Source organism: Camelus bactrianus, chromosome 23 (assembly GCF_048773025.1).
Source record: "Camelus bactrianus isolate YW-2024 breed Bactrian camel chromosome 23, ASM4877302v1, whole genome shotgun sequence".
NCBI lineage: Eukaryota > Metazoa > Chordata > Mammalia > Artiodactyla > Camelidae > Camelus > Camelus bactrianus.
Genome location: NC_133561.1, coordinates 402,343 through 537,571, shown reverse-complemented (window position 1 = coordinate 537,571; position 135,229 = coordinate 402,343). Strand labels below are relative to the sequence as shown.

Sequence of the window (135,229 nt, the reverse complement as noted above, 5' to 3'; positions counted from 1 at the left end):
CTCGAACCTCTCTGGGCCTCAGGGATTCCCTGTGTGAAATGGGGGAGGGCAGTTTTGGCTTCCTAGAAGCAGGCGAGCAGGGCCTACAAGGTGCTTGGAAATGGTTTCGATTCAGCAAGAGGCACCTGTAGGATCCACAGGCTCCCATGTAAGTGAACAGCCTAGCCTGGCAGAACGAGGCCTGGGCAAAGGGGGTGCCAGGAGGGCCTTCGGGGAGCCAGGCTCCAGTGTTGCCCGCTCAGCTTCGAATCAGAGCTCAGCTGGACCGGTCATGGCTTCGTTTCCTGGGAATGCCGCCTGATCCCACAGGCTCCTGGTTTAAAGTCAAAAGTAACCTCGAAGTCATGTATCCACCTCTGGTCTCAGACTCGAATCTCCTCCGCCTCCTTCCTCCTGGGTCAGTTCAACCCTCCAGAGTGCTCTACTGTGAGTCAAAAACCCATCTTCCTTTAACTTCCACTGCTCCTCCCCAAGTCTACCCAGCGGGCACCCCAAGACTAGTTCTTCCATGAGCTGCTCTCCCACACTTTTAAACATATGAAGATGGTCCTCTTGTTTCCCTCGGGCAAAACATCGACTCTTTCTAGCAGGAAAACTTTCAGAACTCAGAGGTGAGTTTCGGGTTCTCAGGAGTGCTGTGAAGTCTCTGTGTGCAGCTTCCCAGCTCACATCAGCCTCAATTTCTGTTTACAGTCAGGCCTCAACTAGTGAGTAGTAAAAACCAAATGGGGAAAAAGCTGAGACCAACAGAGGCCACGTGAAGAGGCAGAGGTGACTGAGGAAGTCAGTGGTGGGCATGGGGACAGAGCCCAGGGTCCTGACTCTTGGCTCCCTTCTGAAAGGCCCGACTGCTATTATCCATGGGGTGGGCGGGAGGCCATGGCCCAGAGAGGCTGAGAACACTGGCCTCACCCTGACGCTGGAACACCCACTGCAGCCCACAAGGGAAGGTGGTTCTTGGGAACCTCTTTCTAGGGAAATTTAGCTTGCACTTTAAGGATGTGTGATACAAGGTGGCAAATTTAATGTCCAAGAGGGGCACCCGTGGCCAGGCATGGGGACCTCTCCCTGGAGACCTCAGACACCCCGGACCCTGGCAGTGGACTTGTGACTCTTGGATTCTCCTGACCTCCCAGAGCATCTCACTCTCCGGATAGAATGCTAATCCAGAGGGACCTCCTGACCAGGGCACCAAGCCACCTGTCCAGGAGCGTGGCTTTGGTAAACCCTGGGCGAGGAGAACTTTGCTGGGGACCAGGGTGACTCCCAGGGTGAGACACTGGAGCAGCGGGTGCTCCTCCTGGCCTCTCCCCAGAGACATCACCCAGGTCTGGATGCCTTGAAGCTGAGCCAGCCGGGCCTGCAGGATCAGCCAGGTCTAACCAGGGGTCTCTGACTGGAGGGCCAGAGCCTGGGCAGCCGGGAGCCAGGGGGCGCATGCTGGCTCAGAAACCATCATGTCAACAAGCCCCAGCCAGGGCCTGAAGCACCTGCCCTGCAGGAGAGAGGTCAGGACCCCTGGGCAGGGAAGACGCAGAGGTCACTGGCAGATACGTTTGGGAAACGGAGCCAGTGCTCAAACATGCGATCACTGGGTCCCTGCCCCTCCAGCGTCTGCCACCCTTCTCTTCGAGGTGGGCAAAACACGGACAGGGGAGGCACCAGGCTGGCCAGTCACACTGCTCTGCTGACCCATCTCGTATCTGGCCAATCCGCAGTTCGCAGAACCCCAGTCTGGGAGCCAGGCCGGGTCCCTGGACAACCCCAGCCCCTGCCCAAGCCTTCCTCAGCCCACAGGCCCAGCTCAGCCCAGCTCAGCCCCGCTCTGAAACGCAGGCCTCAGCCATTACTCAGCTCAGCTCACACACCCAGAGAGCCCATCTTCCCCTTTATCTGAGGCAGATTTTAACCCCTTCCCCACCACTCCCTGGCACTGAAAGGCTTACATTGCCCGCCTTGGTCCTGACCACCCAAAACCCTCAGAGCCACTCCCGTGTTCCCAGAGCGGGCAGCGCCCCTCCAGCTCCTCCTCGGGTCCAGGGCACCTCACTCTGCAACTTCCGAGCCAGGCGGACTCGGAACTCCCCTTAGGGTGCCATCCTCCGGGACCCCCCGCTAGTGTGGTCGGGGAGAGGTTCCCGCGGAGGAGGAGCCTGGGCTGGAGCCAAGGGCCTCGGCTGACTCCACTCCCCCCAAGGGGCCACCTCCCCTCCCCCTCAACGGCGCCGGGGCTTCCTCTTCCGGCACGGAGGGGTTAAACCCCCGGGGTGGGGCTGGGCTGGCCCAGGACCCTCTGCAGGCCGCGCCGGCGCCCCGTCCCGCGACCCTCCGCACGCGGAGCCGGCAGGCCCGGCACTTTCGCCCCGTCATGCGCCAGGGCGCGGGGGCCGGGGGCGCCTGTCTCCGCGGGCGGCGGTCCCTCCGGCCGCATGACACCCTCTGTGCCGCCGGTCCCGGGGCACCAGCCACGTCCCCTCGTCCCCCGCCCCCGCGCCCGGCGGTGCCATCTCGGCCCGGGCGGGAGAGCGGGGCGCGCGCCGCGGGTCCTCACGGGCCAGGCTAGGCCCCGCGCGCCCGGGCCCGCGCCTCCCCGCCGGCCACGCCAGGCGGCGACCGGCCCGCGGGGCAAGGCGGGGACGGAAGGCAGACCGGCCCGCGCCCCGCGCCCCGCGCCCCGCCCGTACCGCGATCACGTTGACGAAGGTGGTCTTGCCCGAGTACTGCAGCCCCACCAGCGTGAGCTCCATCTCCTCCTTCCAGAACAGGGCCTTGAACCAGTCCAGCAGCTTGTTGAACAAAGCGATCATGGTCGCTGCGCCGGCCGTGCCCGGTGCCGGCTCCCCGCCGCCCCTCGTGCCCTCGCGCTGCGGCCGGAACGGCCCCTCCCCGGTGCGGCCCGTCCCCGGGCTCGGTGCGGGCGGAGGCTCGGCTGGAGCGCGCGCGGCGGCCGACGACTCGCAGCCCGGATCGGCGCGCCAATGGGTGTGGCCTCGGCGCGCCCTCCTCCTCTTGGTCGTCGTCGTCGTCCTCCTCCTCCTCCTCCTCGGTCTCCTCCTCCTCCTCCGCCCGCGCCGCCCGCCCGGCCCTGCTCGCCCCCAAGCGCGCTCCTCCTCGCCCCGGGGCCGGGCGGCGGGCCGCTGGGCGGGGCCCCCGCAGGCAACGGGGCTGGCCGGGCGGGCGGCGCGGCGAGGGCCACTTGGGGGATGAGCTCCAATTTTATTTTTCCCCTTCGCGGGCTGCCGCGCCCTGATTGGCGGCCCCTTCCTTTATCCGGGGCGGGGGTGGGGGTGGGGGAGCGCGGGGAGTGAGGGCCCATTGAGCAGGAACACTTCCAGGGTGGAGGAGGCTGGAGGAGGGTAGTTCCTGGGCTTCCAGGACCCGCGGAGAAGTTCTATGAGGAGCCTGAGAAGGGGCGAACAGGGCTTTTGTTCCCTGAGTTCTTGCCTCCGAGCATCTCCAGGTACTGAGCCCGCCCTCTCACACGGTACCCAGCGGGGAAGAGCAGCCCAGGTGAGGGTTTGTTGACCACAAGGTACTCAAGCCACTTGTTTAGGAAGCCTCTGGCCCACAGGGAGCTTCACGGGGGTCACCATGATACTTAAACAAATAAAATCTCGCTGGACGTCTCCTGTGAGGAGGTTTTGCCACAAACGAAAAAAAAAAAACCTTTGGTAAAAGCCGGTTTTCTTTGGGAGAGCTGATGGTGCGAGGTGAGGAGCCTGCCAAGATGCCCGTCCCTGGAGGATGTAACCTGGGGACCTGCTGACCCCCGAAGTCCCCAGCCCACTCTGGGTGCCCCTCAGCATTTGGCATTCATCTGCACCCACATGTCTATTGTTTTAGTCAAAGGTGCAGAAACCTTCAATGTCAACCTACAAAACCCACCCGAGATGACCTCGAATTGCCACGGTGGAGGAATCCCAGAGTCCTGGCCCAGCATAATATTCTGGGGTGTTACATTGTTAAGTTCCGTGGTCCTTCTCATCCCTGCCGTTTGTTAAGTCCCTCTGGAGCGCCCAAGGAATGCTTTGCCCTGTTTCCCAAAGCGACCCCAGTCTCATCTGTTTCATGTGTCCCTGGAAGCGCTGTAGAGGCACGAGCCGGGATGAAGACCCGCAGCCTGCTCCTGCTCTGTGGATTCCTACGCTCTCTATTGCTGCAAAGAGGCTCCGGAGGCCCGAGAAGACGATGGAAAGAAGGACTGACTCAGCCGTCTGACAAGCCTTTATTTTCCCACCTGGGGTCTTTCCGGGTCTGCTCCCTGAGCTCTGGAGTGGAACGGGGCAGCAGGACCCAGGGTGGGGGTGCTGTGGGCCCGTGTGGTGCTTTTCGTCCCGCAGGGTCTGAGCTCAGGACAGGCTTGGGCACCTGAGGGCTCTGCGCCCAGCTCCACAGGCCCCAGGGTGCCTCTCACAGGGCTGGGGAGGTTCCTGTGTGGGTTAGCCCACTCCCTGGTGGGGGGTGAGGAGGCCAAGCAGAAGCGCCAAGAACGTCAGCCTCAGCTCCAACGCTGCACGGTCTTCGGGAGAGACATCCGCGCGAGAGGCCCAGCTGCTGTCCGGGATCCAGCTCCCGGGGGTTCCATGGAGGACCGGCATCGCGAAGGCAGTGCCAGGGCCCAGCGCCTGGAGAGCCGGAGGCTGCTTTCCTCCCCCCGTAGCAGCCTGTTTTGGGTTCGAGGACCAAGGATTTGGAGGCCTCCCTGGGGAGCAGAGTTCAGCCCTGAGATGGGTCTAACCCTGGACGTTGTGTTGATGTGAGACTCGGAAGAGAGTTTGCCCGGTTGGGTAGACGTGAGGGGTCCTGGTTCAGCCCAAGCCCCTGGGTCTGCATAGGGTGCTTTAAGCCAGGTTGCTCCTGAAATAGCCACGCTGTCCCTTGCGTGCTCTGCAGGGCGGAGGGTGTGGCAGGCTGGTTGTCTGTAATCAGGCCGAGCTCCCAGCTCCCTCATCCCGTTTCCTGTGTGCTTCCTGGGTACTTGCAGCCCCCACTGAGGTCAGAAGGCAGGCAGAGGGTCTCCCTAGGGAGGAGCTGGCGGCTGGTGGCTGGCAGTTACGGAGGTGCAGGCCGCCATCTAGGCCTCCAAGGGGTCCCCACACTTTCCATCTTCCAGAGATTTCAACTGTCTGGCTGGTTCACCTCTGTAGCCTGCTCCCTGGACACATGTGTGGACCTGGGGGAGTCTGGGTCCTTGTTCTCTTTGTGGGGTGTTCAGCCTCACAGATGTGGGCTGAGGAAGCAGAGAGTCACTGAGAGGAGGCTGAGGACTTGACCAAGGAGGACCAGACTTTCCCCAGCTTGGGCGCTTGGCCTGTTGCTGGGCAGGGCATGGGTGGAGGATGATCTTGGGGTCCCTTTCTTGCTGGCCCTGGGGAGGGAGTGGAGCTGGAACGGCTTCTGGGGGCCCCTCGGACTGCTTTCTCCTGATGGCAGCAAAGCATTTAACATCCATTTCGGAGGGAGAGGCTGGCGCTTATGTGGCATTTCAGAGACCAGGGCACCTGGGCCTCTTTCCAGCTCTGGTGTAAGTGTCAGCCCCTGGCTTTAGGCTCAGAGAGACATGGGGGTCCCCCGAGGGTCCACTTGGGGCCCTTGGAGGAAGCGGCACCCATCTAAGGAGCACCCATTCCCATGCCCACCCCAGGGGTCCCCCAGGTCACGAGGCCTGCTTTCCTCAGACCCATCTTTCCAGGCCTGGCGGGAGGGGGCAGCCCCCTGGGCCGGGGAGGGCACCAGGGGTCAGGGGCTGGGCTCCTCCGGCAGCTGGGCAGCGTACAAGGCCAAGGTGTGGTGCAGGAACTGGTACTGCTCCGCCGTCTGGATCATGCCCCCCCTGTGGGGAGAGGCACCCAGACTGTGAGCAAGGGGTCCGTTCAGGCGGCAGCATCCTATGGGGAGGGGCCTAACTCTAGGCACCCCCGAGAGCTAAAGTTCTAGGTAGAGACGCCTTTCTGGGCGTGAGCTGCAGAAGAAGCATCTCTTTAAGCAAAAGGGCCCTTCCTGTCTCACGGGAGGTGCCGCCGCACCTGTGGGTACTCGGCCCCCGAGAGGCATCGGTGACCCTGTTCGTGTCTCAGTCCCGGTGACGTGCACGGACCCACCTGTCCAGCCGCAGTTGGCACACGATGCCCAGAATGTCCACCTCCCCTCGGGCCTTCAGCTGCTGGCAGCCAATTCGGGTGGCGATGAAGCAGCCGGTGCGGCCGATCCCTGCACTGGGTGTAGCCAGGGGAGGGTGGGGAGGTCACAGGGGGCCGGGTGGGCCGGGAGCAGGCCCCACACTATAGAGAAGGTGGTGGGGACCAAGGGCACTCTATCCGGGCGTGGCGTTGGGGGAAGTAGTGCTACCTGCACAGGCTGAGCCTGGCGTTGGAGGAGGTCACGCTCCTCACAGCCCCACTCTAGACCTACCCCAGGTCACCCTCCGGTCCCTGGGGACATTTTGACGGGTGGTAGACAGCGGCTTCCAGCCGGCAGCGCCCACATGGGGCCCCTTCCCTAATGGTCACTCGTCTTCACAGCTGCTCTTGCTCCCGTGGCCCCCTCAGTCCTGCCCAGTCTCTCTCCTCCAGTCTGTCTTGCCCTTGATTCCAAAGTCTTCTCAGGCCCCCCTCCCGTGGGAAGTCTTCCCACGTGGACGGCTGATGGGAGCCACTCCTGACCCCCTCACTGTGTCCAGGTGTCCCCTGTGGGGCGGAGGTTCCAGATGCTCTGTCTGTGCCCTGGGCTCTGCCTTCTGTTTAGGGTATGCACTCCCAAATGTTTTCCTTATTTTAAATCTGCCCCCTGCATCTCCCCCTACTCCACCCCAATCCACTTTTTTTGCTTGTGGCCTAAGTATTCTTTTAAATGGCAAATTCAGGCTTCTTGGCCAGTCCTGCAAGCCCCCTCATCAGTGGGCCTGCACTTGCCTTCCAGCCTCGTCTCTCATCCCTGTCCCCCCATGGCCCCCAGGCCTGCACTCTCTAACTCCACTCTCAGCAACCCATCAGTTTCTGAATTGCACCTCTGGACCTTTGCACGTGCTGCTTTGCCTGCCTGGGAGGCTCCCCTCCACTACCCTTGGCTAATTCACCTTCCAGGTCTTAGCTTGGCTTGGAGGTCCCTTTTCCTGGAAGACCTTCTCTCGTCAAAGTCTGAGTTAGGTGACTTTGTCCTGTGCCCCTCACCCACATCATTCTCTCATCACCTGTTTGTTTATCTGCCATCTTCCCCACCAGACTGCCTTGTTTACAGCTGTCTCCTTAGCACCTAACACTACACCTGACAATGAGGTTTTCAGTAGACGTGTGGGAGATGAATAGATGAGGTCCCGACACCATGTCCCTCTCCTCCCCCAGCTTAATGGGAGCTGCCTCTCTGGACTGTGCCCGGGTTCTGCAGCAGGAAGGAAGAGAGAAGTGCCTGCTTAATGACCTAGAGGTTCCTGTCCAGGTGAGAACTAGGCCTGCCCAGCCCCGCTCTGCCTAGACCCTTCCTAGGAGAGGCCCAGTGGGAGGGAAGGGCTGCTGCAGAGGGGAGACGTACCTGCAGTGGACCACGATGGGCCCAGTGCTGGCCGCTGTCTCTGGGCTGTCCTCCACCTCAGCCACCAGTCGCAGCAGGGGCCCAGCTGATTCTGGGGTCTGGTGGTCAGGCCAGGCCGAGAAGAGGATGTGTTTCACAGACCGGCACTCCTCCTGGTACTGGGAGGGGACAAGGCATGAGAACTGGGAACAGGACGAAGGCACTGTCCACCTTCTCTGGTGCCAGGGCTGAGTGACCCGGCGCAGCCATGGACCCCGAGCAGAGAACCAGCCTTGTCCTGCCCAAGGTGCTCGACCACTCCCTCCTCTGAAATGTGGGGAGAGAACAGTATGAGGGGAGGGTGAGACCCAAGTTCGAGTTCTTAACCTTGAAAATGGGGACAGTGATGCTCCGAGGACAGTGAATCCATGCAGAAGTGCTTTGAGGAGTAGGAGACACTCCACAGTAATAGGCGAGCTTCTAGGCACTTCTGCACGTTGTTGTGCAAACCACTGACCCCTGGAGCACCCCCGCCCTCCTCCTGGCTCTTTGGCACAGGCGCCCATGTGGCTTGTTGGCACTGTCCTGCGGGACCGGAGGCTCCCTGAGGACAGCATCCCTGTCCCTCTTTCTCTGGGCCTCAGGGGCATCTTTCAGGTGTGAATTCCGGCAGGTTTGGGTGAGCAAACCCCTGACTCTCAGTGGAGGTCGGCCCCAGTCCCCAGAGGCTAAGGGGTGTCCCGACGTCCCCGCGAACCAGAGAGGTACCTGGACAGTGAGCTGCCGCACCGTGTATTCTGAGCACTCTCTCATGTCTTGGGTGCAAATGTGGAAGGGCCCGTAGGTTTCCTCTTCTGTGGGCCAGTAGTGGACACATTTCTGGGAGGGAGGGAGCTGGGAGTCAGAAGGGGAGGGTCTGTGGGCTGGAGTGGGGACCAGGGCAGCAGAGAGGGGAATGGGGTCCCCCACCATGTCCACCCCAGCTAGAGGGCTGGGCTGTCTTGAGCTTGACGCCTGCAGATAAAGTGTCCCCGCCTCTGCAGCTGTGGCTGGCCTCCAGGTGGTGTATTTTGGGGTGTACAGGTGTCCTGAGCTGCCCCGAGCAAGGCTGGCTGCGTTGGGGCGGGGTGCAGCCATTTCTGGGCTCACTGGGGGCAGCGTCCTGGCTGCCTACCTCCTTGCCCTCTCGGAGCCGAGTGAGCATGATGACGAGCTCCACCTCCTCCTGCCACACCATCTCCCAGAAGTCCGACACGGTGTTGGGCATGGGGCCCTGGGTCGCAATGTAGGCCCTGTCCTTCCCACCGTAGCCCTGCGGCAGAGGCACGGAGAAGGGTGGGCGGTGAGGCCAGAGCCCAGGGGCTGCAGGTTGGGGTCAGGCTGAGGGCGGGGAGCATGCGCCCCTGGACACACAGGAGCACAGACACGCACACCGGCAGCCGTGTGTCTGAATGAGGGGCACCTGACTTCCAAGCCTGGTTCTGCTGCCGACAGCCCCCTGTGTCTTGCCTGCAAATCAGGGGTAGTTTCTAGCAGGTGTGAGGTGCGGGCGACACTCAGCAGAGTGTGTTGAGGGCCAGGGCCTCTGTGACGTTCGTCCCCTCCCCCACTTGCTGCCATCTACAAAGTGCGGAGAAGGCAGGGCAACGCTTGTTGAGTGGATGTTTCACACTTACGTGTTACTTTGTGTGTTTAGTAGCAAGATGTAGCCTTTTCTTCTCCCCTTCAGAATCCTCAGCTCCCCACCCTCCAGAGCCAGTGAAATCCAGACCCCCTGTTCACCTGGTTTCCACGGGCAGATGGGCGACCATGTGTCCCCAGGCACGAGGGCTGGTCACGTCCCTGCACCCGGCCGTTGTGCTATCCACTCTGAGCCGCCAGAGGGCACTGCCCTCACACCCACTGCCTCCCACCTCTGCTGGCCACCGGCTCCCTGTGACTGAGTAAGTCGACCTTGGTGGCCCTCTGCCTCCACAAATGAGGGGACGCGTGAGGAGCAGCGAGGGAGAGAGAGAGGGAGAAGGGGCCGGCCCGCACGCTCCCGCGCAGACCTGGCAGTCAAGGGGGCTGGACCGTGCTGCCCTCCATGCTGAGAGGCTGGCAGGGCCAGGCTGACAGGGGGGACATAGGGCACCAGAGGTCTTATTCCAGCATCATTTGATGTCTGCTCTGTGCTCCCAGGGGGCATCCTGGAGGCCTGGAGGCTTGGCCCCGGGCCACGGCAGCGGGGGTGTTGAAGCCCAGACACGGGGAGCCCAAACCTCCAGCTACGCTGGGAAGCGTCCTGGGGGGGTCTCGGGACACGCCCCCCCATCCCATCCCTGCCGGCGACTCACCCGGATGTAGTTGGCGTTGATGTAGTCCCCGTCCTCCTGGCTCTGTGCCCGGCCCAGACAGACGCGGCTCTGGGGGTCTAGGAAATGAAAAGCAGCAGGGCCACAGGTCAAAGGTGGGAAGAGGAGCGTGCTGGGCTTGCGTGGTCCCTGTGTACAGCAGCTGGCCCGATGCCTGTGGGATTATTTCATGTGCAGACAGTAGGGAGCCACAGAATGATCCTGAGCAGTGGAATGCCGTGACCCAAGCAGTAGCTGGGAAGGTTAACGAGGTGGTGCTGGGCGGAGCGGCCTAGAGAGGAGAGGGCAGCCCTGAATGCTAGTCTGGAGATAGCGAGGTGCAGAAGAGGGCTGGACCACGAGGAACGGGGAGAGAGGTGCTGTGCAGGGAGAATTTGTCCTGATGGTGACCACGGGATTCAGATGAGCGACTTGACCGAAGTCACGCCTGGGCCCAGACTCAGGCTTCATTCCGCCACAGGGCATGTTAGCCTCTCCTTCCAAGGGGAGGCCTTTCTCCAAGTCTAAGTCGGATGAAGCTGGTTTGTGGGGGAAAGGAGAGGGGACCGGCTCCCCAGGGCCAGCTGGTCTGGACAGAGTGTACCTGGGGTCCAGCCCCTTGATCAGCCCAGGCAGCAGAGGGCGAGGACACTGGGAAGATCAGAACAGGCAAGTCAGGGGGCTGCAGCCTCCAGACGAGGTTGCTGGAGGCGGGTTAGCCAGATAAGGCTGCTTGGATGGGAGAGAGTCTCCCTGGGTCTCATGGCCAGAGGATCCCACACCTGCCTCTGAAATAAAAGAGGGTCTGACCCTGGGTGTGTCAAGCCTGCAGGGTCGACCCCTCACAGCTCCAGTCTTGCCACTGTCCTCTCGCCAGCGCTGCCCTGCCTCCGCCCGGGATTCTCAGAGCCCTCTCCTGTGGGCCCATCCTGATGGGGCCTCTTCCCCTGCAAACCTGAGCTGGGAAGAAGGTTTGGTTCAACTGGCTGTGTGACCTTGGGCAAGTTACTCAACTTCTCTGTGACTCAGTTTCCTCATGTGTAAAATGTGGATCATAGCACCATAGATCAACTTCCTGGGGTCCTCCTGGGCAGTGCTGGCCACAGTGCTGCCCTGTTCTTATCCTGGTGTGGTGGCTGCTCCTTTGTCCCCGGCCAGGTCCAGCTGTGTGTATTTCTCGGCCGAAAGAGGAGGCCCCACGAAGGCAGCTCTCCCTGGCTGAGGCTTTGTGTCTTGCCTTTGGAACTTCTCTGGCCCCAGGGACTGCGCCCTGCCCCCAGGCCCTACCGGAGTTCTTACTTGGCAAGATGGTCTTGTATCGGTCCTTGGAGGCGTGGCCAGGAACATTCAGCTCTTCAGGGCTGACGAAGTTTGAGGGGATCTTCTGGCAGGGGAGGGAGGAGTGAACAGCCAGCCCCTTCCAAGCCTCCTCTCCCTCCACCTGGCCTAGCAGAGCTGGGCCCTGGCCACTCCCTCCTGGCCTCAAGACATGGGTCTGGATGGGGTGGAGGGCAGAAGAGGGAGCCTGGGCGAGCTCCTTCCTGGAGCCCCAGAGCTCTCTTCCCTAAGGGCTCCCAGATGGCATAGGCCCGCAGGCCATAATGGGGCGAGGCCAGGGGCTGCAGTGGCTTCCAGGGGACCCCACGTTCTTACCAGGAACTCCTCTTCCAGCTGCTTGGGGCTGGGCGGCTGGTGCTGCAGGGTCCAGCGGGTGAGGGGGTGCCCGGCTGTGCGCAGGAAGTGCAGGGTGACCTCGCGGGGCGTGCTCACGCAGCAGACTGGCTCCACGGCCCCCAGGGACCGCACGTCCAGTGTCAGAGAGACGTTGGAGCCCCGCCTGCAGCACGGATGGCGGTGAGCCCCTCACGCCCGCCTTCTGGCTGTTCTGGGCCTGGGAGGCCACTCCTCGTCCTCCCCTTGGCCCAGGGCCCCGCCAGGCCCCATCCCATGTGCGCCAGAGCAGGCAGCCCTGAGCCCGGCTGCCCCCACCTCCCGTTCCTGGCCCTCCTTCCAGGCCCCCACGCCAGGGCTGCTCAAGCCGACCTGGGGTTTGGGGCCCAGGCACACGCTTGGTGCCCCAGACGTGTAAAGGGCATGCAAATGAGCACATCTGGCTTCCTTTCCAGGCTGGAGAGGCAGTGGGGGGGGGGAGCAGGCAGGGCGGGGGGCTGGGAAGGCCCCCCACAGAAGGTCTCACCTCTCCTGCAGCCGCACGTGCTTCTTGGGTGGTGCCTGGTCGGGCGGAGGCTGGGTCATGGCTGCCCCCAAGGCGAAGGTGAGACTGGCAGCTGTGCTCTGGGACGTCCCCCGCGGGCCTGGACCATGCTGGGGAAGCTCACTCAGCCATGAGCTTGGACCTCCGGGCTGCCTGACAGGCCAGAGGGAGGCTGCCAGGCCCAGGCCAGCCTCCTGCCCTGCGGCGCCTCTGTTTGCACTGGGGTGTCTTCTGTTCCCCAGCAAGTGGTGGCTTTCTCACTGTGGGGAGGCCAGGATCTCTGCAAGGGGACCCCGGGCCGTGGCAGTCTGGACAAGATAAAGGGTGGAGGTTGTGGGTGAGGATGGGGAAGCATCCAGAAGGAGGGGGAGGGGGAGGGGCCGCTCGGGCCCTAAGCTGGGGCGACAGTGAGGGAGGAGCAGACAAGGTCTGTATGAGGGAAGGGCCACGGCTGAGACGGCACCTCTGGGTCTACGTGGGCCTCCTCTGGACAAGAAGGTGGAGGCCTCGTGAGCCTTGGAGCCACAGGGGGCCCGGCATGCAGGCTGCTGGCCTGACTGCTGGCGATCCCACTCCCGGGGCCATGCTGGCTTTGGGGGTCTCTGTCCAGGGAGGTAGGCTGGGGGTGTTTCCTTCCTCCTCTGCCCATCCCCCCATCCCGCCTCTGTAACCGTCACAGGAAATGGCCTCACCAAGCCCTTGAGCGACAGCGCGTGGGGAGGCAACAGCTGGGGGCACAACTTGGGGCGCGGACGTGGCGGGGCCCCTCCTCTGGGGACAGTCCCCATCTTCCAGAGCCAGGGTCCCAGCTTCCGAGGTGGGGTGGGGGTGTTGGAGTTGCTGAGCCCAGGGACTGAGGTGAGGGCAGGAGCGGGTGTGCAGGTGCGGGAGGCAGAAAGACTCTCCGCGGTGGGCGGCCGGCGGGGCTCCTCTGCCCCTGGTCTCCCTGCGGAACCCTGCCCGCCCCCTCCTGCACATCGGCTGCTCAGCACCCACTCCCCATCCAGGCACCGTGACCCCAGGCGCCCTCTTGCACATCCTCCTCGGAGGGGCCCTCCTGTCTCCCCAGGTCTGCACCACCCCAGGCCCGCAGGACCCCTCCACCCCCAGTTCAGGGACTTACTGAAGCAGCTGTGTCCCCCGTGTGCCTCTTTCCAGCTGTCTGTCTGTCTGTCGGTCTGTCTTTGAGGGCTGAGAAGACTTCAGGAAGCCAGCTTCCTCCCTCCGCCCCTCCTCACTGCCACCCACGCACACCCAGCTGCGTGCTGCCACCACCAGGGGTCGGTGCCTCCTGCCTCTGCCCTGCTGGGGGCCGGCAGGCAGTGTCCCAGCATCGCTGCCGTGGCCCGAGGCCCAGCTCCCTGGGAATGGACGAGGCGCCAGGCTGTCTCTGACCACCTCGACCCGATCCCTGAGTTCCTGAGCCCCTGAGCCCTGTTCCTCCTGCAGCCCTTCTCCCTGGGGTCCTCGCCACGTCCAGCCTGCTTGCTGGGCAGAGCTCAGCCGACCCAGCTCTGGGCTGGCCCGCGTAGAGGCCCAGGTGCTCCTGCTCCCGCTGACCTTGTCCAGAAACTGATTTCTGCTTCTCTGCCCCTCAGCCCCTCACCCTGGAGGCCTGAGCTCCTCCAAGCCTTGGGAATTCCCGGCCAGGCCCAGGCAGAAGTGGGCACAGACTTGGGATGGGGTGGGGGAAAGGGGAGGCAGGCATCCTTGCTCCATGATGGGGAATGTGAGGCCAGGCCGGAAGGTGGTCCCCAGGCCCCGAGCTGCCTCTAGTCTGCACTAGGCCAGCCACCCTGGAAGCACGTAGTGGAGACAGCTGGTCAGAGGCGCTGAGGGCCTTCCCCTGGCCCCAGCCCCTTCCAGGCCTCCTCCCAGAACCCTGCCATCTGCTCAGAGACTTACAGAGAGTAGATGGTCTCTGGCTCTCACATCAGGGAACTCCCGGGTCTCCTTCGCTGCTGGGGCATCTGGAGCCTGGGGTCTGGGGGCGGCCCCCAAATCCAAGACCTCTCTGCCTGGCCTCTGCCTCGCCCGCAGGCCTCCTGGTGGCCAGGGGCCTGGCGGGTGCGTGCTCCCGGCCGGCTCATCTCTTACCTGGTGACATTCCCCACACCCCTCTCACGCCCCCGTCTCTGATTCAGCTGTCAAATGATGACAGCAGGAAAGAAATGAGGTGCAATAGGCAGGGGGTGGGCCCGCAGAGGGGGCGATGGGGAGGGGCGGCCTTCTGCTGGCCCTGGGGTGGGCTGATGTGGAGAGCAGGATGGCGCTTTCGGGGTCTGCAGGCCCCTGGCCCGGCCCTTGCTCCTGGCTCCTTCCTGAGCCGCCCCTCAACCACGGCCCTCCTTCTCTCGCCTGTGCTCCTCTGGGGGATCCCATGAGAGGAGGCCTGGCACAGCTGGGGTAGCAGTCTGCTCTGGTGCTGAGATGGGGAGGAGGGGCAGGGGTCTGGGGATGCCTACTGACCCTGTGGGCAGTGACCTCCGCCTCCACAGGCCCCCAGCCCCTCCAGTGTTTCCATCAGGGGACAGCGGGGCCCTGGGGATCACATGGGGGGCGGGAGGGGATTGGAAAGAGGGCCGCCCGCTCTGAGCCACGCTGTGTCAAGAACAGGAAGCGAGGACACCGCAGGGTGGCGAGGAGGAAGCGGGCGCGGCCCTCCCCACACTGTTCTCCCAGGGCCCCCCATTCCTTGGCCCCTGCTGGCAGTGAGCACACTCCTTCCCCCCCCCACCCCAAGGCTGGGCCGTGGCAATGTGAGGTGCTGGAGCTGAGCTCCTGGGTGGGGAGCAGGACGCGGTGGGCCAGGGGGTGGGGATGGTGGGTGGGCGAGCGGGGGTCAGGCGAGACCTTGAGGGTCCCTCATTCCCTTTGGGTGTGTGTGGAGGGGGCATAGTCACCTTGCCTGCTGCCCGCCTCTCTCCCCTGGACACCCGTGGAGGTGTGTGACCAGAGCTCGGGGGCACCACCCCCGGAGCTCAGGGAGGGCAGGACTGGCTGGGGGGCCCAGGCCACCCGCTCTGCCCTCTCTGCAGTGGATTCTGCTCCATCCAGGCTGCCGGGGCAAGGCAGGGACTGGAGGCCCGAGGGTGCGTCCCCAGCCCCATGCCATCCTGGCTCCTGAGGCGGGCCAGCCCGGATGGCTCTCAGGCCTTCGTCACTCCAGCGGCTGACTTGCCAGCCAGGGTGGGTTCAGGACACAGCAATGGCTGAAAGCCAGGAGGACTGCACTGAGCCCTCACTGGGTCACCAGCTGTGACCTGGGCGACCTTCTGCCCCTGCCCGGGGCTCTGGCTCCTCCCCAGGTTCCTCCCTCTCCGGGTCTGCAATGACAGCCTCTCGCGCAGTGGTCAGAGGGCGGTAGCCTCAGCGGAGAAGCCCGCTGTGGGGGGAGGGGAGGGCCGGGTCGCAGGAACCATGGTCTCCACGTCCCATGTCTCAGATGGCCTTCGGGAGGAGGGCTGCCTGGGGCACACTGTCCCCTCCTGTCCCTCCGCAGTTCCAGGGCTGTGAGCCTCAGCTCCTTGTCCCCAGGGCCAGAAGCCCTTCGGAGGGGCAGGTGTGCCCGAAATTCCCAAGTCTTTTTCCCGCAGGCTGCTGCCGGCCCCAGAGCCAAAGGGGCTGCCCTACCCAGTTCCTGAGGCAGGAATCTCGGGGTCTGGGCCAGCTGTGGGGGTTCTGCACCCTGTGCACGTCCTGCTCCCCCACCCCAAACCGCTGTCCAGCCCTCTTCCTCTCTGGTTCCTCTCTGGAGAAGCCCTGGGACCCTGGGTCCTCCCACACACAACCCCCAAATCCTGGATCAGTCCAGGCCAGCTTCTGCCCAGTGTTGCGGGTCCAGCTTGTCCCTGGCTGTGTGGGGGAGGCAGGGACACAGAGCTGGGGTCTGGAAGGAGGACACATGCAGGGGACGGCTGAGAAGGGCTGGGGGAGGTGTGCAGTGGGTCTGGGCCAGCAGGAAGGCTAGGGCACCCTCTGGGCACACCCAGGAGCTTCCTCTGGGAGCGCCGGCCCAGATACCCAGCCCCCACCCAACCCAGTTTCCCTGACACCATTTGGGTGCCAGCTGGTGAAGGGGACTTTCCCATACCTCTCTCTCCGCTGGCTGAAGGACCGATGAGTAAGGCCAGCCTGGTACTGGGGGATCCAGTTTGCTGGAGCTCAGGTCCCTGGAGGGAGGTTTTATGACGGAAGAGTGTCCTTCCCTCTCTCCCAGGCCCAGGGCCAGCAACGCGGACATCTGTTCCCCAGTATGGCCTTTCTCCCCAGGGGCCCTCTTGTCTGCCCCCCGACAACGTCCCCGGATCCCCACGTGTGCACATCCACCTGAGATAGCTGTGTGCACCCTCACGCTCACGCATGCTTGTACACACTGTTGGTCCACACACATGCCACAGCTGCGGGCACACCCATCACCTGGCCAGTCCACTGCCCCCAGCCCCTTGCAGCCTTCCCACAGCCTGGCCAGAGGGGCCTGGGCCGACCCCTCCCTGGTGACCTTCCCCTGTGTGGGAGGGAGAGTGGCAGGCGGGGCTGCCTGGAGCTACTGGCCCTTCTCTGCTGGGAGCTTATCTTCCCCCAGTGTTGGGGGTGCCCAAGGCCTGGCTCCAGGCAGGGGGAGTGGAGAGGAGGGGCCGGAAGAGAGAGCTGGGCAGCACCTGGTTTGCATTTGGAGCCAGGACGCCTGGACCGGTCTCCTGCCCGGCTCTGCCTCCTGCCCGGCTCTCTCCAGAAGGAATCAGCAAGGTGCCGGGACCTTGGGAGGACCCAGGGTCTCTCTAGGCAGAGGATGTGGGTTTGTCTGTGGGCGGGCTGGCTGGGGAGGAGGCGCAGCCCTTGTGGTGCACTTGTTGCTGAATGGAGAGGCTGGGGCTGGGAGGCCGCCTCTTATCTGTCAGAATCTTCTTGCCGCCTCTCCAGAGGCCCAGCGCGAGGCTGCCCCAAGCTGGCTGGGGGCGGACAGGGCTGGCCCCTGTGGCCAGGTGCCCTCTGCGGGCCCGTCTATGGGGCTGGCTGTGGAGTCTGTGTGCCCCCAGCCGGCCTTCTTCGGCGGAGACTCTTGGGGCAGGTCTGAAGCCCCACCCCCTTACCTAGAACCCTGTTTTGCTGTGTCTCTTCTACTTGGATTCTGAATTAGGGTGTTTCCACCCCAGCTCTCCAGACGCTGCCGGAAAGAGCCACGCGAGGTGCCCCAGGTGAGGTGGGAAGGAGGAGGGGCCAGGGCAGAGTGTTTCCCCCTCCTCTTGGCCAGACCAAGGCCTCCCACCTTCCACATCAGTTTCCCTGGTTGCTGCCCCCACCCCCACCTCTTTTGAAAGAGCACACGTGTGCATGAACACACACGCACACATACACGCAGCCTGGAAGACTTGATGGGGCTGCAGGGTCGAGTTTCCTGGCCCCCGTCCAGAGGCCAGTGGGCACTCTGAGGTTCGGGGCCTGATGGAGCGGGAGGACCCCGGGTGGGATTGGGGCTAAGCAGGCTCCTTGCAGGCCTGTGCTCCCAGCCCCACTGGCCCCAGGGAGACCAGCTCCCACAGAAGCCGTCTCGCTGCTCGGTTTCTGTACCTGCCTGTTTGCTGCGTGTCCCCCTCCTCACTTCCTGAGTCCCCAGGGCCCAGAGCTCTTTCCTTTCCTCTGCTGTTCCCTCCTGTGACAGCTGGGGGCTTGGGGGGGGGACATTTCCAGGAGGTAATTGGCTCCAGGCTAGAGGGACCTCTAGGCCAGGCCTCGGAAAGGCTGCTCTGGGCCTTTGAGCAGGTGGGGGCAGGAGGGCCAGGGCCTGTGGGCACCGCTAGTCTGGGTGGGGGAGGTGGGGTTGGCGAGCACGCGTCCTTGGGGGCTGGGAGCGGGATGCGGTCTCTGCTGGGAGGAGCTGGGAGTCCCAGGCTCCAGTCCAGCCCCTCCTCACACTGCGGCCAGCTGGGCTTTCCCTCCCCTGGGGTGTGAGGGTGTGGAGCCACATGCCTTTCTAGGTCTACGGTCACGGAGACTCAAGGCCTCTAGGACGTGCTCCAGTGTCCATCAGCACGTGGGGCCTCAGGAGTACCCAGAAGGGGGCTCACATGCACAGCTGGTCCATCCACACAGGCACCCAGCAGCGCGCCCCCAGGCAATGTCACCAGGATCTGATCCCAGAGGAACACAAACGCCCCATCCATCTCCATGTGTTGAGAGTCAGACGGCCCTCCTCTCCCGGGGGCAAAGAGTTGGGGGGCTAGCTGCCTCTGTGTGTGTGCCCACCGCCAGAGTTGTCTCTCCTCTGGGTCTCCCCCAGCACAGGGCATGCCCTTACCTGGGAAGCCACCTGCGGGCAGAGGGTGGAGGGGGTGCAGAGTGAGAGGTGAGCTGGTCTGCAGCCTGGGAGCTGCGATCTGCCCCCTTCACCGGGCCCTGCCAAGCTGGGCGCAGTGGGGTCAGGGTCCAGGGTGGAGAGGCTGCCTGCCCCCTGCTGAGATGCAGCCCATCCACCCTTGCCTGCCTGCCAGCCCCCAGAGCAAGGGGCAGGTTGAGGGACTGGCTCCTCCTGCGGCTCTCCCTTGCAGACGTCCGTCCATCTGTCCATCAAGATGAGGCCCCTGGTCCTGTTTGCTGCCCTCCTCTGGCTCGGAGGCTTCTTGGCGCAGGTTAGGTGGGCACTGGAGGTGGGGGAGGTGAGGGGACCCCCTGCTCCCCAGGCCTCCAGGACCCCTGCCGCTCCGTGGACCCACAGCTGGTCTGCTTCAGGCAGCGGTGCACCCTCCCACCCCAGACGAGGACAGAGTGGTCTGCCCCTAGCTGCCGGCCTCCGCATCTTGGGTATCCTGCGTGATGCCCCGTGGCCAGGTCTAGGGGTGCCAGACGAGAGGACAGCCATCTCTGATCCTGGCTGGACCCATAGCGTCTGCCCACAGCCTCCCACCACCTCCTCCCCACAGGAAGACGAGTGCCCCTCCCTGGAAGGGGGTCCAGGCGGGAAGAGCAGAGGTAGGAGCCTCGCTGGGGGTGCGGGGAGTAGGGCGGGGCCATTTCTCCACCCAGACCCTGTCTCTGCTCTGGCCCTTCCTGCCTTCCATTCTTCTTTACGGCAGAAGGGGTGTGTGGGGAGCGTCTGAACGCACCCTTCTCCCCAGGACCACCTCCAGCCGTGAACGTGAGTGGCCAGGGGACGTCCGCCAGCCTCGCTCTGAGCTGGGCAGCCCCAGGGCCTGGCAGTGCCAGTCACACCCTCCGTCTAACCCAGCTGAGCCCCCTGGGCTTCCCCGAAGGGCAGCAGCTCCAGACCCACACCAACGCGTTCAGCTTTGAGTTCCAGGACCTGGTGCCAGGAAGTCACTACCAGCTGGAAGTGATGGCCCTGCACCCTCGTGGGCAGAGCACCACCGTCGCCCTCACTGCCCACACAGGCGCCTGGCCAGCAGGCAGGGGAGGGGCTGCGGGCACTGAAGTGGACACGCTGGAGGGTCAGGGGACAGGGTGCCAAGTAAGTCGAAGTGTCTGAGGACCATGCCTGGCACAGTGGCCTGTCCAGAGCACTAGCAGCAGGGGCGATGCCCTGGCCCTGAACATGGTGCCTCTGCTTCCGGTGCAGCCCCGTCCACTGTCCAGGCCCTGCGGCTCCACAGCTCTGCGAGCCCGTCCAGCCTGGAGGCCTCATGGGGCACTGCCCCCGGTGGGCAGGATGGCTACCAGCTTCTCCCCTACCACCTGGAATCCCAGGCAGTGGCTCATAACATCTCCGTGGCCCCGGGGACCCTGTCCTACAATTTCAGCGACCTCTTACCAGGCAGCGAGTACCTTTTGGCGGTTACCACCTGGGCCGCCAACCTCCAGGCAAAGACCAGCACCCACCAGTGGACAGGTTAGGCCAGCACTCGGCGAGGCCCCAGGTGGCAGCCAGTCTGGGAGGGGGCAGTCCAGGGCTGTGTGCCAGCGCAGCCGGGCCTCTGGGCTCTGGCTGCTGGGACACTGTTCTGGCCCTTCCTCCAGCCCCGCTGCTCTCCCTCCAGCCCCCGAGGCTCCAGGTCAGCTGGCGCTGCGTGCCCTGGGCACCAGTGCCCTGCAGGCCTCCTGGAACAGCTCTTGGGGCGCCGCCTGGCTGCATCTCGCCCTCACAGACCTCCTTGGTGGCCCCAACCTGATGGCAGGGATCAGACGGGGGGTCTCCAGTCACACCTTTGCTCACCTCTCTCCGGGAACCCCTTACAAGCTGATGCTCACAGCTGTTGCCGGGCCCCTTCAGACAGTGGGACCCAACGCCACTGAGTGGACCTGTGAGTGCTTGAAGCAAAAGGGGGACAGGGCAGGATACAGCTGGGGGGTGAGGGCCCAGGACTCTGCAGGGAAGGGTGTGGCCTGGAGGGAGTGTGCTCCTGCAGGAGATGTCCGTGGTGACAGTTACTGTCACTGGAACCCTCCGTGCGCCAGCCCCGTGCATCATCTCATTTACCCTCCAAAACAGCCCCATGTGAGTCGTGTTATCCCCCTGCTACGTTGAGGGGACCAAGGTTCAGAGAGAGGGACCAGGTCCTGAGACTTGCAAGCGTCCAGGCTGGGCTGAGCACACATTTCTGTGCAGAGCAGCGCTGTCTGGCGCTGGTGAAGAGTGGAGAGCCAGGCTGCCTGGGCTCTGAGTCCACTGCTGCCACTCACTGGCTGTGGGTCTCTGGACAGATAGCTCACCCTCTCTGAGCTTCGGTCTCTGCACCTTTAAAGGGGGCAAGAATGGCGGTGTTGGGAGGAGTGTGGGATCTTGCACCAGCACACTCGGTCACTCGATGTATTATCATTTGTTACCGTGTCCACCTGGGTGCGACCTGGCCCTGAGCACAGAGGGGAGCTGCATATGGGCGGGACTGTTCTCACCAGTGCCCAGGTCACATCCTGCTCCCTTCCCCACAGATCCCTCAGCCCCCCTGGACCTGCTGCTCATGCCCCTGCCCCCAGGGCTCTGTGCCAGCTGGGAGGCGGGGCCCGGGGCCCAGGATGGCTACATGCTCAGGCTGAGCAGGCCAGTGGAGAAGACCATCACTCTGGGCCCCAGGGCCCTTAATGCCACGTTCCCAGGGCCCCTGCCAGCCGGACGCTACACTCTGGAGCTGAGGGTTCTGGCCGGGCCCCATGACGCCTGGGCCCAGGCCAGTGCCTGGCTGGAGGGTGAGTCTGGGCTAGGGCGGAGGAGGGTGGGGCCCTGCACCAAGAGGCAGGTGAATTCTCCCTCTCCAGGGACCATGTCCTCTCCCAACTCTGCAGCCCAGCCTGGACAAGGTGACGGCCCTGAGCTGCCCCGGGATGGGCAGGAGGCCAGCGGGGGGCCTGGGAGCCAGACCGTGCTCTACACCGAGGGAGCCCCAGGCCTTCTCAGAAACATCTCTGTGCCACCCGGTGCCACCCCAGGCACCCTCCATGGGCCTGGGGGCCACTACCAGGCGGACGTGGTCTCTTCTCTGGGGAACACCACCCAGAGCCTCCCAGGCCACACAGGTGGGTGCCAGCACTGTGTCGCCCACCTTGGGGCTGGGAGGCTGCGCCTTGGAGGTAGAGACCTAGGTTGGGGAGGGCTCAGGAGGAAAGGGAGGGGCTTCACAGGGCCCCAGACATCATATGCCCCCCTTACCAAACTGCTCCTCTCTCCAGGATCCCTGGCACCCCAGTCTCTGAAAGTCACCGGCAGGGGCAGCCCCTCTGAGCTGGCCATTGGCTGGGTCCCAGCGCCGGGGCAGTGGGAAGGCTACAGGGTCAGCTGGCACTTGGAAGGCAGCCAGAGGTCACCAGGTGGTCTCGTCGCTATGGGCTCAGATCACTCCAGCCCGACGCTGATGGGCCTAGTGCCCGGCTCCTGCTACACCGTGTCGGCGTGGACCTGGGCGGGGAACCTCAGCTCCAGCGTCCAGAGGGCCGGCGCCTGCACCCGTGAGTTTGCGACTGCAGCTCCAGGAGGCCCACCCTGGGCAGTGGCGGGGTCGGGGGCGGTGCCCTCCACGTGCTCCGTCTGGTTGTGCATCTGTCCACGGGGGCCCTTCCTGAGTCTGTCTGCAAGCACTCCCCCTCCCCTGCCCTCTGGGCGGCCAGCCACACGGCCATCCCTGCAGTAAGTATGTAACCAGCGCCCCGTTTCCTGGGTGTGGGTTTAGGTGCTGAAGCTAAAGATTGTGAACCAGACGGTCTCGGGGGAAGGCTGACCAGCAAACAGATGGTTTATGCGTATTGCTTTATTTTTTTTGATCTAGCAGCTTTTTGTATTTTTTGATTTTTTTGTTTGGGGGGCATGTAATCAAGTTTATTTATTTAACTTTACTTTTTGTAAATGGAGTGCTGGGGATTGAACCCAGACCCTGGCGCATGCTAAGCACATGCTCTGCGCACTGAGCTCTGCTCTCCCCTGCGCGTTGCTTTTCCTGTCATAGCGTGAACGTTTTGACGGTCTTCTTGAGCCGCATGAAACTCTCTTCTTGTGGGTTAAAATCGAGGACTACGGAGAATTTTATGTGATTCTGGCTAATCTTTTAGGGTTCAGAGAGGGGCCACCTTAGGAAGTCAGGGATGTTTTCCCAGAGGGAGAGAGAGAGCTGAGAAGCAGGTGGGTCTGAGCAGGGTGGGCAGAGGGGCCTTACTGGGCAGAGGGGGCGGGTGTGCACCCAGGCCCTCGGTGGGGGAGTGAGACAGGGAGGGAGTGAGCTTGCAGGGGCTGAATGTCGGCTGAGCTGGGGACCCTGGTCCTAAGGGGTGTGAGATGCAGGCTGGGTGTGGCTGGGTACCATGTGGATCAGACGTCACGCCTTCAAGTTGCTGATGGTTTGTGAAGGAGGCAGGGAGCAGGCGTCAGGGCGGAGCCCTGTGTGTTTTGAGAGGTTTTCCTGGGGAGGAAACGCGGGTGGGCTCCGAGCCCCATGGCTGCCGTGTTTGGAGACCGAGCGGGGTCAGACAGTGGGGGAGGAGGGGCAGGGACTGGGTTGTCCCAAATCTGTCTCCCCCTTGTCCTGCAGTCCCTGCACCTCCCGCCAACTTGAGCCTGGGTCTGGCTGCCCAGCCTCCTGTCCTGAGTGCTTCCTGGAGCCCCCCACCGGGGGGCAGGGATGGCTTCCTCCTGCAGCTTCACCGCCTGAGGCCCCCGGCTCTGGAGGGCCAGGACACTCTGGCCCCCGAGGCACACAGCTTTTCCTGGGCCCGGCTGCCCCCAGGCACCGTGTTCCTGGTGTGGCTGTCTACCCTGCGGGGGCCGGACAAGAGCAGCAGCGCCAATGCCTCCGGCTGGACGCGTGAGTGTCCCCTGCCGGGCCCTTCCTACTGGCCACACGTGGGAGTGGGTCCCCAGGGCTGCGTGGCCCCCGACCTCCCTGTGGTCCGTGAGCGGCGGTGGGGTGACTGCTCGCTCAGTCGGCACTGCTGGGGCTCGGGCCCCGCGGTCTAGGAGGAACTGGCAGGTGCCTGCTTCTCGGCAGGCAGCTCCTCTCACTCGTCACCCGAGCCGGTGCTTGGTGACTGGGTCAAGGGTGGGGGAGCAGGGGGCCCTTTGCGGGGGTGGGGCCCAGGTCTGGTCTGTGTTCTTTCCTCCTGCCTTGGTCACTGGAGCTGCCTAAACCGAGTCCACGTGGGGGGCTTAGACCACGGGAACCCTCACTGCTCTGAGCTGGGGTCTAAGACCCAGGGGTCACAGGGCTGCTTCACCTGAGGCCTCTCTGGGGCGTGTGGACGGCCGCCTGCCCCTGAGTCCCTCTGGGTATGTCTAATCTCCATGGATCAGGGCCCACCCCGACGGCCTCGTTTTACCTTAGTAGCCTCTTTAAAGGCCTTACCTCCAAATATAGTCGCATTCTGGGGGTCAGAACGTCCACATGAATTTGGGGACACAGTTCAGCCCCTGAAACCCTGCTCTCCCCACAGCCCCCCCGCCCCTCCTGTGGTAAATGTGACCAGTGAAGGCCCCACCCAGCTCTGGACATCCTGGGTCCATGCTCCCGGGGGCCGGGATGGCTACCAGGTGACCCTGTTCCAGGCAGGCGTCCGGGTGGGCTCCAGGACCGTGGGGGCGCAGGTGGACAGCGCCAGCTTCTCAGCTCTCACTCCAGGCACTGAGTATGAGGTGGCGGTCGTCGCGCAAGCTGTGCCTCTCTGCGGGGCGGCGGCCAACCCCTCGGGCTGGACGTGTGAGTGGGAGTAGGGAAGGCCGAGGTGGGGGTGGTGGGCAGGCCCTCCTCCGGGACCTCTGCTCCTTCCTTCAGCGGCACCGCAGTGCCCCCAGTCCCTCGCCCCACCTGCACCCCGAGTCCTGCGTGAGGTCAGCGGCCACCGCTCTCCTCCCCACAGCCCCACTGGTGCCCGTTGAGCTGCTGGTGTCGACGCAGGTGGGCAGTGCCGTGGTCAGCCTGGCCTGGGCCAGCGGCCCCCTGGGGTGTGGTGTGTGCTGCGCCCAGCTCTGCGAGGCCGGGCTCCTCTCCCGGGTGCAGCCCCTGGTGCTGGGCCAAGCCCATCTGGCCCTGAGGGACCTCACACCTGGACGCAACCTCTCCCTGTCGGTGCTGTGCCAGGCAGGGCCACTCCAGGCCTCCACCCACCATGTGGTGCTGCCTGTGGGTATGTTGGTGCCTTTCGGGGGGGGACAAAGTGCCCCGAGTGCCGTCCATTCTATCCCAACCCCGCTTGTCCAGGTGGGCACCGTGCCCACACCGCCCTGGGGATGCCCCCTCCCTCTCCAGATGGGCGGCATGTCCAGAGGAGATCTTGTTTCCCCACATGGCCGCTGCCCACATCCAAGGTGCAGAAATGCCCGGTCCCCCATGCCTGCTGATTTTGAGCCCCTCAGGGGCTACGCTGACTCCCACATGACACAGAACCCTCAAACCCGCAGAGCCGGACCCCGTGGAGGACGTGCAGTGCCGGCCCGAGGCCACCCGTCTGACCCTGACCTGGACAGTGCCCCCGGGGGCCGTGGACACCTGCCTGGTGGTGGCAGAGTAGCTGGTGGCCGGGGGCAATGCCCAGCCAGTCTTCCAGACCGACACCTCTGGGGACGCCCTCCTGCTATCCGGCCTGGAGCCCTCCACTCCCTACCGCCTCAGCCTCTCTGTGCGGGGCAGCAATGGCCGGGGCAGCCGGGCCGCTACCCTGGTGTGCGCCACATCTGCCCAGGGTAGGCGCCCTCCTCGGCCTCAGAGCCCCGCTCCCTTGGTCTTCCTCCATCCTCATCCGCGCCGCTGAGCTCCAGCCCCTTCCCGTGGCCTTCCGCAGATCGCCCGATGTGGGCTCACGCCCGGGAGCCTGGCCCGGGGGCCCCAGTTCTGGTTCAGAGCATCTGCCAGCCACTGTGGCACGCGCAGCCCTGCCCTTGGAGGCTACTGTCGGGCCTCACTTGTCCTGTCCTCCCTAGCCTGGCGCCCCCCAGAGCTGGCCCCAGCGCCCCAGCTGGAGCCTGGTTTGGGGATGGGCGTGATGATCACACGGGGCATGTTTGGCAAGGATGACGGGCAGATCCAGTGGTATGGCATCATCGCCACCACCAACATGTCGCGTGAGTCCTGGGCACAAGAGGGGGAGGATGACCCTGGCTGCTGCCCGGCAGGGGTGGGTGAGGGGTCCAGGCGCTGACCTTGGCAGGATGAAATGTCTGAGGCCGGTGTGAGTCGTGGTGCAGGAAGCAGCTCCAAACATTCTGGACGACGGGGCTGATGTGTTATGAATGGTGGGAGCACCGTGGAAACACAGGGAAGCCCCTCTGCTGGGGAGCGAGGCCATGGCCCCACTGCCCTCTCTGCCCTCCCTGTCCCGGTCCCTGTCCCAGTGACTCAGCCGCCCCGGGAGGCTGTCAACCACACGTGGTACGACCACTACTATGGAGGACACGACTCCTACTTGGCCATCCTGCTCGCCAACCCCTTCCACCCTGGGCCCTGGGCTGTGCCGACCTCCTGGAGGGTGCCTGTGGGGATGGAGGACTGCAGCCAGACTCAGGACATCTGTAACGGGCAGCTCAAGCCAGGTTCCCAGTATCGGTGAGGCTGGGATACTGATGGGGACCCCAAGGCTGCTGGGAGGAGAACTTGACAGTTGCATTTATGGGTTGTTTATGCCCTCTGTCAACAAACGATCTGGGCTGAGTTGCGAAGAGAGAGCATGTGCTGGTCCAGAAGCATCGGCAGAGTCATTTTGATTGGGCTTCGTGGCAGGCAAGGCAGAAAGGGGTACACCCACCTGTTTACATGGTTCTTGCCTCTGCAGAGCAAGGCGATGGATTCTGTCTTGATTTGCTAGGGTGATGCCAAGGGTACTCAGGTGTCTGTTTCTGGGGCTTCTTGCTCTCAGGACAGGGCAGGGAGAGGAGCGGGGGGCGCTTGCTGTGCAGTCTCAGGGCCCTGAACAGGTGCGGGCGTCGCACCGTCTGTGTGTCTGCTGCTCATGCCTGTCTCCTGGGAGGGCTGGGCCTGCTGCCTGCCCCTCTGCCCCAGGTTCAGTGTCGTGGCGTTCACCCAGTACAGCCCTCCCGAGACCCTCGTCTCCTTCTCTGCCTTCTCAGGTAGGTGGCACCTGGCTGGGGTCCGGCTGGGTCCTGGGGGTGGGGGTTAGTGCTGAGGGGGCTGGTTCATCCCCAGCCACCGGCGGGAGAGCAGGGCTGGGGCCTCAGAGCCAGGTGGAGGTGCTCCTGGTGGCAGCCCTGGCCGGGGTGGGCTGAGGGGGTGGGATGGGTGGAGGCACCGAGGAGACGGCTTGCTGCTGCCACGATCCGGCTCCCTCCAGCAATGCCCCCCTCTGCCTGCTGCCCCCGGCCACCGAGGTTCTGGAACAGCGCTGTCTGGTGGACGCGGGTGGCCGGCCGCAAGTGGGGACCACACATGTAAATAACATTCCTAGTAGCTACGTTAAAAAATAAGCAGTTGAAATTAATCTTAGTAACATTTCATTTGAACCAAGATATCAAAAATAACACACCAACATGTAACCCATTTTTAATGATTAACGAGGTATTTTACGCTCATTTTTTTCAGTAAGTCGTTGGCGCCCTGTGCGCATTTTACACTCACAGCAAATCTTACCTTGGAGCTGCTGTGTAGTCACAGGGGGCATGCGGCCACTGTCCTGGACAGCACAGTTCCAGAAGCCCCGCCACGAGGCAGGGGGCCAGGCCTGCCCTCTTCTTTGCCTCGAGGGAGTCCGGGAGGGGCTGGGGCAGGGGTGCTGCTGGCCACTCCCAGTTCCCATCCAGGACGGTCCCCCTGCATCCATCTCTGACCTCGGTTTGGCACCTGGGACTTGTCGCTGCGCCCTCCACCCTGAGGGTCCCAGGTCCAGGGGAGGTTGGCATGTTGCCGCAGGGCAATGGTTGAGGTCGCCCAGTTCACCCGCCCCTTGCCTCCCGCAGAGCTCCGGGCCAGTGTGTCCCAGGCGGCCATGCCCCTTCCTGCAGTGGTGGGCATCGTGGCCGGCTGCGTCCTCTCCCTCTGTGGGGTGCTGGGCCTGCTGTACTGGAGGTGGGCGAAGGCGCAGAGGTGAGTGGGTGGGGCTGGGGCAGCGGGGCTGGAGGAGGCTACCCGGGCTGTCTCCCATGGCCCCTCATCCTCTGCAGGGCAGAGAAGAAGCTGAGTTCCCAGGAGCGGACTGCTTACAACCTGCGGTGAGTGGGCTCCCGCCCTGGACCGGGAGCTGAGCAGCATGGCCCTGCCTGGCCTGGCGCTGTGTCCTGAGGGACCGCACTGCTCACCCCCGCCAGCCAAGTCCTGCGTCAGCTGCCAGCACACCCTCCTCAGCCAGCTCTTCTGGGCCCTCCAGCCTCTATAGCAGACCCCCGGCCTTCCGTCCTTACCTTGTCCCGGCTAACCACTTGGGTGGTTTCAGGTCAAATCGCTGTCTTTTCCTTCTTTCTCTCCAACATCAGATCTGTCATCTACCCTCTGGTCATCCCTGCTCCTTCTGGTGACCTCACACGGAGCTCCCGCTGTGAGTGCGTGTGCGCAGGCCCCGGGCGTAGGGGTCCTGTCTGTCCTGCCCCCTCTATTCCCTTGTCCACCTTTCTGCCGGGGTGGCTGGCGGCCCTGCTGTGTGCAGACAACCTCCTTCATGCGGCTTCACTTCAGGGCCGGGGCCCAGGTAGCCAGGCTGTGCAGCCAGGTCTGGGGTCCCTGGTACTGTGCCCACCTCCCACCAGAGCCCAGGGCAGGACTGTACCCACCAGGCCGCTACCCACTCCCTCCCTCTCCCCAGGAGGACCCACCGGCCCATCCCTGCCCACAGCTTCCGGCAGAGCTACGAGGCCAAGAGTGCCCACGCCCACCAGGCTTTCTTCCAGGAGTTCGAGGTAAGGCCTCCGTGGCCCTGGACTCCATGCTGCACTGCCCCTCACGTGCATGGGGGCCACACGGGTCTGCCTCGGCCCCACCTTTGCAGGAGCTGAAGGAGGTGGGCAAGGAGCTGCCCAGGCTGGAGGCTGAGCACCCAGCCAACGCTGCCAAGAACCGCTACCCACACGTGCTGCCCTGTGAGCACAGGTGGCATGGGTGGCGGGGCTGGAGCTTGGCCCGGGGAGGGGCTGCAGGCGCCCGGCTGAGCACACCGCTTCTCCCGTCCTCAGATGACCACTCCCGGGTCAGGCTGGCCCCTCTGGACGGAGAGCCCCACTCTGACTATGTCAACGGCAGCTTCGTCCCGGTAGGGCCGCCCTCGGGGTCCTCATGGGACACACTGTCCTGCTGTAGGGGCAGCTCCTATCCACCAGGGTCATCAGCTTGTGCTTCTTTGGGTCAACACGACGGGCACGTATTCAGGGTCTGCCTTGTGCAGGCGCCGTGCTGGGCCCACCAGAGGCAGAGCCAGGCCACTCATGTTCCCAGCTTCAGAGGACGTGTGTGTGTGCATGTGTCACATCCATCACGTGGGGTGGCAAGCGCTGTAATAAGGGACACGTGTGGTGCTCAGAGCACACTGAAGAAGAAGACGTTTAGTCGACCCAGGAATCAAGGAAGACTTCCTGGTAGAGGGGGCATTGGTTTCTTGAATCCTGGAAGTGAGGAAAAAGGGGCAGATGGTGCAGCTGGAAGGAAGCCGGAGAAGAGCCAGGGGTTGGGAGGGGTGGGGATGAGGCAGGAGAGGGGACTGGGACTGGCTGGAGGGGGAGCTGAGTACTGGATTGGGGACTCGGGTGTACCTGGAGGAGACACGTGGTTGCTGTGGGAAGGGGTGGTGTAGAGGGTGGCCTGGGGAGGCTGCTCCGGGCCCGTCGGTCCCTTGTCATTGTCCCTTCACGGTGGGGCTGTCTCTGACACCCTCCTGGCTTAAGTTGTCAGTGCACGCGTGTTCATGTGTGTGCACACATGTGCGCCTGTACACGGAGTCCTCTCTCCCGATGCTCACACGTGGGACACTTATAGCTGGGTGCTGGGGGCCCCAGTTAACATGTTCCTCTCCCCTCACAGGGCTACACCCACCGGCAGGATTTCATTGTCACCCAGGGGCCCCTCAAGAAGACCCTGGAGGACTTCTGGCGGCTGGTGTGGGAGCAGCAGGTCCACACCATCATCATGCTGACGGTGGGCATGGAGAACGGGCAGGTGAGCACACCGCAGTTCCTGGAGTGGACGCCAGGTGGCGTCCCTGGATTCTCCCTGCAGGACTGGCCCGGGGCAGGAGGGTGGGTCAGGTTGGAGATGGATGGGGGTCCCCAGGCCTTCCAGGATGGGGCAGGGAGAGGGAACAGGGACTTGGGCAGACAGCGTCCACGGCCTCTGCTGTCTCTCCTTGTGTCCACCTTGTCCCGCCCCAGCCCAGGAGGCAAAGGCGTTTGGAGGCAGATGGGGGTGAGGAGGGCCCCAGGGTGGGAGGCAGAGAGAGGGCACCCTTGCCTTAAACACGCCCAGGCCTGCTCCATGAGGGGCCCTGGGGCAGGCCCGTTGAGCCCCCGGATTGGGCAGTGAGCCAGGCCAGGCCTGCAGGAAGGCCTTTGCACAGCAGCCTGGCAGCTGCCTGGAAGCGCTAAGGGTCACATGAGGGGCCTGGGGTGAGGGTGCTGGAGCCCGTCCAGGGAGAGGCTTCTGGGACAGGTGGCACAGAGAGCAGCATCTCAGCAGGGTGACGGAGGCAGAGGGCTGCGCTGATGAAGCAGGGCTGGCAGGGAGGAAGCTGGGCCCACACTCACCCCCCGCCCCCCTGCTGGCCGTAGGTGCTGTGTGAGCACTACTGGCCAGCCAACCCCACCCCCGTCACCCATGGGCACATCACCGTCCACCTCCTGGCCGAGGAGCCGGAAGAGGAGTGGACCAAGCGGGAGTTCCAGCTGCAGCACGTGCGTGCCCCGGGGTGAGGCGGGGCATTTGAGTGGAGACCCTTGGGGGAGGTGGCCTCACCTCCTGGGTCCCCTGGCTTCCTTCCTCCCGGGGAGGTTGGTGGCTGGGAAAGGGGCCCGGAGGCACAGGGCAGGCTGAGGATTCATCTGAAGTCACAACGAGTCCAAGGTAGAGCGGGCTGAGCAGGGGTGGTTTCTGCCCTGCCCCGCGCTCAGCTCAGGGCCCCCGCCTCACCCCAGACGCCTGCACCCCATTCGCCTTCCCAGGCTGTGACCTCCAGGGGCGGTATGCCCTCTGTCTGATCATCCCAAGGGCAGCTCTGGATGTGGGGAGGCCCGGCCTGCCCTCGCTCTGATGAAGGGAGCGAGGGCTGCAGGGGTCCTGGGTTCAGAGGGGAGGAGAAACAGCGCAGCCCCCTGCTGCCCCATCCCCAGGCTGCCCAGCAACCAGCACGGAGGGTGAAGCAGCTGCAGTTTACCACCTGGCCCGACCACGGCGTTCCCGAGACCCCCAGCTCCCTGCTGGCCTTCGTGGATCTGGTCCAGGAGCAGGCCAGGGCCGCCCAGGGCACGGGGCCCCTCCTGGTGCACTGCAGGTGAGGGCGGGCAGCGGGGTGCGGGGGCCAGGGGAGGCCTCCCCTTCACCGCCCTGGGCCTCCGTCCCACAGCGCAGGCATGGGCCGCTCCGGCACCTTCGTGGCCCTGTTGAGGCTCTTGCGGCAGCTGGAGGAGGAGCAGACGGTGCACGTGTTCCACGCAGCATACACACTGCGGCCGCACCGGCCCCTCATGATCCAGACCCCGGTGAGGGCACAGCTGGCCGGGCCAGGCAGCCGGACCCTGGGAGGAGATGGGGGTAGACGGCGGGGCCACAGGCTCGGAGGGGCCGGGAAAGGGCCCTGGGGAGGGGCTCAGTCACCTGACCACCAGGGCTTCTGTCTCCCCTTCTGCCAAAGGGGAGGTGGGAAGGCTCCGCCCAGATGCCCCCTCCCCTGCCCCGCTGGGTGTGGCAGGTTAGGGCCTGGAAATCTCCCCCCAGGGCCACAGCCCCTCAGCAGACGGCCTCTCCCCACCTCCCCCAGAGCCAGTACGTCTTCCTGCACAGCTGCCTCCTGAGCAAGGTCCTGGAAGGGCCCTCCAGCTCCTCTGGGTACGAGCCGCTCCAGGGGCCCTTGTTGGGTGGGGCCAGAGGCCTGGGGCCCATCCCTCTCACCAACAGGCCGCCGACTCCTGTCCACAGCAGGGCCGCGAAGACAGGAAGCTGGGGAGCCTCAAGTGGCACCCGTGCTGCCCGCGAGGCCCCCAGGCCCCAGCCCATCCCCGTGGGGAACTTCGCGCAGGCGTGCACTCTCAGGGCGGCTGACACCAACACTGGCTTCGTTGGGGAGTACAAGGTGTGCTGCTGGCCAGTGGGGGTGACCACGGGCGTCCCCTCCCGCCAGCACCTCTGGGGCCTGCCAGCCTCACGTGCTCTGCCCTCCCAGCTCCTGCTCCAGGCCCTCAAGGACCATGTCGGCTCTGCTACGACCCCTCCTGGCTGTGAGCAGGAGCACTCAGGGGACGTGCAGGTGGGTGGGACCTGGGCCGGTGGAAACCAGTGGCAGCCTCACGCCCCACCTCATCCCTCAGATGACCATTCTGTTCCCCCGGCAGCGGAGGAGGGCCCCCCTGGCGAGATGCCCGAAGCCTGGCTCTTCCCCCTTAGGCAGTGCCCTCTGACTGTTTGTGCTCCCTGGGTGGGTCATCTGGGGGTCCTAGGGCTGAGATGGGCAGGGGACAACCTCAGTCCGGGGGGCTGACCAGCTGTGCTCTGCAGGGCGGGCCTTCTGGCTGCGACCACGTGGTGCTGACTGGCCCAACAGGGCCTGAGGAGTTGTGGGAGCTGGTGTGGGAGCACGGGGCCCGCGTGCTGGTCTCCCTGTGCCCGCCGGATGTCCAGGAGAAAGTGAGGGGGACAGGGGACAGAGGGTGGGATGTCTCAGGAGTTGAGGTGGGGTGTGACTGGGCGGGGAGGGGTTACCTGGCTGAGCAGCCGTGTCTGGTCCCGGCCACAGGAGTTCTGGCCCACAGAGAGGCACCCCATCATCACAAACGGGGTGACTGTGAACTGGGTGGCTGAGAGCAATGTGGCAGGCTGGCCCTGCACCCTCCTCAGCGTCACACACGTGAGCGTCAGGCCACGGGGCTTGGGGTGGTGGGGCCGCAGGGCAGGCCTGAGCCGGTTTCCGGCACCAGCACCAAGGTCTTTGTCCCCAGCGTGGGAGCAGGAAGGAGAGGCCGGTGCAGCGGCTGCAGCTTCCCCGCGGGGAGCCGGGGCAGGAACTCCCAGCTGCCACGCTGCTGCCCTTCCTGGCTGCCATGGGCCAGTGCTGCTCCCGGGAAGCGGGGAAGCCAGGCATGCTGCTCAGCCACTCCAGGTGCTGCTGGACGGGGACTGGGGGAGTGGGCAGAACCCCTCACTGCCTCCCCGAGGGCCTCACATCCCACTGAGCCCAGCTTAGAAGGACACAGCCCCCTCCTCACTCAGCCTGACATCTTTCAGGAATCTGCCCCCATCCTACTGGGGCCTGGGGTTGGCTGGCCGTGCCTAGCATCTCTCCCTGGTCCCCAGGCCCAGGCTGGGTTCTCCCATCTCCCTGGGTACCTGGCCCTCCTCCTTGCCCCTAAGGTCCCCCCTCCAACTCAAGACCAATTGCAGCAAGGGTGTGGCCCAGCTGGGCACCTTCCTGGCCATGGACCAGCTGCTGCAGCAGGCAGGGGCTGAGTGCACCGTGGACGTCTTCACCGTGGTCTTGCAGCAGTCAGAGGCCTGTGGCCTCATGATCCCAACTCTGGTGAGAGGCGATCAGGGGCTCAGCCTTGGGAAGGGCTGAAGGGTAGGGAAGGTCCCGCTCCAGCTGCAGGGGGCCTCTGGGCAGCGCCATAGGAGCAGCCGCCAGGTGGCACTGGCGACCACGGCTCTCAGGTGAAGGCACAGGGAGACTGTCCTTGCGGTGTCCTCGCGGTGTCCTCGCGGTGTCTGCCCCCAGGAGCAGTGCATCTATCTCTACAACTGTCTGAACAGCGCGCTCCTGGACGGGCTGCCCTGAGTCGGCACTGGTCACTGGTGTGCCCGCCGGGAGGGCAGGCTGCACGCTTGGCCCAGAGCCGGGAAGGGGCTGAGTCTGGGAATAAAGGATGTGGTCAAGCCTGAGGCCGAGTGCATTCTGTCCATCCACTCTCCAGGAGGAAAGAAACAGCCCAGTGCAAGGGCCTGGGGGAAACAGAAGCAGGGATGGGCCTGGCAGGTGGCCCTCCCCGGGGTAGCCCCCAGACCCCACCCTCTAGTTTCCTAGCTTCCTCACATTTAGTCCCTAGTGTCCTGGGAGCCTGGCTTCAGAGCCCTGGTTATCAGGGCCACCCCACCCCGTGTGCCTCAGGACGGACCTGTCCCTGCCCTCTTCCTCCTGCCCACCCACCTTCCACCTGCTGCAGCCCCGCAGGGGCAGGTGCTGGGGCTCTGCTGCTCCTTGGGTCAGAGGTGCCAGGCTCTCTCTGCCCCCCTCCTCTCCCCTCCCCCACAGGAGCTGGGGGAGTAGCAGCAAGGGAGTTTGGGGGAGGGAAAAACCAGGAGGAGAAACAGAAAGGAGGGTTAGGGTTAGGGTTAGGGTGAGCCTGTCCCAAGCTGCAGGCCTGCAGTGTGTTTGGTGGTGACGCGATCTCCGGTGGCCTCACCAGGGCCCGTCTGTCCCCTGATCGGACTGCGTGGCCCTGGACAGCTGGTGCCCAATGCTGGTCCCCAGTTGTTCCTGGTGGAGGGCCCAGGGAGGGGGACGCAGAGCCTGGACAAAGCAGAGCGGGAGGCCCTGAGAGGACAAGGGGTCAGAGGTCAGGGAGGGCCCTTCTCAGGCCTGGTGTGGAAGCGGACCGGAGGCTGGGCTTCCTGCTCAGTCAGGAGCCTCCCCAGGATGAGGGCCCCTCCTCCTCAGACCCCACGTTTGTCAGGAGCCCAGGGTTGGCCCACAGTGACCCTCCAGCAGGCAAGGCCCCCAACCCCCCCACTGCTGAGGGGACTACTGGGAGCTGCAATCTAGCAGGGGCCAGAGCGAGGCGTGGGGGGCAGGCAGCCCACCTGTGGTCTCCCTGGGCCTCCATGCTCGACCACCCAGGCCTCCCTGGAGGCTTGTCTCCATCAGAGCCACACCCATCCAAGACCCAGGGCCAGGGTCCATGGGCTTCCTGGCCCAGCTGGTCAGCCCCTGGGGCCTGGGAGGTGAGAGAAGACAATGGGAGGGGTGTATGGGGGCCCTGGGGCTTGGAAGTCCAGGGTGGAGGGAGTGTTGGCTGTCCCGAGGCCTCCAGGCTGCTGATGTCCACCTGGGATGGACCTGGGGAGGTGGCAGGAGTGGGGAACACGGTGGCTCTGGCTCTACACTGGGCTTGGCTCAGCGCTAGAGACCAGAGAAAAAAAAGGCGCCGGGAAGGAGGCACAGCCACCAAGACTAGTCTCAGGAGAGATGGGGCTGGCCCCTGCTCCAGCCACCATCCTTGCCCCTCAGGCCTCGGGGCTGGCCTGTCTGGCCAGGGGCTGGTTGAGCTGCGGCTGCAGGACTGGCCTCCAGGTGGCGCCCACCGCCGACTCTCAGCCTGACTACACCGCCAGGTGGGCGGGTTCCCCAGCTGTTGCCTGGCTCCGCGGGTTGCAGGGTCAAGTGCTCCCTGGCTCACACCTGACCGGGGCCGCATGCAAGGACGCTCTGTGGTAGACATCGCACCCTTCTGCAGTGGCGGGCGAGAAGGCCCCCCTCACCCAGCCTGCAAGAGGCCCCTCAGAGCTCACCCTCCAGGACAACCACTTGTCCCCCCACCCCTCCCCACGGGGGGCCGAGGGGGACCCCAAATTCCCACCAGCGGTGACCTTGAACAAAGCACTTCCCTCCTGGGTCCCAGTTTCCTCCCGTAGGAAAGGCGGCTGCGGGGCTGGGAGCTGTGGAAAGTCTTCAGGGCTGCCGCAGGGCTCCTGAGTCCCCTGTGACCCCGAGGCAGTCCCTGCAGGCACGGGGTCCTGACCCACAGCCCGGGCTTCGGGGGACGTTTCCAAACCGCGGCAGGTCCCTCCCCAGGTTCTTTGCTTTTTTTCTTTCCTGGATGAAGCCCCCGCCAGCTGGAAGAAAGGAGGGAAGGGAGCCGACGGGCGAGAAAGTTGCCTTGGCTCCTCCTCCGCCTTGTCTCCCTCCCTCGCCAAGCCCAACCCGTGAAACCAGGAGCGAAGATCGCTCGGCGATGCCTGCGCCAGCCTGACTGCGCCGCGCACGCCGCCGCCCAGCAGAGCCCGTGTCCCCGCCGCCAGGTGCCGCCGCCCGTCGCCCGGCCCGCCGCTCCCGGGCCGCCGCCGAGATGCCCAGCCCCGCCGGGCTCCGCGCGCTGTGGCTCTGCGCCGCGCTGTGCGCCTGCCCGTGCGCCCGCGGCGCGCCTCAGCCCGGCCCGCGGCCCGCCTGCCCGGCCCCCTGCCGCTGCCAGCGGGGCGGCATCACGCTGTCGGCCGACTGCTCGGAGCGCGGGCTCTCGGCTGTGCCGCGCGACCTGGACCCCCTGACGGCTTACCTGTGAGTACCGCGCCTTTCTCCCTCCGCCGCCCGCCGCGGGCCCTCGGGCCTGGGGCGGGGAGGAAAGCCTGAGACAGAGGATCGACCAGGAGTGCGCCTGAGCGTGCCTGGCTTGGTTTCCCAGTTGGCCCCATCTCGGGGTTCGCCCCGGGAGCCCAGGCTTGGTGAGAGGTGGCCTCTGTACCTGGGCTGGAGGGGCGCAGGCCTGCCCCCTTCTCCTCTTGCTGGTTTCTTCTCCCGCGGAGCAGTGCCCTGGACATAGCTGGCAACGCTGGATGACTTGGTGGTGGTGAAGGGAGGGGGCCCAGTGGGGTGGAAAGGTTGTTTGCCCAGAAGAGCAGAGCTGTCACACCAAGGCTGAGTGGCCTTGGTGGGAGGTCCCAGAAGCCGGGAGAGGGTCTTTCCCCACTCTGGTCTCCTCCAAGAGGGCCCCTGCCTGCAGCACCTCTCTTCACTGAGGCCTCCTGGCTCCCCAGGGTCCTCTCTGAAGTCACATCCCACGAGGCCATGTTGGAGACACTGATTTGTGGGCAGGCTGTGTTTAGAGTCTGAGCTGGGGTGAGACAGCTCAGGAAGGGGACCCTGCTGGGGAGGCTGTCCTGAGGGTGGCTCAGAGGGGCTCCGCCTCAGGGCCTGAGGCGTGGGCTCTGACCACTCACCACCTGGTCAGGAGGAGTGGGTGAGGGCAGTTCCAGACCACCTGCCCCGGCTCTAAGGAGAGGAAACCCTTCCTGGCTCAGCCCTGCCCAGGCCCCATCACCTTCACTCAGACGAGGAGACTAAGTGGGAAAGTCTGGGGCCCTCTGTCCGAGGGATGGGGTCCTGGTGCTGTATCACTTTGGGTTGCAGGACTTGGGGGCTCTGAGAAAGCAGGCGGGAGCCGGGCTAGTTTTCAGAGTCAGGCAAGTACTTGTTGAATTAAATGGGACCAGGGCATTCAGTGCTGGCAGGGAGGCTCCCCTCCCCATCTCTCTGTCCCTGTGGGATGTCCCCCTCCACTCCCAGAGACACGGGCTGGGGGCCAGGGAAGAGGAGATAGTGAAGAGATTCCAGGAGAGCAAACCGCATCCTTCCCCCTCCCAGGGTGAAGGCCCTGGGGCCGTGAGGGGCCCCGCCTCTGGCAAGGGAGGGTGGCCCTGGCCCTGCACCTGCTCCACACAGGGTGGATCCCTGAGCCGATTACCATGTGGGTGGTATAGGACATTGCTTCCTTACAGATTCTGTGGCTAAAAAGGGTTTGGAAGTGACTTCTGTGGGGCTTTTCCCTGGGGGAGCAGAAGAAAGGTTCCTTTTCCAGGCTGAGGGGCAGGGAGACAGGGCCTTCCTGAGGCTGATTGGTCCAACCTCCTCCCCGAGACACACCTTTTCTGTGGAAGGACTTGGGGAAGGAGAAGACAGTGCCGCCGTTACAATTCCAGCGTCCCACCATCCATGACAACGGGAAGTTTCCCCCACTGTCCTGTCACAGTTCCCCTGGAGCTGGCAAGTCAGCATTTGGGATTTTCTGAGCCAATCCCATGTCTCCATGGGGGCTGAGAAAGCTCCTCTCTCCCAAGACTCAGACTGTGCTTCCCAGAGTTGGGGGGTGGGGAAGGCAGGGTCCCACACAGAGTGGGACTTAGCAGCAGACTCTGGAATCGTGGAGGGAGGGCAGGAGGCAGGGGTCTTGTCTGGATGGTGACTGAAGGGTCTCTGCTGGGGGCAGGGGGCTTCTTCCTTGGCCTTTCTGGAGAGCTGCCCAGGCACCCACACTCAGGGTGGGTAGGTGTGAGGGTCTCCCCTCCCTCCTCAGCAAAGGGAGTGCAGGTCTAGCTGCAGCCCAGGCGGCCCAACACTTGCTGAGGACAGCACACACTTGCACCTGAGGCCCTGACCAGCAGGGCCTCTCTGTCTGGGCCGCCCAGACCCCAGGGCTTTCCTAGTTCTGCCCCTACTGCACCACCAAAGTCCCCTAAGCCTTCATCTGTGCGTGGGGAGAAGTGGTGGCAGGGATTCAGTGGGGCGATGTGTTGGATCAAGTACCCAGCACTATGCCTGCCATGTGACAGGTGGCCATCGCTGTCCTGCCTCCCGTGGGTGTCTGGTGGAGGCGGTTGGAAGCTGAACCTTAACACGAGGGAGTTGAGCCTGGGGTGAGTGGAGGACCCAGGGAGCCGCTGGTGGTGGGAGGAGAGGAGGGGTGTGTTGGGCTCGCCAGTGCTTGGCTGGCCTGGGGCTCTGGGGTCCAGCTGGCTGGCGGATACTGGGGGTGGGGTGAACATGCAGGTCTCCCTGACACAGGGTGGGGAAGTGAAGGTGAGACGGAAGCACTCGATGTTCAGGGAGCGGCCGGTCAGAGGGGGTACTTGGGGACCTTTGGAAGCAGCCGCAGACTGAACCATAGGAAGCACCAAGGACCTGCGGGCTCCAGGTGACTCTGCAGGTCTCCCAGCGCACTTCACATCGCTGCCCCTCCCTTCTACCCACTCCCCTTCTCTGTGCACACAGCTCTGCCTTGTCCATCTGGGCTCCAGGGAAGGCCAGAAAGCCTTCTCTGTACCACTGCCATCTCTGCTTTACCCCCAAGGGCAAGATGATGACAGCCTTGGGTGCTGCTGCCCTGCTGATAAGGTGGAAAGGCCAGGCTTCAAACGCTCAGCCCTGCAAGTTCTCTCGTTGTTACTACCTCTGACCTGTGGTCTCAGTGAGGCTCACGGGGCTCACGGGGCTCACGGGGGTTTGGACATCCTCCTGGGAACTGACCTGGGGGTGCTGCAGCCCCTGCTCTTGGGTGTTCCGGCCTGACAGCGTGAGAAGGTGGGGTTCCCCTTCTCTGTCCTGACCCACGTCCACCCAGTGAGGAGATCGGCACGTACAGATGTTGGCGACACTGAGTTGTCCTGGCTTGGAGAATCTCTGGTACCTTGAGTCCCTCCTTTTACCCCCAGAGTTGAGCTGTGCTGGGCAGTGACTGGCAGGGGAAAAGCTGCCTTGGCGGCTGCTATGAAAGACCTGGGCACATGCACTTGACCTTTCCCCTCAGCACCCATTTCCATCCCCTCTGCACTGGCACTGAGGGAGGGGCCCCACCCCAGGCAACACCCACCCGCCCGCCAGCTTCCTGCCCCCTTGGGACTTCAGTCCTCTTAAGACTGCCTGTGACAACCACTGGACTTGACGAAAGGTCACATGGGAGTGTGCGTGGATTCTGAGTGGTTCACATCCTCCTCACCCCTGCTTGAGGGGTGATGAGACGGAGGCAGGGAGCTGGGGGGAGTGGGGGGCCCAGGCACAGGCACTGGCCATAGTGGAGCAGGGCTGGCGTCATCGTGAGCCGGTGATCTGGGCCAGTTTCCTCATCTGTAAATGGGGCTCATACCTACCTCGTAGGCAGGGCTGTTGTCTGGATTCACTGAGGTAGAGTCTGTAAAGGGTTTGGAACAGTGCCTGGCCCTCGGGAAGAGCTCAGTGTTTGCCGGTGTTGTTACTGGGGTGGTCAGGCCGAGAACTGTCAGCCGTGGAAGTCTTTCGGGAGGACGGAGTGCTGGAGCCAGCGCTGGGAGGAGAGGAGCTGTTCTGTGAAAGGTGTGGAATAGGCGGGTGCATGTGCGTGCCCGCGTGTGTCGGGGGGAGGCCTGCGCGTGCCCGCGTGTGTCGGGGGGAGGCCTGTGCGTGCCTGCGTGTGTTGGGGGGCTCTCTGGGAATCTGGAGTAGCAGTTTTCTCCTGGCTGGTGCACACATAGAGGTTCATGGGGGTGGCGGGGCAACGGGTGGGAGACCCCAGCCTGCTCCCCAACACAGCAGCGGGGCCCTGCAGGGCCTGTCGTCTGAAGCAGCAGAGACACCTGCAGCTGGTGGAGAAGAGCTGAGCTGGGGGGTGGGGGCTATGTCTGGGGGTTCCACGTGCCTCTTCTAGATTTTGACCTTGGAGGCCAGGCTTCTGTTTCCTTTCCTAATAGATTCTAAGAGCCTGTGCTGTTGCCCCGCCCACTTCCCACAGACTTGGGGACTGTGAGTTCTAACCCTTCAGTTGCTGTGGATGCCAGTGTCACAGGTTTTACCGAGAAACCGTGGGAGAGGCAGGAGAAATCAACTCTGAGCCTCCTGTCCCAGTGCAGCAGGGGAGCCCCCAGGGAGAGCTGCTGAGGGTGGGACGAAGGTTGATCTCAGGTCCCAGGGCAGGGAAGCGCAGGGTGGGTGGGGCGGGGGAACCACCCCAGAAGCTGGGTGCCAGCAGAGCCTGGGGGGTCCGGGCCCATCAAAGGCAGAGGGGGGCGGGGATCACTGGAGGAGGGTGAGCCTGTGGGGAACCAACACCCCAGTTCAAAGGAAAGGCAGGAAGCAGCCGCAGGCAAAAGAAAAAGGAAACCTCTGGCCTCCAGCAGCAGCAGGCAGGGCGCGGCCGGGTGGGGCGGCTGGCAGAGAGGAAGAAAGCCTGGCCTGGAGCAGAGCTGGCCCCGCCCGCCCGGCCAGCCCCGCCTTCCCATCCTGGTCCCCCTCTATCCTGTGGGCTCTCAACCCTGATGGCCCCCGTGCCCACTGGTGGGGAGGCAGGCCCTGGGGAGCCCGGCCCAGCCCCTGGGTCCAGGTCGGCGCCTCAGTTTACAGGCTGTGCGTCTTTGTCCAGAGTTTTGGCTTCTTCCTGGTGAGAACTCCCCCATGGGGGTGTGGGGATGTGCAAGGGCACAAAGGAAGCCAAGGGGGCCTTTGTCTAGTATCTGCCTTAAAACCTCCGTGGTTGTTTTCTCAACCCTCAACTGCAAAGGATCTGCTGAGGCCTGGGGAGGGGGTAACAGAGCTGCTGTGATGGGGGACTTCAGGCGCCAGAGTCTAGACCCCATCAGGCGGCCATCCCGCCTGCCTCCCTCCTCACTGGTCAGGCCCCCTCCCTTCCCCTCAGGAAATGCCTTCCCCGGAGCCCTCCTGGTGGGGACGCCTGGCCCATGGAGGACTCTTCCCAGAGGGACAGTCTAGGTTTCCAGGTGACTGCTGTGTGGAGAGTCCAGCTTCTCCCTAGAAATGGAGTTCTGTGGAATGAGACTTCCCTGGGGCAGTGCACGGAGAGGCAGGTATGGATGCACCATTGACATACCCGCTCCCTTTCCACCCTCGGACTCGCCCTAAGGGTCTCAAGGATCAGAGGGGCTGAGTGCCCTTAGGCTAGTAACCCACCTGCTGGGCGCAGGGCCAAGGACAGGGTGTCCTGCTGGGGCTCTGGACACCTTGGGAAGGTCCAAGGGACAGGGGTCAGGGAGAAATTTCCAACCCTCCTCCCCTATGTTGGAAAAGACGTTCTTCTAGACAAACTGAAACGGACTCCCTGAGTTGGGCTGTCAGAACTGGGGGAGCCCCTCTGTGCTAAGCAGTCCTCTGGTGAAAAGGGGGGTGGTCCCCAATTTCTAACAACAAGTTAGGTCTCTTTTCTCCCTCAGACATGGGAGAACAGGTCTCAGGAGGAAAGAAACACCAGGAGGCCAAATGCACGCTGTGGACAGAGGGTTATTCTGGAAGCGGCAGCAGGCCAGGGTGGGGAGGAGGGCCCCAGGCTGGCACCATGCCCCGCGCCGTGCCAGAGCGCGCCCCAGGGGCTGGCTGTGGGCAGGTGGGGGCCGGGCCTAGCTGCCCGGTGACAGGGCACCTCCAGAGCCAGCATTTCCACTGGGTTCCCTGCCCTGCTGCTGCCTGCTGTCTCCTCCAGAGCCAGCAAGGAGGGCCTGTACCTTGAGTTCCCCCGGCCCTGGGAGGGGAGCGGGCCAAGGGTCCCCTCTGGCAAACCCTGAGACGGGGAGTCGGAGGCTGGGGCCAGGGACGTGGCTCATGCCGTTCTCTGCCTCCTCCCTCTGCTCCAGCACACGGTGGAGGCGCCTTCCTGGTTCAAATGTCCATTCTCTGGACTTCCAGGAGAACACTAGGCCTTTGGGAAGGCCAGTTCCTGGAGCCCAGCTCGCCTGGCCCCCTGGGGGCCCTGCAGACACAGCTGGGGCCCCCGCCGTACTGTCGGCATTCACTGCCCTTTCTTAAGCACCTCGATCTCTTCTCGTGTGGGGGAGGCACAGGTGAGGAGTCTGCTTCTCCACCCTAAGGACTGAGAAGCTCGCTGAGGCCGCCAGCCAGCCCGTGCAGTGCTGAGTTCAGCCTGGCCATCTTCCTTCTGACCGTGGTGCGCCTGCCTCGCAGAGGGCAGGCCTGGGGGTCTGGGTTCTGAGGGCTGGGCAGACTCTGGGCAAGTTAAACCCCCAGGCCTAGCAGCCCCGCTGAGCTGGCGGCCAGGTTCCTATCTTTCTCGGAAAGAGTCAGTGTGGTTCCCCACCCACTTCCACCTGCCAGCCATGGCCTCTGGGAGCCCCTGCGAGGTGTGGTGAGGGTGTAGGGGAGACAGGCTGGCCCTCCTCCAGGGTGGATCTGAGGCGTCTCCAGGGGACTAGCCGAGAGGTCGGAGCCTCAGAGGAGCCAGAGTACTGGGCCTGTCAGTGAAGGCCCTGGTGGACCAGGGGGGGCAGATGGGGCCGGTGGGCTAGGCCCTTGGGGAGAGGGAGGGCTGGCCCAGGAAAGATGGTTGGATGCCCTGGGTTTCTCTCCACGGCCTTCTCTGTCCCTCTCCAAGGCTGGGTGTTCCAGAGCAGAACTTTATGCCTTTTTCTCCTCAAAGCACATTTTAAAAGAAATAAAAACAAAAACAAACTCTATTCATGGTGTTGGGCAGCTGGGGTAGATCATCCAGCACCCCCAGGAAGCATTCGGCCAGGCGAGGGGACCATGCGCGCACCCGGGAGCCCCGCTGTGGCGGGAAAGCTGGTCTGCTCCTGGCCAGGAAGGGTCGAGTCTCTCCCTGCACTGCCTGCTGCTGGACCTGGCTGTTCCTCCCCTCAGCCTCCACCGTTTCTTTGGCTCCAAGTGTAAGCATGGTGCCCGGCCCCGGGCCTCTGGCTGGAGCACTCGGCCGCCCCGGGGACTGGGGCGGGCACTTGGGAGAGGGCCGGAGGCAGGCCCGCAGCAGCCCTGGCGCCCCCGCCACTCTGCTGTCTGGGCTTTGCTGGCAGCAAGACCAGGAGGGTGGGCTCTGCAGTGAGTCTTCCCCCCTCCCCTCCCCCTTGGCCTTTGGAGGTGCTGGAGGAGGCAGCGTCCCCGAGGGTGTCCAGATAGCGCAGTGGGAGGGGAGTGTCAGGAATTTGGACGTGGTGCTAGGCTCAGAGCCAGGTCAAATGGGCTCTGGAGGGGACGGGGGCCGCATTGTCCTTGTCTGCACCTTGCCCAGTACACTGCTTTCCTAGGGGCCTCTGAGGACCAAGGATGGCATGGTTTATTCCAGTGCCCGGAGTGATCTGCTAGTCAGAATTGTCCCCCGACCTGAGTTGCCCTCGGCTCCTGGAAACAGGCCAGAGGCAGCCACCACTGAGGGGCTCCGGACACCTCCTGTAGGAGGGGTCCTCCCCAATGACCCATCCTCAGGGCAGTGGGCTCAGTGGGCAGGGGCCTCCTGTGGTTAAGCCCCTGTTGCTGTGAGTGCCCTGTGGATTTTGATAACACCGTCACCCCCTCTGTGCTGCAGCCCCCGTCCCCTGTCCCTTTTGTCAAGGGTCAGTGGCAGGGCCGCTGACCCCTGGCCATTGTGGGAGCAGACCTCCCCACCTCACGGCTGCAGACTGGGCGCCCTGCCCACCAGGACTCGGAGCCAAAGGCTTCGTCTGCCACCGCCCTCCTGGGGCTGGCCGCTGCTCCCCCTTCCACATAAGGGTGAGGGAGTTTGGGGGGCTGGGGGGACATGAGGCCAGCACGCACCTCAGGTGGCACATGGTGGGGGTGAGGCTGCACCTGGCAGGCCCACAGCAGCAGCAGGAGGGCACAGAGGGGCAGAGTTCATGCCTGACCAATGCCCCCGTGCAGACCCTGGGGAGGTGGCTGTGAGCAGGGAATGCCCTGGATCAGGTCCCGGAGGCCCCAGGGGGACACTCGCCGCAAGGCAGGCGATGGTGGCCCCGGAGAAAGCTGTGCAGAAAGGCCCTGCTTGGCAGGGGGGCTGAGATGGGGGTGTGTGTGTCCCTCCCTGGGAGGTGCCAGGTAGCACTGCCGCCTGCCACTGTGCAGGGGGCACTCATCTGTTCTTCTGTCTGTCCACCTGCCTCCTCCACTCAGGCTCCTGATGGCAGGACCATGTCTCTCGTGTGGGGTGGGGGGCTCTCAGGGTTGGGCCAGGCCTCCCCTTCAGACGGAGGGGGGGTCTGTGCTGCTGGGGCCCTTCTTCTCAGGACCACATCGCCCCTCCCTTCACACAGACACACAGTCACACAGACAGACAGACAGGCAGACACAGACAGACACACAGGCACACAGATACAGACACAGACTCACACAGACACGCAGCCAGACACGCAGTCCCGGTCTCCACCTGCAGGGGCGCCCTGCGCAGGTGGCGAGCTGTACCAGCAGCACCTGCCCTCACTGCCCTCCCGCAGCTGAGATCCGGGGCACCAGGGCTGGGGGTGGGAGGTGGGGTGGACCCAGCGTTGGCCTGTGAGCGTGGAGGCAGGAAGGGCCGAAGGCAAATCCCCGCCTTTGCAGTACATGGTGACGAGGCAGCTGGAGGACCTCTGCTGGGGACAGAAGTGAGGAATGGGGCAGCCCGGCCCCCACCCTCACTCACCTTGGCGCAGACTCAGGGCTCGTCCCTCTGACACGCCTGCCGGGACCCCAGCCCTCCTGACACCTGGCGCGGTACCGGCCTCAGCGCTGGTGAGCTGGGGACCCGGGCCCGTCCTGGCCGGGGTCCGCGGTGGCTGTGCCCCACGGTGGCTGTGCCCTGTGCTCGTAGAAGGGCCCCAGCTTGGATTGCTCCTCTGCTGTTGCCGTCCCCAAATTCTTAATTTTTAACCAAGGGGCCTCATGTTTTCATTTTGCACTGGGCTTTACAAGCCACATAGCCGGCCTGCCCTCAGCCTCTGGGCCTCGTGTTTCTAGTTTGCAGAGCGTGGGTCCTTGGGCTGCCTCCCTTTCCAGGTGGCTGTGGATTCGATGGATCCCTTCTCTGTGCTTTGTGCCCTGGGTCCCTGCCTGCTAGACCCTTTTCTTCTGTTCCCACAGTCGTGATGCCTGCGGGCAAGGCAGGAACGGTGGGTGGAATGGAGCACCCCCCAGCCAGGCATGCTGCCGGGGAGAGGCAGCCTCTGTCCAGTGCACCTGAGTGCCCGGAGCCAGGAGGGGCGGCCTCACCGGGCAGGGCTCCTCGGCCTGAGCGTGGCTCATGCAGAGGCAAGGATCTAGGGCTGCGCTGGGCTGGGGGGTCCCCACACTTCTGCAAATCAGTCAGTCATCAGACTCTGGTGGGCGAGGACTCCGCATGAATGGGGGCGGGGGCCCCTCAGCGTCCTGGTTGTGGGCTCCTTCCAGGTTCGGGGCATAGCAGCAGGGTTACAGGCTGAGCTTAGGGCCACCCCGCCTGGGTTCAGAGCTTGCTCTGCCTTCTGTCAATCCCTGGGGAGGATTGCTCTTTTAGTGCCTTAATTTCCTGACCTGTGAAGTGGGGTTGTGCTGAGGGTTAAATGGTTAAAGCACGACGCGCTTGTAGGGGGCCTGAGACACAGTTCCAGCTCAGTGTGGTTTTATAGTTTATTGTGTGTACTTAGCAGCGGCCAGATGTGCCAGGCCCTCGTATTACATTAACAACTCTCTATGTAACAAATGAGCAGGACACAAAGACTGAGTAACTCACTGCGGGAGCCCCCCAGCCCCTCCCCAGGAGCCCCACCCCGCCAACGTACCCCTGCTGCCTGCCCCCCTCCCCTCCCGACTCTCCCCCGTCCCGCTGCGTTTCTCTCCGGCTGTACCGTGAGGGCTGCACGATCTGGAAGAGTGGGGGTTTCGGCAGGCCCCCTCCTCCAGTTTTGTCTGCACCTTTGAGCCCTTCTCTGTTCAGTGGACTTGGAATCAGGCCACCCTGGCTAGAATTCTGTCTTTGTCACCAACTTGCTGAGAGCCTTCTGGGCCTGCTTCCAACTGGGTTGATAGTTCTGGTCCCCAGATATTCTAGAGAAATGGTCGTATAAATGAAGGTGCAGAGGGCAGGGAGGGGAGAGGGGTGTGAGAGGCTGTGGTGAGGGTGGGGCCAGGTCCCTGAGAGTCTCAGTCTTGCCCAGTGATTCTCAAGATCCCAGGGCCAGGACGAGGCACCACTGTCCCCAGCACCTCCAGGGCTGTGTGCCCGGCCAGAACAAGGCTCTCCCTTAACCACGTGCAGCCAGCGGAAAGAGGCACGCCCACCACCCCACCAATCGGCACCAGGCCACCCCTAGCCTCATTGCAGGCGCCCCTCCTGCCTGCCCCGCCTCCCCCTGCCAGGAAGCGCTAGCCTCATGTCCAGACTGGCACGGGGTGCAAAGGCACCATCGGAGGGTGGGGCTCAGGCTCAGGAAATTCCTGGCCCCCAGGACCCTGGCGTGCCCAGTGCAGACAGGCAGCCCTAGAGCCCGTGGGGGCAGTGGGGAGAGTGTAGCAAGAGGGGAATTTCTGAGAAGCTCAGCTTGGAAGCTTGGCCTGAGGGCCTCCTGAAGTCTCCCTGCAGCCCTGCGCCTGCCTGGGCTGCCACCCCAGGGTAGCACCTGACCGTCAGGAATGTGACCCCTGGGAAGTTCTTTCTGGTGTCCCTCCACTCTCCTGCTGTAACATCCCAGTCTCCTTGCGGTTCTGGGCAGAGGAGAGGGGCAGCTACTGCCAGGTTTGTTAACCCCGTGAGCACTGGCCAGTGGGCTGAGGCCCCTTGGAGGCTGGAGATGCAGGTGCGGGGCGGTCCCCAGGGTCCTGCGGGCCACCTGCTGCCGAGGAGGCTGAGGGCCTGGGCTGGCCCCTCGCGGGACTCACACGTCGCTGCGCCTGCCCTCTGCCCACTGTCCCCTGCTGCCGGACGTCTCTGAGTTAGCCTGGTCAAAACTTAGCAAAAAGTGATGGAAAACGCACTCCTGAGGGGCTCTAAGGAGACTTAGTCTCGGGTCCCTTGGAAGTCCCGGAGCCCCTTGCTCAGCGCGCGGTCCCGGACAAGCAGTATCCGCCCTGTCTGTGACCCTGTTTGGGTGCAGAAGCTCCGACCCCACCCCAGACCTACTGGGTCCACGTCTGCATTTTAAAGTATGCCAAGCCCCTCCCTAAAGCTTATCCTTGGAATAAATCAGACCGTCAGCTGGCCAGCCACTGCCTGGCGCCCACCTCGCCCCCAGTGACGTTTACCTAATTTGTACTTAGCTGTTGGCCCGTGGACATCACCATGATTTACTGCAGGGATGTGGTTGGGAAATGGGTTCGGGCAGGAAGCCTGCAGCTCTGGGGAGCGGTCTTGGAGGATGTCGGGGAAGCATCAGCTTGACTTAGGGTACGAGGTGCTGATTGAGATGTCCGTCTCCCCGAGGAACTGCCCTCAGCCCTCAGCCCTCAGCCCTGCAAGAGGGCTCCCCTCTGCATACCGGCTCCGCCCAGGACTCCCTCCCTGGCTTCTACCTCCTGTCCACCCTTCTGTCTCCCCTCTGGGCTGGGAGCCCCAGGAAAGCAGGGCTGGCGTCTCAGTGCTGCCCAAGCCCCTTGTACATGGGTGCTCAGAACTATCGCCAGGATGAGTGAAGAAAGGAAGGAAAAGATGGCGAGGTGTCAGCAGCAGCTGTGCTCACCTGCGAGAGATCCTGGTGGGCAGTGATGGCCTGGCTCCGCTGCGGGCTGCGTTGTGGCGTCCGACCCAGATGGCTGCGGTGAGGGCGGAGCCGATGGGGGAGCCTCGTAAGCTGCCAGTCGGCCAGCCCGGGGCTGGGCTTGAGTTTCATGAGAGTGAAACATCTATAAATCTGTCCCCTTAGAAGCTTTTGCCTTTCCTATTCATTCTCTTTACTATTTTTTTTAAAGAAAACTTTCGAAAATTTCCATCCGGTTTCAAACAAGCTAAGACAAACAAAGATATGCCAGGCTTGGGAGGAGAGGGGGCTCCAGGGACCCGAGGCTGCTGGTCCTTGAGTCTGCTCTGCGTGTCCGGGTCTGAAGGTCCCAGACGAGTCAGACCCGCCATCTGTGTTGGGGGCTCACCGCCCTGTACGTGCTGGGGTGGAGACAGGCACAGCCGGGTGGGGGGCTACGGGGGAAGAGACAGCCATGGTCAGTGTCCTGCCTCGGAACCCTGGGACCCACGGCTGGGACCTCTGGGGACAAGCTGAAAACAGCAAAGCCCTTGGCCCTGCAGCTGGTCCCAGCAAGCGTTTATTGAGCGCCTACTGGGTGCCAGGGCCTGCGAGGGAGACGCGGGTGAGGTTGGTGGCATGACACATGGAAATACACGTCCAACTTCAGGCCCCCAAGGTAAAGGCTGGGACATGTCCCCAGGATGTCGTGGGACTCCAGGTGGAGACCTTAGGTGGCAACAGGTTCACGAAAGAATTTCAGAGTGAGTCCCTCTCTCTCTCATTTTTTAAACTAACTTTTTATTTAAGTGCACTGCACATCACACAGGAGACTACTACCTGTGGCAAGCGTGTGGCCAGATAAAGCTTCACAGCCTGGTGGGGGTGGGAGAGCTCAGCGGGAGAGCGCCTGCTTAGCAGGCATGAGGTCTGGGTTCAACCCCCCCGTGCCTCCCTTAAATAATTCTTAGACAAACAAACCGAATCACCTCCCCCCACAAAAAAAGGAAAAAGAAAGAAAGGAAAATGAATTTAAAAAACCCTCACAGTGGAGTACCCTTGTGTAACCAGCACCGGACACAGAACATCAGCAGCGTCCCCACCACTCCCCGCCCCCGCCTGGGCCCGGGTCCCCGCCACTCCCCGCCCCCGCCTGGTCCCGTGCTGTGCGTGGATGTGGACCGAGCACTGTTTGGCCTCTGGCTCCCTCACTCCACACTGGGTTTGTCGGTCCATGCTGCCCGGAGCACACAGGTGGACCCTCCAGTTTGGGGTCTCATGGACAGGGCCACCATGAAGGGCTTTCTGCTGGCCTGGTGTCCCGGAGTGGAAGTGCTGGGTCCCAGCCGACCCGAGAGGACTCTCTGGGGAGAACTCTCGGGTTCCCCAGTGAGGTGTGGGAGGTTGGGGTCTGCGGTGGCAGGTGGAATCCCAGCAAGAGAGGGAGGTGAGCATGGGAAGAGGGCAGGGTGCCCGCAGCCTTCTGACCCTCACTGTACACTTCCGGTGCCTCCTGTCACAGAGCTCCACAGACAGCGTTTAAAACAGCAGAGGTGGATTCTCTCCCGTCTGGAGGCCGGAAGCCCAGAGTCCGGGTGTCAGCGGGGCCCCGCTCCCTGGAGCTCTGGGAATCCATGCCGCCTCTCCTAACTCCTGCTGCTGCCAGCTCCCAGGGCTTGTGTCCGCGTCACTGCCTGTCTCCACGTCACCCCCTCCTCTGTGCATGTCTCTTCCAAGGGCGCTTGTCATCGGGTTCAGGGCTACCCACGCAGTCTGAGAGGCTCTCTCCATTTCAAGATCTTTCACTTCATTACGCCTGCAAAGACCCTTCCCAAGCAAGTTCTCACTCAGAAGCCCACCACGGAGCCCACTGCACCACCCCTCCCTGCTATCCTCAGCACCCCTGCTCAAGCCCCCCACTCCCCGCAAAGCCCTCACTCAAGTCAGGCCACTTTCTCAGGGCTGACCCTGCCTCTCTTGGCCTTCCTCCAGGAAGCCCTCCCAGACTGTGTCCTGGTCCTCGGGCACTTGGGACTCCTCCAGCACTAACATTCCAGGCCCTGTCCAGCTGTGCCTGTGGCTCTGAATGCCTCCTCAGACTGTTGCTTCCTGAGGGTGGGTGTGCTGCCTCCCCTCCCTTTTCCCGTGTGCACTCGGGCACAGGAACCTCAGCAAGGCTCTGCACACGTGGGCTCTAGGAACAGGGAACTTAGCTGAAGGCACCTGCCCAACAGTGTCTGGCCAGGGCATCTGCCCAGTGGTGGCCCAGTGGCCAGCCCTCCCTCCGTGCCCTGTCCCCCCAGACCCCACCACTCAGAGGGACCTGACCAAGTCCCTGTCCCAGGACCTCTGGGGCTTCCAGGAGGAACAGCACAGGGAGGAGGGAGGAGCCTGGGCGGGGAGGGCACCCAGCCCTTTGCCTTTCCTTGGAGGAGGCCAGGGAGACAGGAATGTCTTTGGCAGGGGGACCCTGGCCAGAGATCAGAGGATCAAAGATGAGAGACCAGGGCTTAGGCAGGTGGCAGTCCTTTGGAGGCCGCAGAGAAGCAGCAGCTGGTGCCTTCTAAGGCTGACCCAGAACACCCTCCCTCCGCTGCCCCACCCCTTTCTGTTGCAACCTTGCAGAGCTGCTTCCCCAGGCGAAAGGCTCTGGGGTGAGCCCAGGTGAGGGAGGGATGCCACACACCACTGGGCATAGCTAACCGCCCCCGCCCCCCAATTCCTCAAACAGCTGGGAGGCAGTTGGGCGAGAGACAGACCCAAGCAGACTGGCCCCAGCGCCCACAGAGAACTCCCCCAGCCAACGGGAAAGGCTCCGTCTGTCCTCAGCCCAGCCCAGCTGCAGCACGAGGGGGCCAGGCAGGCGTCAGGAAGGACGTCGCTGGGAAGGGGTGCTAGATTGAGGTCTTGGGTCTAGTCTTTTTGTACGTCCCCGAACCCAAACAGGCAGGGCCTGGGGAGGGGGGCAGGTTGTTGGATCTCCTGCCCCGGGGAGGGACGAAGGTGGTGGGACGGGTGGACAGGTGAGGGTCAACACAGAGCACGGCAGGAACCACCCCTGGGACCAGGCAGTGGGGCCTCAGGGGCCGGATGATGCTGGGAAGAAGGACAGGTGAGGCTCTGTGGGTGGGCAGGACCTCCTGGGTGGAGAGGGCAGGGCCTGGCTCACCCAGGTGAACTTGGAGGAAGGGGGCCGGGCTCTGGAAAGTTCCACTGGTCCTCGAAGCCCAGGGAGCGAGCGGGACCCTGAGGCCAAGGCTGAGGCCAGGAGGGGTGGGGACCCTCCCTCCCTCCCTCGCCCTCCCCCCACCCTTGCCCTCCCTCTCCCTCCCTCTCCCTCCCTCCCCTCTAATTCCCTCTGTTGTTCCCAGATCTGCCCACCCCCACTTCCCACCTCTCCACCTTTCATTCCTGGGTTCCGTGTGCAGCTGGGCTCAGCAGAGCCAAGCGCATGGGTTTGGCTCGGCCACTTGTTTAACTGTGTGACTAGATGCAAAGTAGCTTGATATTTCCGAGTCTCCCTTTCTTCATTTAAAAGGGAACAAAGAATGCTTCCCTCCTGGCCTGATGAAGGAGACAGAGATGCAGAAGGCCTTCACGTGGGGGAGGGGCGGGAGAGGCAGGTCTGGGACGGGACCCTCCTTCTGAGGAGTCTGCGTCTGCGACGGGTCTGTCCCAGCAAAGGCGGCTCCTCCCAGATGCTCCGAACCTCCAGCTTCTGCTCTTCCCACTAGATTCAAGTTGAGAAGCCAGAAAACCATCTGGCTAGGTGGGCACGGTCCAGCTGGATGATGAGGTGCTGGGATGGGAAGGGGACCGGGGATGAGGGGTCTGGATGTGAGAGGAAGGCTTCCAGCTGGGACATGGGGTGGGGGCCTCTGAACAGAGAGCCTCCTCCTGTTTCCCTCCAGACACACCCTGCCTCTTTATCTGGTGGGATAAAGGCCCAGGACCAGAGCTTCAGCTAAACAGACAGGGCTGGGGCTGTGTGGTCTGCTCTGCACACAAAGCGCACTCCCCTCCCACCCCAGGGCTACCCAGGTCCTCCCACCCATGACTTCTGGCCCAGCCTCACCTGGTCCATCTCCTGGGAGCCTGGGGGGACCACAGTCCCTCCCTCGGGACCTCTGATCTAATGGGACGTCACAGCCCTCCCCTCTAAGGGCTCCGGGTCCAGGCGGAGGACAGAATTCCGCCCACACACATCCACACGCATGGAGTTGAGATCAGAGCAGGGGCTGGAAGCCATGCTGGTGAGTCAAGGACACTGAGCTTGGCAGGTGGAGAGGCGAGTCCTCCAGGGGTCTGTTCTGGACCCTCCGGCTCCTGGTCAGTCCTGGCCAGGGCTACCTGTGGGACACGCCCCACCCTTCCGTGCTGCAGAGAAAAGGGCCCCCGACGCTGATGCCTGTGTGACAGGGACAGCGCCTGTCTGTGTGGGTGGGGAGACCAGCCCCAGAAGGCAAGGACAGGCTGCAGGGGTGGGCGGGGTGGGCAGCCTGGCTGGTGAGTGAGCCCACAGAAGTCAGAGATTAGCCCGAGGGCCTGTGACTTGTCACTGTCCGCTCTCGTCGCTATCTCACCTGCGGGCTCTTTGAGGGCAGGGATCCTGCATTGTTGGACTTGGCAGCGTCATCACCTTGCACAGGGCCTGGTGTACGGTAGGTGCTTAATAAATGCTGGTTGAACAACACATGGCTGGGTGGTTATGTGAGCGCTCAAGGTTGGAGGCTTCCTGCAGGAGGAGGCACTTCAGCTGGGCCGTGGTGCGCGGCAGCACTGGGGCAGTGCTGGCTGTCTACTGTGCGCCAGGCCCCAGAAAGCGCGAGGAAACCACGGCGGAGAGAGGTCAAGTCACTTGCCCAAAGTCACACAGCCAGCAATTACAGATCTGGGAGTGGGACACAGGCCGGGCTGACTGCAGGGGCTGTCCTGGGGCCACCCACAGACGCCAGGGACACACCCTCTGTCCACACTGTCCAGTTTGCGGCCACTGAGCCTGGAAGCGAGACCCGTGTAGCTGAGGAGCCCAACTTTTGATCTGACTTGACTTTGATGAGTGGAAATTAAACAGTCACACGAGGCAGTGGCCAGGTGCCAACTCGGAGAGGTGGGGTGCCGCTCCCGGCCTCTTCCACCCTTGGCCTCCTTTCTCTGCCGTCAGTTTGAGGAGCCCCACAAGCCGCGACGAAATATCGTGATCCTGTGAGCGACACTGCCTGGCTCCGGGGTGTGAACCCAGGGCTAGAAAGCCCCTCTCACCTGACTTTCAGGCTTTTAGGAGCGGCTCCTTCTCTTGCCTTCGTCCCTCCCGCCCCACCTGAACTGACTGAGTCACCCAAGGACTGCTCTCTCCCCAGTTTCGTCTGACCTGCGCGAGCCTCATCTTGGCCAAATAATCATGGAGACCCCTCAGTGACCCGGAGTGCAGGTGCCAGCCCCGCCCCCCGCATCTCTCTTACCATCCCCCATACCTCCTCCTTCACGCCCTCCTGCCACCCCTGTGGCCCCTCCCACTCCAAATCCCTCGTTTCTGCCCCAGGAAGCCATCCCTGTCGACCCCGTCTTCTGAGTCCAGACACAGAGTTTAGAACCAGACAGGAGGGTGGCTGCAGGAGCAGTCTGTAGACCGCAGAGCAGAGCACGAGTGTGGGGCATCGTGGCTACCTCCCCACAGCACCGTGGGCTCGAGGCCCAGAGCCAGCCCCAGGCTGTCCCGACCCCCACTCCCGGCACCCTGAGCCCACAGCTGTCTGGCAGGAAAGACCCTAGTGATCTGTGGGGCTCAAAGGGGCCGTGACCCCAAATTCCATGGTCTTTCTGTCCTGTCACCTGCCTCTTGTTGACAGAGGAGGTCCGTGAGCGTCTTGTGAGCGGCAGCCGGCCTGGGGCCCCCGTTGGACTCTTTCTGGGCGGGCCTGGCCTGCTCCCTGCCTACCCCCACGCTGTCCCCCAACACAGCAGGAGGCGGGCCCAGCCCGGCTTGGCCTGTGCAGGTTGTTAAACCGCAGGCCCTGACCAGAGGACAAGGCCTAGGAGAAGCCGGCTCACTGTGGAAGCTGGAGGGACCTCAGGGCAGGGCTCCGCGTCCACCCTCTCAAGGCCGTTGGGTCAAGAGAAGAGTGAGCGTTTAACAACGGCTCCCATCAGTTGTGCGCCACCTTGGAACTAAGCACCGTGGAGGAGCCCCAAAGCAGCGGGGGGAGTTCAAATCAGATTCAAACCTGGTGTCCTGGTGAGGGCTGTCCGCAGAAGCCGGGCGAGCTGTGATCATTCACCTGTGGTCAGTGCACCCCGAGGTGCCACGCGGCCCCAAGGACTGGAGGGTGCAGAGGAGACTGAGACCAAGCCCTCGCACGTGGGGGAGCCCACGTCACGAGGGTCACTCCGTGCAAGTCTCCATAGTTCGTCATGATTCACTTAGATGAGGACGGTGCTGACCAGGAGGCAAGTTGGGTGAGGGGGGCCTGTAGGTGTTTTACTAACTCGTATGATTCATTGACTCGCGCAGTCCTCGCTCCAACCCTTGTGAGGCAAGGACCATCATCCCTGTTTCACAGAGGGGAAGACAGAGGCTGGGAGATGTCACGTGGCCTGGCCAGCCTCATGCTGCTGCCCAGCACTGGGCCGGGGGCTAAGGCAGGGCGGCTCCGGGCACGTGGTGGGCGTGAGCATCGTGCTGACGCCCCTGCGGGAGCGCGAACACAGCCGTGTAAGTCCCCAGGGCGCTGCCCAGCGCTGCCAGGGTGGGAGGGCTGGGAAGGCCTCCCAGAGGAGGTGACCTGGGGGCAGAGCCACACCGGGGGACGGGGCTTCCTTCCCAGTCGCCCTGGCCACCCTTTACTTGGCTGCAGGGGTGGGGCTGCTTCCTGGCCTCTTCTCCCGCCAGTGGGAGAAGACAAACAGAACAAACCCCCAGGGCCCCTGAGTGTCAGCCAGGGGAGGGGAGGGCTCCCGCTACCCCCACCCCGGCCAGCTTCAGGTCTTGTGCGCCCTCTGCCTCCAGCTCCCCGGCGTCTTCCCTCTTCTCAAACTGTTCCTTGTCTCAATGGTGACGCCCCTCACCCTGCTTCCTTGGGGGTCTGGTTGCCCCGCCTGCAGCCCCGCTCAGTGACCCTGTCCAGTCCCCCCACAGCTGTATCCAGCCGAGCACACAGAGCCCCTGATGCCCTTCAGGATGGGCTGCAACCCACCCTTGCGGGTCAGTTGGGAGGAGCAGTTTGAGGTGCCCAGTGCAAAAGGAAACATGGTGCCTCTTGTTCAGAAAGTGTTAAGACCTAAACCAGGCCAGGCCCTTGTGTGTGGGGGGCTCTGAGTCCTGCACAGGCCTGGTGAGCGGTTGCGTGTGCACGTGTTTGTGCCTGTGCATGTGTGGTGCCCACAGGGAGACAGTGGCAGAGCAGAGCTTGAGTTCAGGTATCCATGTCCAGTTCAGCCACCAGTCAGGCCCCAAAACACCACCTCTGAGCCAACTGTGCCCTGTCCTGGGGAGATAGACCAGAGGGGAGGCCCAAGGCCCAGAGACGGAGCTGGGTCGCCCAAGGTCACAAAGGAGCCAGAGGAGGGGGTGAGATTTGGGTGAGCTTCTCCCAGAGTCTCTGTCTTTATAACACGTGGGTGCTTTGAGAACGTTGTGAGTTTTAAGAGCACAGCACTCTACACACATATGGACGAACACACACGTGTGCCCTCACATGACACGTGTGCCCAGCACCCCACGAGACAAGCGTGTCCAAGAGCTCGCGTGTCTTGTCAGTACGTACAAGCTCACACAGCTGGACGCCGGGCCCCTGACTGCCCTGGTTCAGGCGGCCAAGAGTCTGAGCCAGGCTCCCTCGTTTGCCCGGAGAACATCCTAGCTCAGAATCACCAACTTCCCAGGACCCCTGTGGTCAGCCTCCCGGGCGCTGCATCCCCCCTGAGGCTGCCCGGTGCCCCCCCACCCCAGGGTCCTCTGCTGCACCCAGGCCTGCAGCTCAGCGGGAGGACCTCAGCTCAGGGCTCTCACTGGACCTCCTCTCCTGCTCCAAGTGTTCCCCTGCCCCCCTTTCCTTGGCACCAGCCCCGCCCCTTTCCTTCTGTGGAGGCCTGGGTTTAGAGGGGGCTCCCCACCCCTCCCCTGGGCACCGCAGCTGGCCCGGTGGGTGCTGTCTTGGGCAGGATGTGGGGGCGGGCTGGGGCAGGCCCCCTCCTCCCTGGGGAGAACAATGAGGCCCCTCATCGGTGGTGGGGCTGGGGATGCTGGAGCCACATCAGAGCCTCTGCGCTGCGGCCCCTGGGGGAACGGCTGAGTGATGAGGCCTGAGTCACACGCCCTGTGTGCTCCTTGAACTCCTGCGCCCGCGCCTGTGGAGACACGTCCAGAAATGCACGGGCGATTGTTGGGAGGTAATCGCTCCTGTGGCACCTCGCGCCTTCCCGCCTGGCTGGCAATGAGCCAGGCCCGGACTCAGCAGAGGCGGCGGCCTGGGCTTCTGCGGGCCTCCCCATCCTCCCTGCCTCCATCCAGCGCCCTGTGTCCTCCATGGCCACCAGCACACCTGCCACACCTCACGCAGCCTTCCTCCTGGAAGGGCAGGCCCAGGGCCTCTGTCCTCGCCGGAAGCGGGGAGGGAGTGTGGGCAGGAACCGGCGGGCTCCCAGCTCTTCCCGCTCGCTCAGACGTCTTCCACCTTAGAGGACGTGGTGCCCCGAGGACAAGCATATGGGGGATAAAACACTGGAGACTAAGCAGGCTTTGTATAGGTTGGAGCTGGGCTCCCTACCTCCTCCAGCACACTCGCCAGCAAGTGTGTTTCTTGAGGAACGTGGAGACGTTGAGGTCTGACATCTCAAGTGCATCCCTGGCGGGAGGGGCTGCCGGAGGTCTGGGGGTGGGGCCCAGCAGTAGGTGTCTGTTCTGGGCCCACTCTGTGCCCTGGGGCAGGGCTGGCGAGGGCTTCGAAACAGGATGGATCCCAAATGTGTGGGACACACGTGCATCTGCTCGCCCTCCTGAGGACAGGGCAGGACCACAGACCAGGGCACCGCTCTTCTCCCACCCCAGCCTGCAGGCTGGTCTGCAGGCACCGGCTCACTGCCTCCTCATGAGGACTCTGGGAGTTTGGGGTGTTCATCCACTTTTAGGGATGAGGAAACTGAAGGTCACAGTGATTGAGAGCTCGAGGTCTGAAGGGTAAATGGAGGAGACAGTTGACCTCAGTGCTCAGTGCCCACTCCTCTTTGTTTTCTTGAGTGTAAATGGAGTAAATGGTGGACTCTACCTTGGGGCTGTTGTGGGAATTCAATGGGATTATTTGGATAAAGGTTAGCCAGGGCCTGGCAGAGGGGCCTCCAGGAAACGCCAGCTCTTACTCTTGGGACCCTGTGTGTGCAGGGGGTCTTCAGGGGCAGTGGCACTGAAACGCCCACAGGGTCCCTCAGAGGACGTGGGCGGGCTGGAGTGGTCTAAGGTGGGAGCCCATGGAGGGAGCATGTCTTTATCCTGCCACTCGGGAATCCGGCGTCCTCTGTGACGTGCCCAGGGGCCAGACTCTGGTTGGAGAAGGGTCCTGGGGGCAGCAGGGAGACAACGGGAGACAGACTGTGGAGGCCTCAGAGGGTGGTGACATCCACTGGCTCTGGGATGGAGTAAAAGGGTGACCCCAGGGCCTGTCCTGGATTGACCACACATGCGGGCCGGTGTCTGGTACTTTCCCCCGGGAGGAAGCACACAGACGTCTTGTGTGCTAAGTGGCCCCTCCTGCTCTAAAGGCCTGTGAATTTTTCTCTAGCCCAACCCGGGCCGGGGTAGGGGGCAGTCAGCTTCCCCATGCCCCCATCAGAATCAGTCCACTGAGGGAGGAGGGAGGGCCCTGGCCCAAGGACCCAGGAGGGTGCTGCCCGGCTCTGCGTGCGGATGGCACGGGGCCCCGCAGTGTCCGCAGGCGGGGCTGGGGCGGGTCAGGCAGCCCACAGCCCACCCGCTCTGTCTCCTCCCTGCAGAGACCTCAGCATGAACAACCTCACGGAGCTGCAGCCCGGCCTCTTCCACCACCTGCGCTTCCTGGAGGAACTGTGAGTAGAGCCTCCCCCGGGGCTGGAAGTGCTGTGACCTCTGACTCCTAGGCCCTGGCTCCCCAGGAGGGGCAGACTCAGCAGGAAGGGCCTTGGGAAGCTGTCCTGGGGAGCAGGGCCTGGTCCACCTGGCCCAGGTGTGGGACCGAGGGTGGCCGTGGGGGCTGCATGGTGCAGGAGCTCGAAAACCCAGCTTCCGCTCCTCCCCCGACCACCCCTCTGCAGCCTTCCTCCTTTCAGTCTGTTCTGCTCCTCTCCAGGGGTTGTCCCCGACCTGCTCCCCAAGCCCGGGGGTGTTTCCCTGAAGTGTCCCTCGGTCCTGTTCCCACTGCCGCCAACTGGACATCCCCTAACCTGTGTCCCTGGACGTCCCCTCACCTGTGGGGCCGCACCAGCCTCTAACAGGCAGATCGCCCACCTCCTTTCTGATGCACTCTGCCCATCTTCAGAGTGCATCTTCCCAGGCCAGGTGCCTCCTCTGGCTCCCTGTGGCCCAAAGGACCCACTTCTAAGACGCTCTGTCATGGGCCCAAGCCCACCTGGCCAGCTTTGCTCCAATGAGGCTGGTCCTGTTCACATCCCTGCTTCCCTCCTGCATTTGAGTATGTTCCCCTCCAGCCCGCAGGCCCACCAGCTTGTTCTCCACTCGATCAGGGCCAATGCGAGGCCCACTTCCTCCACAAAGTCCTCCCTGGTTAATCCTCCGCACGGCAGTCACCCTGCAGGATGGCCTCATGCCCTAGTGGTGCCCATAAGCAAGTCAGCTTCTCAGCCAGAGTGCCCGCCCGCCTGCTCTGGGCAGCCAGGCCATGTTGCTCCCAACCACTCTCATCCTTGCCAATTCCTGGCCCCCCTAGCCTGCTGGCTCTTTTGGGCACCACCCTGGATCCCTAGGGCTCTACCGGGCTTTGCTTAAACTCTCAAACCGTGGGCTTCTGGCCCCAAACACACTCCATGCTCCACCTCCACCCCAACCCCCTCCTCCCTAGCAGGTCTCCCCATCCTGGCCCAAGACAGTGCCCTCTAAGAGTGCACATAGCCTGCCCGTCACCCCATGGCCATGGCTGAGCTTTTTTCCAGACCAAGTACTCAGCCTCCACTCCCCTTCCCGTGTGAAAGGGGAGCTCAAGGTGCTTCAGGGGAAACAAAACAAAGCCCCCTGCCCCCTGCCGGCTGCAGCCAGGAGCAGGATGGGTGGGCACTTGGCACAGGCCCCGGCTCCGGCTCTCAGGTCAGGTAGGGGCAGGGTGGGTGGGCTAGGGAAGCCTTCCTGCGGAGGAAATTGAAGCCAGGACTCAAAGCAAGGGACAGAGCGAGGGGCAGCAAGGGGTTCTCAAGGTGGAGGGGCCCAGCTTGGGTGGGAGAGGAAAGCAGGAAGAGGCGGGGGAGCTGGGCGGGTGACCCACGGGCACACCTGCGACCCGGAAGCTGGTCCTCCATCCCCCACTCCCGGAGAGGGGGTGGGGCCATTTTAGAGGCAAAATGCCCACATGCAGAACCCAAGCTTGGAGACCCCACATATGATGCCTTTCCATGTGTTTTTTTAAAATAATAAATGTCAAATAAAGAGACTCTTAGTAGAGATACATTTTTAAAAAAATAGCTTCTAAGCTGCGTCAGCACAATTTCTACATCTGCAAGCGTCTTGGTAAGAATGGACGTGTGTAATAATGTGGTCTGGAGGTCTGGCAGGGCCTTCCAGCCCGTCCCGGTGCTCTGCTCAGCCAGGCTTTAGCGCACCTAGCACATTCCACGGCGCTCGCTCCTGTCACAGCTGGTGGCCACCCCACGACAAACGTGGAAATGCCTCATTGGACCAACGCCCCATATCCTGCCCTCCTGGGTTGGTGGGCCTGGCTGTGAAGTTTGGGGCGTGGGGAGACGTAGGCATGTCCGTCTGTCTGGTGAGCCGATGCAGCGCAGCTCGGGGGTGAGGGCGGCCGTGGGTGAGCAGGCCAGCACTGAAGCGGATGTGGGCCTGGAGGTTGATCACAGCTGGCGAGGACGCCACGCCCTGTGAGCCTAGTGGGGAGTGAGCTGGCCTCTCCGAGCCTCGGTTTCCTTGTCTGAAAGTTGGGCACTCTAGGAACACTCCGAGACGCTGGCCAAGGGAGGTCACCCACCTTGGCTCCCTGCCGACACACTGCCCTTTCCTCTGATTTGCAGGCGTCTCTCTGGGAACCACCTCTCACACATCCCAGGACAAGCGTTCGCCGGTCTCTACAGCCTGAAAACCCTGTAAGTCCAAGGACACCCGTTTTACCTGGAGACGGGGCCTTGAGAACTCTGGGCAAAGTGAGGTTTCGTGCCCAGTGTCTCGGTTTGCCACTGGCTTCTTGCTTCCTTGTCTTCACTTTTCGTTTTGATTGTTTCCATTTCTCTGCTCTCGCCTTGTCTGTAACAAACTTCATGGTTTGTAAACAAACATTTAATTGCACCCGATGCTCGTGCCACAGCGCAGGGACGCGAACCTGCTTCTTCCATGACGTGAAGCGGGCCCGTCAGCACAGGACTTCACGGGGCTGGGCGCAGGGACAGACCCTTGTGCTCCCCCAGACCTCCCAGGCCGGAGGGCTGAGACTGTTTCTGGAGATGAGTTGGCAGGTCCTCTCTGGGCCCTTCGCCTTGGCCCCAGGCTTGGTCTCTGGCTTCCACACTGAGTCTCATTCTCCTGTAAACTTTCTCCTCTCCATCCCAGGTCCGCTCACCTTTCCTCAAAGCAAAAGGAAAGTGAGAATTGAAGAGGCCCTCTTATCACCTCCCCTAACCTCCCTCTTCCAGTGACCAGACGGCCCACTGGGGGAAAGGGGATGGAAGGCACCCCTACCCGACCCCGGTCCATGGCTCGTTTGTCCCCGCCGGGGCTGCCCTCCCCTGGCCCCACGCCTGTTGCTGTGATGCGTGTGGGTGGAAGGAGGTGGTAGAGGAGGTGCAGAGGGTCTGCGGGCAGGGGGAGTGTTCCCTGGGAGGTCACCTCACCACGGGACTGGCTTGGGAAGACAATGAGCACCCTGGGGGCTGATTCTGGAGCCATAGAAGAGCGTTAGAAACTTCCCAAAGTGGTGAGCCACTCCCCACCTCTCCTGCCCCCTAGCCCTGACTTGACCTGCAGGTCTTCTTTATACAGTTGAGCAGGTTGTTCACTGCACAAGAGCATCCAGCTAAGGGGTAGGAAGGGGCTGCAATCCAGTCCTGTGCCTGCCTCAGGGCTACATCCGTCTAGAAAGGAGTACCTTTTTCTAATTCGCTCCAGGTTGTTCCTGGGCTAGCAGTGGCCCTGTCCCTGTGGCCTGTGAGCTTCAGGCTCTGGCCAGTCAGCAGTCCCCACCCCATCCCCTTCTTCCTCCACGTTGTCGGACTCAGCACTGCTGGCCCCCAGCCTCTCTCTCGACCTGCCTCGGAGCCCCTGACCCCAGGGCTCTCTGGTCTCTCGTCTGCCCTTCCTCTGCTCAGCCTCTGTCTCAGCCTGGTCTCCTGCCCCCAACCTCCCTCTCTGCCTCAGACCTGCCCTCCCTCTCACCAGCCCTCCTTCTTCTTCCTGCCTCTTCTCTCCGTCCGTCCTGCTCCCATCAACACCGCTGCCTGCAGGACGATGGGGGAGGCACCCTAAGCCAGACACAAGGCCCGGGCGGCCTGTGTGGAGGTGGTCCCTGCCCAGCCAGGCCCCGACCTGCAGCCAGATCAGAGAGCAGGCTCTGTCTGTCGGGAATTCAGAGGACGTGAGACCCGTCCCTCGTTCCCGAGTCTCCAGCTTAGGGGTGAGCCTTTCTTCTTCGCCTGCTTTGGGCAATAAGTCAAAGCTCCTGGAAGCTGCAGCCCTGCCCCTTCGCGGCCCAGCACGGTGGGCAGCTAGGTGGCTGGAGCCAGGGGCAGCCAGCTGTCCATCCCCTCCTGCCACTGACCCTGGGCCCCCAAAGCCTTCGTGTCCACTCTGCCTGCAGACCCCTCTGCTTCGGGGTGAGTGGGTGGTCTTGGGGAGCGTGTCCTTTTACTCAACACCTTCCAAGCAGGGGGCTCCACCTGCATCTGGGCAAGAAGTGCTTCGCAGTGTCTGGCGTCTCCTTCTCCTGCCTCGGTGCCCTTTGTCACTCCTTTTCAGACCTGCACGAGAAAGACAGCAGAGCCCCCCATCGGCACAATATCCCCTCCGGTGCAAAGGGACAGGGTCACTTTAGCAGCTCCCTGGACCCTTGTCTGAGCTGCATCTTCCTTCCCGTGGGGCTGGGCTGTCCGGGTGGGACACCCTACCTCCATCCTGCCCTCCCAGAGGCCAGGGACCAACACGAGGGTATTTCCTCCTGACCGTCCCCAAGTGGCTGTGGCAGGACCCCTGCGTCCCTCTCTCCAGCCCCACACCTGACCTGAGGGGTCACTCTTGGGCCTCGCCTTCCTCTGCTGGTTCTCCACATCTTCGGCCCACAGGCTCTGGTCAAGCCCCTGCCTCAGGCCTTTTCCTGAGACTCTAGGTGGGGTCTCTGTCCGGCAGAGCCCTGAAGGCTGCGTGCTCGGGTTCACTGCCCCTGCCCAGCTCCACCATCGGGGCTGCCCTCAGGGAGGCCACAGTTCTTTCCTCCTGGGTCTGTGAGTAGACGCAGGAGCCTCTGAGGACCGGTGCCTGTTGGGTGAGGGGGCACCTGTGGCCAGAGCGCCTCATCCCACCCCAAGCCTAGGGCCATGGAGCTGGCCAGGGAGGAGCAACACCCTGCAGGGGGTAAGAGGTGGCTGGCACACAGGGTCTCCCTGGAGGCCCCACCCCCAGCTCCAGAGCAGCCTGTCCTAGGATAGACCTGCTCCCTCGGGACAGTGCCTGGACAGGAGGGCCGGACGGTGGGCGTGCGGGCCGCCAGGTGGGGCCGCTTTCTGCCTGCCCCCAGCTGTTCCCTGACCCGTGGGTGGCCAGCCCCGCCCCATGGGCCTGCCTCCTCCTCATTTCTGGGCGGCTCTAGAGGCCGGCGGTGGGTAGGGGGATGCTGCAAAGGCCGCTACCACCCAGGCCCTCCTCAGAACCAGGCGGGCAGGACCCCCACCCAGGGCCCAAGTCTTCAGGGACTCCCTGTGCTTTGGAGTGACTTCCGCAGCCTTTTCTGAGGACAGCTCTGGTGCCTGGAGTCGGCTGGGTTCGGCAGTCCCGCCCAAGGGGGCCCAGACCCCCCTTTCTCCCCTGCTGCTCGCTCCCTGACCCACCACCCTGTGGGGCCAGGAGGGCAGCCTCCTGGGGGATCTGTCCACAGGCCGTGTGCAATGGGGCCCCCGGGCTGTCCCGACACGCCAATCCCGACATCTCCGTTGGCTCTACAGACAGACAGCCCACAGCCGCATGTCTGCCTGGGCCCCTCACCCTCCCCTTCCTCAGGAAACCCTCCGCCTCTCAGCTGCAGACGGAGAAGCGGAGGCCGGGGAGGAGCGACACCTTTCCCCGCGCCCTCCCTGGCCGAAGTGCGAGGGAATCCCGTACTCTGCTTCCTGGCCTCGCTGCTTCCCCAAGGGGCCCCTCTGCTTCTCTCCAGTCCTGCTTCCGCCCACGAGCCCTTCTGAGGCAGCCTCCCAGCCCGGGCCCAGCCCCCAACACCTCCACAGCCTCTGGACCCCTGCTGGGCCGGGGTGGGGCCAGGGCTCTCTGGGCTCCAAATAGGCCTGGCGTGGGGGCTGTTTGAGGCCCTGCGGTCCTTCACGCCGTCTCCTTTCCTTCCAGGATGCTGCAGAACAACCGGCTGGGAGGCGTCCCCGCGGAGGCATTGTGGGAGCTGCCGAGCCTGCAGTCTCTGTGAGTCCATGGTGGGTGGGCCTGGACGCCTGCTTCCTGGGCCTGAGTCGTGGCCCCGGCCCTCGGGACCCTTCACTCCATGTCCCTACGGCGCTCTCCAGGCTTTAGTTTCTCTGGGGGGCTTGTGGCAGGAAGTCGTGTGTACACTTGCGGGGGTATTTTGGGGCCGGGAGGCACCCAGCCCTGCCGGAGGAGTGTGGGAACGGGGCCTCTGGGGCCGTCATCCCGGGGTGTCTGGCCTTCTGCCAAGGAGCCTTGGTGGAGGTTGGTTGGAGGCTGCCACCCCAAAGAAGCGTCAGGAACCGTCTGTCTCCCCACCTCACCTGCTCTGACCCTCAGCTTGGTGGGGTGCCACTCAGACACTCATTTCCCCAGAGTCCTGGACTCACTGGCCACCCGTGACCCGTCCATCCCTCCAAGGAGCCCTGCAGTTCCTCTCCTGTCCATTAGGGGTGTTGTGGCCCCAGGATGGATGCAGAAACGTGCTATGGGTGATGTAAGCAGGTGCTGTGGTCCCCTGGCAGGTGCTGGGTGCACACCACGGGGCCTGGAACACAGTTGGTGCCTGACGCATGCCCTGTGAGGCAGCTGAATTTCTACGTACATCTGTGTCTGACGGGAGAGAAGTCAAAGCTGGGAACCAGGACTGGGCCTAACCTTCAGCCATGGGGGAGACGGAGGCCCACTTAGCATGCGGTGTCTCAGGACAGAGGCCTCTGGTGTCCTGGCCTGTGGTCCCTGCCCCATCCTCTCGTCCTCATGACCCACCATACACAGAGGGCTGGCGTAGGGGCCCAGCCCTGCCACCCAACCCAGGCCTGTCTCCCTCCTCCCAGCCCTGACCCTCCACCCTCCCCAGATGCCGAAGTGGCAGAGCTGCCCCTGCCTCCCCCATCCTCCTCCATTTCCACCCTCCACCCCTACAAGGGCTGGGCCTCTGGGGGTCACCTCCTCTCCCTCTGTCCAGAGTCACCAGTGAACAGGGTCAGGCTGCTGGTGTGCCCCTCGAGGCCAAGGTCAGAGGATCAGAGGCCAGGAAGGCTGGGCCTGCTCCCCTCCCAGGAAAGACTAAACCATTGCTCCGGGCACCAGCGACGCAGGGGCGGTTTGACGTTTCATCCAAAGCATCCGAGGAGTCTTCACAGGGGCAAAGACTTTGCCCAGACTTTTTCTCACTTCCTCTGAGGTGAATGTTTTATCCTGCGACTTGCATCTTTTTCGTGCTCAGGGACTCTGAGGGTCTCATCTTCTAGACACGTGGGCCGCACAGGCAGTTCCTGCGCTCCTGAGGGGTGGCGGTCCCGTGGCTGGGAGACCTAGCTGATCCAGCTGTCACTCCTGCTGCCCGGGGTGGGGTGGGGGGGGTGTGGCAGGGCAGGGGCATAACACCCCCCGGGGGTGACGCAGACCTGACCAGCAGGCTTGGCCCCCTGCTGGGCTCTGGCTCTCAGTGTGGAGTCTCTGACCCTCTCTGTGCCCCGTGGGGGTGCTGACCTCCCCTGCCGAGCTCACAGGGCTCCGTGAGGAGCAAAGCGTGGTCAGTGTGAGGACCCGGCACGCTGTGATGTGTGCTGATGCGCCTGTGATTTTGCTCCCTTGACTGGTCACCCACTCGTTCTCTTTACACATGTTTTCGAGGCTTGGAGGCTTGGCTGGAAAGGCAAAACCTGAGTTTTTGCATCTTGAAGGATCAGGTGAAGAGGCAGGGAAGGGCGTTCCAGGCAGAGGGAACAGCATATGCAAAGACTCAGAGACAAGGAGGAACTCAGTGAATTGCGGAGAGTGTGCAAGGGGGCGAGTCTGGCTGCCTGTTGTGGGGTGCTGGGGGCAGGGGCAGGAGGGAGTGAGACCTGGAATCAGGGAGAGATGAGGATTTGGACTTTGTGCTTAAGACCCTGGGGAGCTGTGGAAGGACTTTCAGCAGGAGAGTGATGCAATGGAGTTCGCATCATTGAACATCATGCTGGCAGCAGTCAAGGAGGACAGCCTGGAGGCAGGAGTCAGTGACTGACTCCTATGCCAATAGAACATGATGGAGTCGACGGAAAGGTGGGGCAGCGGCTCGAGGAGCAGTTGACCGACTCTGGGGACATCAAGGAGTCGGGCCATCAGAACCGAGCCCTGGGGGTTGCGTCTCAGCTCCTTCGCTCCCTGTAAGGCCCGGGCGGTTACTGACCTTGGTGCTTCTGCTCCTTTTCCAGTAAAATGGAGGTGGGGAGAGCGCCCACGTCTCTCGACAGGATGGAAGGAAATACGGGCCGGCACCTCTGTTGCTACTTCTGCCGCAGTTACTCTTACTGCTGGGGGGTTGACTGGAGATGGGTGTGAGGGAGAGAAGGGGCCGGACTGACCGTGGGCTCCGGGCTTGGACATCGGACTAGACGCGGAGGCCGGGGCTGGGAGCCTGGCGTGTGGCAGAGCTTAGTAAGGACGTGCCAAACAAGTAGTGAGCCGTGAACCCCAGGGGACGAGCTCGGGGGGTGCAGGGCAAGAGGGACTCTCAGGTCCCTTTGGACTTGTTGAGTTGAGGTGCCTGCAGGGAGGTGACCAGGCATCCAGGACAAGCTGGAACGCGGGTCGTTCTACCGAAGGACACCAGCGCGTGAGTGAGCGTTGTGCTCGTGTGGACGTGTGCGCGTGCGTGGGTGTGTTGGGGAGAAGGGGGTGTTGTAGAACTCACTTGAAGGTTCTGTTCGGTGGCTGTTACCTCCTGAGATTTTGGAGCTGGGGGCCTCGAAGTGAGGCCGCGTCCCCCTGACTCAGGTAGAGTCTGGAGCACCAGGCCCAGCCTGCCGGGCTGAGGGGCAAGGGTGCGGCAGTGGTTGTGTCGAGCCCCCCATGCCGGGCCAGCACCGTGTGTGGTGTTTTACACTCCTGACCTGATTTCATCCTCGCAAAGCCCCTCTCTGCTGTCAGACAAGGGAGCAGAGGCTCAGACAAGTTCTAGGGAGGGCAGGGCCACCCGGGGATGCTGGACTTCGAAGGCTGTGTCCTTCCGTCACGGCTGAAAGGAAGCCTCTTTGGTGGCCATCGTCAGGTGCCCGCCCTCCTTCCCCACAAGTGCTGGCAAAAGGAATGCCTGTTGGGAGTCAAAGGATTGGGAATGTGTCTGGGGACACATCCCTGCCTGTGGCTCTCTGCTCCTGGGAGAGGTGTGTCCACAGCAAGCCAGGCCCCAGGGACTCGGCTGTTCCAAGGTCCCGTGGACATTCCTGGAATGTTGGTGGAGGTCCCACTCTTCCCAGCCAGAATCAGATGCCCGGCCTGGGAAGCGGGCTTGGGGAGTGCAGAGTGGCCAGTAGGGCTGGGCCCAGAGACTCAGCTCCCCATGGCGCCCCTCCCTGGCCGCGTGGGAAGGAGAGGTGGCCGCACCAGATGGGTCACGCCGGGCTGGAGCCATGGCCAAGAGAAACCGCGAGCAGCCAGCCGAGCCCAGGGAAGTTAGGAACTGGGTGGGGGCGAGGAGGGTCCACGGAGAAGCAGGAGAACAGCCCAGAAAGACCCAGGGCTGGGCCGGGGGGTCCCGAGCAGAACCAGGGAAGCGCAGCGGCAGCAGCAAAGGGAGAAAACAGGAAGCAGCCCGTCCTGGACCCCCACCCCAGCCCCGGGAGAAACGCGTGACTGCTGGGGGAGCCCCGAAGCCCCGACCCCGTGCCGAGCTGGAAAGTTCACCAAGAGCCATGTCAGACTCCAGACAGACCCAGCTGGCACTGGCGCAGCCCCCAGCCCCGGCCGCCTGCCTGAGCGGGGCCACCCGGCCGCCTGCCGGGGGTCGGAGGGTGTGGGGCTGCTCCTGAGCCGCTGGCGATGCTGCGGGCCTGTTCTCTTGGGCTCTGCCAGGGCTGGTCTCCCCAAGCGCGCCCAGGCCCCTGGGAATCGGTGAGGTGGGAGGAGGACAGGCCTGAGCTTCTCCAGGAGAACATGGCCAAACCATGCCGCCCAGCGCCCAAGGCTTCTGAGGGACTGGGGGGCTTCCTGGGGAAAGCGGCCAGCACAGGGCTTCTGAGAAGGCCCCCTCATCCAATGCCTTTGGCCCTCCTCCGAGGGGCGGCTGTCCCAGAGACCGGCGATGGCCAGCGCTCCGTGGCCGTCTCCATGTGTGAGCCGCTTCTCCTCACTACCTCCCTTCACGTCCCAGCTCTGTGGGAGGGGCAACTTGGTAGCCTCATCACCCCCATTTCATAGCCTGAGGCACAAGGACACAGACAAGAGGTAGCAGGGCCGGGGCGGACACTCGGGCCGCCCAGCCTGGAGTCCACGCACGCACTCAAGGCGATTCTGAGGGCGCTGCTGGAGCAGAAGAGAAGCCCTGAGAGACAGGCCAACCGCGTTGGCAGAGCACCTGCTCTGCGGCTGGCCTTGGAGCGTGCCCCCCCACTGGGGGTTCCCAAGAGCCCTGGGACTCTGGCTGCGCTGCTGTGACAACGTGTCACAGACGGGGGCGCTGACAAACAGCAGAGATCCACCTCCAGCCGCACCTGAGCCTGGCCGTCTGGGTTCTGGCGAGGACCCTCTCCCGAGCGCAGACCGCCGGCTTCCGCGGCACCTTCACGCTGGGGACGGAAGTTCCCTCCTGACCTGTCGCTAGGGCTCCGCGCTCATGGCCCGTTTACCTCCAGGGCCTTGCTTCCTAGTTCACCGTGTTGGGGTGGGGGGTGGAAGCATGATTTTTGCGGGGACATAAACATTTATCCGTAACTAGGGGACAGGGCTGGGCTGGGGCTGCTGACACTCTGGCATCAGCGTTGAACCCTGGAGACCCCTGGTCCTGACCCGGGAGAGGGCGTGGGGCTGGCTGTAACTAATAACACCCACTAGTGAAGGGCTTTAGGACACTGTCACCAGGAAGAGCTCTTCTGTCTCACGTGCGCAAGGGGGAGTCAGCCGTTTTGCAGACGGGTCTGAGGGCGGGGCCCTGCCCCAGACAGAGCCGGGGTGGAACGCGCAGGGTCTTCTTGTGGTGAGCGCCAGCCTCCCTCCCCACTCAAGCCTCCTGGAAGCACATCTTCAGGAGGCCTCTGGCGGGGGGCCTGGCCAGTTTCAAGAGAAGGAGCCAATTGTGCACGGGGATGGGGCTCCCTGCGGGAGGCACTGTCTCCGACGCCTGAGTACTGAGGAAGGAGGAAGCTCACGGGACCAGGAAGGTGGGCTCACACGGTCTGGAGAGAACTTGCAGAGCAGTGGTTCTCCAAGCTGGGTCCCTGGGCCAGCAGCACCGGCCCCACCTGGGAATCTGCCGGAAATCCACACTTCCAGGCCCCACCAGACCTGCCGAATCAGAAACTCAGGAGGTGGGACCAGTAATTGCGTTCACAAGCCCCAGGGGGTTCTGACACCCACTGAAGAGTAAGAGCCAGTTATGGAAGAGGGGCGTGTCAGTGTCCTGGGGCTGCCGCAGCAATCCCCCGTGCATGCGCTGGCGGCTGAAGCAGCAGGTGGTTGCCTCAGTCCTGGAGGCCCGAGGTCTGAATCGCAGGTGTCAGCCGGGCCACGTTCTGCCTCGGGCCCCTTGCCTCTTCTGCTGTGCCGGCCTTCCTGGGGCTGCGTCTCTGGGCCTTCCCGTGGCCTCCCCTCTCCTCTGTGTCTCTGTGCCTCTTACAGGGAAGCTTGTCGTTGGGTTTAGGGCCACGCAGGTACCTGGGCTCCTTAACTTAGGTACACCTGCGAAGACCCTTTTCCAAAGAAAGTTCTGCCCTCAAGTTCTGGGAGTTGGGCTCACCATCTCGGACGGCACCATGCAACCCACTAAAGAGTATGGGGGTGTCAGAGAAGGGCGAGTGAGGGTCCTGCAGAGAATGGCGGGGTGAGACGCTGAGAGCGGAGTCAGAAGGGAACAGGAGGTCTGGCGAGGGCAGTGGCCCGTGGGCCGGCTGGGCTGCAGTGAGGGCCACACGTGATAAGGCCCCGCACTGGGGAGGAGGGGGCAGCGGGCCTGGAGGCTGGGTGACTCTGATCCCAGGCCTTGTCCTGGAGATGCCCGGCCTGCCGTGGACCAGCCCCCGAGCTGCCCCTGAGCTCTCAGGTGATCTGGTGAATATTGTCGGCACCTCCCAACTTACCCGCCAGCCAGAGAGGGACAGAGGCCCAGCTGCGTGGTGGGGCCCCCGCAGGTCCCCAGGGATCGCGAGGTGGCAGCTGGCCTCCCTGGCACGGCTATTTCAGGCTCCGTGATTACATGCTACTGGATTTGGACCTCCCCAAGGTTCCGGGAGTTGATTGCTACATGCGTCTGGGGCAGAGGCTGCTTCGAGGTGGGTGGGGGCGGGCACGAGGGCTCCGCATGTGCTGATGGTCTGAACACGGGCGTTTGGCCCCTGAAGCTCCTAGGGGAGTGTCTGTGTGGGCTGGGCCCTGGGTCCTGCGGAGGCGCCTTCAGCCATAAATGCTGGTCTGGGATGGAGGGAGGTGGCCCGAGCTGGCCCACCCAGGAGCAGCCTGGTACCTCGGCCCCACGGGGAGCACCCCAGCCTGGGCTCCTGGGTCTCCTCAGCCCCAGGAGCTCCCACTGGCCTAGGCCTAGGGGCCCAAGAGAGACAGGGCACCCAGGCGGGGGTGTGGGAGCTCACCACGCAGATTCAGTTTAGCTGCATATGGCCCCCAGTAGAGCCAAGATGTGCGGTGACCCCCTCCCCCACGGGGAGGTGACAGAAGCAAGGTTCCTCCCTGCTCTTCCTGAGCAGCCGATGCCAATGCAGAGCCCTGGCCTGGGTTCCATGTGTGTCCAGAGGGAGGAGGACACCTAACCCCGGGCATTCATCCATCTGACTGTCCATTTGTGCACCTGTCCGTCTGTCCTGTCACTCATCCATCCACACATCTGTCTGTCCGTCCATCCACCCACCCTTGCATTTATCTGCTTGCTCGTTCAAGCTTTGCTGAGCACCTGAAATGCCTGAGATCACTCATAAAACAAGGGCCTCACATTTCAGCACCTTGTGGTTTGATGTGGTTCCCCCCCCCTGCCCACTGTGGACTTAAGCTTTTGAGACAGAAAAGTCAGCACGGGCGAATGTGACGTGAAGCTAGTGCATGACGGCAGAGGGCGTTGATGCGCACAGTGGAAGCCGGGCGAAGCCCATGCTGCAGAGAGCCACGCTGCGGTCTGTGTTTGGTGGGCCTCCTGTGGTGCCAGGCTCTGGGCTGAGGCCCAGCAGACACCACCTCCTCTGTCCCCTGGGACGAGTCTCTGAGGGAGGTCCCATGACCCCCATGCCGCAGGTGAGGGAACCAGGGGTCAGGAGCTGACCACAGAATCGGTGAATGGTCTGTCCGCACGTGTGCTCTTAGCCAGGACCCTAGGTGATGCGGGAGACCAGCTGGGAGGAACCAGAGGTCTGGTCCCCAAGGAACCCGCGCGCAGCACGAGGGCAGAGCGGCTCCCCAGGCCCTTCTCCGTCTGGAGTTGGACTCTCTAGGGCCGGATTTGCCAGAAACTACCCCCGCCCCCTGTGGTGCCTGATGCAGAGCCGGATGGAGAACCGGGCTCTGACCCTGGTCCTCAAAGTGTGGTTCACGGAGCAGCAGCGTCTGCCTCAGGGGCGGTGAGTCAGGCAGACGCTCAAGCTCCGACCAGACAGAGGGATCAGAATCCACATTTATCAAGACCCCTGCCCCCCCCCCCCACCTTCCGGCGATTAGCATGCAACTAAAATTTTAGCCTCAGAGTTCTTTGCTCCAGGAGCCTCTGGCCCCCTACAGTCACCAGCACTCATAGGACGGAAATGTGAGGCTTGGGTTGGTTTGATTGTGGACCTGCCAAGAGGCCATGAGGTGTACCAGATGACCTTGGATGCAGGCTGCAGCTGGAGACATGAAGGCTGGACTTGGGGAAGACCACCCCAGCTGTCTACAACCACAGGGAGGGAAAGGCCGGAGGGCTTTCTGAAGGTCCTCACTCACACTCCTCTTGTCTGGCCTGCAGGACCATCTCACTCTGTTCCCCTCCTGATGTCTTCTGGGAGCTCAGACATCTTTTCAGACCTCTGAAACTTTCTCCCCCAGAACTCTGTCCGCCCAGAGTGGAGGTGAGGGGTGGCTCTGATCCCGGCCAGGAAGAGGTGGAGACAGCACCTGCGTGCTGCCGCCAGCCTTCCACTGCCGCTGTCCATCCCCCACTGCCCCCCCCCCAGCCCCGCAGCCATCGGGAGAGGAGAGTGGTCAGGGGCTGGGAGAGTGTGATCTTTTTCGAGATCTATGAGTAATTTTCCACCCGTTTATGAGCCTTTGGAGCCCAGGTGACTGCCAGCTGCTCACCGGTGTGAGGAAATCCACACAAAACCGGAAAAGGCAGCGGGCTCAGGCTGGGCCACTGGCAGAGCCCGCGTGGGTGGAGGCTGCCTGCCCCAGGCCGCAGGGCCTCAGGATACCAGTGGGAGGCGCCACAGGCCACCCGGTCCACCCTCCTCTCCTGCAGGTGGGGAAGCCAGCCACGGAGGGGAGGGGTGGCTCTGGGGAGGGGAGGCGATGCTTAGGTGTCTCCAGCGAGCTGGAACCCAGGCTGGGCCTGCAGATGCTTTTCCGCCCCTGACTGAAGGGGGGCCGTCTTTTCTGGGGCCCTGTGACCGCTCTAGCCAGACGGCTCTAAGGTCAATTGTTTCAGAATGTGGCCCCCCCACCCCAGGGACTCTCACGGAAGTGGCTCCCCATCCCTGGTCCCAACACCTGGTTTTGGACTTAGAGCCGGCTCCTTCCCTGCCACTCCAGCAAGGACCCTCAGAAGGGGTTGGGGCGGCGGGGAGGGAGGCGGGATGGCCCCTGGTGTTTGACGGGGGTGACCTCCAGGGGCCCTGGCAGCCACGGAGAGGAGACCCCCGCACAAACAATGCCCCCGAGGAAAGAGCAAGCCTGGCATCGCAGCCCGTCCTCCTCCCGCGCCCTGAGTCTCCCCGGGGAAGGGGCCCTTCCTCAGGGGGCCGCTCTCGGGGTCCTGCCTCACTGCCTGTGCGTGGGGAGCTGGGGAGCGCAGCGCCTCTCTGGGGCTGGAGGCCTCAGGGGACCTGGCAGAGGTGACCTTGGTGCCACACCTCCCCTTGGGGCCTAGCTCTGCAGTTTGGGACAAGGCAACGGAGGAGGAGGAGTGGGCAGGGGCAGAGGGCAGGAGAGGGTGGGGACTTGCTCCGGGCCTCTCCAGGGGACAGGCGTCACCCCAAGGCCCCCCGGCCGCCGCTGCCTCTCTCCTCCAGCCCCACCCACAAGCCATTTGTCACCTCCAGGCCGGCTTCTGCGGCCCTCGTCCCTCATGGAGGTCCTCCCAAGGCCAGGCCCGTCCCAGCCTCCTTGTGGTATCTCTCAGCAGCAGGGGAGGCGCTGACCCCTCTCTCCTCGGAGTCTGTCTTATGCGCGCTCCCTCTGCCCTCTCCCCCGCCACCCCACCGATGGCACGATTCTCTGAGGCCCCCCTTGTCCCCTCAAGTCCGCACCTCCAGCCTCAGCTGCTGTTGGAATCTCCACTCATGGCCCACAGGATGTCCCCTCAAGTGCTCACCACCTTCCCTCCCGTGGTGTTCCACACCCAGCATCTCTGTTGTTACTTATTTCCTGATCCACAACTTGGCCCTCACCCTTGACCCTCTCTCCTTCACGCCTGTGTCCAGTCAGTCAAGTCCCAGGGACCATGCGTCCTGCTTGCTCTGAGTGAGCCCTTCACCCTGCACTCACTGTGGCCACATCACCTGCCCAGCTCACCCCTGCCTGGGTCCCTGCCACAGCCTCCACCTGGGCCCCCTGCTTCTGTCCTGAATTTACCCCCATCTTCCCCACTCGGCAGTCCAAGGGGCCTTAGAACACAAGCCTGATCACATCACCCGACTGCTTAAAAATCTCCGTGGCCCCCGAAGCCCTGAAGACAGGGCCAAGCTCCCTGCGGGGCTGCAGGACATGCCATCTGCCCCAGCCCTCCACCCGTGCAGCAGAGGAGCCCTGCTCACCTGCTCAGGCCTGGGCTTCGCTGTCCCGACTGCCGGAAGCCTTTCCCGCCCCTACATTCATCCTGCAGGGGCCCCCGCAACACCCCCCGGGCAGCCTGCTCACCTGCTACCACCCTTTTACTTCCCTGTCTCTGTTTCCCTCCGTGCTCTGGGTTCCGTGAGGGTGGAGACTGTCCCTTTTTGACTCAGGATTCCCCGCACCTGGTACTGGGTCTGACACACACTGGGCACTGCATGGTTTTTGGTTATAAAAATGTACGAATTAGTGAGTGAGGAAATAAGGCGGAGAGGTGAAGTAGCTTGCTCAGTAATGAACTGTGTGTGAGAACAAGAATTGAGACTCAGGTGTGTCTGCTCCTGAGGCAATGGTCTTTCTGCCACCACCTGTACCTCCAGAACACCTTCCTCAGAACACCCAGGAAGTCCCAGGAAAGGGGGAGCCCTGGGGGGCCCACCCCCATCCCTGTCCTCTCTCCCCGACAGAGGGGAGAGTACACAGGGCTAGGAGGGAGACGGGCAGGGCAGCAGGGCTCAAAGGGAGGAGGACGTGTGGCCTCGGGCTGCGAGCTGGGCCCCCGGGCTGTGTCTGCGCAGCTTGGGGCTGCGGCCCAGCCCCCGTGGCTTGCTGTCAGGGTCTGCACGTCAGTACGTGTATCAGTCCAAATAGACAGAAGTGGGAGATAAACATGTTATTTTTTTAAAAAGCCATACAGTGGCTTCCAAAGCCAAGAATAACATTATTTAGGGTTACCTGCCACATAGGGATGGTCTCTGCCCCTGTGGGGAATGGGGACCTTACTCTCCGAGGAGGCGGGGCTGGGCAGGTGCCTTCCCTGGCACCCTAGTTCCCAGAGCTCTGGGCGGGGCGGGGGGTGAAGTTCTGTCTAAGCGGTGGCCGTGGGGGGATGGGCAGGAGGCTCTGTCCCCCAGACCACTGCCCTTCCCTTCCTGCTCTGTCCAGCTGGCAGGAATGAGGCTGAGGCCTCCTCAGGGAGCCCCCGACACAGCTGCGTCGGCCCCCAGCCCCTGGCCCAGCGTGCTCCCCCAGCCCATTAACCTGCCTCTCGGCTGCGTGTCTGTTGACCTGGGCCCTGGAACATCTGGGTGGGCCGAAGCCGGAAGGGAGGGCAGAGGGCAGGGGTGGGGCCTGGGGCGGGGAGGCTGGAAGCCAGCTAAGCCATGCCATTTCTTAGTCCTGCTGCTGGCTGGGGTGGACTGCATGGAGCGGCAGGTGAGGGCGGGCCCAAGGCTCCTGAATGTCATCAGACGGCACTTGGCACTTATGGCACCTCTGATCAGAGCCCACAGACCCTGAGGCCAGTGGGGCCAGTCTTCCTGTGAGTTACACCTGCTTTCTTTTTGCGGGGTAGGCAATCAGGTTTATTTGTTTATTTATTTCTTTATGGAGGTACTGGGAATTGAACCCAGGGCCTCACGCATGCCAAGCAGTCACTCTACCGCTGAGCTGTGCCCCACTCCCCGAGTTACACCTGCTTTCACATCGGTGTGCCTGGTGCCTGTTCTCCACCCACTCCAACGAGGTCACTCACCCCCAGCACCCCCGGCTCCCCAAACCTATCTTCTTTGACCTCCAAGCCTTGGCTTGAGCTGTTCCTCTTCCTCTCTGCTGCCTAAATCAATACAACACACCTCCTCCAGGAAGTCCTCTTAGACTGATTCCACTCACCTCTCAGCACACTGAGTACACTAAATGCCAGAACCAGGCATCCCTAGTTCATGACCAGGGTGACAGGTAGGGAGGCCCTAGCCAGGGCAGATCAAGAAGGATCCAGGTGGAGCTCTCTTGTCTTTGTTGCCCCTGCTGGACCCGGAGCCTGCCCATGGCTACTCAAGTCCGAGAGTCAGAAGGAGAAGGGAAAAAGGCTTCGGGAGTGTTGCTGGTGGACACTCACCTCCTCCGTGGTCCAGGCCCTCGAGTATCTGTTGACACAGGGCTGGCAGGCTGGCTCAGGCTTGGCCGCAGTGGTGGCTCCCAGAGAATCTGTCCTTTCAGGTGAAAGGGTGGTTTGGGATTTCAAGGTCTTCCTCTGAAATAGCCACTGCTTGTCGTTGAAAGCCAGCACTGCCCCTTTCTAGACGAAGGGTCACGACAATTTGTCTGCACCTACTGAACCTTGGTTTTATCATCTGTAAACTGGGGTAATGAAGACTCACGAGACACTTGGTGGTCCGACAGGTGTGGCCCAGGTCAGGTAACTGTGGCGCTGTGGTTAAGACGGATCAGACTGACCTCTGGGCCTGTCCCACAGTGTCAGCGCTCTCTGTGTGGGGCCCTGAGACTGGGTGGCCCAGAGAAGTCTGGCTGTGAGGAGCTGGGGTAAGGGGTCCTTCAGCCCTGCCAGGCTTTGCTACAAAACCAGGTCTCCCAGAGAGGGTGGGTGCTCCCCTCCTGAGGGGCCAGCCACCCCTCAGTGACTGTGGCTTTCCTTCCATGGCCCACATCTGTGGTCAGCACCCTCCCCGTGCCAGTCAGGCACACCAGCTCCAGCGGGAACCCAGGTAGAGGTTCGGGACAAGGACACAAGCAGGACGGGCCAGAATTCTTGGGGACCTGCGGGAGGGTCGGGAGGGCAGCAGGAAGGGGTGGGGCCCATGCGAGCCGGGCAGGCATGGACGGCTCTCCAGGGCACCAGGCCTCGGAGCTGGGGTTTGAATCCGTATCATCTGACGTCCGGCTCCTTCCACTATTCTGCAAAGGTGAGGAGTTTTACTGTGAGTTTCTTTCTTTTCTTTTTCATAGATTTATTTTCAAAGAGCAGAACACGTAGGCAGTTTAAATACAAGTCCAGCCTAATTGCCCTGAGCTGGTCAGCAGTGATGCTAGAATGTTTCACCTCCAGACCCTCCTGGCCGAGTGTCTGCCTGGGGAGGAGAGGTCTGACACCCCATTCACACGGCCTTCCTATCTGCAGTGTGGTCTGCGGCTTCTCGTGCACCAGCCACGTCTCCACACCCACATCGGGGTTTCAAACCCACCCCCACCCCCACCCCCACGGCCGTGATCACCCCCAGCTGGTACAACTCAGCTCAGGGCTTCATAAAGCTTCTTGAAGTTACTGAGAGCTTTTCTGCGGCAGTCTTGTCGGAGTTTCCAGACAGCTTCAAAGTGGGTGTCACTGTCCTGTTGGCCGAGCCGTGAGCCCACCTGGAGCTGAGACTTGGGGCCCAGAGGAAACTGTGTCGTCGAACATAAGATGCCTTGAAATAAATGCCCAAAGCTTTTAGGGCCTTAAAGAACCCCTGTCATCTGGTTCTAATTGTGGCCCTTTGGACACAGAGTCACAAGGCTGGTGGCCCTGGGAGCCTGGCAGCCGCTTCTGAGGTGAACGGGAAGCTCTTCATGCCAGGGTCCCTCCTGGCTGGCGGGGCGCCAAACTCCGTGAAGAGATGCCCTTGAGCTGGTGTTGAAGGTGCAGTAAAAGGTGAAGGAATGGGTGGAGATGAGAGGACGGCCTCTGTGAGGGGGAGGGCTGCCGATCAGGGCTGGAGGGCACACTGGATTTGGGGGATGGCAGCCCCAGGCGGGCCTGGCGCCCTGGCTGGCGGTGCCCTGGGGCAGACCTGCAGAGGAGGGAGGTCTGCAGCCAGGGCTGGCCCTTCAGTGACCAGCTGAGGCCACCGAGGCCAGTTAGGAGACCCTGCGGGACAGAGCCTGGACCACAGCCCGGGCCCGGGGTCCACTGCCAGGACCTGGTGACCGATTGAGGGGAGATCAGGGGAAGGGGCGGCAGAGAACGGGGCTTCTGCTGCTCAGTCGGAAACCCTCCCTCCCGGCCCCCATGCCCTGCCCCATCTCCACACTCCAGAGCCTGGGACGTAATTATACACAGACGCGCTTTGTTTTTAAAACACACGTTTGGTTATGGTCTGACTCATTGTAGAAAATTTAGAAAATACAAAAAAGAAAAAGAAAATAGAAATCGCCCACAAGTCCACCCCGGGCGCAAGGCTTGTCAGCATGTCCGCGTGCGTCTCTGAGCACACGTGCTCTCACACACGCTTCCTTGTGGTGCGTTGAATCTTTGCCTGCTCTACTCTTCCTTCAAAATTGTGCTAGTGCTGAACTGGCGTGGTTGTTTCAGCTTTACATACTTTCAAAATTTGAGATCTAATTCACATAGTATAAAACTCACCCTCTGAGTGTTTTTAAGCATGTTTACAAACTGTCCGGCCATCACCACTAATCCAGCACACGCTCCACCCCCGGAGAAAGCCTGTCCTCGCTTAGCTGTCCCTCTCAGCCCGCTTCCCGCCTCCCTGACAGCCACACACCTGCGTCCTCTCTCTCTGGGTTTGCCTGCTCTGGGCGTCTCACATAAGTGGAATCCTGCAAAACACAGCTTCCTGTGTCTGCTCCTCTCACCTCACATGACGTGTTCCAGGCTCACCCGCGTGTGTGTTCACGGATCTGTCAGTGCTTTGTCCCTTTGAGGGCTGAACAGTGCTCCGTCGTTTGGGTGGGCCACGATTTGCTTACCTTTTGCCAGTTGGTAGACATCAGGTTGTCCTCGCTTTTTGGTTACTGTGAGCAGTGCTGCTATGAACATCTGTGTTTTCGGTTCTCCTGGGCATACAGCTGGGCGTGAATTTGCTGGGTCATATGGTAACTCTGTGTACAACTCTTTGAAGAACTGCCAAAACATCTTCCACGGTGGCTGCACTGTCCCACGCCCGCACCATCGCTGCAGGAGGGTTCGCGGGGCCCTGCACCCTGCCAGCGTGCGCTTCTGCCGCTCCGAGGACAGCCGTCCTGGCGGGTGTGGTGCGGCCCCTCGCTGTGGTCTGACTCGCGCAGCCCTGGCGACCGACGGTGTCAGGCCTCTTTTCCTGTGCCTGTTGGTCGTTTGCTCACCGTGTTTGGGGAAAGCCTGTTCAGACCCTTCGCCCACTCTTAAACCGGGTTGTCTTTTTCTGCTGCTGGTGTGCCGCAGGTCTTTAAATGACCCAGACGCAGGTGGAGCTCTGCCCTTCCTGGTGTGTGACTTGCCGTTTTCTCCTGTTCTGAGGCGTGTCCTTTCATTCCCATGACGGTGCCCTTTGGTGAGCAAAGGTTTTCATCTGGATGAAGGCCAGTTTATCTGCTTTTTCTTTTGTTTCTTAGACTTTTTTGGTGTTTTATTTAAGGAACTGTTGCCTAATCCAAGGTCAGGAAGATTTATGGCTGTTTCCCCCTAAAAGTCTTATGTCTTTGATCCTTTGAGTCAGTGTTTGTAAGTGCTGTGAGTAGAGGCCCCGTTTTATTCCTTGCCGTGCAGTTAGCGAGTTCTTTCAGCCAACACTTCATCGCCCCAAAGGCTGTTCTTTGAAAAGACTGTTCTTTACCCGTTGAATTGTCTTAGATCCTTGTTGATAATCAGTTGCCCATAAACACGCAAATTTATTTCTGGAGCCTCAGTTCTGCTCAGTTGGCCTCTACATCTGTCCTCAGGCCAGTGCCATCCCGTCTTGATCACTGTCGTTTTGTAGCAGGTTTTGAAATCAGGAAGTGTCAGTCCTCCCACTTTGTTCTTCTTTTTTAAGGTTGTTTTGACTATTCCAGCTCCCTGCATTTCCATGTGGATTTTAGGTGCAATTCAGTGACAGACATGTCACATCACACTGTGTCACCATCATCACATCCATCCACAGATCACCTTCTGTCTTACAAAGCTGGAAGTCTATGTCCACCAAAGGCAGCTCCCACCCGCCTCCCCCAGCCCCTGCCAGCTCGATTCCACCTTCTGTCCCTGTGAGTGTGCTGCTCTAGGGGCCTCCTGTGAGTGGAGTCGTGCAGCATTGCCCTCTTGTGCCTGACTCACCTCCCTGAGCGTCAGTGTTGCAGCAGGTGTCAGCACTGCTTCCCTTTAGCTGAGTAACACCCCACGTTCTGTTCACCCATCGTCTGCTGACGGACACTGGGCGCTTCCCCCTCTGGGCAGCTGTGATGATGCTGTGACCATGGGTTTACAAGCATCCCTCTGAGCCCCTGCCTCCCCCTAGTCTTTACGCAGAGAGCACCTTACCTTGACGCAGTGTGCGCCCCTGGGAGGCAGCGAGCATCCCCCGCGGTGGGCACTCTGTCCCGCGGTGCTGGCGGAGTCGGCTTCTCAGCTTCATGGGTGGGAAGCAGGCTGCAGCACAAGCATCTCGGCAGGTGCCGTGGCTCTGGTGCCCTGCACGAGCCTTGCCCCTCGCCCAGTGGGTGGTTCTGATCCCCTGGACCAAGGACAGTACGAGGGTCTATGTACGCTTGTAGTCTTGCTACCCTGGCCGGGCGTTGGAATCAGCAGAGGGAATCTGGATGATGTCATGCTCAGGCCCCACCCTGAACCGGGCTCTGGAGGTCCGGGGCAGGCCCAGGCGCCAGAGTTCTAAAAGCTCCTCAGGACGGAGAGGTGGGAACTGGGGTGGAGGTGGGTGGTACACGGGCTGCCCCAGAACACATGGCCCCCTCAGGGCAGGGACACGGCGGAGCAGCTCTCTGGACTGTGGTTCTGGCCGGGCGGACGGGAGGACACTCCTCCCACCTTCTGTCTGAGAGGCTGGGGCTCCTTTGGTTCTTGGAGTGAAGCAGGCGAAAGCCACATGTTATCATCTGTCTTCCTCAGTCCCCCAGCCCTGGGGCAGGAGAGATGCCAGGTTCGGCCTAAGTGTGCTTCTGGTCCAAGGCTAAGCTGTCATCTTCGTCTGTGTCTTCTCAGGCTTTAAAGTGGCAAGGTGCTTAAATTTTCTGTCCCAGCTGGAAGCCACCTGACTGTTTGACTTGCTTCCCTGGGCTGGAGGAGAGGGGTCCCGGCCAGTCTCCCCGTGTCGAGGGCTTCAGCGGGGTGCGGGGAACTCACAGGTCGATCAGCCGGGACTGAGGAGATATGTGTATGGGGACCAGGGCCTACAGGGTGAGGTCAGGGCTCCTGAGGGCCAGGAGTTTTAAGCAGAGCTCTGAAGAGGGAGGAGCATGCCTCTATGAAGGGCACCAACCTTTGCAAAGGAACAGAAACGAATAAACCATGAACTCTGGGACAGGAGGTGGGAGGGGGCGCACTTCCCAGATGAACAGGGGACTGGGGGCCTTCTGAGAAACGAGGCTGATGAGAGAGTCATTCCAGGCACAGGCTCTTGAAGCCCAAGCTAAAGGGTGTGGAGAGACCGGAAGCCGCGAGTGACTCTGAGCAAGAGGACAAGCCCAGAATAGGGGGGTGTTCTGTAGGTTGTGTGGGTGGGCGGCTGGGCGGACAGACAGACAGACAGACGGGTGGATGGACAGGTGGGTGGACAGACAGTTGGATGGATGGATGAACAGATGGACGGATGGATGGACAGACAGATGGGTGGATAGATGAACAGATGGATGAATGGACAGACGGATAGGTGGACAGACGGATGGGTGGGTGGACAGACGGAGGGATGAGTAGATGGGTGGGAGGCAGGGGTTGGGGAGGAGAGATTGACACCCCACCACAGTGACCGCGCACTGGTTCACAGGGAGCCTGGGGCCCTTGGGAGTGAGGGGGACAAACAGACAGTGGGAGGGACTGGAGCCCTGTGTGGGGAGGCAGAGCTGACGGCCTTTTCTCTTGCCTTTTCTTCCCGTTCTCACGCGGTACCTCTGGAAGAGTTAGTACCAGGCTTGGTTGTCCCTGTTTCCTGTGCTGCAGAGTGCGCTGGGACGGCCTCTCGGACACTGTTGTGTTGCTTGGTCCCCTAAGCCTCTGCCGTCGCTGCCCCCTCTCTGGAAGGTGGGGAAACCCGCCTGTTTCTTCCTGCACCGACCACAGCGCCCTTTGCCGAGGGCAGGAGTCCGGGCCCCGAGCAGCCACAGGCCCAGCTCTCACAGGCAGTCAGACAGCCGGGAAGTTCCCCCGAAACCAGCCTGCCGTCTGGAACCCAGCGGCTGGAGGCTGGGACATGGAAGAGTGCCTTTGGGAGTCCCCACCCCAGGATTCCGGGATTGTCACCCACAAAGCTGGCCTTCTGCCCAGATCTGTGGATCCAAGTCTCCAGGGGGAGCTTGTAAAGCTGCAGCTGAGTCTCCTCCTGCCTCCCTCCTGGAGGGCGGGTAATTATTTTTATAGATTGCTGCCCATTAAAACCCATGAAATGGCTTGGGGGCGTGCTCAGGTGTCGGCCTTTGATGTACACAAAGGAAGCACTTTCTTTGCCTCCTGGGGTTCTGGCCCCTCCACCGGCTCTCCCGGCAGGCGGGGCGGGGCAGGTGTCTGCACAGCCTGGAGAACCAGTTGGAATCGCCTTCTTCCTGATACCCTCCCTCTGGTGTGCTGGCTGCGGTGTCAGAGGGAAAGGCTCTTACGAGGCGAGGCGGCATGAATGAGAGCTAATGAAGTCACTTTCCTCCGTAAACGCAGGTGCAGGCCTTCCCTGTGGGCAGAGAGGGCGGGAGGGGCTGCCCAGCTCTCAGCCAGAGCGGGCAGGGGACACACAGACTGCCCTAAGGCTCCTTCTGCCTTCACCCCCGACACTCGGCCCGGCAGGCAGCAAGGCTGGCTTCCTCTCTGCCCTCCCCACTCTCTGTCACCTTGGGACGCTCCCCTCCACCCCCAGCCACTTGGTTCCAACACCAGAGTTTTCCTTTCTGGACTTGGAAAGGTCAAGCCCTGGTGGGGGGCCTGACAATGGGCTCCAGGGGTTGGGGGCTCGGACCTGAGGGATGCGACCCCATCGGACCTTGGCCACGATGTCCTCCTTGGGGGTGTTAGGGAGGCCACCCCGGGGCACGGGCCGTGGTGGTGGGGGTGAGGAACACCAAGTGGACCGGGGCAGGAGGGCAGCGGACGGGGCTCGGCGCCAGCCGCCCTCTCTGGCTCTGCCCTCTCCTTGTTCTGTGACCTTGACCCTTTCCTCCTGGGCTGCAGGGTGCCCTTTCAGCCCCCACCCTGGAACTAGTCTCTCTCTCAGGCAGTCCTCTGAACAGCGCCAGGAACGCCCAGAACTCCAGCCAAACAAACAGAGACGCACAGGCTGAAAGCCCACTGTGGGTGAGCTTCAGGGAGCGGCGCCCCCGGTGGCCTCCGGTCTCATCGGGAGGAAAACTTGGTGATACTGTTCGGAGGTCCCATGTCGTCTTGGCCTTCCTCCCGCCAGGACTGAGTGTCCTTCCCAGCCCTCCACCATTCTGGCCCAGAGCTCCCTGTATTCCAAGTCTGTGTCCCATTGCCCGAACTTTCTCTCAAAAAGCTATTATCCATTAATTAAAAGTCTACCTAATAATATTTGCCAGGTTTCCAAACACATTACAGGCAACTTCCACACTCTAAAGAAGGAATACTGTCCAAGGGGTAGAATTTGTCATCTTGAAATGCTTGTGGGCCTCGGGGGTCGGGGGCCGGCAGCCCTAAGTCTCTGCGTGTGACATGGCTCAGCAAGCCCTTGTCTCGGGGACATAGGGACACAAGCCAGGGGAACGTGTCCCAAGAAGACATGAACTCCTAGGAGGGCAGAGCCACAAAGGGGCTGGGAGCCCCTCCCCCTTGCTGGCTGAGCCCAGAGCGGGGAAGGGGCTTTTCCGAGGTCAAGAGCTCTGTCTCTGCAGGTTCAAGGCTCTTGCCAGCCTCCTGACCCCCGGGAGCTGTCCTCCTCAAAGCCTGCGGGTTCAAGTTCAGGTCCACAGGTGATCTCCTCCCAGCCACCTCCCTCCCCCAACCCCACGTGCTGCTTTGATTGGCACCTCGTCCCCTCGTCCACTTGGTGAAAATTCAGTGATTCCTCGAGGCCCAGGGCAGGCCTGTGCTACGTCCCCGTCCCCGATGAGCCGCTCCCACCTTCTGCTCTCAGGGCCTCACATGTAGACACAGCCTTGTTCTCTCACCCACGCACACGCTGCATCCCTATCTGTTGTTGCTTTATTCATCTTCCTCGTAGAACGTGGGCCTCTCCGGGGCAGGAACCACATCTTGCTCCGTCCAGACCCCAAATACCTGCACTGAGCCTGGCTCATGCCTTAGAGCCACGCTGTCCAGTGTGGTGGCCACTAGGCGCGGGTGGCCATTCAAATGGAATCAGCGTCAAGACTCAGCTCCTCGGCCACACCAGCCACCTTTCATGTGGCCAGGAGCCACGCATGGCTGGTGGCAGCAGCTCAGGGAGCCCTACTGGACGGTGCTGCCTTGAGGAGACCAGAGACGTCCTGCCCCAAGGGGATGGGACGCAGGCTGGGGAGCCCTCAGCTGCCCAGACAGCACAGACGTCAGTGCCAGGCACAGAGGAGCTAGGCTGGGGGGACCTCCTGTAACAGAGTCTGGGTCCAGTCACTTGGACTAAGGCTGGGTGCAACTTCCAGTGCAAACGCCCTGCCACTGCCCCAAGCTGTCAGCCCCCGAGGGCCCTGGCCGACCGCACTCCACATGGACGGGAGGGCCTTCCAGGCCGAGCGTGGGGCTCAAGCCCGGTGAGGGGAAGCCTCGTGGGGTTGAGTGGTGGAGGAGCTCTGGCTCAGCGTCACCCAGCTCCCCTCCCCACCCCACCTGTCACCATCCCAGGACGGAGAAAGAGGTCAGAGCTCAGAGGGAAAGGGGGACTCCCTCCCACGCACCTCCTGGGATCTGGGGCCTGGGGCGGAGGGGCAGCGCTGGTGGGATCCCACCCCCTGGTTCTGCGCAGTGTGGGGCATAAGGTGTGTGATGGGGTCCCTGGCCGACAGCCTCGGAAAACTGCTGTTTTCCTGGGTGCCTCCCACCTCCCCTGCCTGTCTCCTCCCCGCTCTCCTGGGCCTGCCGTCCGAGAGCCTCTCATAGGAGAACCTTTGACTTCCGCCCCTGACCCAGGCCTCTTGCCCTGACCCCTCCCCACTGACCTCACAGTGACCCACCTGCGGCCCTTTTCCAATTGGGACTGTCTCCCTGCCAGGCCCGTCTCACCCACCTCCACAGTGGGCGACCCCCCAGTGCGTCTCCTGCCCCGGGGTTCTCTCTGCTGTTCCTTTTGCTTTCTGCCCCTTCCCCTAACTCTACCTTCAGAAATCCCCTCCCCGAGAACAGCTCAATGTCGCTTCCTCTGTGAGGCCTCCCTGGATTTCCCACAGAGGGCCGGTCCCAGTTCCAGAGTATCTTCCACACACTCGACTAAAGTCAGCAGCTGTGGGTTTGAAGCCACGGGCTTTGGAGTCAGACCCTGGGCTTCACCTCGGAGCCGTTTCCTGCAGGCCAGGGGGGAGTGCAGGTGTCCTAGTCCACGGCGCCGGGGTGGAGGCCAGACACGAGGTTTATGTCGAGCGCTAGCTCACCGTGAACGCCAGCTACGGTTTTGTGCTGTTTTATTAAATATAAAGAGTCTAAGAGCTCCTCCAGAGGGAACACGGGCTCTCCCCGCGAAAGAGCGGAGCTGAGCACGGCGCTGCCTGGCGGTGGGCGCTTGTGCTGAGTGCATTCCACGCGATCCAGCGACCAGATGCTTCCTTCCCTTTGGACTGAATTTAATCCAGTCCGACTGCACTGAAGACAAAAGGAATGGCACTCGGGGCAGAATTGAGACTGACGTGTCGGGAGCACGTGGGGACCTGCTGGTCAGTGGGAGGTGCGCTACAGGCTTTGTGCAAACCCTGAGCAGGGTGAGCAGCCAGACGGACCCCCGCTCCTCGGAGATGCAGGGCCCTCCGTGCAGAGGCTGGCAGTGGCGGGAGGCTGGGGCCCACTGCCTGCGGGCGGCCCGGGCGCGACCTCAGGGCTCAGCTGGTGCCAGCCTGCCCTGTGCTCCCTCAGGTGCCAGTCAGGGTAACTGTGTCCACAGTGGCCGATTGCTTTCATTTTTCTCCATCAGTCTCCTCCCCTCCCCGACACCTGCCTCCCCCCAGCCAGAGCCAAGACGCCCCCTTCCCTGCCCTCTTCCCTCTCCTTCCTCCCCTGAAGGTGTGCTGCGTGCCAGCGTGTGCTAGGGCCGGGGATCCCCAGGAAAAGAGGCCGCCAGGGTCTGGCCCAGGGCAGATGGTCCACAGCCTGGCACCAAACCCACAGGCCTTGTCCTCAGGGCCTCTCCCCGAACTCTTCCTGCCCTCGCGCCCACAGTCGGGGAGGCAGAGCAGAGACCTGGCCACCACTTGGAGGATTTCTGGCTCGAGAGAAGGGCCGGGTCTGCGAGTGCCCTGCCTCCAGCTCAGAAGGGGTAGGCTCCACTGTTGCCCTCCTGAGCGTCTTAACCATTTTGAGCAAGGGCTTCCCACCCTCATTTTGTGTTGGGTCTTGAAAATTATATGGTGGGAGCATCTGCGAGGAGGGTCTGCATGGAGGGCCACTTTAAGGATGCCAGAGGCAGCCAGGCTGAAGTGGGTGGGGGTCCGTCATAGGATGAGAGCAGCTGGCCCATCTCTGAACATTCGGCACCCTGCCCTCCTGTCCACTGCCAGGGAGGGGATGCTCACATCCTCGGACTGGCGAGAGGCCCTCTCCTAGGCTGAGGGGACCACACCATGGGAGGGGCCTGGGAGCACCTTCTCTGATTGGAGGAGGCGGGATTGCTCCCTGGACTGGCTCTGGGGGGTCTCCTTCCGGCCACCTGTCCTCATGGACTTCAGGCCCTCTCTGCTTCTAAGGACCCTGTCCCCCCACTGCCGTGTCCCCCACGTCGTGTGGCTGGGAGCTGGGGGGCACACTCGCGGAATGGATCAGGGACCCCGCCCTTTCTCCTAGCTGACCCTGAGGCCTCTGGGGGCACCGGCCTGTAGATTCAAGGTCAGCTTGTGCCACCTGCTGGGCGTGGGGCTTCACGTGTGGGATCCCTGTTGAATGGCTGCCTGCGTGGTGACATGCGTGGTGAGGTGGCCGTCCACTGGGAGCCCCGAATCTGTCCCTCTGCTGGTGCACTTGACTGAGGTCTGGTAGGATACAGGGTGGATTCGAGAAAGACACTCCAGGGAGGGTCTGTTAGGTCAGTTTCATGCTCTGCGGGCTGTCAGGGGCCCCGGGCTCCAAACGGGAATGTGCCTCCTTAGCCCAGAGACGTGCGCACCTCTGTGTCGTCACGCCCAGGTAGGGGAGCCAGGCTGGCGGGAGGGGCCTCCCACCCCTCTGGGCACTGGGCTCACCTTCTCTGGGCCTCAGGCTCCTCAGATGAGGTGATGAGGCGGGGCCCCTTCAAGCTCAGGCACAAGAGTGTTCCGAGATCACTGCTGCTCCGGGGCCACAGTCAGTGAGAAGGCCCTCCGTCCCCTAAACCTCTTCCGTGGCCACTCGTTCCCCGTTAGGGTCTCGTCCCCTTCATTCCGCCAGGGGGCCAGGTGCCGACTCCCCAGGAGTCCGGTGCTCCTTGGCCGGCCCCCCGACCCCTGGGGCTTGGAGGGAAGGGGCCTCAAGCCTCCTTCCCTGTCTCCCCCTGGGGCGGGGGGAGTGCGAGCTCCAGGGTTTGCTGCCTCCTGAGCCCGGGCAAGCCAGAACTGACCTGAGACGTCCCTGCTCATCTGCCCGAGTGCCCCGGGGAAGAACTGAAACCAGACATCACTCCAGGAGCCCAGGCCCACGTGGGAGAGAGGAAAGGGCCGCTGACTTCATTCCAAAACGTACTTGGTGTAATTGGCCTCTTCCTCCTGCCAAACCCGAGTCTGTGGTGGACTGGCTCCCCCGCCTGGGATGGCAGCTGCTCCGAGGCTCCCCCCCCATGACGGGGGACCTGGCCCACATGCCCTCGAGGACAGGGTACCCTGGGAGCCTGACCCCTGACCCAGGGGTGAGGAGCTGCTCAGGAAGCACCCTGTCCTGTGGGGGCTGGGCAGAGACAGTAGAAGGGACCCAAGGATCGGGGCTCCTGGGGGCAGGAGAGACTCACAGAGGCGAGAGGGGGAGAGGAAGTAGGAGTCAGGGTGGCTCCATCTCCCCCCCATCCTCTCTGGACCCCTTGGGGAATGTGCCTCCAAGGGGGTGTCTGTCCTCTAGGTCAAAACCACCAGGAGGACCTACAGCCGCTGGTTCCTCCCTGAGCCCCAGGCTCCTCTGGGTGGCCTCCTGGTGAGAGGGACTGGGAGGCGGGAGGGCGGGCTCTGAGCCGTGCCCTTCGCATTCAGCCTCCAGATGGTCTTGTCTCAGGGAGGAGGGGGTAGTTAAGCCACACAGCTCAGGAGACTGCCCCCCACAGCCCCACAGTTAAACGAGGGCTCTGTGCCTAGACCCGTCTCGAGGCCAAGGCCACACTCACAGGACCCCCAGGCTGAGAGCTGCCACGTGACGTGCCGAGCCAACATATCGGAACGGTTACTCCCACCCGTCTGAAATTCCAGTGTAGCTGGGCGCTGTCCCAAGTATTGCCTGGGACACACTTACACTAAAAATTGCTCATCATTTATCTGCAACTCAAATTTAAATGGGCAACATGCATTTTTATTTGCTAAATCCAACCATGCTGCCCTGGGTCCATGTCCCACCACCAGCCCACCTGCCCTTGTGGAAATTCATGCAAATTCAGGCCTGACCGACTTCTCCCACTGCCGTCCCATGTCCTTCGTTTGCCAGTTTGCCGAATTTCCCCCTTTGGCACATCCCTGTCCCAGGAGCGCTGAGGTACGGGCGAGTCTCACTGAAGCTGAGCAGCAGTGGGGGCCCAGCCTGGCAGAAGAGGCCTCTGAGGCCCTCCAGTCTCTGGGTTGCACCAAACGCAGGAGATCAGGGCCATGGTGATGTGAGGAAGTGGGCACATGCGTGTGTAAGGGCACACATGTGTGCTCACTCTACACACACACAGGCAGCTCCCAGACGCTGGTCACGGCCTCACTGGCTCCCAGGGCTCCTCAAGGAGGCACTCAGGTCCTTACCCTCCTCGGGCCCCCAGGACCAGCGTCCCAGGTGGTGAGCACGTGGTCAGACACCTGGCTGGAACCCCAGCCCAGCAGCCCTGCAGCCTTGGGCCGCTCTGTGAAATGGAGCTGCTCAGACATCACGGCCAGGACGCAGACCTCACACCTGGCGCTGACCTGACACGTGACGGGGCTCATCAGGGGATCAAGGTACCGCTGGTGTCATGGCGTCACTGGGGGCCACACCCAGCCCAGGGCTTCAGTGGGGGCACCACTGTCCTGGGTTCCCTCCAGGCCTCCAGCAGCTAAGCCGCCCCTCTCCCCATGAACTCATTCACTTGTTTACTCAAGATCACTGCCGGGCACCGTCTGTGAACCACGCGGTGTGGGCGTGCTGGAGCCTGGGGCCTGGTGATAAAACCAGGAGCAAGGCCCCCAGCACAAGCCGGGCCCCAACCACCGAGGAAACGCTGCAGCCTCCCTCTCCCATCCAGCCGCCCAGCCACTGCACCGGAGCATCAGAAGCTCTGGAAGGCCTGGCTCAATGCTTCAGGGACATTAATGTGCTTCAGACTCAGGGGACCCTCCGGAAGTCAGGTTAGAATTCAGGCTCTGACTCCCTAAGTCTGGGATGGGGCTGAGATAATGCCCTTCTAACGAGCTCCCAGGTGGTGGCGAGGCCGATGGTCCTGGACCATGTGCTCGAGGAAGCTTGATGCCTCTGGGGGTGGGGGTGGAGCCGGCGAGACAGGCTGGAGAATGTAGCTCAGGCCCCCTCGGTGGGCTGGGCACGCAGGTGTGTGAGAGCTCGGGACTGTTGCTGCGGCAGTGGTGGGGTGCTCTGGGAGCACTCCAGGTCTGCACAGAGATCAGTGAGGCACATAAACACTGGAGGTGTGTGGAGTGTGCGGGTAACACAGGTAACAGAGACGTGTTCTCTGGAGCTGGATTGCCTGGGTTGAATCCCAGTTTCACTGCTTACTACACATGGGACCTTGGGCGAGTTACTCAACCTCCTGCACCTCCCCATTCTCGTCTGCAAAACGTCAATCTCATGGGCCATGAAAATGGAAGGACTTGATGCGTGTAGCGCCCGTGGATCACAGTAGTGCACACTGAGTAATCGTGGGCTCCAGTGTATGAGGAGGGACCAAAATGAGGCTGGAAGTGGAGGATCAGGCCAGGCAGGGCCCCCCGGGGTCTGTGATGGGGCTGTTCTGGGAGCCGAGGAGCCCAGGCATGCTCCAGGGGTGGGGGAGCCCAGGTGGAGGGCACTTCATGGGCAGGAAGGAGGCCGGGCTGGTGTCCTTCAAGCACTGCTAAAAAGACTCCCAGAACTGCTGGACGCTGGAGCCTGGCAGGCCAGCCCTACAGCCACCCAGGCCAGAGCAACAGGGAACACCCCCAGCAGGGGCACTTTGGGGGACGGGATGTGGCCGTACCTTTCTGACGAGATGGTTGTGCAGGCTCCTGTCTCTTCGCTGGTCTTCGGCCTCCAGCATGGCCCCTCTCCAGCACCAGGAATCCTGCTGTGTGTCCGCGTCCTTTGCTGGAAACCCTCGTGGCTCCGCGTTTCCCTGACAGCGTTGCTCGCAGGCCCTGGCACACCGGCTGCACCTGCCCTTCTCTCCCGTGCTCCCCTCCCCTTCCCGAAGCCCCACTGGCCACTTTCATCCCCCACAATTGCCCTCTACTCCCTCTGCTGGGATCTACCCCCCACCCTGACCTGCCGCCCACCCCCCGGGGCCACCAGGCCCCCATGTGGCATCACTTTCTCCTGCAGCCTCCCCTGTGGTCACCCTGCTCCGTGACTGTCAGTCCGACCCTCCCACTGAGTTGGAGCTCCGCGGGGAAGGGCGGAGCTCCGTCTCCTGCGCACCTGATGCTTATCCGGCACTTTGCACCCTGTCTGTGCATAGAACATCAGGGCCTCGTAGAAACAGATTCCAGGCCCCGCCCGACAGCAGAAACAGACCGTCCACAGTGTTTCCACCTGTGGTCCCCAGGCGACCCCTGCCACATCAGCCATGAGGGTCTGGCGGCCATTGGAGGCTGGGGACTGGAGGCACCGGCCCTCACTGAAGGGATAGTGGCCTTTGGGTCAGGTTGATGTGGGTGGAGGCCTCTCCTCGTTGCAGCTGTCAGGCCCTGTACTGGTCGGCTGCTCTCCCGCGACGCCTGCAGGTGGGCGCCTGCCACTGGGATGGAAGGGAGTCTCCCCTCCACCCCGACCCAGGCACACAGATTCTTCTTAAGGGTCCGGATTATGGGGCCCTCGGGCCTTTGCAAAGGAGGGCTGAGGTCTCCGCGACACAGGTGCCATATGCTGGCTGTGTGGAAGAGCCAGGCCTCAGCACAAAGCCCCCTCAAGACAGCAAAGTCCAGGAGCAGACCCAGGGTCACAGGCCAGCTCGTCCCGTCCCGTGGGGCCAGCTGCAGGGGGTGGGGCTCAGCCCAGGTCCCTGACCAGGAGGTGTGGTGGGAAAGGGCATCACTGCCTGGACTTACCTGTAAGAAGCCAGGGTGGGCTGTCTCCTGTCTTGCTGGGTTGCCAAGATCCTCCAGAACTCACATCAGAAGTCCTCCTGCCACCTTGGACCCTCTGGTTGTGCCCAGACAGGGTCACCCCCCCCCCCGTCAGCCTACCTGCTCTGAGAAGCAGCCTCACCTGTGGCCATCAGCCAAGCAAGGAGCCCATCAAACAGCTGGGTCCCTGGGAAGTCGGGGAGCAGGGGCTCCGGGGTGGGTGGTGGGAGTGGCTTGCATCTTTGGGGAGGCATTTTCTTTTCCGTGCAGAGGGCAGGGTCGTCCCTCTGTCGACGGTGGGAGCATCTCTGTTGTCTGGCCCTGGAGTGGCGAGGCTCTGGAGGGATGGTATCTCCCAGGGGAGGGGAGCCACAGTTCAGAGGGGAGCATGGGGTGGGGAGACGTGTCCACACTGGGCTGCGGGTCCAAACTTGGGTCACCAATAGGAACAGATGGCTGACAGGGTCAAAGGAATCGTGGGGTGGGGTGGGGGTGCACCACAGGAGCTTGAGGAGGTGGGACACTGGGTGCAGGCTGGCCTTTGGTCCCGGGCACCTTGAAGGCCCTGTGGGGTCCTGCCGGCCAGCTGGCTCTCAGTCTGCACCTGCTGGGACTCACCTCTCCACCCTCTCTCCACCAGGCGCCTCGATGCCAACCTCATCTCCCTGGTCCCGGACGGGAGCTTCCGGGGGCTGCCCTCCCTCCGCCACCTGTGGCTGGACGACAACGCGCTCACCGAGATCCCGGTCAGGGCCCTCAGCCACCTCCCCGGCCTGCAGGCCATGACGCTGGCCCTCAACCGCATCGCCCACGTCCCCGACCGCGCCTTCCAGAACCTCAGCAGCCTGGTGGTGCTGTGAGTGCCGCCCCCACCAGTGGCTCTGCCCTCTCTGAGCTTCTCCTCATTCTCCCCAGGGCCAGGAAGGGGGGTCTCCTGTTGACCCTCCCCACCAGAGGCCGGAGAACAGGAGTTAAGCTGCCACCCTCTGGGCTGGGACGTGCAAGTGCCATCGCCACACCGTGCCAGCTGGAGGGCACGTTGGGGCCTGGGATGAAGTCCTCCGCATTTGGCGGTCGGGCGACGGGCCCTGTCTTACGCTCTGGCACAGGGACAGGATAAATTCAGCTCATTCCCAGGCCTGGAGGGGCGAGGAGAGCTACCATGTGCAGTTAGACGGCTGAGCCCCGTCAGGGTGATGACCAGGGAGACGGCATTCCTGGCAAGAGTTGGAGACTGGGGTTAACTCTGCCTTCCGAGGGGAAGTGTGGGGTGCAGACTCACTCCTGGCTAATTGCTGTGCGGGGCTGGTAAGTTCCCAGGGTAATTACTAAGGGCTTGGAGGTCACAGGGAATTGCTCTGGGTTACATGCTAATTGCCGAGGGATGCGCCTGCTCGTGACTCTGCCAAAGTTGCCTCCTCTGCACTTTGAAATCTGGTGTGATTCTCCAAACTGGGGGCAGGAGGCAGGGGTGACGCTTAGTGCACCTGAGAGACAATAAAGCAGGCCCAGGTCTGTCTAATTCTGTCCTGGGAGACCTGAGAGGCAGGATGGACGTCCCTCTGGACCATGTCCTCCTGCCAGCATGGCCGAACCAGCCCTTCTTCTGGGCGGTGGGGTCTTGACAGAGGGTAAGCAGAACAGAGTGGCTGATTCCAGCTTCAGCGACGCCCCTGCGACATCCTGCTGTTCACTGTGGGTAAACGGGGTCAGATCTCCAAGACAGGTCTCCGGGGAGAACAAGGGCCTCTCAAGGGAGCCCTGGGGGCCATGCAGAATCAAGCACCGGACAGCCAGCCCACGTTGCAGGGTGACTGTGGGCAGGATGGCGCATGACTTGTGCCAAGGGAGCCAGATGCTGAGATGCGTCACGTGAGCTCGGGCTGCTGGAGCCAAGGGGGAGGCCGCCAGGGGAGGGTCCTGGGCCGGGAAGGTGAGGACAGGTGAGGGCAGGCTTCCAAGCAGGTGTCAGTAAAGACGGGGTCGGGTAGGGGGAGTTAGGGTGTCACTGTCAGCGAGCAGTCCAGTTGGGGGAGAAAAGGCCGGGAAGGTGAGTTTGGGGCACAGGATGTCTGAGCGGGGGGTTGGCTTGTCTGCAGTGTGGGGGGAAGCCAGGGTGGAAAGAGGGCACTCAGGGACGCCAATCTGAAGACGGGTGGGGACAGGGGAGACAGGCGGGAAGGCTGGTCAGGAGGCTTCCCGAGAGGCAGCGCAGCCTGGTTCAGGGAGAGGTGGGGGCCTGACGGCTCTGAAGGAAGAATCCACTGGTTGAGAGGTTTTCAGAGGGTGGGACTCAGAGTCTGGCTGGGGTGGGGCTTGGGACACTCAGCTGCTGCAGACCCAGGAGGGTGGGGGGTGTAGAGGCCAAGGGACTAAGGGGAGAGGCCTGGCCACAGAACTGAGAGCAAGAACCGGCCCCTCCCACGGGCAGCGCCAGAGCTCCGTCCCTGCCCTTCCCGGCCTCCAGCTCCCGAGGGGAGGTGGGAGAGAGGCTGCCCGTGGCAGGTGACCTTGGAGGGGAGAGGAGGCTGGGAAAGCCTTCCAGGACCAGGGATGAGCTGCGAGAAAACCTGGGGCAGAGAAGAAGGATGGTGTGACAGGAAGCAGGAGAGAAGTTCTGGTGAACACAGGCAGTGGAGGGCGTCTGGCTGGAGCGAGGGGGCCAGCAGGGGCGCAGGGGCTTCTTTTGACCCGAACCCTGGGCCTGCGTCTTCTGCCACGGCTGTGGCCCTGGGGACCTCGAGGGGTATAATGGGGCGGCGGTGCCGTCCTGTATGTAGGCCATACCTCTGCATCTGACTCTGAGCCCCAGCCAGCCTCAGCACGCCTCGGGTAAAGGAGGGTTCGGAGGCCTGGAGCTGGACGTGCGGGAGCTGAGGCTGCGTGGACCAGAGCTGCCTGGGGCGGGGTGGAAGTGAGGCGCAGCGGGAGGCAGGGTTTGCTGCGGGTTGGGTAACAGGTGTGGAGGAAATGGGAAAAGTTAGAACCCAGCGAAGGGGGATGGTTCATTCCCAAAGGCAGAAAGGGAGTGCAGTGTTTTATCCATCAAACGGAAAGTCCCCATGGGAGGGGTCTGCCTCCCCCCAGGGATGGAGCAGGTGGGGAAGGACTCGGTTCTGTCAAGAACCCCCATGCTGGGCGGGTGTGCCTGCCGCCCCATGTGAGCGCCTCGGAGGCAGCCGATGTCTTCCTCCTGCACAATTTCCTTTTCTTGCCTGAAGATGTTTCTTAACCCTTGACCTTTCGTAGCCTGGCGAGAAAGTGGCAGAACGTGGGGCAGTCTGCACCCGGTTTTCCTGAAGCAATGCAAGCTTTGACCTGCGGATTCCGCTCTCCCTTCAGGGAATTTCTTCTGTGCCACCTTTCTGAATGCGTCTTCTGTCTCCTGTTTGGACGCCGTCCCTCGGAGACACCCATGCCCTGTGTGGAGGCACCTTTGTGTCCTCTGCTGTCTTGGCCGTTTGGTCTCGCGCAGCCTCACTCCGCGCCCATCACTCAGCCCGTCTCTGACCCCAGCCTGCCGTCAGCAGCTCCCTGTCTCACGCTCATTGGCTGGTTTTTCCAGGATGCAGTTTTGTCCTCAGTGTCATTTTCCCTTTCATTTAAACTTTCTGTCTTTGAAAGAGCGTCTGTTTGTGGCAGAAGGCAGTTGTGACAAACGTCCTCTGTCCCTCGCTCGCTCACCAGCTGCATTTCCTTCTGGGCCCGGACCTTTCCCTGCGTTTGCACCATCTCCCCTCTCCCTCCATCTCCACCCGCCACCGCGGGTCTTTGTTCTGGCTTCTGCTGTGTCATCTTTGGGCTCCTCAGTCCCCTCCAAGTGGCAGTTTGTGGGCCAGGTTGTGGGTAAATTAGGGTCTGCCCACCTGGCGGTGCGTGCGGGTAGGGGAGCGTGCTCTGAGGGTCTCTCCGCAGAGTCAGCCTGTGTTAGCTACAAGCTCACTCCCCGCGCCCAGGAGTTCCCTTGGGCTTCAAGTTGCTCCTCAATTCAGTGAGGAGCCTGGACCCTTCATGTCACTGTCCCCTTTCACCTGTCCCCTTGGAAGCCCACGCGCAGTGGGGAGAGAAAGACAGACTGGGGATTTCAGGGAGAACCTTCGGGATTTGGGGTTTTTGCCAGTTTGATTTCTGGACCGAGAGGCCGACGAGGGGCCAGCACGTTTGCTCGGCCTCCAGTTCTGGCCGTTTGTCCACGTGAGGCCGTGTGTCTGCCCTTGTCTGTTGCTACTTGCGGTAATTGCTGTGGGGCAGGAGCCTTGTTTCTGCTGTTTTCGTTCCTTCCATTGGGAGCCAGAGAACGGCAGGCCAGCACCTACTTTCAGTCACTCTTGACCTTGGGAGCCTCTCCCAGACTGACCTCCCGCCTCTCTCCCAACACGTGCTCCGGCCAAACCCTCACCATCCCGCACACCCCACCGCCTCACCTGTGTCCTCCGCCCGGCAGGCCCTTCCCTCTGCGTGTCCGCACCACGACCCTCGTGATCCTGTGCTGGACACGGCCCCCATGAAGCCCTCCCCAGCTCCTCTGGCCTCGCCAGTTGCCCATTTCCGAAATCGCCCACAGCTCCCTCCAGCTCTAACAGAAAGCGTGGCCTTCAACTGCACGGGGTCTGCAGTGGTTTGCTGTTGGCTCCCAAAATGCGTCTGAGTCAGGCAGGCTGCATCCTGGGAGCAGGACCTCAGAGGAAGCCTCAGCCTTGGGCCTTGTCACTGAGCCCCTCCCCACGGGCCTGGCAGGAGCCCGCTTTGGCCTTGGCCCCGGCACCCCTCTGGCTTTTTCCTTCCATGACATCTCAGCAGTGTAGCCCGTGGTCAGTCCTGCCTTGGAGGCTGTGACTTCAGAAGTCCATCCCGGCCCAGTCACTTTCTGGCCCCTGTGGCCGCTCAGTCCGCTCGTCTGCTGCCCCTCCCCCAGCCGGATGCTGGGGCACCTGTCCTGACACGTCTGTCCTCCCACACAGGCATCTGCACAACAACCGCATCGAGCACCTGGGGACCCACAGCTTCGAGGGGCTGCACAGCCTGGAGACTCTGTGAGTGCCGGGTTGTCGGTGGGGGGCACCCTGCTGCCTGGGGCCGGGGATCCCGCATCCAGGAGGGTGGGGGCAGCGGGCAGGCCAGCAGGACTGGGCTGCTGGGATGTGGCCCTTCTCTGGAGTGTCACTCCCAGAGGATTCCTTCCTCCTTTGGGGGTTGGAGATGCCCTCTGGGGGTTCAGGGTGGCCCTGCCCACGGAGAGACCAGAACGATGAAGCTGTTAGACAGAAGTGGGACTGCCAGGAGAAGCTGGGCGAGTCTGGGTACGAAGCCTGGGAAATGGAAGGCTTGGGTGGGCGGAGGCGGACGTGGTGGCCGTCCTGACGTCTGCTGGAGGGGGGTGCTGATGATGCCATCTGACTAGCTGAACGGCTGCTGGGCAGGGCAGCCAGTCGGCGCCCAAGCTGCTGATTCTTGAAAAGCCACATTATTCACACATCATCATCCTGGAATTCAGTTCAGGTCAGAATGCACCCAAGCCCTCCCCCATCTCCTCTGGTGTCCGCCAGTCCCTGGGGAGTGGGCTGTACTGGCCCCAAATGAGCACAGAGCGGGCCAGGATAAGCACGCCGGCCCGCCAGCTGATCCCGCAGCTCCCACGAGGGGTGCGCTGGGGTTCGCAGAGAGGAGGTCCCCCGGTCACCGAGTGTGAGCCCCGGGCTGGGGAAGGGCTCCCGGTGTCAGGGGCCTGGTTAGGTTTCTCTCGCCCCCTTGCTGTGCCCCCCAGTCACACACCAGCCCCTCACCCCACACACAGGCGTCATTCTAGAGCTGCGAGGGTTTCAGGAAACCAGAGAAAAAAACACTGGGATGAGTTGTGACCCGAGGAAGCAAGAGTTGGGGAAAACCATTTGGCAAATCCAAGCCAGAGGCCTGGGCCTGGGCCGTCTGCGTTTGCGGCGGCCGAGGGAAGGGGATGGGGAGGTGGAGACCAAGGCACGGGCTGTCCTGTGCTCCACCCGACAGGAAACACAGTCAGGACCTCTCCTGACTGCTGTGTGTGGCATGGGCCGCGTGCCTCCCCCTCCTGCTGTTGCAGGCAGCCAGACAGTGAAACTGGACAGTCAAGGCTGCTGGTTCAACGTGCCGCGAAATAGAGGTCAGGGAGCTGGCGTGGCCACCACAGTTACCCCCCGACAGGACGGAGTGGACTGAGGGCGGGCGAGCTGAGAAACATGCTTGGAGTCCCCAGCTAGTCCTCAGCCTTCTGGGCATGTGTGCTCCGTTCTGGGAGCTGGGGGACCCTGCCGTAAGGACGGCCTTCACCCCTGAAGGCCATGCCACAGCCGCCCCACCTTGGGGGATCGGGAGGTTGGGAGCACGTCTGGAGCTGCTGGGCACCGCAGAGTAGCAGGGCGTGCGTACGTCTGCCCAGAAGCCGGGCTGGGCACACACTGGGTGGGGCTGTCACCCCTAAAAACCCGACTAGCAGCTACTTCTCCACTTCTGGGGCGCGCTGCTCTTTCCCAGCGAGCCCTGGATGGCTGCTCGGGCCGTCTGGCTTCACGGGCGCTGGCTGAGCTACAGAGCAGCCCTGCCGCCGGTGCCCTGTTCCTATCCTCCGCTCGCCACGTGGCCCCGGCCTGCACCCACTTTGCAGGTGGGTGGCCCAAGGCAGAGTGAACAGCACCACGGAGGCAGAGCTGCCTGGCGGCCAAACCTGCAGCCCCCGCCTCAGACGCCCGCTCTCCGGGCTGGGCCCAGTCGTGGTCTCTGCGGGCCTGTCCACAGTCCTGGTGACGAGGCCTCACGGCGCTGGTGCGTGGGTGACAGTTGATGGGTGTGGCGCTCAGACGGAGCCCGGTGCGCTGTGCTGGGGACGTGCGCCCCCCCCTCCTCTCCACCTCCCCCCAGGGCCTCACTCTCAACACCCTCCTGCCCCTCCCTTGAGGGGCAGGTTCTTCTTCCAACTTTTGATCTGAAATTAAAACAGGGGAGAGGGCACTCTTTAACCTCCATCGCCCCAGAGCACGGCTGGGGGCCTGGGGGCAGCCAGATGTGCAGGGAGGAGTGGCTGGGAGAATAAAAGGAGGCAGGAGATGGCAAACCTTTCACTGTTGCGTAATTGGCTTCTTCAGGGAAGGGCAGGTCCCCTGGGGCCCCATCATCTGCCACTTAGACCCTCTCATCTGTGCAGCGGAGGCAAGATCAAACCCTCCTGCCTGAGCGCTGGGTTGGGTGGGTCTGCAGGCTCCTCTCAGGAGGGAGAGCGGCCCCAGCCCTTCCCCTGGCCAGGGCGTGCACGCACGGCCACCCAGCCGCCGCACCACACGCAGGAGGGTGCGCAAGCCCGTCGAGCACATGCCGGGCGGCCCTACCGTGGCACGGGGACACTCATGGCAATGTGGCTTCTGTCACGACCTCTGCACTGGAGGCCCGGCCGCCCGGGCCCCACCCCGAGTCCACCTCTGTGAGCCGGGTTGGCCGGAGCAGGAGGCCTCCCCTCAGTGCGCGGGCGCCCCCATCGGCACCTCGATGGGCCACGTCAGAAGCCGAGGAGGAAGTGAAACCAGCACACCGAAGCCCTCTCTCCAAAAGAGCCGAGCAAGGCAAGGTGGCCGCAGGGCCGGGCCAGAGCGGCCGTGTGGCTCTCCCGCGGAGCAGAACAAGCATGCAGGCCGCGGGGCGGCTCTGCAGAGGTGCGACCGCACCAGGAGAGGCTCTGGGGACAGCACTCCCGCTCCCCGAGGCATTCGCCACCAGTCCCAACCTGCCAGGCAGACAGGGTGGGCTCTGCCCTGTGACCACGCCTCCCTTCTGCGCTGCCCCCCGGAAAACACAGCACCAGAGGTGGGCCAGCCCAGCCTGTGAAGTACTCGCTCCAACACTTTCCAGAGGAGAGCAAACCCAGAGATGTGGGGTGAGGTGCCCGAGTTTCTACAGTTTGTACGTGACTGTCAACCACCAGAACACCAACCTCCGGCTCCCGGGAGCGCAGATTGACTGCAGGACTTCCCAAGTGTCTGGGCTGAGAAGTGAGAGAAGGTAGGACCCCAAGCGGCTCTGGGAAGGTTCCCCAGGGCCCTTAGGTCAGTGTTAGGAAGTCATGCCTGGAGACCAAGGGTGGTGTTCAAGCTGTTGTGAGGCCCTCTAATCCCCAGCGTGGCACCACAGCGAGAGAGAGGGGAGCGCCTCACAGCCCCCACAGTGCCTGTCCCAGCGCCCGGGGCCCCGTGGGAGCTTAGCTGGCGCTGCTCTTCTCTCCTGCCCTCCCGCTTACTGCCCGAGGGACACAGCGAGCCTTTCCTCCCCGGCCCCCCTCCCTCCTTCGCAGCACGTCTGAAGGCAGCAGGAGGGTGCTGCCCATGGCGACATTTCGTGGTGGCCCATGGCGTGACCCATCTCCTGTGTGGGGCGGGCCGGGATGCCGGGGCAGTCAAGGCGTGGACATTGTGTCAGTTTCCTGTGGCTGCCGCAACACATCGCCACGAGCTTTGTGGCTTAAAAAATATAAACCCAGAAATGTGTTTCCGCACAGTTTTGAAAGTCAGAAGTCGAAAGTCAGGGTGTCGGCAGGGCTGGTTCCTTCGGGAAGGTCTGAGGCCTCTCCCGCTGCCTGGGGCAGTTGGCCATCCCTCGTGCTCCTGGGCTTGGGGGTGCGTCCTGGTCGTCTCCACTTCTGTCTTCTCATGGCCTCTGCAAGTATCCTCTTCTTAAGAGGACCCCGGTCGTTGTGTTTGGGGCCCACCCTGGCAATCCAGGGACCTTGAGGAGATCCTTAATTATGTCTGCAAAGACCCTTTTCCTAACTAAGATCGCCCGCAAAGGTTCCCGGGGTAGGCCTGGGACATGTGTTTTGGAGACTACAGTTCAGTCCACCGCGGCTGCCCTCGGGTAGGCTCCGTGGCAGGGCCCTCAGGGGCAGTTGATGGTGGCAGGGGTCCAGACCGTCTCGGGCACGTTAGTAGATGGGGCGGGGGTCCTCGCTGACATGGGTCGGGGGTCAAGGGGAGTCTCGTTGATTTGCCTCCTAGTTTTAAGGCAGGTGCCGATCATTCCACAGATAACTCCCTGCAGTTAAGAAAACTGAAGTTTTTTTCTGAAAGACTGCTGCTTCTCCTGTCTCATTTCTCACCCCCACACCCGACCACTTGTTGAGGAAGACAGAGCAGGAGTTACACGTCCGTGGTCACAGGTGGGGAAGCTGAGGCGGACAGCGGCTGGCCTGCCCGAGGGACACAGCTAGTCAGAGCCAGGATGAGAGCGGGGCTGCCAGGCTTCGGCCCGTGCCAGCCGGTCAGAGCGCGGCCTCTGAGGCTAACCCGTAAGACGTGAGGAATTCTCTCCTCACCAGTTCTTAATCATCTTACATTTGTGGGCTTATTAGCTGCAAACTTGTGGGGGTTTGTGGCTCAGAGAAGAATTTATTTTCCATATAAAACTTTTCTTCTGGCTGTTCCCACAGAACCACTAATGACTTCTGACAGGCAGAAAACCCAGCTCCCAGTGCGTCTGCCGTGCACCGCAACCAGGGTGGGTCATCAGTCGTTCTCCCAGCAGACACCCCTCTCCCACCACCCGGCCCTGGGGTAGCCAAGCCCACCGTCTGACCCTGCTGTCACTGCTCCCTTCCTCCCCAGCCGGCGGCAGGGCCGAAGCTTCTGCTTGGAATGTCCCCTTGCCCCAGGCACCCGGCCAGCTGGTCTGGGATGGAGGGGGTGGGAAGCTGTGGGACGGGTGGGGAGCCCGCCTGGTGGGGGCCCCCCCGCAACCCCTGGGCAGCAGCTTCCCTGGCTGATACCGTGGAGAGTAAGGGAATTCAGGTCCGACCCTCAATCCCTGTGGGAAGGAGGAGCTGGCAGGAATCGGAGCTCAGCACTCCTTTCTCTTCTGTTTCTCTAGTTCATTCGTTCCATGAATATTTACTGAGTGTCCAGTGTGGGCCAGGAACCACACCACAGAGACCAAAGGGCTCTAGGCTGGGGGTCTTGAGAGCTTCTTAACTTACCACCAACACCCTGTGCCAGCATTTCTGCCCCCAGTACCCAAACTCCCAACCTTGGGACCCCCAGGCTCCACTCCTCCTTGCCTTGTCCCTCTGCGTCCCCAGCCAGCCTCACTCCTTTCCATCCTGAGTATTTGCTGATGATTCCAGCCCAGAAGTCATCTCTCTCCTGGATCCAGATCCAGATCATGGAACCCCCCGCCTCCCCACAGCCCCCACACCGGAACCCCCTCCCCCCGGAACACCCCCCACCAGAACCTCCCCTTGGTCCACCCACTGGAAGCACTGTGACCCCCTGCGGAGACCGCTCTGCTCCCGCGGCTGCTTAGGCCACGACCTTGGGTGACCCTCCCCTCTCACATCTCACATCCCATGTCCGAGCAGTCAGCAGACGTGCTCCATCTCTGAATGCTGACTTCACTCCCTGCTGTCACCAGGCTGGCCAAGTCTCCCCCGGTGATTGTGATGGGCTCTGGTCTGGTGGCCCGTTTCATTCTGTCCTCTGCAGCCTGTACCTGGCACAGCAGATCAGGTCATGCTGCCCCTCTGTTCAAACCCTCCAATATCTCCCGGCTACTCTGGAAAGAAGCCAGTGCTGCACTGGCCTTGGCCTCACCGTCCTCGGTCTGCCCCACCAGGAGGGGCTCTCACACAGCACTACGCTGGCCTCAGGACCTTGGCACTGGCTGTCTCCTTTGTCTGGAATGCTCTCTCCATAGTCAGGGCTTCATTCAGGTATCATCTTGTAGTGAGGTCCTCCCCTACCATCTTGCAGCTTCTTCCTGGCCTTCTCCACCCTTTCCTGTGTCGTTCTCTGCAGGGCACTACCACAGTCTGATAGCCTATGTTATTTGTTGACTGATCTCATCCGTCATCTGTCCCCATCCCTCCTGAGTTCTGTCCACTGTGGTCCTTGCTGCACCAACCACAGGCTGCATAGGGAGGTGCTCGATGAGTACTTGTTGGACAAATGAGTGGATGTGTGGCCCCTGATTCCTCTCTGGGCTTCAGCTTCTCCCCCTGAGCTGTGAGCATTGGACGATCTAACCTCCAGGGACCCCCCCCAGGTCTGATCACCCATACCCAGACCTCGCCCCTGAGCCCAGCTTAATCACCCACAGCCCAGGGGTAGCACAGATGCCCCGTGCTCTCTAACTTCAAGAAATGCCCTGGATGTCGGCCGAACCCACCAGGATGTCCCTCGTCCTTGTCTTCAGTGAGATCCTTTCCCAACAGTCCTGTGGTTCAGACTTTAGGGCCCTGACTTCAGACCCGCTGTGTTCTGCTCTGGGCAAGAGCACCTCAGAGCCTTCAGGCCCCCCGACTGGCGGGCCCACGGTGTCCAGGTGAGGGCAAGCTGCCCACACCTGCAGGACCCGGTCCTGCTCTGGTGTCATGTCTTAGAGTGACAGGGCTTTTCTTTCTGGGGAAGGTGCTGAGAAAGTGGACCGTCTACAAACCTCGATTCAAAGAGCGTGGGTTGAGCTGCTGTGGTCACGCGACGGCTGGGGTAAGGGCTGCTGGAAGAAGTGAAGGGGGTGTTCTGGCTCAAGATAAGGGTGGGTGCGCGGCCCCGGGCACCACAGAGCCTGCCTGTGGGGAGTCCAGGCAGAGGCCAGGCCTGACCAGCTGGGGCCCCAGGGCTGGTCCCGGGGCGGGGTGAACTATTAGCTCCCCGTTCCCTTCCAGTCTCGGCTTCTCCGGTCTGATGCCTCATTAGGGCAGCTAGTCATCTCAGTGTCAGAACCAGCCGATCTGCCGACCAACCATTCAGACCATCCTCGCTGCTGCTCCAGGTGCTTGGTGCGCTGTCTCCCCGGCGCTGCCGGGAAGAGGGCGTAGGTGGAGGGAGAGGGGAAGGAGGCCACGTCTGTCTCTCCTAGAACCTGAGGACAGTTTTACTAATTGCTGTGCTTGCTAATGGGCGGCCTGTTACGTAGGCTGTTTAGACAGTAAAACAGTGCTGTTAGTTATAACGTTGGTTCCTGGCTCCCCAGCGCATCTGCCCCAGGTGTGTGGGGTCAGACTCAAGGCCCAGGCTCAGCCATTAAGTCACGTGCTCGGCAGCTCTCCCGCCTCCACGCCCGCCTCCGGGACGTAAAAGTGGCTCGGGGTTTACAGTCTCTCGGAAACATCTGTTCTGTGTTTTGCTTGGGAGCTGGGCTCACCCACATTCCTCTGTGTGCCTTTACCTGTGATCTAGTGATGAGCAGATTCCAGCCTTGAGAGCAGACGTGTAAGCGGAAACACAGTTAATGAGATGACCCTTTGTGGCTGTGAAGAGTAGAGACCACTTGTGTGTCTGCCGTCTGTTCTGGAGCCTCGTGTCCCGGAAAGGAGGAGGAGGGGGAATCGCATTGTGTGAGCGTCTACCCGGCAGGCTCTGGACCAGGCGGCAGAGCTGCCCTGTGCCAGGGTCCTCGGCTCACAGGCGCAGAGCTGTGACTGGTCCCAGAGGACAGGACCTCTTCCACTGTAAAGCAGAAACCCATCCAAGGACCCTGGCCTCCAGGTCAGGGTCGTTGGCTTGGACCCGCTCAGAAGCAGCCAGGGAAAGCTGGCCCCTCTGTCTGTCCTCCTTCCTGGACTCCCTAAAACCTTGCTCTGGCCCCACTGCTCAGAGCCCAGCAGGAGGCACTCTGTGTGGCTTGCAGGATGTGTTAGCCAGAAGCTTGCAAGACTGGCTTCGGGTCCAGGTGCTGGGACGTGCAGGGAGAGACCGTCTCCCTCCCAGCCTGTTTCCTCAACAGCAGAAAGAAGGGGCTGGACACAGTGACCGTCACCTCCTGTGCTGTGCTCTGAACCTGCAGTGGGGGTCCCGGGGGTCCCAGGAGTGGCCGTTTCTGCACAGCCAGACAGAAAGGAGAAACACGGGGACTTGGGTCCCTGAGCGTCACAGGGCTGGGGTCTTCTCAGCTGCTTTTACTGGCTGCTCCAACCATCAGCTCTGCTTGGATGTGGGGTGAAGCCACCGAGCAGAGACGGGGGACAGCCGCGGACAGCCGCAGCTTCCAGACACGCCCTGGCTGGAGCTGGGAACACTTCTCTTCAACCTCAGCCCTTCCTGTCTGCTCCCAGCTCCCAGGAGCAGATGGAACAGTCCACTCTTCCTGGGCTTCTGGCTGATTCTGGGCTATTAAAGATAATAGACCACAATCCATGGGCGGGTTTTCCAGCCAAAGTTCAGGGCGTGGTGAACCACCTGCCATGGAAGAGTCAGACTAAAGCAGCTTGGGCCGTGGGAGGCCTTTCCTGCAGCCTCCTAGAGCCTGCAGGTGGCTGTTCTGTGAGTCCTGAGCCGACGGTGGTAGGCACCACTTCCACCCTTCTTCCCCAGAGAGGCTGGCATGTGGCCACACCAACCACAGGAGCTGGGAGACGCCAGCTGCGTCCTGCTGTTCCTCTGGTCACTGCAGGACAGCGCTGTCCGGCAGCATCTCCCATGAGAATGGAAAGGTTCTGAACATGGCAGCTGCAGTGTGGCTGGGAAAACCAAGGGCTGAACGTCCAGTTTTATTAACGTGTGATTAAATGTCTGTAGCCCCCAGGGCGGTGCAGCCATGAGGAGGAGGGTGGTTCGGATGGACAGAGCGGTTCCGGCCACGGCCATTTAACAACTGGGGATGTGGGCAGCTTGCGTTACACGTGTGCCCACGTCCCTCAGCCGAACAGCGGGTGTGGCAGAGCACCACCTCTCGGGCTGCGGTGGGAGTCGAGGTCCTTCAAGCAGGGCACGTAGCCTGGCAAGCGTCCGAGGACAAGCTGGAGCAGACGCAGCCGCCCCCCCCCCGCCCCCCAGGTCGGGCCCTTTGCCCAACCAGACCACACCGCTGTTCTCTCCAAGTCCCGAGTGCTCTTCCTCTAGACCGCGCTCTGCTCCCCCCCGCGCCTCCCTTCTCCTCCCCGAGGCCCCACCCTGCCGGCAGGACCTGGTCCCAGCGTCACATCTCCACCAAGGGCCCGGTCTTCCCAGCCTCACCACCGCCCGGTGCCTGGGTCCTGCAGGCCCGCCTACATCCACTGACTGGATGGGGGTTTCTCTGATCTTTCCCCTCCCTACTTGGCCCAGTGGGGTCCTCTGTGTTTGGGCGGGTGAGGCAGACACCCTTGGCCTGCACCGGATCCACTGGGACAGAGAGGGCTGCTGGGGTGTTTCTGGACAGTTAGAGCTGGCGGTCTGTCCAGGCGGCACCAAGTGCAGTGGGGCTTCTACCCAGGTCAACAGCTCTGCGTGGACACCCAGAGGGGCACAGGCAGGCCACCTCTCTGGCGTGTGGTTTGCAAAATTCTTTTTGACGTTTGTATAATTTTTACTCTCCCACATTTTTCTACAAAAATAGCCTTTTAGTTCATATGCCTTTCACCATGGTCCTTTTCCCACCGTCTGTTAGGCCGCTGCTGGCACCCTTCCTGACCAGAAGCTGCCGAGGAGGCCTGGGACCATGCAGTCTGGCTGCCTGGTCGTGGGTCAAGGAAGTGTAGAGGGGTCGGTGACAGCAGGGTCCCGGGGGGCCTGTCCCGTGGTCTCGGGCCCCGAGGGTCCTGCTCAGGGCGGTCTGGTGCCTTTGTGACATCGACCCCAAACCTCAAGGCTGCCCAACCTCCCCCTCACCGATCTCTAGATTCCTTTGAGAATCCGTTAGTGTTTCTCATTAATCAACTCATCTCACCCTTTCACTCACTCATTTGCTCGTGAAACAAGTGCTCTGCCAGGGCGCCTCTGGAGCTTAAACTAGCAAACAGCGAAGTTTCTGTTTTCAGGAAACGTTCATTCCAGTCGGTTGGGAGTAAAATGAACAAGTGTCTGTCAGATGTCAACGTGTTATGTGAGAAAAAGAAAGCAGGGTGTCTCACTGTGTGTCACTGCACCACACGTCACCCCAGAACCGAGAGGCTCAAAACAACAGCTTGCGACGTCTCCTGGATCTGTGGAGCGGCTGGGCACTCATCCGGGCAGACCTCCTACTGGAGGGACTGGTCACGAAGGCTCTATCTGCGGGAGGCCCCACGGGGCAGGAGGCGAGGACGCCCCCCACGTCCGGGGCCTCGGTGCCCGCCGTTGGCTGGCCCGCCTTCTCCGTGTAGTTCTGTCATCCAGGAGGGAGGCCGGCCGGGCGTCCTTACGGGTGCAGAGAGCATTCATACTCCGTGACTCAGGTCCTACAGTGTCACCTCCGCCCCGTTCTGCTGGTCAGTGCCCACGAGGTCAGGCCAGTCTCAAGGAGCCCCCTTGACAGGAGAGGCCGCAAAGGCCTTGGGGCCACCTTTCTGCCAGCTTTCTGGAGCTTTCGCCGACAGGTGACACCACAGGAGGTGACAGCGTGCAGTGTGCTGCTGTGATTCACGTCCCCGCTGCAGAACGACTAGACTCGAGGCCACCTTGCACCTGCCACACCGGGCAGGGGAACAGTGGACCGTGGGGTCTGCTGGTTCATCCCGGGGTCGGGGGAGCCCTCCTGCAGGGGTGCAGTTCGGGGGGAGACCTTCGTGAAGCGGGGGCAGCGTGCAGGTGCCGGCAGGTTTCTCATCCTGAGCAGAAGATCCGGGGCCAGACCAGGGCAGGTCTTTGCACTTAAGGTAGAACTGTGGTGTTGTGGCTTTTGCGTGAAGAGGCTTCCGTGTTACGCGTGGGAAACCTGGTCCTCCTTGGATGAAGGTGGAGAATTCCTGGGTGGGCTGAGCCAAGTCAGAGGGCCACAGGATTTCGAGCTGGTGGGACATGAGGGAGAATCATTTATGCATCTAAGGCCGAAAAGATTTCATCTCCCTCACTCCTGCTGCCAGCAGCCCCAGCGTCCACCCCTCTGACTTTCTGGGCCCCTTCAGTCGCCCACAGCAGATCTGCGGGCACTTGGAAACTCCTTGAGAACCCCCAGTTTCAGTGGAAATGCTTTGCACATGTCCGGCCCTGGGCTTCCCTCCCCTCACTGGCCAGGAGCCATTCTGAGCAAGTCCAGGGGAGGGCGTCTGATTGACTGCAGGATGGGCCAGGGCAGGGCAGGGGTTTACACCGTGATTACCCCAGGTCACCAGGGTCTGAGCATAATCGGGAATCAGTGTGTGTGTTGGGATACAGTTACCCGGCTCCCTGCCTGCCAGACACTTGTCACTGCCCTTCTGGTCCCATCGGCCGGGTTCCTGGCTCTACCTGTGGACTATTAAGCGTAATGACCTGTCATGTGGTGGAACCTAGTGTTTGCCAGACAGCCTGCTGCATCTCTGTAATTAAAGGGCCTCCCTCTGCACGGCGCCTGCCCTGGTATCGGACGGTCCTCCTGAACACTGCCAGGGCAAGGGGGGGCTCTAAAAGACTGAGGAGATGGCCTGGGTCATCCTGGGGAGCTCAAGAGGGACAAGGCAGCTGAGCCCTGCCCCACTCTGGCCAGAGCCGGAGATGCCGACTCTGGCCTCAGGTCCAGAGGCCCCGAGAAGCAGTTCATCCCCACATGGGGCTGACACACTGGGTCCTAAAGCTCCGGACGCTGACACCTGCTCTGAAGCCCCTCGTAGGAGTGGTGGGGTCCCGCCCCATGGCATCGGGGGACTTGCTCTGAAAGCCCTCTGTGGCCCGTTCCCCACCTCCCAGGCTCTGCTCCTGCCTGTCATCAGAACGCACCCCCTTGCCTAGGGGCTGGGCTCTGGACCTCTCCCGAGGACAGTCAGATTCGCTCCTGGGCCCTTGCATTTCCATCCTGCCTTTGCCCCGCCATCCACAGAGGTCACTGACACAGAAGACCCATAGGGGGACACAACTGTGTTGCACCTGCCTTCAAAAACATCTGTCACCTGTCACCTGGAGACTTTACTGTGGGACACGCTCCTGGACCTGGAATGACTAGGGTGAATCTTTTAATTTAAAAGGATTCTGTCACATTATGTCTAAAAGGTTGTGCACATTTAAATTCCACCAGCAGATCATTAGAACGCTGCCTCCCCACACCCTGGCCAGCTGGGGCTGCCGCCACTCTTGGAAATCATTTCCATTGTTTTCTGATAATACACGATATGTGTTCACTGTAAATTAAAAAAATCAGGCCACGCAGAAAAGGGTAAGAGAAAATAAAGATCAGCTGTGTCCGCTGCCCACAGGTAAGGACTGTCCGTTTTTGCAGAAGGCAACGGCAGAGGCCACGGGTAGCCAAGGTAGTCACCTGAGGAACCTTCCTGAGTCCCTAGTGCTGGCGACAAGATGTCGGTAACTGCCCCCTTCCCCCCCTGCCCCCTCCCCAGCCACTGATGTCTCCAAAGGCTTGAGACAGTTTCCTCAACCAGTGGGGACTGTTCAGAGGGAGCTGGTTCCAGGTGTCCCCTCAAAGCAGATCTGCAGGGTGGTGACGGAGGAGGAACAGTCCAGAAACGCGCTCCCCGGCACTGGCACTGGACCTGGCAGATTGGAAAGCCTGTCTTTCTCGTGGGCCCCAGACCCGAGCGTCCGTCTCTTGGGGCCCCTGCAATGACCGCACTGCCTTTCTTTCCAGAGACCTGAATTATAACGAGCTGTGGGAGTTCCCTGTGGCCATCCGGACGCTGGGCAGGCTGCAGGAACTGTAAGCTCCCTGTGCGGTTCTGGGGCGTCCTCTGTGCCCAAGGGAAGCCTGGGCCTCCCACGGCCTCACCCCGCCCTCCCCAAGGCTCACCCTGTCTCCTTCCCACGTGGCTGAGCAAATGAGGAAAGTCACAGGCAGGGTTTGAGCCTGGAGTGTCCAGGCTGGCATCCCTGTGGTCCCACGGCCCTTTGCTTGGCTGTTGGAGAGCATCCATCATCCCGCGTCTGTCCTGCCCAACCGCCCTCCACCTCCTCCTGACCCATGTGTTGCCTTCCAGGGGTTTCCATGACAACAACATCAGAGCTATCCCAGAGGAGGCCTTCCTGGGGAACCCTCTGCTGCAGACGATGTGAGTCCCTCTTCTGCCAGTGAGTGGGGGGAGGACGGCGTTGGGAGGTAGGACTCGGGGGACTCCCCCACCAGCTCTTCCCTGGTGTCCACGGTGGGGGAAGAGCAGGGACCTGCCTTGGTCCCAGCAGGGAGAGTTGCATGAAGGAATTCGGTCTCTTTCTTCCAGACATTTTTACGATAACCCAATCCAGTTCGTGGGGAGGTCGGCATTCCGGTACCTGCCCAGACTGCACACGCTGTACGTCAGCACCTCTGCCCCAGCCCTTCCCGCTGCCTCCCGCCTCCTCCCTGCAGACCCCGGACCGCACAGTCTCAGGGCCGCAAGCCTCCGCGTGGCCCAGGCCTAGTCCTGGGCCTGCCTGGGCTCACCGGCCTCCCCGACCTCAGACCCCAGAGCCTCTGAGTCACGCGGCTGAAGGTCCACAACCAGCATGGCTTCTCCGGGGACCCCGAGCCTGACCCTGAGGCCCTTGCTGCATGATGGTCCTTCCCTTCAGCCCCAAAGGATCCCTGGTCTCCTCTCTCCAATTGTTCTAATGCCCACCGCAAGTGCCACCTCTACAGAAGACCTCCCCCGGGCGACACCCCGCCCTCGGCAGCACTGGCGCAGCTGAGACGTCAGGGCACGTCCCACTCTCACGTGCTCCGCCCTGCACCGCGTGGGTGCGGCCGAGGCTCTCCTGCAGGGCAGGGACCAGGACCCTCACCCGCGGGGTGGGCTCCTGCCGTGCGCAGGCCTTGTGGTCCCTCCGAGATGGCGCGGCCGGAGGGGAGGAGCCGTCAGTCCCAGAGAACCTGCGGGGAAGCCCTGAGGAGACAGTTCAGGGGAGACCCGCTCTCTGAGGAGCAGCTGGGCAACCAAACACTTTTTCAGAAGCCCTCAAGCCAATTTAAAGGGGCAATCCCCACGGTCTTGCCCGTGTTTGGGGCCCCCGGGGCCTGCCGGGCTTGGCAGAACTGGCTTAGGGAAATGGCAGTGTGGAGCTGGGCCTGAGCAGCTGGGTCACTGGAGGGAGGTGGGGGAGGATGGCGTTCCCCAGGAGTGGAGTCCCGCAGGGAGGTCCCCAGGGCTGACCCCACCCTCTGAGCTCTGTGCCTTCGTTTCCAGGTCCCTGAATGGCGCCACGAACATCCAGGAGTTCCCGGATCTCAAAGGCACCACCAGCCTGGAGATCCTGTGAGTGGACACTCTTGCCCCCATCTCGTCTGGCCCCGTTGCCCCCGGGAGCTCTAGACTCTCTGCTCCCCACACCGGGCCTTTTGCTGTTGGCTCCAGCCTGGCCCCAGGGGCCTACAGCTACCTCCTGACCTGGCCCTGCTACAGGCCAGGCCGGAGTGGCCAGTGGTTCAGGGGTGAGGAGGCTGGTCCTCCCTGCTTTTCCATCCTTGGACTTCTCGGGCATGACCTCAGAGCTCCCCACCCCAAGCCGTGGTGCACTGAGGACCCTCGAGGGGCAGGAGGCTGTGACACCCACCTCCTTCTCTGCTCTGAAGCTGGATTCCAACAAAGACTTTCTCACAGTTTCCACTTTCTGTCTGGTAGAGCAGGGGAGGGCGTCTGAGCACAGTAGGCCCTCAGAACACTTTGAGAAGACAGGACAGCCATGCAAACGCCCAGAGTTAGTGTCAGGAGGTCGGCTGTGTCCCCGCCTCGCCGGGCCGCGGGGACTGGAGCTCCCTTTGTGCCCCTATTGTCTGCCCCAGTGGACTTGCGGGCATCTGAAAACTTTTCCGTGAGGGAAGTAACAGTTCCCCCAGGACGACCTTGGCCTTGGGGCTCTCCTGGGACACCCTGTCCCTAAGGCCGGCTGCTGTCCAACCTGCCCACAGCCCGCTCACCCCCACCCCGCCCCCAGGCACAGGGAGCAAGCTTTCCACTTGCTTCCCACAGCTCCCTTGGGGTTGGTTTTTCTGTCCACTCCCCGTCCATGGCCACCCCTCCTCTCTGTGGGGAGCAGAGAAGAATCTGGGCCCTGTGTGGCTGGAGACATTGGGAGACATGGGAGGGACCTGATGGGGTCAGGAAGGGGCTGCCTGCAGGACCGTCTGCCAGGCAGAGCCCCAGCTGTGCCCCTAGTCTGCCCGACCCGCACCTACGCTGGTCCCAGGGAGGCACCTTCTCTCCTCACCCCACCCCGCCCTGGCCCCCCACCTCTCTTTGGTCAGCTCCCAGGTCAGCGTCAGGCCCCGGCAGGGGGACAGCTGGGCCTGGGCCTGGGCCTGGCACAGCTCCGCCTCTGTTCTCCCTGCAGGACCCTGACCCGTGCGGGCATCCAGCAGCTCCCTCCAGGAGTGTGCCAGCAGCTGCCCAGGCTCCGAGTCCTGTGAGTTCCCCACGCATCCTCCAGTCTGGGCTGGGCCCCCCCCACCTCTGGCCCCTTGGTCACCCTTCCTGGAGGGTGGACAGCTTGGGCCCTCGTCTCTCGTTCAGGGAAAAGGATGGGGTCTCCTGGGTTGGGCTGGGGTTGGGGCCCAGCTCTGCTGCTCACTGGCGTGGGCACCTGGGCTCACGCTTCAGTGTCTCGCAGCTTCAGCTGTTTTGTCTGTGATACATTTATGAGGGTTGAAAAAATACACGTAAAGCACCCAGCACACAGTGGGTCCTCCAAAAGGGGCTCCGGTAAGGCACCCAAGTCTACCTGGGAGGTCTGACCCTGCTGGGACTGCGGAGGCATCTGCGTGTCCTGTGCCGTCAGGCAGCAGCCTCCCCCCAAGTCTGCCTGGACGCTGAGGCTGCTCACCACGCACCACAGCCCACGGCAAGACGGGGCGCCCGACACGGGCCAGCACCAGGTGTGTCCAGGGACGGAGCCCTGGGCTTGGCTGTGCCACTGACAGGCAGCGTGTCCCTGGGCAGGCCCTGCCCTCTCTGTGTGCCTCAGTCTGACGAGGGTCTGGGCCAGGTGACCCTAGGGGCCCGGCTCATCGTCCTGACGTGTGTGTCCCTGCCGGGGCCATTCCTCACCTGCACGCCCTTCGCTTCCTGCTCCCCGCCCCCAGGACCTCCCAGGGCCCTGCAGTGGGGAGGTGCCTGGGGTGGGCGGAGGCTGAAGGGGGTCCAGTGAGGAAACGTACCCTGGCTGAGGTGTGTCCGCAGCCGGGTCCAGGGTCCCCAGCTCACCCTGGCCTTGTCTCCCTCTCCCCAGGGAGCTGTCCCACAATCAGATACAGGAGCTGCCCAGCCTGCGCGGGTGTCGGAGGCTGGAGGAAGTGTGAGTCTGGGCACGGTCGACCTCTCTCCCTCCCTCCCCGGGTTCGCTGAGCCCCGAGATTAGGAGGGATGTCACAGATGACAGTCCAGGAGCCGGTGCCCAGAAGGTGGCTCCTTGGGGGTCAGCGCAGCACACGATGGGCAGTGGCTCAGGGCAGGTGGGCTGGGCACGGGGTGGCCTCGGGGCCAGAGGTGCAGTTTCCCATAAGCACGCACGTGCACGCATACCCAGGGCAGGTGGGGCCTGAACTGAAGCTTCAACAGGGACCTGGAGCTCTTCACAAATTCCCTAAGCTTCGCTCACCCGGGGCCTCCTGACCTCCATGTCTGTGCCCTGTCCCAGGCAGGGCAGGGGAGAGGCGAGGGCCTGTCCTGCTTGTCTAGATGCTGGAGGAAGGAGGGCCTTCACTGTTGCCGAGGCCCAGGGTCCACCTGTCACTCAGACGCCAGTCCACTGAGCTCTGCTTCCCAGCCTGGGACACCAGGGGCTGGGCCGTGTCCTGCTGCTGGGTGAGGTCAGCTGGGCTGGGAGCCAGGCCCCGTGGGAACCCTGGAAACTGACCCCCTCTGGGGCCACAGGGACAGCTTTGTGGCTTCGTGGCTTCGTCTGCAGACCCACTTCCCCAAGTCACCCGATCCCTGGGCTCTGTTTGACTCTGAAGACTTCCTCGGGCTGGGCTCTTCCCACGCCAGGAGGAGTGGGGTCCTCTCCTCTCCTCCTCCCAGTATGGAGGGGTCTGGGCCTGTGGGCTCATCCAGCCTCTCTTGCTGCCCTAGTGGCCTCCGGCACAACCGCCTCTGGGAGATTGGAGCCGACACCTTCAGCCAGCTGACCTCCCTGCGTGCCCTGTGAGTGCCGGGGGTAGGCCTCCCCTCCCTGCCTGGCCGTACCCCGTGAGGACCCCCAGCACCCAGGGGTCGGTGACCTGCATGCAGGCTCTGCACCCCTGGCCCCTGCACACGTGGGAGGAACTGCCTCCCCGCCACACGGCTTCTCGGGCCACTTCTCCTGCTGCTGGCGGAGGTGGGCCAAGCAGCTCTGAGGCCAGGCCCCCTTTTGGGGGCCACAGCCAAGTCGGGAGCTGCCAGCGGGTGCCTCCTCTTCCTTCAAGGCTGAGGGTCCTGCTCTGGGGGCGGCTCAGGTGGGGGCAGATGAGGGGGAACCTGGGACATCATTGTCCCCTCCTGTCCATCCTCTCTGCCCATAGGGACCTGAGCTGGAATGCCATCCGGTCCATTCACCCTGAGGCCTTTGCGACCCTGCGCTCCCTGGTCAAGCTGTGAGTGCCCGCTGCCCTCTCCTCCTGGGTGCTGAGGCCAGCCGGGACTGTGGGCTGGCCTGTGGGGGCAGGAGAGCCCCGCCGGGGCGGGACGTGCACACCTGTTACTGCACGTCCTGGGGCATGGGCTCTGGCCAACCAGTCATTCTCAGCCCATCTGACCGACTATGGGGCCCAATAAATGGAGAGCCTGCCTCCTGCAAGGCCCACAGCGTCCCTGCACAGCCTCAGCCCCCAGCACCGCTGGCCGGGTGGGGATGGGGTGGCTGCAGATGTGGGGGCCGGGGCTGCGGACGGCTCAGCGGGCCCCTGCGTGAGCATCACCCCAGGGGCTGCCATTTTGTAGGGCAGCATCATGGGTCCCCAGAGTCACACAGGACGTAGCAGAGAGTGTGTCAGGCCCACGGCGCGGTCACCAGGTTGGAGCTGGAAGGGCCCCTGATGGGGCAGCTTCTTCACTGCGTGAAGGGTGGCCTCCCCAAGTGTCCTAGAGGCGCGTCTAGCAGGCAGGGCCCTTTCTGATTGGCGCCAGCCCGGCCACAGGGACCAGGCGGCCCCACCCCTCACGTCGCAGGTGAGGCGGCAGACGCCCCGTGGTCTCACGCAGCTCCTACCTCCATCTTCCCACCCCTGTCTGCTCCCCACCTGTCGATAGGTCAGGTGGGCATTTCTGTCCCTTTGAAAGATGAGGACGCTGAGGCTCAGGCAGACTTGTGACTCCCTCGGTGACATGGGAGCTGGCGACGGTGCCAGGCCTCTTGCTGTCCAGCCCAGGCTCTTCTGTGATGCCCAGTCTGTGGTCCTGGTGTTTGGTCTGGAGCCCCAGCTTCCTCTGTTGCTTCTCTGGTGGGAGGCTGGGCACATCCTTACCTCTGGCCACGATGCCGGCCCTGAAATGGAACAGGTGACCAAAGTCCCGCATGTGGCCAGATGGCCGCTCTGTCCAGTCCCCAGCTGTGTCCTCTGTGTCATCAGAAGGGCAGGAGGGGGGAGCACACAGCAGGCAGAGCTCCTGGTGGGGGGACAGGGACACAGACGGGATGTGGACTGGCATGGCGGCTGTGGTCTCGGGGCTATGTTACCCATGAGCTGGGACCTGGGCTGGCTTGGCGGTACCTTGAACGGCCCCGGCGTGCAGTCAGCACCTGGTATCTGGTGGGTGAACGGAGGGGTTGGGATGGTGCCTCTGGCCACCCTGGCTGCCTCCTCCCCAGCGTCCCTGCTCCTCTCTGCTGGTCCTCTGTCCTTCCCTCCTCTCTTCAGGACAGCCCTGCCCCCAGCAACCCCACTGACCATCACTAACCCTGACCATCTGTCGTCCTAGGGACCTGACGGACAACCAGCTGACCACACTCCCCCTGGCTGGGCTCGGGGGCCTGGTGCACCTGAAGCTCAAAGGGAACCCGGCTCTGTCCCAGGCCTTCTCCAAGGACAGTTTCCCCAAACTGAGGTGAGGCTGCCCATCTCCACACCTACAGAGGCTCACCACAGGGCAGCTGGCCCAGCCAGGGAGGGACAGGAGAAATTCTGGTGGCCCAGAGTCTGGCCAAGACTGGTAGGAAGGGCTCCCCTTCCCCTCATCTCCTCAGTAGCATGTCCCTGGCACAATCCCAGCCCTGGGGGGACCCTGGACCCCTCTGAAGACAGAGGTCAGATGATGGGAAGGCCCCATGCCCACTTGGGCAGCGTCCACGGCTGAGCCCAGGCTGATGGGCAGGAAGCAACTGTGTGGCCAGTCCTGGAGCCAGTGCCCCCTCCCCGGCTTCCTGCCACCCACCCACCACCTCCTGCCCCACCCCTGCCTCCTGCCCCGCAGGCCTCCTGCCCCTGGCTTCCTGCAGCCTGTGGGTACCTACTCCACCTGCTGAGGACCCGGCCTGACCCACAGGCACCGAGCCCAGCTCCCACGTGCCCAGGGTGGGGTCGGGCACAGGGCCGTGTCTCACCAGGGACAAAGGTGAAGAGTCGCCAGCAGAAGCCCTGTCTCCTTAGACGTGAACTAGGAGCTGCTGCCCGGGGTGGGGGCAGGGGGGTCAGAGCGCTGGGTGCTGTGTGACCTTGAATGAGCTGCTCCCCACTCTGAGCCTGCTGAGGGACTCAGAGGGTCCACCCACCTGCCATCTCAGTTCTCAGATGAGGGAGGAGGCTGGAGCCAGCCTCCAGGCCCTTGGGAAGGAAGCCTGGGAGGCTGCCCACACAGTCATCAGGGCGCCTTGGGGCCGGAGGGCGGGTGCAGGGGCCGGGCCCTCAACATCCCCGAGGCAGCCGTCTCACCCCATCCCCCAGGACCCTGGAGGTGCCCTACGCCTACCAGTGCTGTACCTATGGCGTCTGCGCCAGCGTCAAGGCCTCTGAGCAGTGGGAGCCCCAGGACTTCCAGCCTGAGGACTGGGAGGCTCCGAAGAGGCCCCTGGGCCTCCTTGATGGACGACCCGAGAGCCACTGTGAGTGACCAAGGAGGGGACAGGAGGGAGAGGATAGAGGGACCCCAAGGGGGAGCCAGCAGCGGCTGCAGAGGGGAGGGAACTGCCCCTGTTTGCACCTGTCTCCCAGGCTGGGGAGGAAGCGGCAGTGCCCATCTGGAAGGTTGCCCATGCCACGTCTTGTGCACCAGCCGGACCCTCGTGGCTCACAGCCCCTGCCCCACGGGCCCCGCCACGCGGCCCCTCCTCACCATGTGGGCCCTGCCACGCGGGCCCTGCTCACCACACAGGCCCCGCTATGCGGGTGGGCGTAGAGGACACAGCCGTTTTCTACTCAGGGTTAGACTACATCAGTTACACTAACCTGCTTCCAGAAAAGCCCCCTCACGCCCTGCCCGGCGTTGGCTGAGCACCCCAGGGGTCACCGCTGCCCCTGCAGCCACCTGGTGAGTCTCCCGGAGACTCCAGAGGCCCCGGGCGTGCTGGGCCAGCACAGCACCGCCGTCTTGGGCCACGTGGGCGCCTGCTCAGGAGGAGAAGGGCAGAGGCATAAAGGCTGGAGACAGGTGGCCAGGGGGCTTCTGAGGGACCCTCTCCCTGCTGGTCTCAGACGGAGGGAGAGAGACGGGCTTCCGCGCCCTGCCTGGTGGTGCCGAGCCGGGGGGGGGGGGTGGGGGCTGACCCCGGCGTCTCTCAGTCTCTGACTCCCTCTCCAATACATCCGTGGAGAAGCTAAACAGAAAATCGAGCCCCAAATGTGTACGGGGAACACTCACAGCAGTACGGACAGACCTGGGCTCCACCTGGACTAGACCATCCACGGGTCCCTCTCCTCGTCTGAGAAGCGAGTGGGACATTCATGTCTCCCGGGCTAGGATCCGCAGAGGGGAGCGTGTGTGCCCCGTCCACGGTCACTGCTGAGGGCTGGGTGCCCTCGCTTGTCCGCACGCCAGAGGGGTAGCCGGGCGTCCAGGAGGCCGGCATCGGGCCGCGCTGAGGTGAGCCGGATCCCCTCCAGAGAGGGGTGAGGCCCTGCGGGCGCCCTGGGCTGCAGGCGCTGCGCCCGGGACACTCCCAGTCGCCTGCTCTTTCCTCTCGGAGGCTGGAAGAAGGAATGGAAACTTCCTTCCTCAAGGGGAAAGTTTCCACCAGGCTTACGTCTTAGGGAACCACAGGGCGTCGGGACTGCGGGCTGCCTGCCACCGGAAACGGGAGCTGGCAGGGCCCCCCACTTCCTGGGGCAGCTAATTGCCCGGGGACGGGGGCCAGGGCCTAGCTGGCAGCCAGATCCCACTTCCTCCTCCTTTGAAGGGTGGTTACTTAACACCGTGGCTGTGACTTTCCGGCCTCAGATGGAGCCCATGGGTTTCACCTCTTGCATTTCATTCACGCATTCTGACTTCAAAGCATTGCTGAGCCTGGTTCTGGAGAGCAGGGGTGGGCAGAGCGTGGTGCCAGAGAGGATGAAGCACGAGGCGGTGGGCACTCCCAGGCCTCCTGCCCACCCCACTGGGCAGCTCCACGGAGCCTTCCTGCCTCCCGGGAAAATTCCCAAATCAAGTGCTGACGCTTCAGGTGGGAGGAAGGCTCCACACAGGAAGTGAGTGAGCCAACGGTGGGGACGAGTGTGGCATCGCCCGCCCGGCCTGTACCGCGGGGCACAGCTCCTGAACCTGTGCCGTGTGCAGGCGCCCCTTCCAGCAGAAGCAATCCTCCCCCGCCTTTCCCAGTGCGACTTGAGAAACCAAGTTCTCATTCTTAAAAAAGTCTTCCAATGATGAATTATCACTGTGAAAGAGAGTTCTGTCTTTATAAGCTATAAAATGGTTTCAATGATCATTTTTTATTTCAAGATTCCTATAGAATTTGCTGCTTCCTGAGATGTCCACCCCCCTCCCCCCGCCCCAGGGTGGTTTAAGAAACAGCAAGAGTGAATAAGAAAAAACCCGTTTGATACAAACATGTAACAGAGATTCTTTCTAATCCTACTTCCTCAGACTAACAGAATGGCAGCGCCTAGACTTAGACTCAGCGTAGAAGTGCCCTTTCTCACAGCAGGAACTCTGCACAGCTCCGGCATCTGCAGAGCTCCCCTCACTGCCTCCCCGCGGCTCCCCGCAAATCGGCCCCTCACCTGGGAAAGCGTCACGATCGCACAGCCAGGCTCTGTGGCCAGAGGCTGGGTTTGAATTCTGCCCTGTCGCTCACTGCTGTGGGGCCCAGGGCAAGGCCTTAACTTTAAGGAGCCCCAGTTTCCTCACCTGTCAAGGGGTGCCCAAGGGGTGCCTGCCTCCCACAGAGGCCAGAGGGTTCATGAGACCATGAGGAAGAGGGCTCGCTGGGCGCGGCGCCTGGAGGATGAGTGCAGGAATCTTCACCCTGCTGCCGAGGAAACTCACTAGTAGGGACTCCTGGCCTCGTTCATCCCCACGGCTCCCTGAGAGCAGGGCCGCATCTCATGCCCCCCACCCGCCCCCCACTCCTCCGTGTGCACCCAGCCCTCAGCACGTGGCGGGCACCACACTCAGCACACATGGACCTCCAGCCACCCCCTTGATGGACGGTTCTTGTGCTGGGAACACGATCGTGACGTGAGAACCAGGACTTCCCGAGTAGGTTGTGATTAGCCTCCTCCTCCGATCCATCGGTTGACCCTGGTTCTAGCCTCCAGGACAGTCTGCACGCAGGGGTGTGGCTCTTCATGCCCGCCCCCCTGCAGCTCTTTGAGGACAGCATTTCTCCTGCTCACCCTGCCTTTCCCGAGTCCAGCACCCCCAGCTGCTCGACCACCTGCACCATCCCCAGTCCACCTCCAGCTCACTGTCTGTCTCAGGAAGTCTTCCCTCTTAGTGCCTGGTTTTCCCAGCTGGACACGGAGTCACAGCGGTGGGCGGCCAGTGTGGAGATGCATGTGACCCCTGCCCCCAAGCCTCCACCCTGACTCTAGGCCGTGCTGAGCTCGAGGGCTGCCTGGGTGGGTGGGTGGGGGGACACAGGAAGAGCAAGGCTCAGGCGTAAAGGGTCTCACCGCAGATAAGCCACGTGTGGATAATAGGGAGCTGACCACATTTACCCTGGGGCCGCCAGGATGCCGTGCCCAGCAGACTGTGTTGGGCGGGATGACGTCTTGGAGGGCAGGCATTTGGAGAAAAGTGAGGCTCGGCTCACACCAAGACCAGGGCCCGAGCCGCTTTCTGGTCCCCCTCAGATGACCTGGACCCGGACGAGCTCCAGCTTGAGATGGAGGATGCCAGGCCACACCACAATGTCCAGTGCAGTCCTCTTCCAGGTGAGGTGGGGAGGGCAGGGGCTGGGGGAGGGGGGCTCTTTGATGAGTTCAGCCCAGGGCCGGGCCTTCTGGAGGAGGACAGCCCCCTCTGGTCATTCCTGGGGAAGGGGCTGGAGTTCCGTCCCTTGGGTGGCTGCTTGGGGGAGTGGCTGTGGAGGAGGGGAGTCAAAGCAACAGTCACAAATCACCAGTGAGGGCTCATACACTGCGAGAAGCAGGGAGGATGTCTTGGCCCCACTGCTCCTTCCGTCCGAGGCTGAGTCCTGGGGCCCCGCGAGCCCTGCGGGACCCCTGGTCTGCCGTCTCTCGTGCTTACAGCCCTCTGGCTGTAAGACTGCACAGTATCCCTGGGTAGCTTGGCCCAGCACTGCCTGCCCCGTGCGGCCGACCTAAATCTGTCTTGCTGTCGGGAGAGAGAAAATTCTCCTCCTTCTGGGCGCAGCCCACCCTCTGTTTAGCGTGATGACCCCTCCCTTGGGTACAAACCGCCGAGGGCCGCCCCGGAGGGCAGGATAGGATCCGCTCAGGACAAGTGGAGGGCAGTGGCCGACGTCCCTCCCGCCCTTTCCAGTCCATCCCCTCCACCCCAGCGGGGCCCCTCGAAGGCCCCCAGCACCTGCGCTCCGCGCTCGGCGGCTGCAGCGCGCCCTCTAGTGCCAGCGGCGGCAAGCGCACCTGGAGGGCAGGTGGGGCTTCCAGGCCTGGAACCCAGGGGTTCCATCGCTGAAAACCCGTGGGGTCACGAAGCTCCGAGAGACAAACTCACTCGCAATCGCCTTCACAATAGCCAAATTAATTCCGGTGTGTGTACCCTCACTGCCCAGACGCCGAAAACAGGCGTTTGAGGAACGTGAGGACGTGGGAAACTGTGCATAATAAAACTTTAACTTAAAAAAGAGCATAGGGAGCTATACACAGTAAAGTCCCGATTTAGTTTAAAACCTGTATGTGTATGTGTGTTTTAAAAATGCTGATAGGAAACAGCAGAACGATGAGTTTTCGCTGAGGGGCAGGGTCATAAGAGGCTTAATTTTTCTGTGTTATGTTTTCCAATTTTTCTACAGTTGCCATCTATTATTTGGTAATCAGGGGGAAAATATGTTCAAGAAATAGCTTCCACAAAAGCCTCTCAAATTCCTAAGCTGCCGAGCAGCACATTGAAGAACAAGGGTCTAAGTTCAAAAGCAGGGAGGAAACGGCATGTCCAGAGCTACAGGGCTGTGTGAGGCCAGGGCCTGGGGAGCCAGAAAATCCGGAGGCCCCCTTGCTCTGACTTGCCCAGCAGGCTTTGCCTCCCAGGACGACTGGGTCGGGAGCGTTGAACGTGGCTGCAGAGGCAGGGAGGCCCCTGGGGCCGCCGCCTGGCTGGGCCCATCCTCGGAGGGACGCGGGGCCCGGCACCCCTGGCTCCCCCGTGGGTCTCCCCAGCCTGTCCCCAGGGCTGGTGCCTCTGCACTCCTCAGGCCAGCCGTCCCGTCCTTTCTTCCAGACACTGCTCCGTGGGGGGACTTCTTTCCCTACCCTCTCCTCCAGGCAGGGCTTGCGCTGCCTGTCTGTGCTGTTGCGTGTGGTCTGGACTGCGCGCGCGTTTCTCTCATGCTGTTTTCCATACGTCCTGGGTGAGCAAACCCCCCTGCAGCTCCGTGGAAGACCTCCTTGTGTCCCCAGTATTCCCCCAGCCCCGCCCCCCAGATGGCAGAGGCTGCGCTGCACCCAGGACGAGCGTGCGGTTCTCTCTCCCACAGGCCCCCTCAAGCCCTGCGAGCACCTGTTCGGGAGCTGGGGCGTCCGCCTGGCCGTGTGGGCCGTTGTGCTGCTCTCGCTGCTCTGTAACGGGCTGGTGCTGCTGAGCGTGTTCGCGGGCGGGCCTGGCCCCCTGCCCCCGGACAAGTTTGTGGTGGGGGCCATCGCGGGCGCCAACACCCTGACCGGCCTCTCCTGTGGCCTCCTCGCCTCCGTCGACGCCTTGACCTTCGGCCGGTTTGCAGAGTATGGCGCCCACTGGGAGGTGGGGCTGGGCTGCCAGGCCACGGGCTTCCTGGCCGTGCTGGGGTCAGAGGCCTCTGTGCTGCTGCTGACTCTGGCGGCCGTGCACTGCAGTGCGGCCGTGTCCTGTGTGCGGGCCCGCGGGAAGGCGCCCTCCCCTGGCAGCGTGCGGGCGGGGGCCCTGGGCTGCCTGTTGCTGGCAGGACTGGCAGCCACCCTGCCGCTAGCTTCCATCGGGGAGTACGGGACCTCCCCACTCTGCCTGCCCTACACTCCACCCAACGGCCAGCCCACAGCCCTGGGCTTCGCTGTGGCCCTGGTGATGCTCAACTCCTTCTGCTTCCTGGTGGTGGCCGCCGCCTACGTCAAGCTGTCCTGCGACCTGCCCAGGGGTGACCTGGAGGCTGTGTGGGACTGCACCACTGTGCGCCACGTGGCCTGGCTCACCTTCGCTGATGGGCTCCTCTACTGCCCCGTGGCTTTCCTCAGCTCCGCCTCCGCGCTGGGCCTCTTCCCAGTCACCCCCGAGGCCATCAAGGCCGTCCTGCTGGTGGTGCTGCCACTGCCCGCCTGCCTCAACCCCCTGCTGTACCTGCTCTTCAGTCCCCGCGTCCGGGAGGACCTGCGGTGGCTGCGGCCCTGCCTGGGGGCCCTTGGTCCCCTCCCCTACACGGCCGCGGGCAAGCTGGAGCAGAGCTCCTGCGACTCCACCCAGGCCTTGGTGGCCTTCTCCGATGTGGATCTCGTCCTGGCCGCCCCTGAGGCCAGGCAGCACCCCGGGCTGGAGACCTACGGCCTCCCCGCAGTGACCCTTGCCTCCCGCCGGCAGCCAGGGGGCCACTTTGCAGAGCCGGAGGAAACCCGCTTTGGGAACTGGCCACTCTCCATGGACGGACTGCTTCTGGGAGCTGAGGGGGCTATGCCGGTGGGCGGGGGCTGGTCAGGGGGCAGGGGCTTCTCTGGCTCGGCCTTTGCCTCACACTTATAAATGTCTCCCCCCACACCCTGTTTCCGTCCCCTCTCCCCCAACAACGAATGAACGCAGCTTGTAAAATAAATTCAACCGAAACTCATTGTAACCAGGAAGCAGGTGGCCTGTCCCTGCCCACTGGCCTCCTCTCCCCTGGGCCATTGCCTGCATGTCCTTGGCCTGGTGTCCCCGTGGCCTCGTTCTGACCTCTTCCTTGTCGCTTGTGAAACTGAGAACCCGGGTCTTGATGTTTGTCTGCTGAGGGAGGTGAGGGGAGCGAAGGACAGTGACTGGGCTGGGGGCCCAGAGGGTCCAGGGTCAGGGTGTGGTGGGCAGGAGACTGAGAAAGGCCCGGAGGGGTTGCCACAGGCACCTCCCCCCCAACTCCTCGTGGATTGGATGCAGAATGTGTTCTGAGTCAGCTAGTCTTCAATACGCCATGGAAAGGAACCCCTTGTGAAAGTGAGTTTGGGAAATGGGACCCTCTCTTCCTTAGAGGATGACGGCACAAGGCAGCAGCGGAATCTGTTCAACTTGGTCTAACCCAGTTCTGCAAACTATTTAACTGTCGGTGACCGAGAACCTGGGGCTCCCTCCTTCCTGGGGCTGATCTGAGCCTTGAATGGGAGGCGTTTGCTCTGCCTTGGGTGCCAAGAGGCGGTGACTCCTATGTGGAAAGGAGCTCTGAGTCGCCCCACGGATGGAGACAAAGGTGGGGTGACTGGTGAGCCTTGACTTGTAGGAAGTTGTCCCCTTCCTCACAGCTGCCCCCCCCCTCAGCCCGCAACCAGTGCCCCCAGAGTCAGGGCCGCAGTGCGAGTGGCACGTGGGGAGGGGCCTCGTTGGAGCCGGAGTCATGGGGGCAGGCGTCCTGGTCCATGGAAAGCCACGAGCTTGCAGGTGGCCCGCGGCCGTCCTCCACCTGCTCTGACAGACCCGGGACCTGCCGAGCCTCCAGCTGGTGGGGAGCGGGTGTAGAGGGAGGGGGCAGAGGTGGTCCCACAAACTGTTGTCATCACTCCAAAAGCCCAGTAGATGTTGTACACTTACCCGAAATGAGAGAAGTAAAGTTTCTCTGTGTTCGCCCGGACTTCCAGCAAGTCCGAGTGTTACTCAGAAGACTATGAAGCTGACTTATCTCTTTGATTAGACTCAAAATCGGAAGTCTGCCAATAACGCAGCGATGTCAGCGCACATCCGTCTGAGGGGCTGCGGTGGCCTAGGCGGTGGCTCCGTGTCCTGCCTGGGCAGCCGTGCCCTCCCATCTCCTCTCGGACCCACTGGGGAACTCCCAGCACCTCGGCCCACTCCCCGGGGAATCCTGCTCAAGCTGGGATTGGAAGACTGGGCTGCACAGGGCCCCTCTCTGCCTTCCTGTGTCCACCTCACACCCAGCTTTCCCCTCCTGGGAGAACCGCAGGTTTCAGGAGTGAGCAGGGAGGGAGGAAGGGCAGACGCAGTTCCTCGTAGGCCAAGAAGTGAGGGCGGCGGGAGGTGGCCAGAGTCCTTGGCCCTTCCAGCCTGCCTCCCGGCTACCTCTGCCCTGGAGCAGCGAGTCCTCCCACCCACAGCCTTGTCCCTTTGGGCCGCCCCATGCCCCGCAGCTGAGATGCCAATATTTGGGTCCTTCTGGTGGTAGTGCAGCAGTGGGGGTCGATGTCCCCAGTCTCCCCTCTCTCCTCTGTAGAGGGTGAGGAGCGGGAGCTGCTTGGGGAGGGGCGCACATGTCCCCTGGGCCCTGGGCCATCGGCACAGCCCGGGGGCTGGCGTCGCTGTGCACGCAGAGGGAGCAGAGGCAGTCCCACTCACTCGTGTTTAGGTGCCCTTGTGTGCGCGGGACTGGGTTAAAGAGTTTGGAGGAAGCAGCGAACAAGCTGGCCTGTCTGTTGCTCAGATTCTGGGCAGCTTTCAGACCCAGGCCTGCTTCTGGGGTTTCCTGATGCCATGGCCCTCCGGAGGCAGCTCGCTTTCCTGTCCTTGGGCGGTCGTCTCCCCCTCGGCCTTGGGGATCTTCTCCCCCAGCCTCGCGGGGAATGGTGCCCCCAAGACAACTGTGTGGGCCCTTCTCGAGGGCAGGGAGGGAGGGAGACAGTTTGAGCTCAAGGAAAACCTGCGAGCTCGGGGATGAGAGCCCAGCGCCCAGTGCCCAGCGCCCCTCTGGGAGAACACCAGTGCCTTCAGAAGGCAGGGCCCCTCTTCTTGAGGACAGGACTCCAGGCCCCTCTGTCCCTGTGGCCCTACTGCAGGCTAGGCCACAGCTGCTCTTGCCAGGCTGTCTACTTGTGCGGAGCGGCAGCAGAGGCAGTGTCTCCACACATCTAGGACCAGAAAGGGCAGGGGGGCTGTCACCCTGCTGCCAGCTGAGGGCTGCTCTGCTCTCAGAGACGGGCCGCAGGTGCCCCGTTAGCCAGCTCCCCCTCGCCACCTTTAAGTTACAGACCTTCCATGAATTTAGTTTTGAGTAAGCAGTCCGTTCACATGATTCAGAGGCCGTGTGTCTTTTCCCACGTCCCAGCCCTCACCGGTTCTGCCTCCGGGGTCTTCAGGCACAGCCAGACAGATGCACCTGTGTTCTCATCCTTCTCCCTCCAAAGAGCCTGCCTGCCACAGTTCTGCTCTGCTTGGCACACCTGCTGATTAGCTAACATCATTTGTAAAACATTTGGCTTTCCCCAGTTATGCAGACACACCATGCCTGTGATTCGTCCCCTTCTCTCGGACATTTGGGTGTCTCAATCTTTGCTCTTACAAAGAGCACTGCCACGAGCCCTCTTGGAACGAGGCCCCCCCGCACGTGTAAGCACATCTGCAGACGTCTTCCCGGAAGTGGGCCAAGGGTGGCTTCTGAGTGTCGGGATCTTTTCTTTACCTGGAGGCGTCTGTGTACCTGTAACCTCTGCCCTCAGGTGCCCTCCCAGTGCGTCCTCTGCCCCAGCTCCCAGGCTGGTGGCCCTGTTTCCTTTCAGCCTGTCCATGGGCAGTGTCCTCAGAGACTGAGTGAGAACTTATCTGACCAGCCGGGTCATAGGTCAAAGGTCAACTGATGGGCTGATCCCTTAGGCCAGGCCCATCTCCTGGCGCAGTGCAAGGATGGCCATGTGTAGGGTCCTGCTGGACAAGGCGTGGCTGCCCCCAGGGGACAGTGGACATGGCGGGGAGGGTCCAGCAGAGGGGACCTGGCTGCCCACAGGGGACAGTGGACATGGTGGGGAGGGTCCAGCAGAGGGGACCTGCTGGTTTCACGGACTGCCGTATCTTCAATCTTTTTCACAAAGAAGGTGTTCAGTTAATTCCTGTTGGGGAAAAAAAAACAGAATTAAGAAAGTAATACATCTCCGAATTGTAGAATAGATAAACAAGATTATACTGTATAGCACAGGGAAATGTACACAAGATCTTGTGGTGGCTCACAGAGAAAAAAATGCGACAAGAAATATATATATGTTCATGTATGACTGAAAAATTGTGCTCTACACTGGAATTTGACACAACATTGTAAAATGATTATAAATCAATAGAAAATGTTAAAAAAAAAAATACATCTTCGAAGACCTGAGTTTAATCCACAGCTAAACCACCTACTAGTTGAGTGAATTCTGTCGGATTAATCACCCTGAGTCTTATCTTGCCCACGTGTAAAATGGGAGTAATAATCTCAAACTCAAAAATCGTGAAGATAATTTTGAAATAACACACAGAATGTGCCCAGTCCATTATCTGGTCTCTGTGGGATAAATGAATCAGCAGAGATGGAGACACCTAAGCAGACCTCGCCCTGAAGAGGACGCCGGCCAGGAGGTGGGGTCGCAGAGCAGCAGACGCCTCTTGTCTGAAGGGGCCCATCCTGTCCCCGAGATCGGCCACTCAACTCAGCTGCCCGGCCGGTCATCACAGCCCCCTCGAAGGAAAGCAGGCTGGCAGCGGTGGCGTCCCCGACCCTCTTCTTTCTAATAGCTCCTCCCTGGGACACCGCAGCGGCCGAAGCCCCACCCCGTGGTGCCCTCTCCTTGGGCCGGGCTGCCCTGATGCTCTAGCCGCCACTGGCCTTTCTCCTTCCGGGAGCTCCAGGCCCAGAGTGGGCCGCGACCCAGGCTTCTTAGCTTGTTGTCTTTGCCACAGTAACTGGTCCCAGGATGGGCTCCCATCACCAGTGCTTCTGGAGACAGCAGTCGGGAAGCCCGACTGGACTTCCATTCATGAGCCAACAGTGGGTTTGCCCCGGGGAGTGTTAGAGCCCTGTCACTCGCCCCGAGGAGGAGCCAGAGAGACCCCTCGCTGCCTCCCCCACCCACGGCACCCAAGTAACCCCGCTGACCCGTCAGCTCCTGGTGGAGAGGGCGTGTGTGAATGGGGTTTCGGCAGACAAGGAGCGTGGTTGGGATGGGCTATCAGGTGGGGAGAGGGGTCCCTGGGCAAGAGAGTGCGTGCTGGAGGAGGGGAGAGGCTGGGCAGGGGGAGATGAGGAGGTAACTGAAGTTAAGCCGACACCTGCAGGCCCTGCCCTCAGACCTCACGGGTGGCTTTGGCATCACAGAACCGCTGGGCGTCGCACTGGGACGCACCTTAGAGCACGAAGCCTCTCCTCGTCTTGCGGAGGGGGGTGCTGATGGGGGGGTGGCCTGTCAACCCAGGGCCACTCTGGGGCCTCAGGGGACAGATGTGCACACGTCAGAAGTGTCCGCAGTCGTTACGAGTGGTTCTGGAGTCACAGGCCTGGGCTTGACTCCCAGATCTACCGGTGGCAGCCAGGGGGTCTGGGGTCCTGCTAACTTCTCTGTGTCGTCACCAGCAGAGTAGAAATAGCAACAGCACCCGCACTCTGAAGGTTACCGGGAAGAGTAGAGATTTTTCGTGTAGAGCTGAGCTTGGCGCCTGGCACACAGTACGCGCTTGAGAAGTGTTAGCTGTTATCATGACTTTATTCAAAAATGAGGACGCTCTGAGCTGTCTTCCCGCCCAGCCTTGAGAATGCTTGAGATGGAAAAGGAGGGCACCGGGGAGGTGGGCATGAAGCCCATGGGGCAGTGGGTCCCAGGGGGCCCTGGGGAGGGAGGGAGAAGCCCCGCACACACAGAGGTCAGTGGGGAGCCATCAGGAAAGGGAGAGCCGGGTGTCCCCCAAAGGGACCACCTCACCACCTGACCCTATCTAGGGAAAACCCAGACACTGACTCCCCCCAGAAGCTGCCTCTGATGGGAAGTCTGGGGGAAGATAGCCCTGCAGACATCTTGTGAAGTACAGAGTTGCAGGTCCTGGTTAAAGGACACAGGCAGTGGGAGGAAGGGGTCTAGTCTGGTGGGAGGGGGTCGAGGGTGAGGCAAGCACCAGAGGGCAGAAACCCTGCCCAGGAGTGGGAGGGGGCAGGGAGGAAGACTCACTGGACAGCCCGTTACCAATGGAGGCTGAGGGCTGGAGGGGAGGGTGCTCTCTGGGGGCCACTTGCTGAAAAGCAAGGAGGAAGTGGACTGTGTTCCCCAGCAGAGCACACCTGCGCCCGTCCCTGGCCTCTTCTGGTCCCTCCAGGCTTCCCTGTGTGGGATCTCAGCTGCCCGGCAGCTGGCCAGGCGGGGGCCGCACACACTTGGCTGGAGAAGCAGCTCTATTTGCAGGTGCTGAATTCCCGCAGCAGCCAAGGGGCAGACGGCTGAGACACCACAAGGTGGGTAGTACAATCTGTCCTCACCTGGGGGCCTTTGGGGAGGAGTAGGGGCAGCAGGGCGGGGGGACTTGGAATCTGCGGTTGACCACTCACGGGGTCACCTCTGCTCTTAACTCAGGGAACCTTGCTCTCCTGGCACCTCTGGGGCTGCCCGTGTTTGGACCGCCCCCACGCCCGGCCCTGCCAGCACTCTTCCCGCAGTACCTGGTCAGTCCCACAGCCGCTCGGGAGTCAGGTGCCCCTGTGACCCCCCCGTTCCGTGGGAGGGAGCTGACCAGTGACGTAAATCACAGGCAGGGAAAGCTCCAAGAAAAATTAACAAAAGGGCACATACCTTAACCCACTGTGTCAAGCCTTCTGAAAACCTAGAGTCCTGGAAATGAGGTGGTCACTGAACTGTCTCTCCAGCTGTCTGCACCATGCCTGTCACTCACTGTCTGAGCGATGCCGGTGAGCTGGCAAAGTAAGCAGACAGCTGCAAGCACTTCAGCACTCTTACTGCACAGCTCTCTGGCCAGTTTGCTCCCAGACACACATTCAATATAAACACACACTCAAAATTAAATAATTATTTATTTTTCAGGTTTAAAAGTTGAAATACATATATACAAGCTAAATAAAACAAACTAAGCTCAGAGAACCAATGCATGGCAGAACATACAAATATACAAGGTCTGTTTTTTAGGATACAAAAATGGTAATGTCATCAAATACAGAGAAACGTTCCAGAAATGTAGGCACATTGGACCATCTTGGCAAAGACTATATTGACTAAGATGGCCCAGGACAAACCCTCTGAACATCGGGGCAGAATTTCTTTCCTGTGCCTCCCAGCTGCCTGGCTCTCCTCTTCTGCACTGCGCCGCGCCCCTCCGCATGTCCTGCCTCGCGCAGATCTTCAGGCATTCCTTCCTCATCAGCCTAAAAAGGAGCGGACAGGAAATACTAAGAGTTCACACCAGCACCAGGTGGACAGCAGCGTGCTGTACACGACCTCCAGGACGTGTGTCCTCTGGGGTGTGACGTTCTCTCCAAGAACATCCTCCTCAGTCTCCTACGTGGTTTAATTGTCCGCTCTTTCACACGCAGCATGAGCCGCTACTGCATTGAGTCAGGAGCACGGCGCAGCTCAGGGAGAGCCAGAGCGCGCCCACCTGCTCCTGGACTCCAGATGTTGTTATAGGAGGAAACTCCGTAAGCATAAACCGGGGAAGTTTTTCCTTCTCCCTTCTTCCATGACGGTCCCTTCCCTCCCGCCCCTCCACACTTCTGCAAATGGTCCCTTCTCAGTTAAAACAGGCCAGCGCGCCACCCTGGGGCGCAGCACAGACCATGCAGCAGCACTGGGGCTGTGCGGACGCTGTACCTCCTGCCTCTGTCTCGCGTGCTTCTCCGTCCACTGCCTGGCATTCTGGAGGAAGACCGGCTTATTATACTTGAATTCTGAGGACTGAGATGAAACCAGGGTCAGTGGAGAGAAAAGTGACCGGTCACTGTGGCCGCTCCCCTTCCCACCGTGCGGAGACGGGGTGAGGGGAACGTGGCTGCGGCGGGGCGGGGGCTCTTACGATGTCGGCCATGAGTGGGTCATCGGGGTTGGGCTCCGACATGAGCTGCTGAACAGAAGTCAGCACGGCCGCAATGTTGAGGGACGGTCTCCAGGCGCCCTGAACAGACAGACAGACGGGCAGTGGCTCTTGTGTTACTAAGAATGTGCTTCTCGGCACAGGTTTTACAGACGGAGACCACAAAGGGCGAAGGGTCAACCCTCTATCCACCACTCACTTTTGGTGGCAGTTTGAGAACATCTAGGCAAATCCTTCCCGCAGAATCAATGTTTGGGTGGTAGATTGGTGTCAGAAATCGGACCTGAGGAGGTTCAAAGGGATACCTTTGAAAGCACAGGAGAACAGACTTCTTACTAAAATACTGCTTCTTAGTACACATGAACAGCTTGCTGGTGGCTGATCAGGAAGATAGCCTTTCCCCTAATTTTTATCATGGAAATTTATAAATAGAAAAGTTGAGATCATAGTTTTGAAAACCCTCTACATCCATCACTTGGATCAAGTCACTTCACCCTCTAAACACTTCAGCATCTCCTGAGAATACGGTCACTCTCCCGTGTAACTGCAAAACTACCAGTCAACCTATAAAATATTCAAAATTTCTCCCAATATCATCTGCTATTCCAATTTCCTCAACTATCCCAATTTTTTTTTTTTTTACAGAGAGGCTTTGGAAACCAGGATCCAGTTCTGATTTATACACTGCATTTGGTTATTACATCTCTTCAGAGAGACACAAACCTTGGAAAGTCTCAGTCTGTTTGCAGAACTGGTGTGCCCCGTGACTAAGCCACTTCTCCCAGTGCTTTAACCAGTTTGGCCAGGGTCCACACATCACAAACTGCACAGCTGCAGCTCACCTGAAGAATGCCTTCAGGACACCTGGGTCAGAGGGGCCTTATCACAGAGATAGAAAGACGGGCTGCTAGGTGCCGGGGAGGGCTTGGGAGCTGACCAGGTGTGGGTGGGGCTTCAGCTGGGGAAGACGAGGCAGCTCTGGAGATGGACAGTGGGGATGTGCTTAATGCCACTGAACTGTCACTTCAAGTGGTTTAAATGGTCATTTTTATGTGTATTTTACTACAATGAAAAGGGGGGGGGACTTCAGATGTGATCTAGCCCAGTTTTAAGAGAAAGAAACTGAACTCCTGTGATATAAAATAATCTGCCCCCCTCCACAAAACAAACAAACAAAAAAACTTACCTAAGGTCACATTAAGTCAGGATAAGACCAGGATTAAAATCCAGGTCCTTTAACACCTGCATTTAACACTCAACTCCATCACTCTGTCTTCCAATAACTATGCTTTCCCCTGGAAATTCAGAATATAATTCACACTGACCTCTCAGGAATGTTAACTTCCAGCTTGAAAACACCTTTTTCATAAGGTGTGTTGGTCTCACCTAATATTTCTTTAAAGAAAAAAAAAGAAAAAGAAAAGGTTAAGAAGGGGGTCAGATGATCTGCATGACCAAACCAGACGGACAGAATGCAGGCTGTGGCCCTAAGGGAGAAGCTGGCTCCGGGACAGTAACTCTCTCAGGCTTTGCAGGTCCTCACACAGTGTACAGTGCACCCCAAGCTGGGGTCAAACAAAGAACACACAGACGATCAGCACAGAAGGTGGGAGACACCGCCCACAGGCCATATCCAAGCTGCAGGTCTGCTTGGTTTGGACGGCAGGATTCTCATCATTTGCGTTTCCCGTCTGGCCTCGCAGACATCTGAGATGGTGATCTTTGGTCTAAACACTGCTTCAGAGCTGATACCCGAATCCTGGCTACAAATCAGCAAAAGTAGTAAAAGGCCAAAGACGAAATACCATGAAACCCTTTCTAGACGTAAACAAGTCAGGCAGAAAGGTGGCAGGGCCATCTTTTCCCTGCAGCTGTCCCCTACTTCAGAACAATACACAAATGTTCAAATTTCAGCATAACCTCCGACAGGGGTGTGACATCTCTGCCGCGGTGTGACACCTACGAGCTCGCAGGTCGTCCATCCGGTCAGCATCCTGCCAGCACGTGATGCCCGGGGGTGGCTCTGTGGCCAGCAGGCTCAGCTCTCTCTTCAGACGGGACGCTCTCTGCATGGTCCCCAAGGAGAAGGACTCACACGTGGCTACGGCTGGAACTCCCTAGGGAGAGAAGCGGCCACCACGGAAGCGTCAGCAGCAGTGACTGGGGTTTTTAGCGCGTGGTTTCAGTTTAGGGAAGGACAGAGAGGGTCCTCATATTAATCTCTACTCTGAGGAGGGGGTCTGAGACCCTTTCATTCCCTTCTGGTGATCTCTTCGAGCTAGTTGTCCAGCACCCTGATCCTAGTGCCAGCACCCTACCTCGACAACTTGTCTAACAGAACAGAACCCGTAAGAACTGAGCATGCGGTGCTCCTGCACACTCCACGTCCCAAGCCTGGACCAGGGGTGTCACATAAAATACAAGAGCCCCAGTTAAATTTGAATTTCAAAAAAATAACATGAATTTGTAGTATAAGTATGTTCCCACAAAGGAAAAAGAACAGAATATTAGTGAGCTGTAGAATAACATTAAACAGATTTAAGTGGGGCATGGTGGGGAGGGCAGAAAACACTAAGACACCTCCTAATTAAACTGCAGAGAACCAGGGATAAAAAGTTAAAAGCATCAAGGGGGTGGGGAGGCATTTTACATACAGAGGACAGAGATAAAAATGCAGCAGACATTTCCTCAGAAACATCGTATGCCAGAAAACAGTGGAGCCTCTTTAAAATACAAAAAGAGAAAAACTGTAGACTAATAATTCTGCATTGGCAAAAATTAAGGAGATAAAATGGAAAAAGAATTCTAAGAATAAATCTTTGTGACTTTGCATTGTGCAAACTCTTCTTACACATGACACCAAAAGCACAAGAGACAAAAGAAAAAATAAACTGGATTTCATCAAACTTCAAAGCTTGTGTGCTTCAAAGAACACCATGAAGAAAGAGAGGAAAATCCATAGTAGGAAAGAAAATACTCACAAATCATACTTGATAAGGGACTTACCTGTATCCAGGACATATAAATAACTCAATGATAAAAAGACAAATAACCCAATTGAAAATGGACAAAGGATCTGAATAGATGCTTCTCCACAGAAGATGCACAGATGACTAACAAGCACATGAGAAGGTGCCCAACATCACTAGTCGCCAGGAAACTCAAATCAGAACCACACTGAGATACAGCTTCACAACCACCAGGACAGCTATAACCAAAGAGACAGTGTCTAAGTGTTGGTGAGGACGTGGAGACACAAATCCCCACCCACTGCTGCTGAGAAAGCAACATGATGCAGCTGCTTAGGGAAACAGTCTGCCGTTCCTCAAAATGGTTAACAAGGAGTGCCTTGTGACCCTGTAATTCTATCCTGGGTACACAATCAAGAGAACTGAAAACCTACCGACATGAAAATCTGTACGTGAATGTTCACAGCAGCACTATTCCTAACAGCCCCAAAATGGAAACAACCCAAATGCCTGTCAACCAAAGAACGGAGAACCTAACAAACCAGGGTATGTCCATACCACGGGGTATCGTTCAGCAATAAAAAGAAAGTGATTCACCAGTTCCATTTCTGGGAACAAATCCAAAGGAAACACAAACTCCAAGAGCTGTCTGCACCCTCATGTTCAGGGCAGTACTGTTTACAATAGCCAAGACATGGAAACATGCATCGATGCGTAAGGCTAAAGAAGCTGTGCCACATACCCACAATGGAATATTATTCAGCCATAAAAACGAGGAAATCCCACCACTGGCAACAACAGCAACGGACCTTGAAGGCTCTATGCTCAGTGAAGTAAGCCAGACAAAGACAAACACTGTATGATCTCACTTATACGTGGAAAGGTCATCTTTCCAAGCAAGGCCTTCTACAGAAGCAGTGTCTTGACAGGGTCACCACATTTCTGGATCTGGTTCTCAGTTCTACAGCCTAAAAACCCAATTTGGCAGTAAACCTACAGTTGACAGGGCTTTGATGTACCAATTCATGTCAAACCCACAAAGACTTAAACATTAATTAAAAGGTCAACTTATTAATTTGAAAGCTACAGTAAAATGTTTAATTCCTCACCTTCTCTCCCAAAGTCATTTCTATTTGGAAAACTAATTATAATCAGATTACCTGGTGAGCATGGATTGTCACTAGCTGCACGGTTGTAATTCATTATAATCATAACTTAAATTGAGGCATCTATCTTAACCCCGGGGACATATTTACAGGTGACTAAATTTGTGTGTTGGTTGGGTCAAGACATGCCCCTCAGTTGTGTAGCGAAGACAGAATGGGCCTTTGATTAGGGCCTTCTAATCGCCAGGCTGTTGCTCCCCCACAGTTAACACACTCTTTCGGAAGTATTTAAATAGAATTAATAATACTACAGGCAAATTAACACATTAAATAGACTCAGTCACACTACAACAGTCTTTCATGTAAATTACTCTTTAAGCTACTTCCGGATTTCCTCAGCCACACCTTTAAGAACGGCACCTCCTGGATCTGGTCACCCCACTAGGTGATTAAGCACACCTTTGTATACAGACCCTTACTACCTTTTCCTCAGTAAGCAGACACGGAGACCCTCAAAGTCAATAAAGCAAATTTGCACCAGTAATAATGTGCACCTTCACAGAAGGTGAGAACACAGCGGAAAGGCTGGTGAAGGGGTTAGAACAGGGAGAGAGCAGGTAAGCGATTTCTCTAACGGAAGCCACCAGACCCCAGTCTCACCACATTAACACAAATTGGCATACGGCTCTCCTTGGTTCAAAAACCATCAATTATTATTTTCTGGGTATTAAAGGTTCTTTGCAACGTATGCCCAACTCATGTTTCCAGCCGCATATCCAGTAACCCGGGCCCACAAACGTCTGCCCAGCCCCACTGACTTCCACCGCGGCCAACTCGCTCTGAGTTGTCCTTCACCCCGATGGCTTCTAGCACCAGGGCGGGTTCCCTGAGGGCAGGTCCCAGTCTTTTAAAGTTGTTTTAATCAACAATGCTTGCCTACTAGCAAGCAGCCCAGTACTAAGCTTGAAAAATTAACAAACGAAACGTGCATTTTGGGTTTCTCTTCAGGGGGAGGTAATTAGGTTTATTTGTTTATTCTTGGAGGTAGTGGGCATGGAACCCAGGACCTCCTCCATGCTAAGCACGCTTTCTGCCACTGAGCTGTACCCTCCCCCCGAAACGTGCGCTTTGGACACAGAAGAGAAAGATGGAAACAGAACAGCCAGAACGCAGACCGCGGCGAGGGCAGGGCCCTTACCAGGCTTTTCCCTGCAGGGCAGGGGGTCCGCGGGCCTGGGTGATGGCTGGGGGGGGGGGGGTCGGCCTGGGAGTGATGACTGGGGGGACTGGGGGTTGGCCGGTGGGGAGCAGAGGCAGCCGGGATGGGGGGTGGCTAGGGTGGGGGCAGGGGGCTCGGCCCGGCGTGAGGAACGGCTGGGGCGGCCGGGGGTCTAGGGGACCGGCCGGGGGCGCGCGCCCACCACGGCTGCCAAGACAGCCAGTGCCTCCGCTCCACAGCTGCTTGTCCGAGAAGAGGAGACTCCCACATGGGGCAAAAAGGACCCTCCCTGCCAAGACTCACGCAGCCCCGGCTCCGCGGACCCGCTCTCCTACCTGCGCGGACGTCCCCAAGCGAAGCGGCGCGTGCCAGCTTGCACTGCGACTGCGCAAGCCCGACGTTTGCGTCCTCCCCCGCCTCCCGCCCCCGAGGGTTGTGATTGGCTCGGCGCTCCTCCCGGGGAGGAGCGCGGCCTCCGATTGGCCGGGCTCTGAGTTCGCTTTCGAACGCGAGCGCGGGCGCCGCGGGGACCGTTACGAGGCGGTTGCAGCGGTCGGCTCTGTCTGGGAGGGAAGGGCTGGGCGCCGCCCCGCAGGAGGCACAGTGGGAGGAGCCGGGAGCCCGTGGTCCGCAGCGGGGCTGCGCGCCGCGGGTGTTTCACCGAGGACGTCGGAGCCGCGGGGCCGTCCGCGGTACTCGGACCGCGCTGCAGCCGCGCGCGCCCTCGCCTCCCTCGAGCGCCGGGCGGCCAGTCCTCTGGAGCCCCCGCGCTCTCGAGGACCGTCCCGCCTTCCACGCGGGGTCCTCGCCCGGCCGGGGGGGCGAGCCCGCAACAGCGGCGTAGGAGTCACAGACGGGAGCCGTGTGCCTGGTCCAGTCGGCTCCCCACTCGGCCGCGGGGTTTCGCGCGTGCCGGGAGCCGCACTCACGGCGGCGCAGTGTTTTCCGTGCTCGTTCCGGAGCGGCTGCTTCTGTTACCACCGAGGCTTTCTGCTTTGATGCCTTCGGGGCTTCCTCTTCACCCCAGCGCCAGCTGTGTGACCGTCGCGGTTCTCTCTTCAGAACTGAGACTGATCGCTTCCTTGGGTGTTTTTCTCAGAATTGAGTCTTAAGTGTCTCTCAGAACCCAGAACTGTGCCGA

The 135,229-nt window shown here is 61.8% G+C and overlaps 5 protein-coding genes and 1 long non-coding RNA gene across 9 annotated transcripts in view; 2 read left to right on the top strand and 4 right to left on the bottom strand.

Moving 5' to 3' along the window:
- The window catches only part of ARL8A (ARF like GTPase 8A), a 7,898-nt gene extending 4,820 nt beyond the window's left edge, over window positions 1–3,078 (bottom strand). Inside the window, exon 1 of the mRNA XM_074351497.1 lies at window positions 2,685–3,078. Within this exon, the coding sequence (XP_074207598.1) occupies window positions 2,685–2,807 (123 nt within the window). The 5' untranslated portion in view covers window positions 2,808–3,078. The remainder of the gene's footprint in view (window positions 1–2,684) is intronic.
- A 1,128-nt stretch (window positions 3,079–4,206) lies between these two features.
- PTPN7 (protein tyrosine phosphatase non-receptor type 7) lies at window positions 4,207–14,657 on the bottom strand. The gene is given in 12 exon segments (XM_045517609.2): window positions 4,207–5,833; window positions 6,102–6,215; window positions 7,528–7,685; window positions 8,275–8,385; window positions 8,681–8,818; window positions 9,843–9,919; window positions 11,139–11,223; window positions 11,493–11,676; window positions 12,037–12,119; window positions 12,122–12,362; window positions 12,747–13,850; window positions 13,960–14,657. Coding segments are annotated over 10 exon segments (1,086 nt in total). The 5' UTR covers window positions 12,164–12,362; window positions 12,747–13,850; window positions 13,960–14,657; the 3' UTR covers window positions 4,207–5,739.
- Window positions 14,658–17,888: 3,231 nt separating this feature from the next.
- On the top strand, window positions 17,889–33,494 carry LOC105070026 (receptor-type tyrosine-protein phosphatase V-like). The gene is given in 25 exon segments (XM_074351498.1): window positions 17,889–18,683; window positions 18,975–19,023; window positions 19,170–19,519; window positions 19,628–20,309; window positions 20,938–21,519; window positions 21,673–21,948; window positions 23,022–23,292; window positions 23,920–24,182; window positions 24,343–24,609; window positions 24,884–25,165; window positions 25,403–25,543; window positions 25,814–26,024; window positions 26,478–26,545; window positions 27,389–27,515; window positions 27,593–27,640; window positions 28,228–28,321; window positions 28,411–28,501; window positions 28,595–28,671; window positions 29,436–29,570; window positions 30,179–30,301; window positions 30,737–30,897; window positions 30,970–31,105; window positions 31,384–31,451; window positions 31,542–31,869; window positions 32,118–33,494. Coding segments are annotated over 25 exon segments (5,190 nt in total). The 5' UTR covers window positions 17,889–18,626; the 3' UTR covers window positions 32,421–33,494.
- Window positions 33,495–35,559: 2,065 nt separating this feature from the next.
- On the top strand, window positions 35,560–121,658 carry LGR6 (leucine rich repeat containing G protein-coupled receptor 6). 4 transcript variants are annotated; one of them, XM_074351492.1, is made up of 18 exons: window positions 35,560–35,886; window positions 57,495–57,566; window positions 59,733–59,804; window positions 63,259–63,330; window positions 91,151–91,366; window positions 95,472–95,543; window positions 107,971–108,039; window positions 108,317–108,388; window positions 108,557–108,628; window positions 109,499–109,567; window positions 110,643–110,714; window positions 111,537–111,602; window positions 112,379–112,450; window positions 112,810–112,881; window positions 114,206–114,331; window positions 115,168–115,325; window positions 118,513–118,593; window positions 120,339–121,658. In XM_074351492.1, the coding sequence occupies exons 1-18, from the start codon at window positions 35,678–35,680 to the stop codon at window positions 121,565–121,567; spliced, it is 2,871 nt and encodes a 956-aa protein (XP_074207593.1). In that variant the 5' UTR covers window positions 35,560–35,677; the 3' UTR covers window positions 121,568–121,658. The 4 variants fall into 4 exon arrangements, with proteins under 4 accessions (XP_074207593.1, XP_074207596.1, XP_074207594.1 ...); XM_074351495.1 differs by lacking the exons at window positions 35,560–35,886; window positions 57,495–57,566; window positions 59,733–59,804 and adding an exon at window positions 61,275–61,324; XM_074351493.1 differs by lacking the exons at window positions 35,560–35,886; window positions 57,495–57,566; window positions 59,733–59,804 and adding an exon at window positions 62,869–63,167.
- On the bottom strand, window positions 59,813–63,150 carry LOC141574735 (uncharacterized). The gene is made up of 3 exons (XR_012501747.1): window positions 63,022–63,150; window positions 61,587–61,667; window positions 59,813–60,274 (listed from the first exon to the last, which is right to left on the bottom strand). It is a non-coding gene; the product is annotated as an uncharacterized LOC141574735 (long non-coding RNA).
- Window positions 121,659–127,762: 6,104 nt separating the features above from the next.
- On the bottom strand, window positions 127,763–134,521 carry UBE2T (ubiquitin conjugating enzyme E2 T). Its single transcript, XM_010956246.3, has 7 exons — window positions 134,424–134,521; window positions 130,758–130,911; window positions 130,120–130,189; window positions 128,994–129,099; window positions 128,777–128,875; window positions 128,575–128,658; window positions 127,763–128,129 (listed from the first exon to the last, which is right to left on the bottom strand). The coding sequence occupies exons 2-7, from the start codon at window positions 130,864–130,866 to the stop codon at window positions 127,980–127,982; spliced, it is 618 nt and encodes a 205-aa protein (XP_010954548.1). The 5' UTR covers window positions 130,867–130,911; window positions 134,424–134,521; the 3' UTR covers window positions 127,763–127,979.
- Between the last annotated feature and the right edge of the window lie 708 nt (window positions 134,522–135,229).

Excerpts from the sequence above, each read along its gene's own strand:
- LGR6 (XM_074351492.1), top strand. The coding sequence starts at position 35,678 with ATGCCCAGCCCCGCCGGGCTCCGCGCGCTGTGGCTCTGCGCCGCGCTG. Across the intron at positions 63,331-91,150 it reads CTGCCGAGCCTGCAGTCTCT|GCGCCTCGATGCCAACCTCA; the intron begins GTGAGTCCATGG and ends TCTCTCCACCAG. Across the intron at positions 111,603-112,378 it reads TGTCGGAGGCTGGAGGAAGT|TGGCCTCCGGCACAACCGCC; the intron begins GTGAGTCTGGGC and ends TTGCTGCCCTAG.
- UBE2T (XM_010956246.3), bottom strand. The coding sequence starts at position 130,866 with ATGCAGAGAGCGTCCCGTCTGAAGAGAGAGCTGAGCCTGCTGGCCACA. Across the intron at positions 130,190-130,757 it reads GATGGACGACCTGCGAGCTC|AAATATTAGGTGAGACCAAC; the intron begins GTAGGTGTCACA and ends TTTTCTTTAAAG. Across the intron at positions 128,876-128,993 it reads TTCTCAAACTGCCACCAAAA|GGCGCCTGGAGACCGTCCCT; the intron begins GTGAGTGGTGGA and ends CTGTCTGTTCAG.